At 48.3% G+C, this 140,597-nt stretch overlaps 5 protein-coding genes and 2 non-coding genes across 12 annotated transcripts; 1 reads left to right on the top strand and 6 right to left on the bottom strand.

Moving 5' to 3' along the window:
* Positions 1-2,748: 2,748 nt before the first annotated feature.
* Positions 2,749-66,956, bottom strand: CHD8 (chromodomain helicase DNA binding protein 8). 3 transcript variants are annotated; one of them, XM_035134710.3, is made up of 38 exons: positions 66,813-66,956; positions 48,018-48,916; positions 46,816-47,193; positions 44,252-44,628; positions 44,036-44,150; positions 42,445-42,639; positions 42,028-42,096; positions 41,183-41,238; positions 40,030-40,147; positions 39,816-39,899; positions 38,267-38,404; positions 36,649-36,770; positions 35,485-35,728; positions 34,034-34,210; positions 32,975-33,118; positions 31,440-31,695; positions 30,304-30,517; positions 29,259-29,454; positions 26,836-27,003; positions 25,483-25,662; positions 24,732-24,842; positions 23,800-24,014; positions 22,484-22,683; positions 21,866-22,022; positions 20,595-20,684; positions 19,446-19,549; positions 18,091-18,205; positions 17,811-17,886; positions 17,020-17,074; positions 16,678-16,873; positions 15,222-15,430; positions 13,598-14,176; positions 12,552-12,700; positions 10,259-10,510; positions 8,470-8,577; positions 8,181-8,360; positions 6,668-6,790; positions 2,749-4,113 (listed from the first exon to the last, which is right to left on the bottom strand). In XM_035134710.3, exons 2-38 carry the CDS (start codon positions 48,777-48,779, stop codon positions 3,625-3,627), a joined length of 7,401 nt encoding a protein of 2,466 aa, XP_034990601.3. In that variant the 5' UTR covers positions 48,780-48,916; positions 66,813-66,956; the 3' UTR covers positions 2,749-3,624. The 3 variants fall into 3 exon arrangements, with proteins under 3 accessions (XP_034990601.3, XP_034990599.3, XP_034990600.3); XM_035134708.3 differs by having other exon boundaries at positions 21,866-22,067; XM_035134709.3 differs by having other exon boundaries at positions 21,866-22,067; positions 66,758-66,834.
* On the bottom strand, positions 10,070-10,173 carry LOC118095938 (small nucleolar RNA U6-53/MBII-28). Its single transcript, XR_004693851.3, has one exon. It is a non-coding gene; the product is annotated as a small nucleolar RNA U6-53/MBII-28 (small nucleolar RNA).
* On the bottom strand, positions 17,967-18,050 carry LOC118095937 (small nucleolar RNA U6-53/MBII-28). The gene has a single exon (XR_004693850.1). It is a non-coding gene; the product is annotated as a small nucleolar RNA U6-53/MBII-28 (small nucleolar RNA).
* A 2,505-nt stretch (positions 66,957-69,461) lies between the features above and the next one.
* Positions 69,462-84,242, bottom strand: RAB2B (RAB2B, member RAS oncogene family). Of its 3 annotated transcripts, none has more exons than XM_088655189.1 (8): positions 84,106-84,242; positions 80,115-80,186; positions 78,935-79,002; positions 74,782-74,864; positions 74,302-74,394; positions 73,875-73,986; positions 71,593-71,661; positions 69,462-70,047 (listed from the first exon to the last, which is right to left on the bottom strand). In XM_088655189.1, exons 3-8 carry the CDS (start codon positions 78,980-78,982, stop codon positions 69,940-69,942), a joined length of 513 nt encoding a protein of 170 aa, XP_088511315.1. In that variant the 5' UTR covers positions 78,983-79,002; positions 80,115-80,186; positions 84,106-84,242; the 3' UTR covers positions 69,462-69,939. The 3 variants fall into 3 exon arrangements, with proteins under 3 accessions (XP_088511315.1, XP_034991363.1, XP_088511314.1); XM_035135472.3 differs by lacking the exon at positions 84,106-84,242 and adding an exon at positions 83,901-84,047; XM_088655188.1 differs by lacking the exons at positions 71,593-71,661; positions 84,106-84,242 and adding an exon at positions 83,901-84,047.
* A 297-nt stretch (positions 84,243-84,539) lies between these two features.
* Positions 84,540-99,374, top strand: TOX4 (TOX high mobility group box family member 4). The gene is made up of 9 exons (XM_035135471.3): positions 84,540-84,710; positions 89,448-89,516; positions 90,242-90,484; positions 92,406-92,669; positions 93,855-94,133; positions 94,974-95,054; positions 96,185-96,880; positions 97,334-97,497; positions 98,999-99,374. Exons 1-9 carry the CDS (start codon positions 84,705-84,707, stop codon positions 99,060-99,062), a joined length of 1,866 nt encoding a protein of 621 aa, XP_034991362.2. The 5' UTR covers positions 84,540-84,704; the 3' UTR covers positions 99,063-99,374.
* Positions 99,375-100,134: 760 nt separating this feature from the next.
* METTL3 (methyltransferase 3, N6-adenosine-methyltransferase complex catalytic subunit) lies at positions 100,135-113,017 on the bottom strand. Its single transcript, XM_060281831.2, has 11 exons — positions 112,861-113,017; positions 111,232-111,434; positions 109,111-109,506; positions 105,742-105,917; positions 103,781-103,997; positions 103,203-103,390; positions 102,350-102,388; positions 102,126-102,234; positions 101,349-101,414; positions 101,139-101,251; positions 100,135-100,375 (listed from the first exon to the last, which is right to left on the bottom strand). The coding sequence occupies exons 1-11, from the start codon at positions 112,952-112,954 to the stop codon at positions 100,264-100,266; spliced, it is 1,713 nt and encodes a 570-aa protein (XP_060137814.1). The 5' UTR covers positions 112,955-113,017; the 3' UTR covers positions 100,135-100,263.
* Positions 113,018-117,270: 4,253 nt separating this feature from the next.
* On the bottom strand, positions 117,271-127,919 carry SALL2 (spalt like transcription factor 2). 2 transcript variants are annotated; one of them, XM_060281833.2, is made up of 5 exons: positions 127,717-127,887; positions 127,275-127,310; positions 122,506-124,853; positions 119,550-120,015; positions 117,271-117,600 (listed from the first exon to the last, which is right to left on the bottom strand). In XM_060281833.2, exons 1-4 carry the CDS (start codon positions 127,826-127,828, stop codon positions 119,578-119,580), a joined length of 2,934 nt encoding a protein of 977 aa, XP_060137816.2. In that variant the 5' UTR covers positions 127,829-127,887; the 3' UTR covers positions 117,271-117,600; positions 119,550-119,577. The 2 variants fall into 2 exon arrangements, with proteins under 2 accessions (XP_060137816.2, XP_060137817.2); XM_060281834.2 differs by lacking the exon at positions 127,275-127,310 and having other exon boundaries at positions 127,717-127,919.
* Positions 127,920-140,597: the final 12,678 nt, after the last annotated feature.

Raw genomic sequence — 140,597 nt, forward strand, 5'->3', positions numbered from 1 at the left:
AGGAAGCTGGTCTACAGCAGAAATCCTTTCTGCCAGGATACCCGATAATGGTTGCTGATTGCATTACCTGGCCATTCTCTTGTGGTTAATACTTTTAGTTCCTGAATCCAGGTCACAGGCTCACCCTATTCACACAAAAATATGCTGTTAAAACAGGATTTGTAAGCCCCATTTGCCTCCCTTATATCAGAGGAATATTTGAGGTCATTGAGAGTCAAAATGGCTTCAGGGTTGCTCTCCTGTACTATTTCAGACATATGGTTTATAGATATTTGTGCATTTATAAATATTTATTCTATATTGGAGACCTTAAAATTCTTAAAACACTCTGTCAGAGATGCAGATGCGGCTACTCTAGAGTAACGACTCCTCACAGCATTGTCCTTTTAGGCTTTTATTAAGTGCTGATTATTTACAGTGCTCGGAGCGATCTATATACATGTTGTCAGTCAGGTGTCAGTACCTCCGAATGGAGGTTGGCGTGTTTTCTTCCAGCAAAGAAGTTTGGGAAGACCTAATCTCCTCCCACGACGTTTCTTGCGTAATTCCGGGGTCGGCGGGGTCGGCCTTCCCCCCTTGCTCCCCCCTTCCTGTCCCACCTTGTGCATGGGCTCCGCTACCTTGCCGGAGCCTCGGTCACCACTTCCTGAGTCTCCGCTTGAGGCGGAACTCTCCCTGCTTTCCCCAGCGCTTGTCGATGAGCTGGTACTTAAGATGGGAGGGACCTCCCGGTATCCCCTGTCCCTCACACACTCCTTTGTCCATTAAAAGCCAGTGCTTAGTGTGTGAGAGATGGTACTCAATCGTACGAAGTGCCACAATTTTTTTGTCCATGGCACCTGTTCTGGCACCCACAGCATTTTTATCAAGCTATGAATGAAGGCACCTCATTTTTCAGCAAACGAAATCACCAAACAATGTATTTGCTGCTTGAACTTTGAAGCACCTCTAGCTCATTCTGTTAGAAGTGTTATGCTAGCTCTTAAAGGCAGAGTAGGGCTTTTTTGGGGGGGCAGGGTGAGAAAAGAAAGTGTTAACGTCAAAGCTAGCTGCCCTACTAAGGCAGCTCTCCACCACTGCCTATATAGCGACTGTCAGTTTCTCTCCATGATTTCAGATGGGGGTCTTTTCCCCAGCCCTACTTGGAGATGCCAGGGATTGAACCAGTAATGAGCAACAACTATCAACCATAATATTTGGACTCTACATGCGAGATCCTGGGCTCAAATGGCTGAGCACACCACCTGCTGAACTGTAGACATGTAGCTGGCTGTTGGAAACAGTGAAGCACTGGAACAGAAGGAAATCTACGGTAGTTTGGTAGAATAAGGCAAACCTTATTCTCTTCAAAGCCCATAGTTGTCAAGCGATACATTTCCAAACAGGTTTTTGTACCTCTGCAGAGCGCCCCATCCTATCTCCAGAAACACGTTCACTGTGACCTTGCTGTTGCATAAGGAACCACAATTGTATGTCAAAGCACCTTTATTTCTCTTTAGGAAGTCCGTTTTGGCTCTGGGTACCTTCTTTCAAGGTGCTTCATGCCTGAACTGATGCAGGTAGCCAGCGAAGAGAGGGATGGATAAATATTCTGTCTTGAACCCAAGCCGTTGTTCCAAACAAACCAGCATCACATTTGACAGCTAAAGTTTCAAAGAGGATCAGATATATGGAAGACTCACACTTTTAGCCATGATAGCTTTGTTTTACCACAGCTGTCAAGAGGTAGCGTGCCTCTAAGTGCCTCAACTTCTCACCTTACAGCAACTTGCAAAAAAGGAACAGGCAGCATGGGAAAATTGCTTGGCTGAGAAATCATCCTTCCAGCATTTCCATTTTTTAAAGGGAGAAGCAGCCTGGATAGCTCAGTGTGCTGCTGTCAATGCCACGGCTGCAGGTTCAATCCCCGTATGGGACAGCTGCATATTCCTGCATTGCAGGGTGTTGAACTAGATGATCCTCAGGGTCCCTCTCCAAAAAACTTAGCAATTCCGATTCTCAGTGGGAGAGCTACAATCCATCTGTTGGAACACAGGAAGTCGTACTGAGTCAGACCACGGGACCATCAAGCTCGATACTGTCGACGCTGACTGGCAGTGGGTCTTCAGGGGTTCCAGCAGAGATCTCTCTCAACCCCCCTTGGAGATGTAGGCAATTGAACCTGGGACTTTCTACACGCAAAGCAGATGCTCCTCCGCTGAGCTGTGGCCCTTCTGATGGAGGGTAGGCATTTCAGGATCAGAGCAAAAACAGGGCACTATGAAGAATGCTCCTAAGGACATGTGCTGAAGGACACAGTGGACATTATTGCCCGGAAAGCATGCCCAAAAATTGCAGCCTGAATTTGATGGTAGGGAGAGTTTGAGGGTATGAAGAGGAAAAAAAGTTGTTACAACACAGGTGGCTAACTTACACCGAATCAGACTACTGGGCAGTCTAGCTCAGTATTGTACACTGCCTGGCAGCGCTTTCCCCGGGTTTGAAAGAGGATCTTCCTTCTCCCAGCCTTTGACTGAACTTGGGACCTTTGGTGTACAAAGCATGAGTTCTGCTACTAAAACAGGTATGAGTTGTCCCAAACAGATATGCTACCTCTTAGGAAGTGTGTGTGGGGGGGCACTGTCTAGATCCTAAGTCTTTACTTGGACTTCACATGACTCTTTACTTGCAAGGACGAAGTCACTGCCACCACCATGCCCCCAACCCTGGTGAGAAAGAGAGAGAAAGACACACCAGACAACACAGATGCACGTTCCAATTCTCAGGAAGATTTTTATGCAATTGATACAACAGCATGGAGGAGTAGGATGGGGGGTGGAATTGGTTTTTTTCTCTCCCGTGTGTGTGTGTATGTGTGCATTTTGTTCCTTTTATTAAAAAATGAAAGAAAAAAAGGAGAAATCCAGCTACAGGAAGCTCTACCTTCTCTTCCCCCCACAGCCCCTTGCCACCCCACCCCCCCATAAACCCACCCTCCGTGACTCGACTCCCCCACAAGTTCAACCCCACAGCCTCGGCCATATTACACAAGACATATTACATATTTATAAATATAAACCCCACCCACATGGAGACAGGGGGACGGAGAGAAAGGGGGAGGCCCCACCCTCTTTTCGCATTTATGTTACAGCACAGGAACCTGGGGTGGGAGGGAGGGAGGGAAGGGCAGGAGAGAAATGGAACAGGCTGTGGGGGGAGAGCCAAAAGGGAGTGGGGCAGGGGGAGAAGAGGAGCTGCTAACTATACCCAGATCGTCTCGACTAGACACAGGGCCCCCGCTGTGGTCTTGCTGCCCAGGCAGATCAAGACTGCAGCTCACAAGAACAGTTTCACAATGGATACCAAATGCCGGCAGGGCTCGCCAACCAAACCAACAGCCATATTTTTTTTAAAAAAAGAAAAACAGTAAGCCACGCAAGGAGAGCGGTTGCCTAACCGGACCTTCCCGGGCTGGAAGGAACCTCTTGTTTTTTGCCCTTCCCGCAAGCCACGTGTGTGTCGGAACGAGGGAGAACCCAACTGGCCTGTCCCTGGGCCTGCCAAATTCAACATTGAGGAGACGGCTAAGTCCCAGCCAACTGGACCCTGTTTTGCGTCCTGCCCATTTGTGGGCGCAAAAAATGCTCAGTCGTCGCCCTCCTCATCGCCGTCCTCGCTGGAGTCGGAGTTGGCCGGCATCATGGGGTCGTCGTCGAGCAAGGAGAAGTCCCGCTCCGAGCTGGCGTAGCCCTGAGACAAGTCGTCCATCTCGTCTTCCTCGTCGTCGTCGTCCACGGGCTGCGGGTGGCCCAGGTGCAAGGCACCTGTGGCGTAGCCGGGGTGGCCCAAGCCGGGGTGAAGCAGGGCTGCGGCAGCGGAGGAAGAGGCGGCAGAGGCTGAGGCGGCAGTCGAAAAGGGCATGTACTGTAAGGGAGAGCCGTGGGCCGTGCTGGCCTGGAAGTGGGCATGGTGCAAGGAGAGGGGCCCCGCGGCGCCCAGCTGGACCCGTCCGGCACCCATCAGAGCCATCATGTTGGAAAACTCCATGGGGGTCTGGCGGCCCCGCTTCTGGGCACTCTCGGCCCCAACTGGTCCGGGAAGGAGGCGGTTCATGGTGGGATCGGGCAGGAAGCTCTAGGGAGAAGGAAAAGAGAACACTGCGTTGCAGGGAGTTGGACTAGGGGGGCTTTTGCCTCCCTTCCAACTCCACAGTTCTATGATTCTATGTTCTAGAACACGGGTGTCAAACACAAGGCCCGGGGGCCAAATCCGGCCCGCCAGACCTCGTCATGTGGCCCGCCGAGCGCCCCAGCCAGCGGGACCCAGCAGTGGGACCTTGCTGCTGAAGCGCCGCGCCAAGAAAGCGCCGACAAACAGCTGGGGCCGGGGAAATGCTTTTTGCCCCTGGGTCCCTTCGCGCTCTTTTCTGGCGCTGAATCAAGGCGGCAACCCCCCCCTTCCCTTTCTTTCTTCCTCTCTCTCGTTCTTATTCTTTCTTTCCCTCTCCTTCCTTCTTTATCTCTGTTTTCTCTCCCTCTTTCTTTTTCTTTCCTTCTTTATTCCTTCTTTCCTACTCTTCTTTCTCTCACCTCTTTCCTTCCTCTCTCCCTCCTGCTCCCTCTTTTCTTTCTTTCTTTCTTTCTTCCTTACTTCCTTTCTTCCGTCCTTCCCAACTTTCTTCCTCTCCCTCATTCTTATTCTTTCTTTCCCTCTACTTACTTCCTTCTTTCTCCCTTTCCGTCTTCTCTCCCTCTTTCTTTTTCTTTCCTTCTTTCTTTTTCTTTCCTTCTTTATTCTCTTCCTTATTTCCTACTCTTCTTTCTCTCCCCTCTTTCCTTCCTTCCTTCCTCTCTCCCTCCCACTCCCTCCCTCCTTCCTTCCTTCCTTCCTTCCTTCCTTCCTTCCTTCCTTCCTTCCTTCCTTCCTTCCTTCCTTCCTCCCCTCCCTCTCCCTCTCCCTCTCCCTCTCCCTCTCCCTCTCCCTCTCCTCAGAAACATAGGATGCTGCTTTATACTTCTGGCCCTTAAACCCTGGAACCAGGAGAGCAGCTCCAGTGAGTCAACCTCAGCCAGTCCCTTTGGTGAAGGGTGGTGGCTCACTGGCAGAACATCTGTCCTGCATGCAGAAGGACCCCAGCATCTCCAGGTACTAGTAGCTCTGCAAAGGTCCTGCATGAAACCCTAGCGAGCCTCCACCACCCAGTGCAGTTACCAAAAATCATTTTTCAATAAATTGTACAATAATTGTACATTTGAATATCTACTTGCCATTATTCTGACTATGTTTCTGCTTTCAGAGCTAGTTATTACTTACATTATTACAAAAAACAGTAATAATTGAATGCAGTGACAATAATTTATGATAATAAAGAGTGGACACATAGTCCTACAGATACAACCGGCCCTTTGAAGGTAAACCAAACTGCTGATGCGGCCCCCGATGAATTTGAGTTTGACACCCCTGTTCTAGAATCTTCACAGTTCTATGATTGGAGGAAAAAATCTAGTAGGCTATTCCCTTCCCTCCCATCTTTATTGTCTGCCTCAAATTGTCTTCATGTGTGCCATTTGTAGGGCATACAGATCACCAGGGAGAATGCAAAATTTCTCATAAAACCATAAAGGAAAACTGTGAAGGGCGTGAGTTTCTTCAGCTGCCATTTTTAACAGCAAATAAAAATCAAGCCTCAAAACTGAGAGTACAGGGAAGCTCAATTTTAAGTGACCGTGTTTCAAGAGATCAATCGTTACCTCTCTGGACTATATGTTGGCCTCATATTAATACCAAAGGGCTATAGAAAGAAACCAGAAGCCTTTTTTGCTAGCTATAATAAGACAGGAAATTCCAGATAATGCAAAAAAAAAAATCTCTTCCTTTACGCAAGAGAAGCAGCAAGGCTATTATATGCTAAAATGTGGAAAGAAAGGGCAATCCTGACAAAAGACCAGTGGTTGCTTGAATGAATAGAGTATGCTGAACTTGCCATTATGGCGGCCAAAGAAATTCAGAAAGACAGTGATAAGTGAATGGGAACAACTAGAAAAGTATTTAAAACGGAGTGGTATAAATATAAATCTACAAGCAGGGATTAATTTATGAGCACCATCAAACAAAACATAGAGTTAAGAATAGAGGGGGAAAGAGGGGAAATTCCAAGGAGTTGTAGCAAACCAAGAGGGTAAGATAGAATGTCAAGGAAAGATAGGTTGGGAAGTCCATGAATAATCAGAGAGGAGAGGATGAATGTATGAAAACAAGTCTAATCAAATGTGACCAAAAACTGCATGCATGCATGCACAAATAAATAATATAGAAAGGAGTTTAATTCACCCATACACATTTGTTTTTGGCTCTTGCAAGTGCAGTATGACAGTGTCTTGCATGAGGGCCAGGTTCTGGGGGTAGTGCATATACACAAAACTGTGTATACTCACACCTATATAAGCAACCTTACCTTCCTGGAGTTCTGCGCCGAGCGGACACTGCCCCCAAGCATTCCAGAGTATCTCTGGTAAGCAAGGTGGAAAGCTTAAAAGCATTTGTGTGATTTCAACTGCATAAACATGCCCAAGTTGCGATTGCACTGCATATGCCGAAAGCTTCACGAATCAGCAAATTGTTTTGCTTGGCTCAAGAAGCTGGCTGGGCAACTGCAAAGAGCGAAAGGGAACACCTGCGGTTTAATCACCTTCTTGCCGTTAGCAGAGATGCTGGCTGCCTGCATCCGCTCCAGACCCATCAGGCAGGCCGGCTCTATCGGAACAGGCTTGGGAAAGCGAGGCCACCTGTGCTTCCGCCGTTCCTCCATGTACTGGCGAGAGGCAAAGAGAGATAAGAGTTAGTCGCTGTCCCGTGGTGCAAGGGTGGGCCGTGTGTCTCTGAACCCTAGAGATCCAGAAAAGGTTTGTTGCAGTTGTTTTGTACAAAATCAGGCTCTCTTCTACAAATTGCTATCAGAAATAGGGCATCGTAATCTGTACTAGGATCCCCTATGCTGACAGGAAGCAATAATCCAGAGGCAGAGAGAGCACAAATTACTTGGATCAACAGGGAAATCTCGAGGAGTTCAAATCCATGATCATCGGGACAGTCTTAACGTCTCAACCTAGCTAAAAAAGGTCGCCGTGAGGATAAAATGGGAGCGAGGGAGAGAGCAGCCACTTGTGCTACCCTGAGATTATTAGAAGATATAAATGATAATACAGTCGTACCTTGGAAGCCAAACGCCTTGCAAGTCAAACATTTTGGCTCCCAAACACCACAAACCTGGAAGCGAATGTTCCGGTTTGCGAACTTTCTTTAGAAGCTGAACGTCTGACGTGGCTAACCGGAAGTTGCGCCTTGGTTATCCAACGTTTTGGAAGTCGAACTGACTTCCGGAACGGATTCCGTTTGGCTTCCAAGGTACAACTGTAATAAGTGAGTAAATATCCCAGCCAAGGAAACAGGAAATGGACATCCCAGATGTTGACTTGGGGACCTGGCACCCGAAGGTGGAATGAAAAGGTTTTCGAGAAGGTTAACATCCAAGGAGGCCTACCTAGGGCCATAGTTCAGCTGCAAAGCAAAAGGTGCCAGCTTCAATCCTCGGTATCCCCAGGTAGGGCTGGGAGAAACTCCTGTCTGAAACCCTGGAGAGCTGCTGCCAGTCAGTGTAGACAATGCTGAATGAGATGGAGCAAGGGTCTGGACCTGGTAAAAGGCAGAAGCTTGCTATGTTCCTGGAGTTCTTAGTGCTATCATTTGGGCACCGGCTTTTAAGAACTGTTAATGAAAGCATTCTTTCATTGATAAAAATCCTCTTTGATTTTACCATGTATTTAAAATACCTACTGCTATTGAACTTGTTGCTTTTATCAATGGTACTTTTTGTTTCTTACCATTGCCATGCCGCTCTTGGGGACAGAAATCTATGTTGAGTGTGGAACAAATGGGAACATAGGAAGCTGCCTTTTACCAGGGACCACTGGGTTCCTCCAGTTCAGTACTATCCATACTAATTGGCAGCAGCTGCCCAGGATTTCAAGACAGGGGAGCTCTCTACCTGGAAATGCTGGGGCCTGAACCTGAGACTTCTGTATGCAAGGCAGATGCCCTCCCACTCAGCTAGGGGGCCCCTCCCTTGTTCACTGGGGCAGGGAACATGCAGGTCTGAAAAGCCCGGAAGCAGGAGAGGAGAAGGTGGGTCTGCAAACACTCACCGCCAAAAAGCGAGGGTCGACAGCGTACTCTGGGTGGGCCTGCAGCCACACCTCAAGGTCAGCTCGCCGGGGGGCTGCGTCACCCACTAACAGCTTCCCGTCCGTCTTGTTCACCACCGGGATACGGGCCTCGAGGTCGATATCGGGGCCTCTCAGTGCCTCCAGACACTGCAGCTCCAGCTGAGACCCGAGAGAGATGGTAAGACAGGAATGAAAAAGGGAGGTTGCCCCACCAAAGCATTTCCCTCCACTCCCCGTGCTCTGGACTGCAGAGGCTCCCATCTCTTACCTCCACCATCTTCTTGCTGCTCTTCTTCTGAGTGAGAGCGGGACGGTCGCGCATAGTGCCGTTGGGGACCAGCTTGTGCTTCTGGAAGGTCAGCTTGATTCCCTCTTCCTAGGGACAGCACGAGAGGTTAGGCCAAGGATGGTGAAATGCTTTTGACCAAAGGGCGGCACTTGCGATGGGGGCAGGGATGGGACTACACGTGAAACTCGGAAAATTAGAATATCGGCAGAAAGTGCATTTATTTCAGTAATGCAACTTTTTATTTTAATTTTAATTTTTATAAATGCTTTCTTTTGGAAATCCCACAGTAATAAAACAAATAGTTACAATATAAAAATAATCAAAAATAAACATTGCTATTACATTTCATTAATTACATTCCATTTATAATTGACCCGCCTAATGACAAATAATTACAATTACAACAAATAAAGGCTTGACATATCTTGCTTTGCATGTCATGCATCTATCTCATATATTGGTTTCAACTTTTAAGCTGCATTACTGAAATAAATGCACTTTTCGACGATATTCTAATTTTCCGAGTTTCACCTGTAAATCTGCTTTAAGGAAAAGGGAGGCAGGCAACGACAACCTCATAGCTTACTCTTACTGCAGACTGCCTCCTCCATCCCTGTCTCCTGGCCAATTGTGGGAAGGATCCTGATGCTTCTTATACTTTGCGACTGTAATCTTACTAATGCGTTTCAACGTAGCCTGTAAGCAACCTTGTAAGAACTGGGATCCCTGTATGAGACAGCTGTATATTCCAGCATTGCAGGGGGTTGGACTAGATGAGCCCCAGGGTCCCTTCCAACTCTTTAATTCTTTGATTACAGGAAGTACTTCCACCCACCAGTCAAAATCCCCATCTACACTGAGCCTCAACAGAAAGCAAGGCTATTTCTCCCTTGCTTTCTCCACTGATGCTTCCCTAAAATGGAGTACCTTTGAGCATTAGATCAGAGGGAATTGACACACCTCCCCAAAAATATTAAGTATGAAGAAAACCGGCCACTGCAGTCTCGTATATTGTGAAATCAACCAAGAAAACCCCTCCTGCGTTTGTCATATCCGGACTGCAAAGGAGGGCTTGGCTGCATCTTCAGTCTTGGCAAAACCCCTGAGAAGAGACTGATAATAGCTCCTTTTTCAAGCGGGAAACAAGAGGCCAAAATAGTATGAAGCCCAAGGCAGAGACCAGGGCAAAAGTAAGGCCTGCTTCCCTAAAGGAGCTTCCCCAACCGGGCGCCCTCCCAGATGCTGCTGAAAAGCAACTCCCACCAGGTCACGGAGAATGGGAGTTGTTGTAGACCAGTGTTTCCCAAACTTGCGTCTCCAGCTGTTGTTGGACTACAACTCCCATCATCCCTAGCTAGCAAGACCAGTGGTCAAGGATGGTGGGAATTGTAGTCCCAAAACAGCTGGAGACCAGTTTGGGAAACACTGCTGTAGACCAACGTCTGGAGAGCACTAGGTTGGCAAAGCATCTCTGTTTACAGTATTTTTTTTTAAAAAAAAAATCTGATTTCAATATTTCACTTCTTTTTCATTCCACTGACCCTTAACCAAGTTTTTTTTTTAAGGCCGTACAACGGAGGTGCCTCAGTGCAAAAAAGGAAAATTGCTTCATCCATCTCCGGACCAAAGCGTCGGCTCTGCTCAGGGGAGATTCGGTATTAGCATGGCAAGTCGTCACAGGCAAACCTCCCTGGCATATGTCGCCAGCCTGAATATCAGGGGGACGGACAATGACTGCTCTGCCACCATCAGCCTGGCTGTCACTCACATCTTTGATCTGCACAGTAAACTCCTTCTCTTGCCCGCTGTGCCGGAGGCGGGTGAAGGAGGCGGCCCCTTCTTCCTGCGACGCCAGGGGGCAGATGTGGGGGATGGGAGAGCTGGTGTACTCCCCGTGTAGGCGTGGGAGGCCTTCTCCCTGCATGAGGCAGGATCCCACCTGGCCCTGCTGTGCTGTCGGCCATTTCCCAGAGAGCACGGCTTGACATACCAAGTCGATGCGGTTGATGAGCACTCGGTCCTGGCAGAAGGAAGAGAACAAGAGGCCGTCAGTACTGACCACAGAGACCCAACTAGGCAGAGCACATCCTCCAGGTTCAATTTGGCACTCCTCCATCTGGAAACTGGGTCATCCCAAACCCCGTCCCTTCCCCTTTTGGGGACAGAAGCCCATTTCTTATTACTGAGCTGTATTTTCTTATTGTGCCTCGTTGCTGATCTTCGCAATCCGCTCTGGGATCAGTCTGTGGATAATTATTTCTTACAGGAACTATGCAAGTATCGGTTTCTTTCACAACCTTAGAGCAGCTTCTGGAGAATGGTAGATTATTAGGCACTGGCAGACTTGGGAGGGCTGTGTACGAGCCGTGCTGAAAGGAACCAAATCTGCTTAGCCGGGGATAGAATTTGAGAAACTGGGGTGCCACCACTAAGAAGGCCCCTCTCTCTTGTAACCAGTTGCTGCATCTCAGACTCAGGTTCACGAAACAAAGGTTTTAAAAAGAGGTCTGCTGACTGGGGGCCCCCAATGCAATGCCAAACAAACACGGGCTTTAAGTGAAAACTAGGCCTTTGTTGCTACAAGTGGAAACAGAGACAGTTTCCTAAAAAATGAGAAGACAACTGCAATATGGTACAAATAAGCAACACTCTTGTACAATTCTGCGCTACATATGTGATTACTACTGGCCAATCATATGGTCACAAGATTGCATTCTATAGCAGTTACAACGCACTTCAACAAATCTAAGCCAATTAGCAATCTTTTCATTCCTCTGAATTGCGCTCCCCAACTTTATCATTTTAATAATATATTACCGAACTTAAGGACAATGAAGAATAATTCTTTAGTAAGCATAGTTACAGGTAGGTAGCCGTGTTAGTCTGATGTAGTCGAAACAAACAAACAAAAAATTCCCCCCTCCAGTAGCACCTTAGAGACCAACTAAGTTTGTCATTGGTATGACCTTTTGTGTGCATGCACACTTCTTCAGATTTTCTTTAGTAAGCATGCATTCATCAACATCTTCATTCATTAGCTGTCTACATTGTTCAGTCCACCCTTATTCAATAGTTTAAGATTAAATGTAACTGCAATGCCTAGCTGATTTCTTGCATTCCTCCAGGGCACCAGAGTCCTGGTTGCTATGGTTATTATCTTTAAACTGAGTGTTTCCCGCCCCCCACTGGGAAGGGTTAGTGCAAGTTCACACAGTTATACTAAGATAAAAACTACCGAGAAAATAGAGTCTTCGAGAAAATGCCACTTTTGAGTTTTCTCCTTCACATGGACAAGCTGGGACAGAGGCAGGTGTTCCTTTTGGTACCCTGACCCTAAGTCGTGTAGGGCAGGTGTGGGGAAACTTTGGCCTGCCAGATGTTGCTGAACTACACTCTCTGGGCCACTAGCCATGCTTGTTGGGGCAGAGTTGTAGTTTAGCAACATCTGGGAGGATGAAAGGTTCCCCACTCCTGGCATAAGGTTTTAAAAAGACAAATACCAGTGCTTTGAACTGGTAACCACTGAAAAAGATGTGCGAGCATTCAGTTAAGACACTTTCCCACTGACTGGTCCACTTCCAATAGCCTAAAAAACGACACGGCAACGGCCGTGACCGGATAATTCAGTTGGTTAGAGTGTGGTGCTGGTAACACCAAGGTTGCAGGTTCAATCCCCACGAGGGACAGTGACATATTCTTGCATTTCAGGGGGTTGGACTAGCCTTCTTACCCTATGCTAGTTCCTACACCCCCTCAACTCCCCCCCCCACTCTGATTTCTTCAGCCGGGCAAGCAGGAAAACGTTGCTAGAGTCCAAAAAAGACACATTCCAGCCAGGGAAAATACACTTAAAAGAGGATGTGAGCTGGGGAAGAGTCCCCACGGGCCAGAGAAGAGGGGCCTGGAGTCCTGTACAGCTTGGCTTTTCGGCCTGAGATTCCCCCATCCGTAGGCCCTGGACCCCTGGCGATCCAATTCGGGATGCACTTAGTTGGAGTTTGCCCCCCACTCCAGCACAACTTACAGAGCCACAAACCACCTCCCTCTGCTCAATCTGTTACCTTTGGCCACTCGTGGGCCCGCTGGCGCTCCTGTAACAGCAGGTCAGAGGCGCTGGGCTGCGGAGAGTTGCCCTCGTGGGAGGTGGGCAGAGAGAGAAGCGACGACTCTTCCTCCTCAAACAGTTTCCCGCCGCAAGAGGCCTCTTCGCCTGGCAGGGAAGAAGACCGGGAGGGAGGGGGAGAAAGAGCCTGAGAGGGGCCGCCGTGGAGAAACACATAGTGAAAACGGGCAGAGATGTCAACATACACAAAACCTGATTGTTGTTGTTTTGTGCTGCCTGAAGATGGGGACACTTTTTACCTAGAGGAGATGGTGCAATAGCTGGAATGAAAATGCATGGGGCCACCGCCTAGCAAGGCATGCCATTTTAGGGGGATAAACGCAACCTTTGCAAATTTCCTTAGCGAGGGGTCTTTCAAATATGTTTTGGGGTGTGGGGAATTCAAATGCTATTATTTTTGTGACCGGACAACATTTAGCTTGGTATGCCTGCATTTGATGAAGAAGCACATAAAACTGCTTTTGGAAAACCAAAGAATGTTAATTTGACCTTCTGAAGATCTCAGGTGGTAATAAAAATAATTTTAATAATGTAACTGTGAGTTACATTATTGGCAATCATTTATAATGATTCACACACACTTTACTTTCCAAGCAAAACTAAATTACCTTCATTTAACCAAAATATCTTTTGAATTCCCGAGTTGTGTTTCCCAATTTTTAGCACCCCTCGTTTTGGAAATTTGAGGGTAGAAAATTCCGACACGCCGTAACGCCCTAGGAAGGACGCGTGCAGGGCGACTGTGGTGTGCAATCGTTTCTGAAAGGGCATGGGTCTGAGCGCAAACAAGAAGTCACCTTTGCTGGTCTGAGTCTGTGCCTAAACAGGAGACCACTTGGGACCCTTCTGTACACCCATCTTGATTTCCACAATGGAAGAACAGGTGGGGATTTACATCTTCCAGCGGAAAGGTCAGAGGAGAAAAGGGGAGGTGGGAAGAGTGTAAGGGGTGGTGGAAGAAAACCCCTTGGGAAAATTCCTCACCGTCGCTATCATCCGAGCACCCTGAAGTAGAAGAGCAAGACGAAGAAGCAGAGATCTTGCTGAGGTCCAGCTCCGAGTCAGAGTCGTCCACCGATTCAACTTTAATGGGGAGGGCTGTGGGCTGTTGTCGCGGAGTGGGGAGCTCATGCAAGGGCGGCGGCAAGAGCAGGGGGGCAGGAGGAGCGGCCGCTGTCACCACGGCAGCCCCGGGAAGAGGCAGCCCCAAAGCCTGCGGCGGGGGAGGCGGCGGCGGCAGCGTCCCTGTGCTCCCCGCCCGACTGTGCATGTGGTTGAGTCGAGCGGCCAAGAAGGAGAAGTCCGGGTCCTGCATGATGGTGGCGTCGGTCTGGCTGAGGCCGTGGCGGGCCACGCCACGCAGCAACTCTCCGTCGTGGCGCCCGCATTGCCACCAGGGAGGCATCTCGGGGCCAGGGGGCTGGCAGAGGGAGAGGCGCTCTTCCAAGAGCGGGTGGCACAGGACCTGTTCCCGCAAGCGCCGCAGGAGGTCAATGCGGTACAGAGTACGCGAAGCCCTCTCCTCCGTGATGGGCTCAATGAACAGCGTCGGGTCTGGAGACTCTGGGGAGGGAGAAGGCGGAAGGACGTATTGCTTACCAAGAGGGAAACACATGGATGGATGCTCCCTCCGGCTCATGCTAAAGTAGGGATTACATTGCTTGCTTTTATGGTACTGTATTAATTTATTCTTTCAATATCTCTATAGGTATGGCATACATGTGCTAAGAAACCAAGGTAATTCAACGCTTTTGTTCGACCCACCTTGTAATTCAAGACACTGCCATTTACTGCTGTCTTTTCTTTTCCAAATACAGTCAGACCTTGAAAGTCGAACAGAATCCGTTCTGGAAGTCTATTCAACTTCCAAAGCATTCGGAAACCAAAGTGCAGCTTCCGGTTGGCTGCAGGAGCGTCCTGCAGCCAATCGGAAGCCGAGCCGGATGTTTGGCTTCCGAAAAATCGCTCGAAAACTGCAATACTCACTGCGTGTTTCGATCGTTTGGGAGCCAAGGCGTTTGAGATCCAAGGTATGACTGTATGTGAAATCTCCAAAAGGGAAAGGAGGGGTGGTCAGCTGAGCCCAGGGAGCAGCAAGCCAGAAGGGCCTGCAGCTCAGCGGGAGAGCATCTGCCTCACATGCAGAAAGCCCCAGGTTCAATCACTAGCTTCTCCAGGTAGGGCTGCAGGTGTCCCCCCCGTCTTAAATTCTAGGGAGCCAGGCCACTGAGTACCAGCAATACTGATCTGGTGGTGTAAGGCAATTTTCAATGTTGCTATGGAAGCCCTGGTTGGGGGCAGAGGTGGGTAGACAACACAAACAGGCAAGGACTAAGACTTGGATATATTATTTGAAGGAACTGAAAGGAAGAAGAGGAGACCTCGCCATCCACAGAAACAACTGCACATTCCTGTAGGCCAAGAGATGGCAAGGCAGGCACATCCAGCTCTAATGGGACCAGCCACTCTACATCTCAACCTTGTGCCCTCCAGGCACTCCAACTCCCATCAGCCTCAGCCAGCTTGGTCAATACACAGGGGTGCTGGGAGTTGTAGCTCAGCACCGTGTAATGGGGGGGGGTAGGACTGGATTCCTCCCGTTACTAACCATCGCTTGCTGCGGGAGGCAGCCGGCACACTTGCCGGCACATGGCCACGAAGCCGTGGAAATACTTGGCGAGGCTCTCGTCCGTCTTCTTCTCCAGCCGGGCCATGGCCCGGAAGCGGCCCCAGTGGAAGCGCATGGTGTCTGGGTCGTACTCCACCCCGAACGTGGAGACAACGCGGTAAAAGTCGGATTGCTCTCGGCGTGTCCACCTTTGGAGGAGAGGCAGGGTTGGGGAAGAGCAAACCCGTTAGATGTTTCAGTAGGAGAACCTCCAACCTAACCGATCCTGAGTCTCTACCCCCCTCCTAAACCAATGGCTGGCTGCTGCAGGGGCAGGGCTAAGCAACCACTTCCTGGTTCACCAGTCAGGAAGATCAGACCACACTAACAGGTACCAGGGACAGGTGTCCCCTCCCCCCCCAAAAAAAACTTCCCAGTGGTGATCCCACATTTTTCGAACTCCCACTGGGAGTTCCATTCTGTCCTCATCCTCTCCCCATTTTGACAAAGGGCACTGAAAAAGTCTCTCTTTTCTAGTATTTTACTGAATATTCTTTTTATTAATAATACCTGCTGGTTTTCAACAGTTCATCCTAGTGCATGATTAAGTTATTTAAAACTTTTTTTAAAAAAAGTGGATTTGGTGTTTTTAAAACTTTTTTATTGTTTTATGTCTTGTTCTTGTTGCTTTGGAAGGATTTTCGCCCTTAAAAATAGGATAGAAAGTAATGGGTTATAGCCAAGGTTAATCCTACTCAGAGTTGACCAATTAAAATTAATGGATGTGACTGACTTACATTCAGTAGGTCTACTCATGAGTAGGGTTTCCCTGGTTACAACCCCAAGGTATACTACCTAATTCAGATTTTTATTCTTTTCTCATATGCAAATCCATCCAACCAAGCAACCAACAAAGCGACTCTCTTGATTAGTGGACTAACGGGGTAACCCTAAACATGCTTATTCAGAAGCAAGTCCCAACCAACTCAATGGAACCTACTCCTTCATATATGTGATGATGATGATGACGACGACTAGAATTTATATACTGCCCTATACCTGGGGGTTTCAGGGCAGTTCACAGAATAAAATCAAGATATAAAACCACAAAATACATAATAAAAATAAAAACAACAACCAAATAGCCCCCCCCCCAAAAAAAAACATTTTTAAAGGGCATAGGACGTTAATCTTATCAACCAAAGGCCTGGTTAAAAAGGAATGTTTTTGCCTGGCACCTAAAGGTGTATAATAAACCTTGACAATGAACCTTAAGATTTTCTTAATTGGGTGGCAGTCCTACTAAACAGAATGTGCCCATCATCTCCATAAAATAACAGTACACCTGTTACGGGGCCCTGAGCATTTGTGGCCACAGAACTGGGGGTCACCTCAGCCCAGGCTACTGTGAAGACATGCCCCTTGGCGGCCTCGCAGCCAAGCCCAGAGCGTTTACCTCTGTTGCTTCTCTCGCCGCACCATCTCCTTCAGCTTGAATGCGGCCTCACAGCGCCGGCGCCGCCGGTCCCCTCGTTCTGCCGCCTCCATCTTGAGCTGCTCGCGTTTGTAGCTCCGCTGGAAGGCGGTGATCAGTCTCCGCAAGCGAGCCGTGATGGCCGAGGCTGGGGGCCAGAACAGGTTCCCCGGCTGACCTGAAGGGAAGGCGCAAGCTGCGTCACGGCAATTCCTGTCCCCCTTGGCACCACAGCCAACACACAGCGAGTACCCCACCTACCACCCCAAAAGCATTGTTTCCATCGCCTCCTTTGACAAGCACTTTCAGCCAACAAGTATTTACCTTCTTCACCGTCCACCACAGATACTTCCTCATCCATCATCATCAGTGGGTCACCCTGCAGCCAAGAGATTGGTGTCAGATATAAGGGCAATTATTCTGACTAGAGACTCCAACCATAGAGGGGCCACATCCAGAATATACCACCAAAATGAAAGAGAGCCCCCCTCTCCTTTCAGAAAAAAATCCCCTTTAAAAAAATCAAGCTCCTAATACACATTCTTGGTGGCCTTCCATCAACAGGCAATATCTGTTTCATTTTAATGTCTGACCTACTGAGCTGATTTGTTTGGTATGTGCTATTCTGCATTCTAACAATGATTTCTAATTTAATTTTGCTGCCATTTTTACCTGCTCATATCTGATTTTGTTGTCACATGCTTATTTGTTTGTAATATTTTAAAATCTATAGAATATATATGGGGGGGAATAGATTTCTTTTTACTTTTTTTTTAAGTCTGTGGGCACATCGAGATTTTTGAACACCAACACCACTGGTCATTCCTCTCCTCCCCGAAGGAGAAGAAAGTAAACCCAGTAATGCACTTCCTTTTTCAAAAGGACCCAGTAGAGTTAATTTGAGCCTTGAAAAGCACATAGAGCTGAAAGAGGAAGTGGGGCAGAGTATCACTCTTCCCACTTCCCCTCTGGGAGAAAAAGGCAGCCACCATCACCAGCTTATGACTAACGGGGCTGCAGAGGTCAGAGCCTTTGCGAGAAGCTGGGAACCAGGTGAAGGGGGCGACATGGAGCAATGTTTGTGGCTCCCGTACTGGGCTGGCTCAGGATCTCACCTCATCATCCGGCTCCTTGGCGGGGCCTCCCACTGGTTTGTACTCCGGGTCCTCGCAGTCCTTATCGAAATCGACCCTGCCAGCAAAAGAGGGGAGAGAACTGGTTCGTCATTTCCGCTTCAATCTCGGCTCTCTCCCAATCCCCTTCATACAGACACACCTCAGGTCTTCCTGCGAGAAGCAAGCTGAACTCACTGGCACCCGGTGCCTCGGTATTAGCATGGCAAGTCATCATAGGTGTGTGCCTCTTCAGCCCCCCGCCCCTGCACCAGCTACTCACCCCTCTCCCACATCCAGGCGATGCTCGGCGGCGATGGCCTTGTCGTCAGGGCGACCAGCCTTCTCCAGGAAGCAGAGCGCAGGATCCGCTCGCATGGTGTTGTACTTCTCGTAGCCTGAAGGGGGTGCCAGAGGGATGAGAGATTTCAGGGTTTGCCTGCACGCAATCTCAGAGAAGATCCACGGACCTCAAGATTCAATACTGTCATCTCTATTTAATCATATTAAATACTTTAAACGTGCAATGATTTTGATGGGTCTCCTCCAAGTACCACTAATGTTGTGAGTTACCCGTATATTTCATATGATCACAGAATCGAAGAGTTAGATGGGAACCAAACGTTCAACTCCCTACCCAACCTATCGGTTCTCAGGTCATGCAGCATTTGCTCGTCACTCCATAAACAATGAATTACTTTCCCTTGGTATAATAGGGTTTATGTTTTCTAACCTTGTCTTGTTTAACCATCATGCCTACGCTATGAACAGTTCCAGCCGCTACCTTCCATTCATTCAGATACCTGTGGTTTATTTATTTTGGTGTTATTTTATGTCTGTTTGGTTGTGAATGGACTATGTTTATTGTCAGCAGAATCTTGTATAACCTTCTTTTTTGAAAATTAATAAAAATGAAAAACAAATGCCACACACCAACATTGCAAGGAAGGACGTGGCCTATAGAATTTTAATGGAGGGGGCGAGAATGCTGGGGATTAACCTGCTATCAGGCAAGACACGGAACAGGAAGGGCTGTAGCCGAACTGTAGAGCATAATCCTAACCCGAACATCTAAATAAATGAGGGCTATAGTTTAGTGGCAGAGCATCTGTTCAATTCCTGGCATCTCCAGGTAGGGCTGTTTCAACCATACATATCCAGATGAACCTATCGTCTTGACAAGGCAGCCTTCATATGCTACTGTGAGCACAGCTCAAAACAGGTTGTGACCTCAGATTCCTTCCCGAGAATGGTACTGCATCAGCACCTAGTAAAGGTAAAGGGACCCTTGACCATTAGGTCCAGTCGTGACCGACTCTGGGGTTGTGGCACTCATCTCGCGTTATTGGCCGAGGGAGCCGGCGTATAGCTTCCAGGTCATGTGGCCAGCATGACTAAGCTGCTTCTGGCGAACCAGAGCAGCACACGGAAACGCCATTTACCTTCCTGACGGAGTGGTACCTATTTATCTACTTGCACTTTGACATGCTTTTGAACTGCTAGGTTGGCAGGAGCTGGGACCGAACAATGGGAGCTCACCCCGTCACGGGGATTCGAACCGCTGACCTTCTGGATCGGCAAGCCCTAGGCTCTGTGGTTTAACGCACAGTGCCAGCCACGTCCCGCATCAGCACCTACCATGTTTGAAAACCCCAAGGAGCAAAGACTTGTCAGCTTCTGTATCCCACCAGGCTGTGGGGACCTCTGCTTGGTCCACCAGTGGGAACCACATGTCGATTTCACTGCAGGTTCAAACGACATTTGGGAAGGGGGAGCAGCAAAGGCAGGAGGGAAGAGGAAGAGAAAAAACACGAGAGAGAAAAAACAAAGCGTCAGAGGCAGCCGAGTTCACAAAAGTTTAATGTTCTATAGGAACAGATGCAACTACAAGTTCATAGAAGAAGAAGAAGAGTTTGGATTTGATATCCCGCTTTATCACTACCCGAAGGAGTCTCAAAGCGGCTAACATCCTCCTTTCCCTTCCTCCCCCACAACAAACACTCTGTGAGGTGGGTGGGGCTGAGAGACTTCAGAGAAGTGTGACTAGCCCAAGGTCACCCAGCAGCTGCATGTGGAGGAGCGGAGACGCAAACCCGGTTCCCCAGATTACAAGTCTACCGCTCTTAACCACACTACACCACACTATGTTTGGCACATAGAATACTATTTTAGGTACACCACACTAGAGAACAGGAAGAGGTGTGGATGTGATCAGTCCTGGAATAGTGAACATAAAAGCACTGGCTTTAAGAGGGATGTTACATTTTGTTTTTACAGGTAAATTCATGGAGGGTAAGGCTATCAGTAGCTATCACAATGGGAATCACAAGAGGAGAGAGTGCTGTTGCACTCAGTTTCTTGCTTGTGGGCTTCCCATGAGGGGCATCTGGTTGGTGACTGGGAGAATGAGATGCTGTAACCATATGACCATGGGTTCAAGCCTCAAGTTGGGCAAAAGATTCCTGCATTGCAGGGGGCTGGACTAGATGACCCTTGGGGTCCCTCTTCGAGCTCTACAATTATACTCTTCTTCTTATCAGCTTACACCCCTATCAGTAAACAAGGGTGCTAGGAAGACACAGCTCTCATTTCTGGGATGAGTTTCAGCCATGAAACTCACTAGGGGATCATCTTCCAGCCTGACCTACCTTGCAGAGCTGTTGTGTGGGGATAAGCACAGTTGGGGAAGACACATGCAGGCTACTCTAAAAGCTGCTTAAGAGGAAAGGCAGGGTTAACCCCCCCCTCCCCAAAATGCAACTTATAAATAAGTAAATGAAATATTACCTGGAAATAGTGCCTGCCAAAACTTTCTCGGCTTGGTCCCCGATCACCTCCTGGCGCAGGTAATACAGCATACGGACACGTAGGAGAACCCTGGGGAGAAAACAAGGACTTTAAGCTGGGGAAAGATGGAGGAAAGAACTGTGCACCCTGTGGTAGCTATACCTGACAATATCCAAGCCTCTGCCCTTGCTATCCCTCTCCTAGGGAACTGGAAGAGGACAGTGATAATCTTTTTTTGTTGTTCCAGTCTGAACACATATGGATTGCAGTCTGGTGGCGGGGAGGAGGAATACCCATGCTAAAGATTGGAGAAAAATTGTAAGCTATCTCATTTGACATTTTTCTTTCTGCAGGCAGGAAAAGAAAAGGAAAAAAAACCAGAAGAGAAAGGCAATGGGGACAGCTCTACCACTAATACTCATTTGATTTATTCATCGTCTTCCTCAAAAAGAGTCTGAAAGTGCCTTACAGAGCCATAAAAGTATACCAAACTCACATACAAAAATGAAAGCAAGGAAGAAATACAATATAGCGGAACTATTTACTATAAGCACTCATAAAACCAATATAGAAAGGGCGAATCCTGCACTCACACGATTAAAAGATGGACACTGCAAACAGGGTGGAAATTAACAATCACAAGTCTGGGGAAACAGGAATGTCTTAGGCTGCCACCTAAAAGCTGATCGCGATGGCACCAGGTGCATTTTCCGTAGCGGGGAGCAACCCCTGAGAAATCACGTCATGTTACCACTCTCCACACCAACTTAGATCTACAGTTGTACCTTGGGTCCCAAATGCCCTGGAACTCAGATGTTTTGGCTGCTGAACACCGCAAACCCAGAAGTGAGTGTTCTGGATTGCAAACGTTCTTTTGGAAGCCGAACGTTAGATGGCGCTTTTGATTGGCTGCAGGAGCTTCCTGCAGCCAATCAGAAGCCGCAATTTGCTTTTCGAACGTTTTGGAAGCCGAACGGACTTCCAGAACAGATTCTGTTTGAATTCCAAGGTACGACTGTACACAACTGTGTTTTTTGGGATGGACTGCAGCCGGCCACGTCCTGAGAAACCAAGCTGTTCGCAAAGCTATAACTTTGGGGATGGCAGTAAAGTACCCGCAACTATTTCTTTACCACAGTGGTGCTGTGATGGGGCTTCTCTCTATTCCGAACAAACAGTTGGAATGAGCTTGAGAGTTAAAGTGGGGGGAGGGACCTGCTCTTGCTAGCTGTGTCAAAACAAGATCCCTTCACATCCCACCCCATCCTTACTTGTTGCATTGGTGCTTGAGGTGCTTCTTGTAGCCCTCATCCTGGAAGAGGGTGTCGGGGTTGTACTTGCGGATCCACTCGGCTTTCTGGACGTCGAAAGTGGTCTGGGACTTGACCTTCTTCCCTTTGCGGCCTCGTGGGACTGGGATGGACAGGCCTGCCCGAGGAACAGGAAGTGAGCTCAGAGCAGGGGCATGGCTCTCTAGGTATAACATGGAACCAGTGCAATAGGGATTAGGGTCACCCCAGATTTTGCATTGTATCTCGTGCTCAAACATATATTTTTAAAAAAGAACCCATACACAGCTACCCAAGCAGGAGCTTACGAGGCCGCAAAAACAAAGAGTATACCTCTCCCAGCCTCCTGCAAACCCACCCACCCACCCCTTTCCCCCAAAGTCCCGCCATCTTGAACTTGCCAACATGCTTGAATTTGCTTTTTCCCCCTCTCCTCCCGCACACAAACAACTCACATCCTGTGATACCCCAGCAGCAACATAAAATGGCAGGCCCAGCTTGGCCAAGCCCTTCGCGACAACGCGAGGAAGGGCTCGGGGATACGGCGCGACCCCAAACGGACGGCAAGAGAGAGAATTTAAGGGAGCTCCCCCCGCTTACCGGAGTGGTTCTGAAGTTCCTTGGCTTTGCCGTTCTCAACCGGGCTGATGAGATCCCAGATGAACCCCTTGATATTCTCGTCGCCCCGGTAGTGCATCAAGCAGTAGACGAGGATGGCCCTGCAGATGGTCTCCACGTCCCGTTCAGACATGCGCCGCTTGAACCGTCCGTGCGACAGGATCTCCCGCCAGCGTCCCCAGCTGCCGGGGGAAATTGGCAAAGTCAGAGCTGTTCCCTTGTTTTGTCTTTTGTCAAGACAAAGGATGAGCAAGTAAAATCCTCCATGTTACATTGGGTGATAGATATTGGTCATAATATACCCCTTGGAAGCATGGGAACGATTGTGGAATATGGATATAAAATTTACAGCAATTTACAGTCTAAGAGGAAATTATATGAAAATGATATAATCGATAGTATCTAACACCGAGTAAACTGGCAAAAATGTATAAATCTAAATAAAATAAGTGTTGGAAATGTAAAGAGAAAGAAGGTTCTTTTTATCATATGTGGTGGTCTTGTAGGAAGGTTAAAGCTTACTGGGAAATGATATATAATGAAATGAAAAGGATGTTTAAAATAGCCTTTATTCTCTCCCCCCCACCCCGAAACTTTTCTTTTGGGAATTATAGCGATAGAACTACCTAAAATGTATAGAAACTTATTCATGTATGCTACTACAGCAGCAAGAATGCTACTTGTCCAAAAGTGGAAAGAAGCAGAAGTTCCAGCAAAGGAAGATTGGATACAGAAATTTGTGGAATACGCTGCAATAGAGAAACTTACCAGAAGAAAAAGAAATCAAGATAATAAACTTTTTATAAAAGAATGGAAATGGTTTATTGAATATTTACAGATAAATTGTAAACAGCCAAGATCATTGGCAGGATTATTGTAATAACCTGCAGTTTTATAAATAAATGATCAAATTAAGTTCCTTTGGATATGCAGAGGATATTAAAAATAAATTGAAGGAACCGCAGAAAGAGGGGGAAAGAAGTCAAGTTTTGAAAGTGAAATGTATAAACTTGAAAAGTATAAATAAAATTAGAAAAACTGGGAAAAGGGGGGGTTCCCTTGCTTGCTAGGAACTGCAAACCTACGCATGCTGACCTGAGATCAAATCCTGTAGAACCCAGCAGCACTTACTCCTGAGTAAGCATACAGAGAATTGCCCTGTATTGTCTCTAAACTGGTCATTGCTTCTAAAGTGGATTTATAAAAGAGTCCACCTGCCCCGCAAGCCCCAGAAACACCTTGCCCATATGCTGGCGAGTTTTCACAAAACAAAACAAAATCTTCCCCGTGCCACATACCCATAGACTAGCAGTTGTTTCTCCACCTGGAAGCAATCCGTGCGCCCGTAGGAATGGTGGAGCGGGTGGTGGTGGTGGCGGTCGTGGCGCCGCGAGCGCGGCCGGTCATCGTCGTCACTCTCCAGATCGGAGAACTCCACCAGGTCGTCGTCCTTCAGGGTGCTGAAGTGTCGCGTCTGCTTGCGAACACGGGGGGTGTCAATCACCAGGTTGTTCTGCGGAGGGGAGAGAGGAGGAGGCCTTAGTTTGGTCTGCCAAAGCACCAACCCTAACCACGAGGCAATTCCCAGATGTAAAACCCTGTGAAGGCTGGACCGCCTTCTTTTATTGTGGATGAGGCAGGGAACATTCATTTCGTTACACCTGCTCAACAGCCAACGCTAATGTCTCCCACTCTTATCTCGAAGCTATTTATGCCTTTTCATCAGAAAGGCACCTGGCCAATTTGGTTGCCGATAAATATTGCTGCAGACCTTTGTGAGAGCATGGTCTTTCCAACGAGTGGCTCCGGTCCAGGTTTGTAAATTGTCTTCCTTTAAATGTTGTGAGGATCCTACACCCTTTTAAAATGTGGTTTTTTGGGGGTGGGGGTGGGGGGGTTATTGGGTTGTTGTTTTTATTTTGCTTATGCATTTTATGGTTTTATATTTTGATTTTATTCCGTGAACCGCCCTGAGACTTCCAGGTTTGGGTGTTATATTAATAATAATAATAATAATAATAATAATAATAATAATAATAATAATAATAATTTTAGACAGACTGAGGGTTGGGGAAGGAACTACAACTCACTTTTTTTAAAAAAAGAGAACATCATGCTTCAGAATGTGAAGTGCCTTGTGAAGTCCTCATGTTACTAATGCAGCCAATCAAAGCCTGAATTAACGATGGGGGCAGGCTCTTTCCCCTCCTAAGCCCATTCCTCAACACACCTTGCTGTTGAGCATATCCAGGTCCAAGTCTGCCTTCTTGGCCCACTTCTGCCAGAAGTTGGGGTCGTCCAAGGCGATGTCCGTCCTGTTCTCTGAGGCCACAAAGCTCGCCTGGGAGAGGAGAATATATATATTTTAAAAAACATTTTTTTATTTCTTCCATATAGAAAGTTACATTTGTTAAGTCACCAATTATATTTCAGTTGAGAGGAGAATAATTTTTTTAAAAGCATTGATGGGGGTAGGGGTTGGCTACCCTACCGTAACATTACATGCACCCTTAGTGAGCATAACATCTCTACTACAGAACCCGGCAGGGTTTGGTTTAGTTTTAAAACAAAGCAAATGGGTTTCTATGCTTCATGGTTGTTGGTTTTTTTGGGGGGGGGTTAGGGGAGTCAGACAGGAACACACAATGTAAAAAAATAAGAGCCTCCTGGATCAGATTATTAAGTTCAGCACCCTGTTCTCAAAAGGGGCCAGCCAGATGCCCGAAGGAAACCCACAAGCAGGAAGGATCTGAGTACAAACAAGCAAATAATAATAATAATAATAATAATAATAATAATAATAATAATAATAATAATAATAATGTGCCCTTTCCCCTCTGGTGGTTTCCAGCAACTGGTGCAGTTTGTTCTGGCCCTCTGGCACACACTTTCCTTTTCACTTCTTCAGCAAAGCCTCCCCTCCATCAATCTCCAATTCCCCTAAACAAAAATGGAGGAGGATTTCGCTAAAGAGCAATTACCTTGGCGAAAGTGGAGCCCTTCCCTTCGCTCTCAATGGTGATAGTGGTTGTCCGCCGCAGCAGAATCTGGTCAATGTCCTCTTCACAGAACTTGGAGCCCTCGTCGTCCTCTTCCATGATGGCAGCGTAGGCTCCCTTCCGCAGCAGGTCTTCAATCTCCTTCTTTGAAAACTGCTGGATCTGAGAGAACAGGAGGCAACGGCAATTGGGGGGGGGGTTAGAAGACCATCTTCTCTGACCTGCCTTGGAATGGAAGCAGGAATCATTCTATCAGGCTCTGCTGAAAAGCTCGACTCAAATCAGGAGGAGCCACCTTCCCCTGAAAAAATTCCGTTCCGGCTGGTCATGATTAAGAACCACTATGTAACTTCAAGAATTGTAGTCTGAGGTTGAGCCCCACCTTGCCTTCCTCTCCCCTTTTCCCTGTGTGTCGTGCTTTTTAGACTATAAGCCTACGGGTAGCGAAGGTTTTGTTTTATTGTACGCAAAGTGCTCTGAAAGCCTTTCTGGCTGAAGCATGGGATGCAAATGCTCTAAACTTTGTACTGCTTTTGACATTTTCTTATATTGCTGTACTTGCAAATGTGCAATGGGTTTTTCTTTTTTTAAATCAGAGGATGGTGTACATAAATGTTTATCACTGAATGAAGAAATACACAAAATTATATTATGCAAAGCCATCACAGCAGAATATGGACAATTTTGATACTCTGCTTTTCACCATCACCACCCACCATTCAGTCTAAAAAGCAGTGTGGGATGATGCACAGAAATGGAAATAAGTTTCCAACGAAGGAGGAATGGCTTTTAAAAGTTATGGACTATGCAGAAATGGAAAAGCTGACACCAATATTAAGAGATCAAAATGATGAACTTTTTATACATGAATGGAGGCCTTTTTTGGACTGTTTGGAAACGCACTTGGAACAAATGAAATCGCAAGCAGAATTTGAGATAGCAGCAGCAGAATAAAAATGATAAAGGAGATGAGTGGGGAGATTTTGGTAATAGACAAGAATTTGATATATAACGCAGAAGAAAAGAGTTTGAATAAAAACACTATGGAGGTGGGAAGTGAGTACATTAAATAATGCAACTAAACAGTTGAAGTCAGTTTGTAAAAAATGGGAAATTAAATAAAAACTATATTGGAAAAAAGCAGTGTGATGCAACTAGCTAGAATAGATGCTTCTTTGGGGTGGGAGGGGAGGAAGGGGGGGAGGCCCCCAATTGGGCACATATTCCTAGGGAAACTTCAGCCTAGATCTGAAAATCCCCACATTTGCAAGTTCACCCAGGACTGCCTCTTCCTCCTTTGCCTCTTCTCCACCCACTGCCACTGACGTTATTTACCCCGGCAATGCTGCCCTCTCGCCCGCTCATGGACTGCAGGACGGCCTTGTCCAGCCCCAGCTTGAGGCTGGCTTTGTCAAACATCTCTCGCTCGTAGGAGTTGCGGGTGATGAGACGGTAGACCTTCACCGCTTTGCTCTGCCCGATACGGTGGCAGCGTGCCTGGGCCTGGAAGGAAAAGGAGACAGGAGCAGGAGAAGGCAACTGAGCATGTGAAAGATACACCCACTGCGCAGTCCCCTCTTGGGACAGAGAAAACTGTGGTTTTCTTCAAAAGAAAGCTCCTCTTAGTGGCCAGAAATAGGAGCAAGGAGAGTTAAAGTTTAGGTCCTTGGGAGGCAATAAGTAATATTAATTGCAATTACAAAGATTTTTTACTTATAGAAAAAGTACGCATACATACATATATAGCATTATTTTCATGATTCCATTTCTGGCCTCATTAATAAAAAGTAAAATTGCAAGTCATAACGTAACCAGATAATACATCAGAAAACAAATTACTACAATGCTACTGCCTTCGCACCCACCCTAGAATAACATTCCGTTTTACACTAGTACTACCAAGGTTTTTGAAAAAAGGAGATTGATAAATGCAAAATGTTTGGGCGGAGGGCAATGATTTTCATGATCGCTAGCTTAACTGATCCTCAATTGCTTTGCACAGTGGTACTTCGGGTTAAGAACTTAATTCGTTCTGGAGGTCCGTTCTTAACCTGAAGCTGTTCTTAACGTGAGGTACCACTTTAGCTAATGGGGCCTCCTGCTGCCAAGCCACAGTCGTGCAACTTCTGTTCTCATCCTGAAGCAAAGTTCTTAACCTGAGGTACTATTTCTGGGTTAGCAGAGTCTGTAACCTGAAGGGTCTGTAACCCGAGGTACCACTGTATTTTATATATCAGTTAACTGAGTTTCAGTTTGGGTACTTTTTAAAGTATCTTGCTAAACACTCATGGAAAATCCAACTATTTTAAGATATGCTAAACAGAGAGGTGGGGGAAAAGCAGGGATGTGGGTGACTGTGAGACACAGTCTCCTGCTGGACTCAGGCCAGAGTCCTGAGACAACCAGCTTTTGTTTTGTTCTTAAGCAAGCTTCTAGCCCTCAGGACCGGGAAGAGAGGCTTGAAAGCAACACCTGGCTGCATCTTAGGAGCTGGAAGGCTGCCTCTGTGTGTGTGCTATTATTCAGGACGGGTTACAACAATTCAAAATTAGAAACAGTTAAATTACAGGCATTGTTGTTTAGTCGTTCAGTCATGTCCGACTCCTCGTGACCCCATGGACCATAGCACGCCAGGCACTCCTTACAGGCGTAAGGAATAGCATTTCTTCAAAACACACACCTGAGGCATCACATACCAAGGGGAAGAGTAGGGGAGGGACCCCAAGGGACTGACTCCCCAACCATCCAGTAACAGGAAGGTCCTAGGATGCCCAATGTCCTCCCATTTCAAAAACTAACCATGTCTGGATGGGAGGCAGATGGAAAGGGTTCTTAGGAAACGGGGATGGGTGCCAAATTATGACACAAAGAGGGAGCTTGGATACAGGTGAAGCTAAAGGACCCCTGGACAGTTAAGCCCAGTTAAAGGTGACTATGGGGTTGCAGCGCTCATCTTGCTTTCAGGCCGAGGGAGCCAGCATTTGTCCACAGACAGTTTTCCAGGTCACGTGGCCAGCATGACAAAACCATTACTGGTGCAACGAAACACCTTGACAGAAACCAGAGCACACGGAAACGCTGTTTACCTTCCTGCGGCAGAGGTACCTATTTATCTGCTTGCACTTTGACGTGCTTTTGAACTGCTAGGTTGGCAGGAGCTGGGACAGAGCAATGGGAGCTCACCCTGCCGCGGGGATTCGAACCACCGACCTTTCGATTGGCAAGCCCAAGAGGCTCAGTGGTTTAGACCACAGTGCCACCCGCATCCCACTGCTTGGATATAGGAGGAACGGGTGTGGGTGTGTATTGCTCAGTATCTGTGTATTGCTCAATAGGTTGCTCAATAGGTAGAGTATGAAACTCTTAATCTCAAGGTCATGGGTTCGAGCCCCACATTGGTGCAACGGATTCATGTATTGCAGGGGATTGGAATAGAGGGACCTCTTGATCCATTCCAACTCTACAATTCTATGATCTAGCCATCACAGTTGTAACCTGTCCTGTCTTGCCCAGGATGTCATGCATAAGGTGATCCCATCTGATTCTCTCAACAAACTTGCAAGATAGGTTAGGCCATGAGAGAAAAAAGGTGGGCCCAAAGTTACTTGGTAGGCAAAGGGTGTATGTGTGGTTAATACATACATGTTTACACTCAGCAGACTTCAGAGCTTTGTCTGTGGACAACACCCAGCCCCCAAGCCCCCCCCCCGGCAGAAGACTGGCTCTTCCCACCCTGAAGGTGTGCCCGCTTGCTGTACCTGCAGGTCGTTCTGGGGGTTCCAATCCGAATCAAAGATGATGCAGGTATCGGCGGCAGTCAGGTTGATGCCTAGCCCACCCGCCCGCGTGCAGAGCAGGAAGACGAAGCGGTCCGAGTCCGGCTTGCTGAAGCGATCGATGGCCGCCTGCCGCAAGTTCCCCCGCACTCGCCCATCAATGCGCTCGTAGAGATACCTGCGTGGAGGGGCAAGGCAATTAGGGAACACGGAGCCTGAATGAGAGGTGGCACCCCATAGAGGTGCCACAGGGAGTCATGAGAGTTAAGAACCCCCTGGCAGGAAGGCAAGAGGCTAATGGACCTAGGCAAGGCATGCCGCAAAGCCAGGCTGGTGCGCCTGTCTTGAATTTGCCACCCCAAGTGGGCCGGAGACAAGAATGTACAAATACAGTGGAACCTTGGTTTCCGAACTTCATCCGTTTCAGAAGACTGTTCGGCTTCCGAAAAGTTCGAAAACCGAGGATCAATGGGCTGGCTGCAAAGTCAATGGGAAAAAATGAAAAACGCAGCTCGGAAGCCATTCAGCTTCTGAAAATCATTCAAAAATGGAAGCATTCACTTCCGGGTTGTCGGCGTTTGGGTTCCGAATTGTTCGGATTCCGAAGGGTTCGACAACCAAGATTCCACTGTACAAGATTTCCCCCGCTCCCCTTTCGGTTAAGACTGAGAGTCAGTGACTGGCCCAAGGTGACCCAATGAGCTTCACGGCCAAGTGGGGGATTTGTTTGTTTTCGTTTTTTATAGAAAGTATTTCAACTGAACAAAATAATGTAAAAAGAAAGAGTGCCTAAAAAGAAAAAGGGGGGGAAAGGATAATATATCACTACACATGCAAACAACTACAATTTCATACATGCTTATCCAATATATGTGTGTTAATGTTATCCAAATACATATAGGGCTATTTATAAACAACATTTTTTTTTTTTAAAAAAAAGTGTTCCAAATATCATTGTACAGTACTTGGATTTGAACCCTGGTTTCCCAGGTCCAACACCGGGTCTCTTCTCGGCACAACCCCTCACCTCTTCTGGATGAGGTAGTCCTCCAGGATGTCGAGGCAACGAACCATCTGGGAGAAGATCAGCACCTTGTGCCCGCCAGCCTTCAACTTGGGAAGAAGCTTATCAATCAGCACCAACTTCCCAGAGGAGCGCACCATGGCCTGCAAGGGGAAATCATGGGGCAGGTGGTGGTGGCAGGAATCTCGAAACTCGGTCAGGATCTTCTCCTCGGCACCTGATTCGGCAGAGGGGGCAGAGCAAGAGAGAGTGGGCATGTGAGAATAGACTCATAAGGTCCCTGAAGCCAAAAGGCAAAGTGCCCGAAAGCACTGAAACTATACTGCAAACACACACACACACACATACCCCACCAATGTAATGAGAACTAGAGACCTGCTTTTAGAAACCAGCCCTGCCCCATTTCTACTGATCCAACATATCAGAAATTCTGTCTCTGAAATGATCTCCCCCACCTCCCGCCCACCCAGCTAAGTGGCTGTTGATAAATAAATAATTTATGTATGCGACCACAGCTTCTCGGATGTTATAGGCCCAGGGATGGAAAGAAGATAAAGTCCCGACCAGAGAAAAATGGTAGATAAAGTTGATGGATAATGCCGAAATGGCAAAAATGACCGGAAGAATCAGAAATCAGGAAGACCAAAATCTTAACATACAATGGGGAAATTTTTTATAATTTATCTTAAAAACCATTGTAAACAGTTAAAATTGTTAGGAGGATTGGAATAACACCTGTAGTTTAATGGTGAATTTTGGATATAACGGAGATGTAAAAGATTTGGATTATTATAAAAGACGCAGGAAGGAATGACTAACAATATGCCCCACAATGGGGAGGAGGGAAGTCCAGGAGATTCTTTGAAATCTTGTTTTTATGTTGTATGTTGGATATGTCATTGTAAAACTGTACAGTCGTACCTCAGAAATCGAACAGAATCCGTTCTGGAAGTCCGCTCGACTTCCGAAACATCTGACTTCCAAAGCGCGGCTTCTGATTGGCTGCAGGAAGCTCCTGCAGCCAACCGGAAGCCGTGGAAGCCCCATTGGATGTTTGGCTTCCGAAAGAATGTTTGACTCCCAAGGCGTTCCAGAGCCGAGGTACGACTGAAAAACCATATATATTTAAAACCACTTGCCGTTGATGAGGTAGGGATGGTTGCAACACTTGCGTAGCTCCATCATGGTGTTGAGGAGGTTGGGCATGTTGCTGTGCCCTGCCCCTTTGGACAGGAAGTTGAAATTCTTCTCCAGGATGGCCCGGTAGTACTTCTTCTGGATGTTGGTGAGCTCCACCTCGATGATGGTTTCCTGCTTGGGGGCCAAGTTCTTCTCCACGTCCTCCTTCAGCCGCCGAAGCATCATGGGCTTCAGGATGGCCTGCAGTTTCTGCACCTGGGAGGTTGACGTAGAAGAGGTTTTTTTAACGGCTGGGCCTCTCTGGGGGGAAGGGCCAAGATGGAGGAGGAACTGAAGGTCAGTGCCCGAGAAAAGCTTCCCATGTGGTTCTTCTCATCTCCTTAGGTTGTGCGTGTATATCTTACTATATAATAAGATTGCCATGCCGTTGTCGTGCTGCAGTTCATGGCAGCCACGGCAACCCCAACGTGACAACAGACCAGCAGGCAGGCTAGCAAGCAAGCAGTTCGGGTGGTAAGCAGCCCAGGTGAGCTGTTTAAAGGAGAGTGGAAAGCGCCTCCCCCTCTGTATTAGCAAAGCTGGAGTGGTGTTTAAAGCACGGGGTGCAGCAGAAAATGGTCTGCCAAGCTGCCATCCTCCTTGAAAGGGGTGGGGCAAGCTCTGAGGTGGTGGGTGAGGTGTAAAGAGAGGAGGAGTTGGCCAAGTGTGGGGGAAGGGAGGTTGGCAAAGGAGTTGGTGGGTTGGTAATAAGTGGAGAGAGCAGGGGCAGCAGTCTGTGTGTGTGTGTGTGTGTGTGTGTGTGTGTGAGAGAGAGAGAGAGAGAGAGAGAGAGAGACAGACAGACAGACAGACAGACAGACAGACAGACAGACAGAGAATAAACCAAGTAGTGTTTATTGGAATGGTTTGAGAGCAAAAAGTGGTGTAGTAGGTGAGATGGTCAGGACGCTGGAACCAGGACTCGTGGGTTCTATGTCTGCTGGGTGAGGGACAGCGGGATACAAGGCATTAAAGATAAAGGAGACCCGCCCTCTGCAGAAAGAAAGAATTAAATGAAAGAGAGAGAGAGAGAGAGAGAGAGAGAGAGAGAGAGAGAGAGAGAGAGAGAGAGAGAGAGAGAGAGAGAAAACCGGATGTATAGAGTATGTTAAAGTTGGAGAGTAATGAGGAATCTGACTACCCCGGAAGAAAAATTGGTGGAAGTCGCCGCATTGGGATCAGTTTCAATTGCTGCAGGCTGGTGATGTAGACACTCATGTGGTGAGGGCAACTATCGATTCCTGTCCATCATGGCTTTTAAAATCTAGTAGGAAGGGACTGGCTGGTTGGGTCCCGCTAGCGGATAATACCCAATTACAAGAGGGAGTTATGCCCACTGCCTTGAAAGAGGCACAGTGGTGAAGCCCCCCCCCCCTCTGAAAAGGCCCTCTGTGGATCCAGAGCTACTGTGCAGTCACTCAAATTCCCTTCATGGGATGTGAAGTTGAGGGAGAAGCCAGTGGAGGAAGGACAAGGGCCGAGTACCGTGGCTTACCTGCTCCTCAGTTTTGAGGTCACCAAAGTCCTTGAGGAACTCTGATTCTGAGGGGAACTGGGAGGGCTCGAGGAAATGCAGGAGGCTGAAGAGTTCCTCCACTGTATTCTGGAGGGGGGTGCCGGTCAGTAACACTTTGTGCTCCTAGAAGAAGGGGGAAGGCAAAGGGAGGTGTCAATAAACAAGCTCAGGCCTGCCCCATGGATGAAATGTGTGTGTGTGTGTGTGTGTGTGTGTGTGTGTGTGTGTATGTGAGCAACTGCAAAATAAGTCAGGCCCTCCAGTAAGCACCAAGATTTTAGGTAACAGGAGAACAGAGAGACTGGCACCTATGGCAACAGACTCACTTGCAGGTCTATCCGAGGTTTGCTTGCCAACCCCCATCTACAAGTGGCAAATCAAACAACTGCACATACATGTTCCAAAAACTCTGATTATCATTTATTCTGCTAGACATGGGGAGGAGAGAAAAGGCAAAGCTCTATGGCAGGCATCCCCAAACTGCGGCCCTCCAGATGTTGTGGCCTACAACTCCCATGATTCCTAGCTAACAGGACCAGTGGTTGGGGAAGATGGGAATTGTAGTCCAAAACATCTGGAGGGCCGAAGTCTGGGGATGCCTGCTCTATGGGGCTATGCTGAACCCATCAACACTGGAGACACCATGTGGTTTGGCCTATGCACTTCTAACAGGGCATCTAATTTGACTCATGAATCCATTCCCCCCCAAACCTCTGTTTTAGCAGGGGATTCTGTTGCACCCCCTCCTTGCTTCAGAAAGGGGCCTGCATCCCATCCCTTGCTAAAATGAAGGGGTGGGAGAACCCCCATTGCTTTTCAAAGCATCTTGCACTTGACATCACTGAGATGTCAAGTGATTGACAGGTGGGTAGTTTGCAGAGCCCAAAAAGGCTTCCCACTCCTGCTTGACAATCTTAAGGGCTAGAAACTCACTTTCCTGAAATTGTGTACTTCGTCTAACCCTTGGAAGATAGAAACAAGGTTTGACTCCTGACACCGGGGGGGGGGGCAGGAAAGCAAAAAAGAGGGTTCCCTTACCAGGTCCATGTGCTTAAGACTGTCCAGCAGTTTGCAGTTGCGGTTCTTAAGGCGATGGGCTTCGTCAATGATGACACAACGCCACTCTATCTCCCTCAGCTCGGGGCAGTCCGACAGGATCATCTCAAAGGTGGTGATCAGGGCATCAAACTTGTATGCGCCTGGGATCAGGCGGCCCTGTTGGGCGACAGAAGAGAAGGCATCCAGTTAGTATATGAGCATTCCGGTACTCATGGTTTCTGCTTTCTCTCCCAACATATGCATTTCTATTTGTTAAGTTGCTAGTCCTTGTTGTTGTTATTAATCCAAAAGCAAATGTACAGAAACCGTAAAGGGGCAGGTGAGATTGTGAAGATGCAATCAAATCCCCCCGCCCCACAAAAAAGAAAAAGTAGGAACCCTGGGAACTGTAGCTGTTGCAATCAGTTCAGAATGATGGGCTAAATCCCCAAACATGCACCTTACAGAACTGTAACTTCCATAGACCTTTGGGCGGGGATGAATGTGTAAGCAGACATGGCACTGGAACAAAATTCTTCATCTCAACCATCACCCAATGCTAACTTTTGTTGTAACTTCCCCACTCCCCCAACCTGGCCAAGTCATGATAAACCTGACTGCTGAAGTGTCATAACCCATTGGTAAAAGGTAAAGGGGCCCCTGGCCATCAGGTCCAGTCGTGTCCGACTCTGGGGTTGCGGCGCTCATCTCGCTCTATAGGCCGAGGGAGCCGGCGTTTGTCCGCAGACAGCTTCCGGGTCATGTGGCCAGCATGACAAAGCTGCTTCTGGCAAACCAGAGCAGCGCACGGAAACGCCGTTTGCCTTCCCGCCGGAGCGGTCCCTATTTATCTACTTGCACTTTGATGTGCTTTCGAACTGCTAGGTGGGCAGGAGCTGGGACCGAGCAACGGGAGCTCACCCCGTTGCAGGGATTCGAACCGCCGACCTTCTGATCAGCAAGCCCTAGACTCTGTGGTTTAACCCACAGCGCCACCTGGGTCCCTATAACCCATTGGTAGTAATGTTCAAATCCCCAGAGAATGTGCTCAGGAAGGGAAGGGCAAGTGCCATACCCAAGAATCCTTTTTTCCCTCCATCTTTGCACTACTACAGAGCCCCCTTCCCAAGCAAAGATCGTGCATTAAAGACAGAGCTCTTCCCACCGAAAAGCTATTTTGTAGACCTCTTTATATGGACAAATAGGGGACTACCTGCTCATTGACAAACTGGGAAATCAAACGAGAGGACCCAGGAGGATCACAGTCAAGCCAGTTTCTCATCTTGATGCCTGTGTTCCATTCCTTTGGCTCATAAGCTCGGAGCCATCCTACCCAAGCATGAAATGAACACAAGAGCAGCTCTGCTCTGGATTAGACCAATTTGGTCCATCAAATGGGATTTGCTTGGATTTTTGTAAACTGCCTGGTTTTTTTGGGGGGAATACCATACCCGGGAATCTTTGCAGTACATCTCATATTGCTGGATCATCTGGCGGGAGGCGAGGCTGCCGTGGTAGACGATGGTGTTCATCTCGGTCCAGGTGTTAAACTCCCGCTCCCAGTTGGTGATGGTGGAGAGAGGGGCGATAACCAGGAAGGGCCCCCGGATGCCCACGTTGTAAACCTCCTGCAGGAAGGCAATCGACTGGATGGTTTTGCCCAGGCCCATTTCGTCAGCCAGGATGCAGTTTTGCCTGAAGAGGAAGACAGGGCAGACTCAGCGGTCGTTCTTTTTTGGGGGCTTTCAGGAGCCGGTTGGTCTATTAATAGCTGGGATATTAAGGATCTAAGACTACAAATCCAATAGGGACTAAATATCATCACTTCCGAGACTACATGCGTACGATTGCACTGAAAGCAATACTGTGCCCGTTGGACCAAGGAAGTGCAGCATTTTGAACCAGACAGACAATGCACCACCCAAATAATTTCAGATTTATTTTGCCTTGAAGTAAACAAGATTTTAGCCCTCAAGGGCGTGAAGGGAAGCTTGAAAGTTTGTGGGGGGTAGGGAGGGACAGACACCACACCTGCTGAAACCTTAAGAAGCTGGAGGGGATCTGCTAACAATTACTGGGAGATAGAGGACTCTCCTTTGTTGGAGGCTTTGAAGCAGAGGTTAGATGGCCACCTGTCATGGATGCTTTAGTTGAGATTCCTGCATTGCAGGTAGGGTTGCCAGACTCAATAGAGGACAGGGCTTCTGTGCCTTTAATTGCCCTTCTCTCTTTCAAGTCTGGAAACCTTAAAGAGAAACCAGCAGACCCTTTGTTTAATTTCCAAGCAAAGGGTCTGCTGGTTTCTCTTTAAGGTTTCCAGACTCAAAAGAGAGCACGACAATTAAAGGCACAGAACTCCTGTCCTCTATTGAGTCTGGCAACCCTAATTGCGGGGGGTTGGACTAGAGGACCCTTGGAGTCCCCTTTCAACTCTTAAAATTCTAGGGTTCTAATTCCCAGATAGATGGGAGTGGGTGTTTCACTGTTTTGTACAGCTCTTTGACCCTGTAAATATACACAGATGAGAGAACCCATCATACCTTTAATTTCCTTATTTAGCACCCATGATACAAACAATGATTACAGCAGTGTTCCTCTCCTTCCCTTGGGCTCACCTGTTGTACCAGTTGAACAGCAACCAATTCACACCCTCCAGCTGATACTCTCGCAGTTGGTTGCCGTTCTTGTATTCATGAGACAGCTCTAATTTCTTCCAGGAACCAGCCTGGGGACGGGCCTGAAAAGTAAGGAAAAGGAGAAAAGTATAGAGATTTGCACCTCAGGTATCAAGAGCTGCAGAACCTGTGGGACTCCAGATGCTGTGGGACTCCAGCTCTCATGAGCCCTAAGTCAGCACGACCTAAGTTCAGGGGTGAAAGGAAGGCCACCAATTCCCCATCCTTGCAGATGCAGCAACATCTAAATATTCCTCATTAACGTATCTGGACTGGAATTTATTTATTAAGAAGATTTTAGTATCGCCTTCCTTCCCCCACCCCCAGATAAAAAATCCAAGTCGGTTTACAAGTAATAAAAGGGGCAGGTGCCTTGCTAAATGCAAGGTGGTTCTTTTAATGAGATTCAGAAGCAATACAAACACAAGTGAGAGGGAGGATTAAAGATCTTATTCTAAACAGCAAGCATTATATACATTACCAAGCAAGCACTTCGATCTGCCACTGGGAAGCCCTCAAGAAGTGGAGAAGTGATTCCCAGGTTGCACGGCCCTGTGGCCATCAGTCCGTGCCCAACTATGCCCCAAAACCATCCGATTTACAGATAGCTGACTTGTTAGCCTACATGCCTTGCCCGACTAGCTAGTGCAGATCATTAATTAGCTAGCCCCCTCTTCCAATACTACATGTTCCTCCAAACAATGTCTAACATCAAAGGAGGTCAGAAGGTACCCTGCATTATCACTTCCTTCCAACAAATTAAAGGCTGTTCTCGGCCATCAAGAGCAGAACAAGAGATAGAGAGGGAAAGTAAACAGAGGCAGGAAGACATGACCATGACAGACCACTAAACTCCTCGAAATACAAATATATTCCAGAAAAGATTGCCCATACAACAGGAATATATAGTGATCATTAAAACCTTAAAAAAAAAAAATCAGAACCACAACGAACAGGGAAAAAACCAGAACACCCAAACCCAAGACCCACTGAAATAACCAAATTACTCATTTATGAATTGCCTTCCTTCCTCCTCCTCCTCCTTTTTTTTTAAAGACACATTTAGGGATGCTCAAATACTAAAAGATTTTTAAAAATATTGTCTTGATCACAGTTTATAACCAAAAAATCATATAAATATATGGAGAAACCAGTGGGGTGCAAAGCCTCACACAGATGCAAACATCCTCACTTGCAAAAAATAAAAATAAAATCCTGATTTTAAAGCAAAAATTAAAAGGGGGTAGGAAGAACAAAATTTTATTCCATTTATATCTCATTTTCCTCCTAAAAGTAGTTCAAAGAAGCATACACGGTTCTGTCCCACTCTCTTTTAGCGTTACAACAACCCAGTAAAATAGGCTAAAAGTAATGTTGGAGGGGGGCAGGTGGAGAGATACATTTCTTGGAGCAAAGAAGCAGGTGTCCCAACATGATCTAAAGCCAAAATTGCAACAGCAACACACACACACAGACACACACAAGATAAATCCGCGTATCAGAGAAGTCCATGTATGAAGAATTAGGGGGGAAGGGGAAATGCTGAGGTGTCACTCACCACGCGCTTCAGCTCCGGGTGCCTAGACTGGATGCGTTTGAACTCCCGGACCTTCCCCTCATCCACATCCTCTTTGAGTTCCCACGTACTGTCCTCGTAGGGGAGCGAACACCACTTCACCAGGTAATAGATCACCGGCTGCAGAGTGTTCAAGAGACACGTGCATGCTTAGGGTCCATTTGAAAGCTATAATAGCCTCTTAATTTAGTGAATATATATATATATAGCACCGGCTGCTGTGTACAAAAGGTAAAGGACCCCTGACAGTTAAGTCCAGTCGCGAACGGCTCTGGGGTTGCGGCGCTCATCTCGCTTTACTGGCTGAGGAAGCCAGCGTTTGTCCATAGTTTTTCCGGGTCATGTGGCCAGCATGACTAAGCCGCTTCTGGCAAAACCAGAGCAGCACACGGAAACGCTGTTTACCTTCCCACCGGAGCGGTACCTATTTATCTACTTGCACTTTGACATGCTTTCGAACTGCTAGGTTGGCAGAAGCTGGGACCAAGCAACGGGAGCTCACCCCATCGCGGGGATTCGAACCTCCGACCTTCCGATCAGCAAGCCCAAGAGGCTCAGTGGTTTAGATCACAGCACCCAATATATAACAAGATGACAAATAATAATAGTAATTATTATTATTAAAAGATGATCAAAAAAACTCCCTTAAGAGAATCTTGTATTTTTGTCTTAAGACAGTCTTTAAAAGAATCTTTCCCCCCAATTTTTTCAAAAGTAATTCCAATACATAGCACCTTAAAGACCAACTACATCTAGGCTTTCTAGGTATGAGCTTTCGTGTGTATACACCAGGCATCCCCAAACTTCGGCCCTCCAGATGTTTTGGACTACAATTCCCATCTTCCCCAACCACTGGTCCTGTTAGCTAGGGATCATGGGAGTTGTAGGCCAAAACATCTGGAGGGCCGCAGTTTGGGGATGCCTGGTATACACACTTCTTCAGATACTACTCTGAAGCAGAGGTCGCTACAACCTTTTATTGTATTAGACTACATTTTTTTCTTTAAAAAGTAGGTTAAAAATTTCGGCTCGTCTTACACACGGATAGTGCACAGGGGGGACATTGCAGCACAGGTCAGGCTGGTGAGTGATATTTGGCAATCGCCCCTAAAAAGAGCTCAACAACTCTGGGCAATCTTCGCCCATTTTCTTAATTTGGAGTCGGTGGGGGCGTGTTATACATGGAAAAATACGGTAAGTAGTCATCACTGTAAAGCCCCCTCTAAACAGATACATCTTTAACATTGATGGGAAGGGGTTAGGACCTGACTGGTCTTTCCCAGGGCAGGAGTTCTACAGTTCTGGTGCTACCACCAAGAAGTCCCCACCTCTTATGCCCACCAGTCAAAGCTCCAGAGGAGGTGGGACATAGGAAAGAGCCTCTGAAGCCGATTAACAGACTCGGGGAGCAGGCTGAAAAAGGAGCTGGCTGTTTTTGAAAGCACCCAACACTTCGCCACAAGGAATCCGGTTGTGATCTGCAACAAATCCTCCTTCAGTGCCCCCAACCTCCTTCAAGACACCAACACACCTCCCCATTGTCCTTGTCAATGCTGTGCGACTCATCCAGGATGCGGTCAACCTCCACATAGTCTGGATTGAAGGGCTCCTCGTCCTAGGGAGACAAAACACAGCAGGTGTGGGCAAGACCTGGGTGTGCACCCCATGGAAGGAATCTGGGAGCTGGGCTTGCTGAGGACCTCAGCTTTCCTTCCTCTGGAAAAAGCTTCTAGCCCCTTAGGTACCTCGTGAAAGAAGTGCCTCATCTGAGCCATTTTGGTCTTAAAGCGCTTGAGCTTCTGGTGGATTCGCTTGTCCTTCTCCAGCTGAGCTATGGTGGCCCATTCGCAGTGCAAGTAGGAGCTTGGGGAAGATGCAGAGGCAGGATGTGGTTTAGGGTAGGAAGCAAGGGAGAAAGAAAGAGAATAATAATACATTGAAAATCTCTAGGGTAACCATAAAAAGGGGTACCTAACAGGAAGGGGAAGTAGTCCCTGTGCAGCATGTGCAATCTATCCATAAGCAGGTTGGATTGCCATCTGCCATGGATGCTTTAGTTGAGATTCCTGCATTGCAGGGGGTTGGACTAGATGACCCTTGGGGTCCCTTCCAACTCCAATTTGATGGTTCTATGAAAGCCCCTAAGCCCACCTCCGGTTCCCTTTGGAAAGAAGTGCTTGGGTTTTATCGCCAGCCAGGAGTAAGCTACCACTCTTCACTCTAACACACCCCTAGTTATAGATTCCCGTGTGCAGATTTTAAAATTTGTGTCAGTGGCAGCTGAACTGTCTGTTTTCATCCCATCCCAGTTGCCTACCTTACTTACAAGAGGGTGGTATTGGCTGTTGGTCAGTTTCTCCTTAATCTCAGTGTCGCCTCTTTAGAACTCAGCAGAAGTCCACCAGCCATTTGCTCTGGCTCCTCCTAGTGTTGTCCTTCCTGCCTCTCCCCCCCCTACTACAATAGTACCTTGGCTCTCGAACAGCTTAGTTGTTGAACAAATTGGCTCCTGAACGCCGCAAACCCAGGAGTAAGTGTTCTGGTTTGTGAAGGTTTTTCGGAAGCCAAACATCCGACGCAGCTTCCGCTTGAGCGCAGGAAGCTCCTGCAGCCAATTGGAAGCCACGCCTTGGTTTTTGAATGGTTTCGAGAGTCGAACAGACTCCCAGAATGGATTAAGTTTGAAAACCAAGGCAACTGTAGTTCCAGTGGGCACCATCCTATACAATAGGCCTCACCTTTATCCTCACAGTCCCAGTGGGAGGGAAGTTAGGCTGAGAGATCGTGATTGGCCCAAGGTCACACAGAACGGGGATTTGACCCCTGATCTCCCAGGCACTAGTACAGCACTCTAGCTGCTACAGCAGTGGCCCTCACAAGAAGCCACGTCCTACTCACTAGTTCTTGTATTTCACGAAGAATTCTTCCGCTTCTGTAAACTGTCCGGTGGGAAGCTGTAAACGGGAGAGGGTGGGAAGTGAAATCAGAGAGCCGAAGAAAGGGAAACAGGGAGGTAATAATAGTTGTGTGGAGGGTGGAAGGAAGGAAATTCATACTGAATAGAAATTATGCACAAAATGTTGCCTCTGGCTTTCAGCCTCTGATGCATCTGGGCTCACAAACGATCGCATACACACAAAATTATTCCCCTCTCTCAACATTTGTCACTTGATTTCTCATGGAGTGCTCTTCTTCCACCCCAATACTGTTCTTTCACTTTACCACTTGAAGCGGTTCTACTATAAGCCAAGGATGAGGAACCTCCAACCCAGAGGCCTAATTTGGCACATGAAGCCATTTTCTCCTGCTTGAACTACTACACCTGAGCCATGGGTCATCAGGTGCGGGGCAGGTAAGGTTGTGTCCACAAAGGAATGACCAGGAGCCTCAAAACTGCACTTTCGATTGCTTCACAGAATGTGAGCCCTGCATTCAGCATATCTTTTTTTGCACTTCCCAAGTAGAACTGATCCCTGCAGAAAGCAGGGCTTGTGATCAGCTAAGGGCAAACCCTGCTTTGCAGCTGCAGCTGCAAAGGAAGCCTTGGGAGTGCCCTTTGCATGCATTTCCAGATTGTCTGAAGCTCCAGGGAGGGCTGGATTCGCTTCTCTACAACTGCTATAAACAGATAAAAAAGCACTGGGGTATGCACTGGAGTTAAAATGGGTAGGAGCTAGCATGCTGCAGGAACCTCATCTCTTCTTACCCCCCCCTCCCCACCGTAGCAGATAAAATGTTCTCACCTCCTTCTTCACTACCCGCATGGATAGAACTTTGTCCACTATAGCAGCGTCTTCCTCACTGGGGTTTTCCTTTGGAACAGAAAGGATAAAGAGAGGCAATTAAATAAGGAAGAGAAAGGCAGCCTTGATCTGACCCTGCATCCTTTTTCCATTAGCGGTTAACCAGAAACCTCTGGGGAGCCTACCAAGTCAGAACAACCCTCCATCATTGATTTGCCCCCTTGGCACCTGATAAGAGGCACACTGCCTTTGAACATGGAGGCTCTACTTAACAAGCGCAGCTAATTGTCACTGATGTGGCTCCACTACATGAACTGGTATATAAGTTTATTCCATAGCAAGGAGGGGGGGGGGGCAACTAAGCCACACCGAAAAGAAGCTGGTCTGGGAAGTAGAGGACCAGACAAGAGGCCTCACCACAAAAAACTGCATGGAAGGCAGCGTCTCCCCCTCGGGAATCGGCTCCGGAGCAGGTGGTTCGGGGGCTGGCGGCTGCTCGGTCTTGACAGGCCCCGTCACATCCAGCTCCTCATCATCCTCATCATCTGTGATCTTGATGTCCAGGTCCTCAGTGTATTTCTTCCGCTTCACCTGACGGTTAGAGCGCCGCTTCTGCAGGGAAATAAAGAGTATATCAACACAGTGGTACCTTGGTTCTCAAATGCCTTGGTACTCAAGCAACTTTGAACCCAAACACTGCAAACCTGGAAGTAAGCATTCCAGTTAGCAAACTTTTTTTGGAAGCCAAACATGCTCCGTTTTGAATGTTACACTTCTGATTTGAGTGCCACACTTCCGTTTTGAGTGTTACGCTAAGGTCTGTCTGTTTTTGTTACTTATTTTGTGTTTTTGCGGCTCTTTTTCTTTTTGTGACCGTGTAGAACCCAGTTCAGCTACTGATTGATTGATTGATTCTGTAACTTCAGTACATTGTTTATAGCTTTCATTTTATGGATCAATGGTCTCGTTAGATAGTAAAATTCATGTCAAATTGCTGTTTTAGGGGATGCTTTTAAAAGTCTGGAATGGATTAATCTGTTTTGCATTATTTTCTCTGGGAAAGCGCGCTTTGGTTTTGGAACGGATTTCCAGAGCGGATTAAGTTTGAGAACCAAGGTACCACTGTATGGAGGATGGAGCTCTGTGGATGGCCTTGTTTGTGAGAGCTGAAGACAAAACAGTCCCCGCTTTCACAACACAAAAGATTCCAGAGCTGAGAGAACGCAGCTGGGGTTAAGACAAACGTTCACTTTGTGATAACTATTTTTTTACAGAAACTTAGGAAGAACGCTACAAATTTATTTATCTCATTAAATGTTTACACTGGTTGATTGTTAAAAACAAAGCAAAATGCTCAAAGCAGTTTACAAATATGAAAAAACAAAAACATTCTCAATAAGATAAATTAACAACAATACGTTTTAGACTTTTGAAGTTAAAATAATAGATTTAAAACAGATAAAAACTCACAACAGGTTTCTACATTTAAAAACTAAACAAAACACCTCAATTTTCTGTGTAATACATATAGGCAAGGTCTGGGTTGAGCGTTTGAACTTATTTGGAACCAAAAACATGGAATGATTAAAAACAACAACAACTATGCAAACCCTTTTAAATGCTGCAAGTACTGTATAATCCAGGGGTAACCAACATGGTGGCCTCCAACTCCCATGAGCCTCAGCCAGCATAATCAATAGTCTGGGGTGATGGGAGATGAAGTCCCCAACATCTGGAGGGCACCACATGGGCTACCATTGGTCTATGCCTTCTCACAACTCAACACAGGAAGTATGGGGGATCCAGAACTCAAGCCAGGAAGACTTGATCTTTGCAATAATTTTGCAAACAATTAATGCCAGCCTCCTGTGCAGGGGTGTTGGAAAGATTACGGAGCATGATGGGAATGTTAAGTAACTTGGCTGCTAATCCTCAATAAAACCAGAGCTGCTTCCTCATGCAGACTAATGTATCACTTTCCCCAGACATGTTCCCTGCCCGGCCTCACCTGCACGCTGCTCTCCTCCTCCTCGCGGGGGGACTGCGCCGGCATGACCTCAGCGTCCGAGTTGTCTGAGGAAGCGTTCCGTTTCCGCTTCTTCCCTACGACTGGCGTGATGGTGCTGCGAGGAAGGAGAGAGAGAGGGAATGAATGAGAAACGGGCTCACCCTCTTTAGAGGAAGGGAGGCGGGATGGAGGATCCTGCCCCATCGACTTTCTCACCTGGGCTTCCCTCTTCCTTTGCTCTTCCCCGATCCCCCCTGGCCCCTGCCCTTGCGCGGCCGCTCTTCCTTGGGAACGCGGTCGCCTCCGCCTTTCCGGCGACGCTTGCGCTCTCCTGTCTCCTCGGGGCGCACGCTGGGGAGCTCGTCCTCGTTCAGCACGCGGGGGATGTTCTGCTCGCCCCGGGCCCGGGCCCGGGCGATGGCTTCTGCCACAATGCGGTTGGCCTTCTCCTGCTTCTTCTGGTGCTCCAGCTTGCGGGATTCGTCCGAGCTGCTCCGCGCCGTACCGCTGGAGGAGGGGAGGGCGGCCACCTCGCTACTGCTCAGCACCTTCACGACTGAGAGCCCAGAGGAGCTGCCTTGTGATGAGCTGGCCTGCGGGTGGGGTGGGGTGGGGAAGTGTTGCAGAAACAGATGCACGTTACATCCAGGCAACAGCATCCTGGTCTGGACAGAAGGCCAGGCTGACAAAAGCTGCACTAACAAAGGACCAGCATATCCTACAATAAGGATGGGGAACCTGCAAGCCTCCAGGTATTACTGGACTGCAATGGCTTTGGCCCTGTAACACTGAAGGAGCATCTCCCATCTTTCAGCCCTGACACTGAGGTCCAGCTCCGAGGGCCTTCTGGTGGTTCCCTCACTGCGAGAAGTGAAATTAAAGGGAACCAGGTGGAGGGCCTTCTTGGTAGTGGCACCAGCCATCCAGTCAGACGTCAAAGATATAAATCATTACAGTGGTACCTCTGTTTAAGATCAGTCCCGTTTAAGAACGACTCGGTTTACGAACTCTGCAAAACTGGAAGTAGTGTCCCGGTTTGCAAACTTTACCTCAGTCTAAGAACGGAACCCGAACGGTGAAAGGACAGTGGCAGCGGGAGGCCTCATTAGGGAAAGCGCGCCTCAGTTTAAGAATGGTTTTGGTTTAAGAACGGACTTCCGGAACGGGTTAAGTTCGTAAACCGAGGTACCACTGTATACAATACAACCTTCCATAGACTTCTGAAGGCAGCCCTGTCTCAGGAAACTTTTAAAGTCAGATGTTCTGCTGTGATTTTGTATATTCTGCTGGAAACTGCCCAGAGTGGCTGGAGCAACCCCTGTCAGATGGGTGGTGTACAAAAAATAATTACTACTACTACTACATGTCCCATCATCCCTCAGCAAATCCTTTGCTGACTGGGACTGATGAGAGTTGAAGTCCAAAAATATCTGGAGTTCCTTAGGTTTTCCACCCATCAGTAGCTAAGTGGATTTCAGCAGCATATGAACAACAGGATTCAATACGACCTTAACAGATTGGAGAAATGGGCCCAAGCTCACAAAATGAATTTCAACAGGGACAAATGTAAGGTTCCACATTTAGGCATGAATAACCAGATGCGCAAATATAGGATGGAGGACACCTGGCTTGCCAGTAGTACAGGTGAAAAGGATTCAGGGGTCGTAATAGACCACAAGCTTAACAGGAGTCAACAGGGTGAGGCAGCAGTAAAAAAGGCTAATGCTATTCTAGGTGGCATCAGAGGAAGTCATAGTGCTGCTTTAGACTGCATTGGTCAGACCAAAACTGGAATATTGTGTATCCATATCCCCAACAGCAGAGCTCAAGCTGGCTTAAGAACAACAACAAAAATACACAATAAAAAGTTGAGTAAAGGTAGCCAACAAAAAACAATTTCATTAAGACACACTCCAGCACTTTAAAAATTATTAATTTAAAAACTGAACACACTTATGCCCCAAAGGCTTTTGGAGGCAAACAGCAGGTTTGGTGTGCACCGGTTTTCTAAAAATTTTTTTAAAGAAACCCTAGGTGCCTTAATTTTTTGTTTAATATCAGGGATAAATGCTACCTACAATCGCCTTCCCTTATCTTCCTGCTTCTGTTGCTTCCATGATTTATCACTCATGATCTCTGTGCTAAAGCAACTACAACCTGGCAGGCAGGGAATCCCATTTCCACACAAAACAAGCCCATGTTCAGTTGCACATCACATATGAATTGCAAAAATGCAACAGCGTTTCCCCCGCAATTTTGTCGCTGCATGCAGTTTATTCTGGTTTTGCCGTTCACCAGAATGGCCCCTCATTCAGTTGGTGGCATCCGTCTGTCTCTGGAGACAATGGAGGGGTGCAACCTTTGGGGGTGAGGTCAAACTGTTAGAAGGTTTCAGCGCCTGTTGTGGCTGTAGATACCGATGTGGGAGAGACATGCTTTGTTGCAGCCAGGGCAGATGAAAGGCCTAGCTGCAACAAGGCATGTCTCACTCAGTTAACGCTCAGGATTTGGAGATCTCTGCAAACATTGCCCACACATTTCCAAAACTATCATGAGAGCTAGAAATTTGCTTTTTCTTCGTTTCCAAGCTAAGGCAGAGATTCCCAGGGAGTTGGATTGTGCATCTGCTAACATGACCAGAGCTTTCCCCACCACCCAGCATTCCCAAGGGAATTGAGGCCCCTGCAGCCCCCATCATGATTTTCACTGGGAGCTCTATAGCGGTCGTATACCAAGACACCCCCAAAGTAGACTGAGTGTGGCAGAAGCGCTGCCCTTACCTGCGGTTGCAAGACGACTTTGAGGGGGACTGTTACTCTCTGCCCCGAACCGCTCACCACCTGGGCTTGCTGTACGGAGGACACACCCAACGTCCCTTGCTGGCCAGAGGTGGGTGGGGGCTGCTGCAGAAGCTGGATCTTCTGGGTCCCAGGCTGGCCGCCGAGTTGCTGCTGTCCGGGCTGCTGAACTTGGAGCTGGATGGTGACCACCTTGGCTGGCTGCCCTGGTGCGCCCTTGGCCTGGCTCAGGGCCGCCAACTGGTTGCCCTGGAGTACAATCTTGCCCGGCAGGCTGCCCAGAACCACGTGGCGCTGCCCTGGGGCTCCTCCACCCGCCGGGGGCTGCTGGAGGACCAAGGTGATGCGTTTCGACTCTCCCTGTAGGGAAGAAAAGGGGATTCAAGAGCCATAAAAACATCTCAGCACCTAATACATTAAGAAGCTGCCACTCCCATTATGGAGCATTACTCCAATATACCATTACAGTGGCAAGATTGTTATATACACAAAGACGGAAAGATACAGCTCTACCCACTAGATGGACCCACAGTCCGATTCTCAGTATAAGGCAGATTCCTATGTTCCCCACACTTGACCTAGAGGCTCCCAAATTCCTGGTGATCCACTAGCCTAAGAGCCAGTGATCCAGAATAAGGATATAAAGGAACTGCCCCATATTGTTCCATCATCGGTCAATCTTATGCGGTGCTGTTTGAACAGCTCCTCTCTTGGGGAAACCTCTCTCAAGGGTAGCAGTTCCCTCTAGGCGAAGGGTCATAACTGCCTGTAGATCTCTTCCATTTATTTATTGTATTCATCCTTCTTCTTGAAGGAGTTCAAGGCAGCATACATGGTTCTCCCTTCCTCATTTAATCCCGCAACCACCCTGTGAGGTAGGTTAGACCTGTGTTTCTCAAACTTGGGTCCTCCAGCTGTTGTTGGACTACAACCCCCATCATGGTCCTGCTAGCTAGGGATGTTGGGAGTTGTAGTCTAACAACAGCTGGAGGCCAGAGTTTGAGAAACACCGGGTTAAGCTGAGAGGTGGGAACTGGCCCAAGGTCACCCAGGGGGCTTCGTGGCCGAGTGCGGATTCAAACCCTGGTCTCCCAGGTCCTAGTCTAACCGCGCCGTGCTGCCTAGATCAGTGTCCCACTCGAGCCGGTCGCCCCAACGCACACAGCCGCTTTCTGCTTGCTCACCTGTGCTGGAGTAGAGGTCAGAGTGACGGCAGGCTTGAGGGGCGTGGCTCCAGTGCTGCCCCCCGGCTGGCTCTTGATGGGCTGGAGCACCAGCTGCTTGACAGGCCGGCCAGGCTGCACCAGGCGGTGGAGTGTGGCTGGGGCCCCCGCTCCAGGGGACATTTTGGTGGCCAGCACCGCGTTGCCCGAGACGATGGAGACCCCTGGCCGCAGTGGGGTGCCTGTCAGCACCTTGGCGAAGGTCACTTTGCCCCCGTTGGCAGCCCCGATGGGCTGGGCTTGGATCTGGGCCACGTGGGCCCCTGTCACTGAGCTGCCTGCTGGCGCCTTCAAAATGACAATCTTCGGGGCCGGAGGTGGGGCCGCCGTGACAGCGGCGCCTTGCTGCCCTCCGGCAGATGAAGACGGCACTGCAACTGTCGTGGTGGTGGCAGAGGAGACGCCCATGAAGGGGTTGCCCTGGCTGAGGACTTCCTGGTCCTGGGGGGCCTGCAGGAGCCCCGGCTGATCCTGCTGCGGCAGTTCAGGCACAGCCTCGGGCTGTGTGTCCGAGAGGGGAAGGGCCTGCGGCTGGGGAGGCTCCGGCTGTGCAGGGGCCGGCTGCTCTTTGGCGCCCCCTGCTAGGGAGTCCAAGGCACCGCCCGGCAGCCCCAGGGCCTCCTCAATGGGGTCTGGGGCCCCCTGGTTGAAGCTCTCATCAGTCAATGAGTCCAGGCCGAACAGGTTGGGGTCATCGAAGAGGTCCATTATGGGGTCAGCCATGGCAGAAGAGAGAGGTTCGGCTGCTGGCTAAGGGAGGGGGCTGTCCAGAGGGGCCCCTCCCCAACTGCAGCGGTCCAAGGGTCACAATCAGGTGGGGTTGAGCCTCATGAAGCAAGAACAAGGTGGTCTAGAGCTGGCTGGAAAGGAGGAAAGTGTAGGGCTTTAAGTAAGAAGCAACACAGCAGATTTCAATATTCTAGAATGCCCAAAGGCCACTAACAAAATACAGCTTTTTACACCTGTTCCAGTCCCAGAACCTTCTCTGCTTTGTTCTCCCCCCCCCCCATTAAACACACAGCAGCTCTATGAGATTACATTTCAGTAGCACCCATCAGTAGAAGCACACACCTCTCTATGTCCCCCAACCCCGCCTATCGCTCTTCCCATCTCCTCTTCCAAGTTCGAAAATTCATAGGAACTGGAAGTATCTGGTTAGTTCATTTAGAAAGGAGCAAAAAACAGGAAAATCTAACTCTTAAAACCACCAGGCATGCATAGAGAGGAGATAAGCCAAGCGTTTGCACGGGCCACGTCTGAGCATTGCCCTCCTTAGGAATATGCAACAAACCATGACCTTCCAGAACCCCAGGGCTCAAATGCTCAATGGTATGGCCCGCTGCTTTACATGCAGAAGGTCCCATGTTCAATTTCTGCTATCTCCCATTAAGAAAAGGCCCCTGTTTGAAACCCTAGAAAGCCACTGTCAGTCCATGGGCACAATATTGGGCTAGAGGTGGGAACAGAAGAGCCTGTTGGATCAGGCCAGCAGCCCGTCTAGCCCAGCATCCTGTTCTCACAGTGACCAAGCAGATACGCCAAAGGGAAGCCTGCAAACAGGACCTGAGCTCAAGAGCACAACATTACTCTCCCCTCTCGTGGTTTCCAGCAACTGGTCTTCAGAACATTGCTGCCTCTAACAAGGGAGGCAGAACATAGCTAGCAGTTGGGATAAGGTAGCTTCCTATGTTTCTTTTACTTGGAACTCCTTTTTAATAAGATGTGCAGATGATTTAACACCATCTGTACACACAGGAGAGTGGCCATTTCCAATTCAACAACAGACCCCCAGAAGGCGGCTACAGACTTTCAATCATCTGATGCACAACTCAATGGCTTCTCCCGTCTATCAACAGGCACCATCTTAAAGGCCAACCATTCGTTTTTGCTACAGCATATCTGGGCACTTTATCTGGTAAAGATTGAGACATCGAGCGGCAGCATCGAGAGCACGTGTAAATGAGCCAACAGCTCAAATTAAGCATATTGGGTCCAATGCTAGCCCTACTGAAGTTAATAGATATGACTAACTTAAATTCATTCATTTCATTGGGTCTCCTCTGAGTTGGACTTAGTTGGGAGACAAGCTTGGAACATTTAAAGTGGTGGAGAACTTGCATAAGGATCTAAGCCAGGCATGTCAAACCTGCGGCCCTCCAGATGTTTTGGCCTACAACTCCCATGATCCCTAGCTAGCAGGACCAGTGGTTGGAGAAGATGGGAATTGTAGTCCAAAACATCTGGAGGGCCGCAGGTTTGACATGCCTGATTTCTAAGCCATGGACAGGGGCCTGTGCCCCCCCCCCGGCGTTGCTGGACTCAAACTCACATCAGTCCCAGCCAACATGGACAACGGTGAGGAGCGATGAGATCTGCCTCTAAAGGACCACAGGTTTCCCAATGCTGATCTAACTAGAGAAACTAACAACCTATTGTTGAGAACAGTGCAGGGAATTCTTCAGAAAGAATTAGAGAGTACCATAGGAAGTGCTTACACAAAAAGGACTCAAGAGCTTTGGTCCAACTGGCCCACTTCTGGCAGTGACTCCCTAGGGCAGGGTTGACGAAGCTGTGGCCCACCGGGAAATGCTGGGCTATAACCCCTTGGACACTGGTCAACAGAAGTTGGGAGTCCCAAGAACATCTGGAGGACCACAGGCTACCCACCCCTGGTTTAGACCACAGAAGTAGCAGCTGAGTCCATATCATTGGTCTGGAGATACCAGATTGACCCATGGATCTTCTGCATTCAAATGATGTGCTCCACCATAGAGCTATGACCTCCAGTTTCCTAGAGTGGATTTGAGGGGGGGGGTCAGTTACTCAGTTTATGCAATGGCTTCTCATTGGGATCACTGAAACCAGAAAGGCTTGGAAATCTACAGCAAGCGTCATCATTTAGCAGTCAGCTGAAGGCTTTCAGGGCTACACGTCAACACGATGCCCTCCAAACAGAGCCATGTTCATCATTGGAATTCCTGCCTAATTTGCACTGAGAATATGCTACACACGATTTTTCAAAAATAATAACAAATCACCCAACGCAGAACAGAAATAAAGCATTTGTTTCAAGCGCCCAAGCACAAAGAAGGGCAGAGAAGAGTTTTGGAATAATCACGTTTGTCTTCCAGGATAGAAAGCGCTGCCTAGAGTGCCCTTAGGGGAAGGAGTGTAGCTCAGTGGCGGAGCAGGTCCAATCAGCAGCCTCCTCAGGCAGGGCTGGGAAAATACTCCTCTTTGACACACTGCAGAGCTGCCAGTCAGTGGAAACAGCGCTGAGCTAGAAGAACCATTTTTTTGACTCAATATAAAGCAATTTCCTGTTGTTGTTGTTGTTATATGAAATAATTAATTTTTTCAGCTGTCCTTGTCCTTTGTAAAAACCAAAGCACACTCTTCTGTAAGTGTTCTCCCAGAATAACAAAGTGAAGCATGGAAAAATTGCTAACAGGTCTAGGAATCAAAGGACTCACAGTCTCCCAGCAGTCCAGTATATATTTTCATATGCAGAGAATTCTTTTACATGGGAAGGCACTAAAAATTCAAGCCCTGCCCCCCCAATGTGCCCTCTCCACCACATCCATCTGCAAAATTAGCACTGCTACAGGTCAGGTGCCACTCATTCTGCAGTTGTAAAAAATTGATCTTTTGGTGTGGCAGCACCTGAACTTTGGAACTCCCCGCCTGTGGACATCAGGCAAGGCGCCTTTGCTGAAAACATTTTCATTTCTGCAAACCTATCCGGACGTGTGAATGTTGATGGGTTCTGATCTCTTTCTAGTTTACTGACAATGTTAATTGGTTTTAAACTTTCAGTGGTGGTTTTATTATTTCTTGCAAAAAGCTTTAGAGGTTTTACTGCAATCAAGTGGTATATAAATGTTGCTAAATAAATGTACAGTAGTACCTCTTGTTGCAAACGCCTCTGGTTGCGCACGCTCTGGGGTGCGAGCTCCGCTAACCCGGAAGCAGCTGATCCTGGTTGAGAACTTTGCCCCAGGATGTGAGCGGAAATCGTGCGCGCAGCGGGAAACACCATTAGAGAAAGCGCACCTCATGTTACGAGCGATTTCCAGTTATGAATGGACCTCCAGAACGGATTCCGTTCGTAACCAGAGGTACCACTGTATGTTCTAAAGTGCAAAGCCCAGCAATTCCCCCACCCCCAAAACCATGCATATATTATTTCTGACATATGAATGGGTCCTAGGAGAAAAGATTGTGTGAAGAAGGACAATTAACAGGTTCTTCTCTTAAAATCATTATTAATAGTTAGCAACAATGCACTCTCTACCCCGAGCAGTTAGTGGAGGAGAAATTTGCCTCTCCAGGGATGTCTATACCTCTTGCCAAAGTGACTACACCCCCTCCAGGGAAATGAGAGCAGGACTTTGAGGCAGCTTTGCACCATCCTCCTTGTGGAGAGAATGTGTTCCTGTTCTTAGAACAAGTGTGGACGAGCCTGATGACAGCTGCAGAAACATCACTACTTCCAGGGAAATATTATCTACAGATTTTCCCTTACAAGGATTGCCAAAAAGCACCATATATTCTAAAAATCCCAAAGCGAGATGCAAAAAAATGCAACATTAAGGTATATTCCAAACTGCCCTATGATCCTTGGATGAAGGGCGGTATAGAAATTAAATAAACACAATAAAACTTTTTTTAAAAAAAACCCAAATAAGAGTTTCAGAAAAAACAGGATTATAGAAATAAAAATTTAGCAACAACAGGGCCACGTCTTATGGGCCTGGCAAAATGAGATGCATCTTTAAAAATTGCTTCTGAAGCAACTGGTGGATGATGGTCTGCGAGTGGCACAATTTCTGGTGAGGAGGAGCAGGATGCAAAAATAAAGCGAAGAAGTTGTGGTTGCTTCTGTGCACAGCAGGTTATTCCAGGGTTAAACTCAAAGCCAAAACGTGTTTCTCTGTATCCGATCTTTAACAAGTAGGGTTGGGTTTTGTTTTGTTTTTAATTAGCCAGAATGCATTGTAATGATTCTCTGCAAATTTGGAATCTTTTCACCTTTCTCCTTACTAGTTCCAATGACAAAAGAGTTGCTTGCACATCACCTATGGGTGCCCTTCAAGACAGGTGGGTGCCATGGAGCCCCCTCCAGAGGTGGGGAAACCTCCATGAACCCTGAGCATCAGCTATGCCTGCTGAGGCTGATGGGAGCCTGGAGCCTGACCACCTTTGGAGAGACACAGTTGGAGATCCTGCTCAAAAAGATAGGAATGTCAATTGACCAGTCAGTAAAGGTGTATCATCTGCCTTTCATATGACCAATGAGCTGATTTAATTTGCATATTATCAAAAAAGAAAGAAAGAAAGAAGAGGTTTTGTAAGGGTGTGGGGAGAAATGCAAGAAGGAAATCTGAGGATGCACAACACCTAAAAGTTAGCAAGTCATTGTCAGGAGGAAGTACTCTTTTCTGTGTTCCATTGCTCGTACCCTAGGCCAGGTGTAGCTAAACTCTGGCCCTCTAGATGCTAACAGACTCCAACTCCCATCAGAGTCAAGGGGAAGGGAGTTCTAGTTCAGTAGCAACCACCCCTGACCCTTCCAGAAAACACAACTGGACAAAAACAGCCTCAAGAGAAAAAACAAAACAGAACAAGTGGGCCTTTTAACTTGCAACAATGAATTTCCACTCCCCCTGCTTTCCTTGACTGTTTTACTGATTTAAACAGCCTCCACTAAAACAACATCCATCCCCTTCCCCCCCCCTTGCACACCCTTTTTCTTGGGGGTGAGCATCCTTGTATCCCCCTTCCTATCCTCCTCACACCCCTCTAGTTATTTCCAGGGCTTTCTCCCATCGCTTCGCATCTGCCAACAAACAAACCCAATTTTGGACCCCTGCACACCTCTGAACTGAATCTCCTGGCCTCCCAACGCTTCCAGCCCTTCTCTCCCCCTGCTTAGCTAGCCTCACACCAGGGCCCCTTCCTCTCCCTCCAGCCCACCTGGCGGTTGTTTCTCCTCCATCCATTTGCACCCACCTGCCCCAACATCCTCCCTCCACCCAGCCTGGGCTTATCCTTCCTCCCCCAAAGCCTTGCCCTCCGCCTGTCTGCACACCTCTGCCTTCCCAACCCCCTAATGCACCCCATTCTCTGCACACTGCAACCTGGCATGCCTCCCCCCCCTTTCCATCCCCACGGAGCTCCCTGCCTCGTTAACCTCCAAACCCACCAGCCATGAACCCCAACACCTCTTGAACCCACCATTTTTCTGCAGCGCCGGCGTTCCTTCCGCCCGGCAGCCCCTGCCAAGCCACCCCTCCCTTTACAAGCCCCACACCAGTGCCCCCCTTTACCTCCCCATCCGAATGCCAGCTCCCTCCTTTGCATCCTTCCACCTTAACCCCCAAACCTGCAAGCCCCAGTCCTCCCCAACCCCCAACCCCGCCTCCCTGCTGGCTCCAGTTTCGCTGTCGTCCCCAAGCCACCCCACCCCGCTTACCTCCTGCTACCCACAATCCCCCTCCTTTCCCTCCCCTCCTCGCTGGAAGCTGCCTTTCCACCCCCAAGGTCTCCCCATCCGATGCCGGATCCTACCCAGCCCCAGAGCAGCGGCACCAGCTCCTCCCCCAAACCTCCGGCATCTCCTTCCGTGTGCAGGGAGGGAGGGAGGGAGGGAGGGAGGGGGAGCCAGCCGCTCTCTCTTCCCACTCCCCCCTTCAGTTCCCCCCACCTTTCAGCTAGCCAGACATAGAGTGCCAGCCAGCCTCTTTCCTCTGCTTCACTGCAGAGAGAAAGAGGGGCTGCCCCCCTCCCCTGTCACTGCTCATTTGCATCCCTGCATCTCATGTGTGTCTTTGGAGGGGCAGAAATACATCCCATCGGCTCAGCCGAGCTTTCTGATATAATGCACAAACGAATGGCACAAAAATGACACATTGCCCCCCCCCAATTTCTATGTGCATGCATATACACTCAAAAACACCTATCATAGGCCTGTGCATACAAACATAGGTGCATTTATCCTGGCTGCTTTCTCTCCCACCCAAAACCACTGGGGTATCCATTTTCAAAGGTGGGGAGCCTCACCACACCAGTACTTACGTGCACTGTGATTATTCAGCGGCACCCTTTAATAATAATAATAATAATAATAATTCCCCACCCACTTGGCTGCATTGCATGCATTATGTACACCGTTTCGTGGGCTCAAAAAGTAATTAAAATAATTTTAACTGGTCACTTGTATGAGTGGCTGATTGATCTCACTAATTTTGCTTATCAGTAAAGGCAACCATTCTGAAGCAAGAAACTTACTTTTTTAAAAAAACAACAACAACCAAGTCTACAACCAATGATGCATGCAGGCTAGAGACATCACCTAAGAAGAAGCATTCCTTCCTCCCTGACGGAAAAGAGACAATAACTCTAACCGCAGTTTCATTAAGCGCTTTTATTAAAAACTCTCCCCTCCGTAACTTTTCTCCATTTAATAGGGGACTCTCTTGGCCGATTCAACTGAAATATGAAAAACTGCCACCCGTATCAGTCGTAGGAATGAAAAACTACTCCTTCAACACACCCAATGATTCAAGTCTCACCTCAGCAACAAAGTCATCCGACAGCTTTTAGCTGTCCTCAAATAATACGGTAATAATAATAATAATAATAATAATAATAATAATAATAATAATAATAATAATTTATTATTTATACCCCGCCCATCTGGCTGGGTTTCCCCAGCCACTCTGGGCGGCTTCCAGAAGGATATTAAAATACAATAATCTATTAAACATTAAAAGCTTCCCTAAACAGGGCTGCCTTCAGATGTCTTCTAAAAGTCTTAGCCTAGCAACTTTTGCAAGGTGCAAACACAACTGGCCTACCTTGCAGGGATACAGTACTGTCAGGATTACAGATGCAGTAGCGACAAAATGCTCTGAACGATCTAACAGTGTTCTATATTGGGGTGGCTAATCTATGGTGCTGGACGAGACTCTTGAGAGTCCCATGGACTGCAAGAAGATCAAACCTATCCATTCTGAAGGAAATCAGCCCTGAGTGCTCACTGGAAGGACAGATCCTGAAGCTGAGGCTCCAATACTTTGGCCACCTCATGAGAAGAGAAGACTCCCTGGAAACGTTGGGAAAGATGGAGGGCACTAGGAGAAGGGGATGACAGAGGACGAGATGGTTGGACAGTGTTCTCGAAGCTACGAACATGAGTTTGACCAAACTGCGGGAGGCAGTGGAAGACAGAAGTGCCTGGCGTGCTATGGTCCATGGGGTCACGAAGAGTCAGACACGACTAAACAACAAACAAATCTGTGGCCCACCAGGTATTGTTAGGCCCCAACCTACCCAACTTTGGGAAGGTGGGGCAAGGGCTCAGGCAACATCCCAGATCCTTCCCACCTTGAAGGAAGCGCAAGGTCTCCGGGAGGGTCCTAGAGCCCTTCTTCCCAAAGTCCTGTGAGAGCTTGCCTGGCTGTGGGAAGGAGGACGCTAGGACCCTGCCACAGCCCTCACGCCACTTTCCCAGCTGTCTTACTCTGCTTTTGAAGACCCTGAGATGCTACCACAGCCCTAGTACCACCAGATCCAATACATGCATGCATGGGTGTGAATAAATAAATAGACATTTATTTATTTCCTCCCCCTGCTCAAAGCTGCAATTTAGTAAGTTAAATAAGCATAAGACGCGAGCTATCTGTAGTATTTTTGGTGCCTGTTCAAACTGGGTTTTTTTTGTTTTGTTAGGTAAGCTCACCCAGACGTGTAAATTTTATCATGCACATTTGTTTTTAAAATCTGTTGATTTTATCTATATTCATAATTTTATTCTGCCTATTTCAAGCAAGCTTTTGTAACACAAGCAGGATTTGAAATATGAGCATTGGCATCAATTATTAAGATAAACAGGTTAAAATGGATGTATTGGATGTTATACATGAAATCTGCAGCATTTAAGGGTAAATATGGAAAGCATGGCGGGGATGGGAAGTCAACGGATAAAGAAATTTATGGTCTACATCAAAATCTGTAAAGGTTTTTTTGGGGGGTGAAAAATAAATTTATAATATAAATAAACAAGCAAGCATTTTATACCGTTTTGTGTAAACTGCTTATGAGGTTTTTAAAAATTAAGTGGTACACAAATCTTACTAAATAAATATGTTTGGAGCCATCCCCCTGCCTGTTGGGTTGCATACCACCCCCTCGAAATAAAAAAAGAAAGATGGGTAGATCATTGCCAGTTGTTTTATGCTGGGAGTACATTGCAGCCTCTAAGGAGTTGGTCATGTCTGCACTAGACAGGGTGGCCAACTCCTAAGAGTGCGATCAACTCACAGAGTTAAAAACTGGCAGTGATCTACCTTTGGGGGTTCAGGTCAAAGTTGTTAGTTGTTGAGGAGGTAAAATGTAGAGCTTTTTTTAAGGGAAGCCACAGTTATTCAGCTTATTGGGGGGGGAGCCAATGATCTACCAGTGATCTACCACAGACGTCCAGTGATCTAACGGCCTGCACTAGAGGAACACAGCTAGAAAGATACCTGTGGGATAAATTCACTTTTAGTCACAGACACATAAGTCAAAGGATCTGGGAAAGGCATGCGTCCATGTTTTCTCCCTCACTACCTGGACACGGTTTGGTTAAATCTGTGATGAAAATGTAACTTGTGAACAGTGATAATATGCATTACCTGCGCCAAAGTTAAAGCACTTTAAAATGCACCTCTGATTGGGGAGAAAGTGGCTTATTCCAGCATGAGCTTGCATATAGAGTTGTTAATTAGTTTCCCCCACTTAAATCAATGAACTCAAAAGGTGCCTAGTGTCAAATGGATTAGGCCCGTTCCCCTCAAGGAGAGACAGAGAGCTCTCTGCCTTGTGACAGACTAAAACACAACTTGTCCTCTGGAATCTGGCCTACTAGCCACAATAGCCATTAAAATGTCAATGTTTCAAAAGCTCTGATCACCAGATGCTGAGGATTAGCAGGAAGGGATAGATATTCCCATCACGCCCTGCTCCTGAACCTCCCGGTGGCATCTAGCTGGCCACTGCCAGCAGACATCGAGTAACAGCCGCCCTTGATGGTCCAGCAGTTTGAACTCACTTGGTGATTAGCCAAATCCAGTTCAAAGCTCAGCTTCCTTTGACACTTGGCTATCACCAGGTCACAGGACACGGATCCTTCAGAATGTGGCCTGAAAACACTGCAACTTCATTGAAGTAGGATAGAAGATGCAGATTAATTCTAGGTTCCGATGGGTCCAGTGCTTGCATGCAGACCAGGCACATGCAGGACGTGAACCATTTCCTAATCCATTTTCGTCAACTTTTCCAAGTCAACTCTGTGCGGTGGGATAAAGAAAGCGGGCACCAGAAGCGAGGGGGGTGGGTGTGTTTCATTCCATCTTAATCTCAAAGAGAGAGGGTGGGAGGGGAGGAGTTGGATGACCTTGAAAACAATCCTTGGGTTACAAGGCATGCCTGCTGAGCGGAGGATGCAAACTAGGACTCTAATCCAGTGTGAAATTCTGCAAAACCAGGCGTGGTAGTTATGCCAGGCTACAATCCCACACAGGAAGCGTATCACTTCTCTAAGGGGAAGAGAAACGGCTCTGAAGTCCGATCGCAGCTTAGAATGCAACACACAGGTGCCCCTCACTCACTTTCTTCTGTGTTTTAAAAACTTCACCTTATTCCTTTCATTCCTACTACCAAGCAAACATGGCGCAAGTCGCCTCCCCCCACCTCAATTTGCTCTATATTGCTACATCAGCATCTTTGCCCCTGAATCTAAAGAGGAAGACTGTGACTGGCCTCATTTCTTTCCCCTGCTTTGGAGAAGAAAAGGGGACAAACAATGAAAGACATCAACAGCTCTACTCACACACGTTTGCAAGAACAAAACCCCACTTTAAAAATTACCCTAGCATTTTGAAGGCAATTGTGTTCCCCATTCTCTCTCCACCAACATTTTAAATCGCTGCTTCCCATTTTAGGCTATTTAGCAAAGATTGATGCTGCTAATATTAGTATTAAGGGGCTGCAGTGAGCCAGCATAATTCCTTCAAGCAGCCATTATATGAGACCCACCCCCGCAAGCTACCTATTTGCAGAGGGCTCCCGGGTGTAAATGTGCAGGAAACTTAAAGTCCCACTAGGATGGGCCAGAGATTTTGCCACGCACCCACAATTTCTTGTCAGAAATTACTGCTGGCATTAACTTTGTTTTGGCAAAATCCTTGGTATGTGCAGAAGAAGTTCATGGACTTTTAAGCGATATTCCTGCGGTGCAAGGATGAACAGATGGACAATGAAAGTGGATCCCGTGAGCCCTTATAGTTGCCAAGAGACTTACACTTACACAAGGCTAGGAAAATAAAGCACCCATCATCCAATACTTAATTGCCCTTTCGATGCTTAACCATGTGTCTTACAAATGCAAAGCTTGTTTGGCTATCTATTTGGACATATAATGCTTGTGTTAATATATATTTAAGTCAAGAAAAAGTACTGTATATATGTGTCGGTGTGTGGGTAACTTTATATCTGAAGGAAGGCCAATTTACTGCCAGCAGTGTGACACAAAATGACACCTTTTTTACCCATGTAAAATACTTTATTCAAAGTATGTCGATCGCAATGTGATGGAGTTTACTGCACTGTGCTCCCAAGAACTACCTTGCTGACGGATCACTGTGAAGAGAAGCAGAAAGCTAGCTCAGCGACCCTCCTGCAAAACTATATGCTACCTATCAGGGAACAACACAAAATAGCTCATCGCTGACCCTGTCTACAATTAGTACAGGAGCAAACCCCCTCACAAGTTTTTCACAGAAATGACAGATCGGTGCTCCTTTTATCCTCTGATCCCACTTTGCACTTATGCAAACTGACACTAGGTAGGCCAGGCAAGTGGCTTATTTGCAAGCCCACATTAATACGGCCCGCTTTCCTTCCAGCAAACCAAGAAAGCAAGAAGATGCCCTTTAGCTCCTGCTCAGTTCGGGAAGGGCAAGGCGGGCCACCTATTCCAGCCCCCTGCCCCTAAGGCAGGAGCAACTTTGTCACATGCCAGTCACCTTGTTCAACACTTATTCATTGCATTTATATCCTGCCCTTTCTCCCAAAGAAGTGGCAATGCAGTGAACACATCACAGTGGGAATACGACAAATGAACCCCTTCCTCTTTTCAGACTTCAAGAGCAGTAGCCTTTCAGGAGAGCATGGAAACTGACAGTGTGCACACAGCTACCGTGTTTCTCATATTATAAGTCATGTCTTATAATCTTTTTTTCTCAAGAAAATAAGCCTATGGCTTATTTTCGGGGGGTGTCTTATTATTTTTTTAAAAAATTACAGTATGGTACCTCCCCTGTCCGGCGCCCGGAACTGGCTGCTGCTGCGCTGCTGGGCGCGTTGTCGGCGCTTCAGCAGGGCACGCTGCTGGGTCCCGCCGGGTCGGGGCTTCACGCGGCGCGCGCTGAGGCTCTTGCCGGATCCCGGCTCGGAGCAGCGTGCGCTGTGGCTCTTGCTGCGTCCCGCCGCCGGGTTGGGCCTTGGAGCAGCGCCAGCGCCAAGCGCCAACCCAGTGGCGGGACCGGCGGGACCTGCAGCGCACGCGACAGGAAGAGGAGGGACCAGCGAGTGGCAGCCGCGGCGGCCAATGAAGGCTTGGCCGGGTGTTTTTTGTCATTGTAGCTGCGTCCCGCTGCATCCCTCCTCTTCCTGTCGCGGCTCGGCGCCCGGAACTGGCTGCTGCTGCGCGCGTTGTCGGCGCTTCAGCAGGGCACGCTGCTGGGTCCCGCCGGGTCGGGTCTCCACGCGGCGCGCGCTGAGGCTCTTGCCGGGTCTCGCCGCCGGGTCGGGGCTCGGAGCAGCGCGCGCTGCGGCTCTTGCTGCGTCCCACCGCCGGGTCGGGGCTTGGAGCAGCACGCACTGCGGCTCTTGCCAGTCCCGCCGCCGGGTCAGCGCTTGGCGCGGTGCATGCTGCTGGACATTTTGGAGGGGCAGCAGCAGCCGGTTCCGGGCGCTGACAGGCATCTTCCTCTTCCATGGCGCCATCCAGACCTGCTCCCACCACTACAGCTTATTTTTGGGGTATGTCTTATATTTCTTCAACTCAGGAAAATCCTGCCATGGCTTATTTTGTAGGAATGACTTAAAATATGAGAAACACGGTAACACTCCACAACCAGCTGTGTCCATGGCTCCACCTACACTGTCTCTGCAGAGATATGCACAGCGGGAACTTGGGGAGCTTCACAGCCATGGGAAGCTGTGTTACGGAGAGTCAGACCACTAGATCCATCTAGCTTCGTACTGTACTGTCCACAATGACCAGCAGCAATCTTCCAGGATTTCGGAAAGAGTCCTCTCCCTGGAGATGCTGGGTACTGAACCTGGGACTTTCAGCATCCAAAACAGGCTGTCAACCAACTTCCAGAACTCCTGTCCCTCATTGCTCTCAATGCCCAGTCACTGTACCTCTCCAAGCAGACAAACAGTAACCATATTGCAGAGATTAAGCATCCTCCTCCCCCTTGCCTTGCGCTCTCCTTCTGGACGGTTGTCTGGACTGGGCCCAGGAGAAGAGGACAAGCAAAAAGAGCAGCGGCCACAACAGCAAGGAGGTGGTGTGCCCAGCTGGAACATTTCATCCAAATATTAACAACAATAATGTAATTATTATTTATACTCCACCCATCTGGCTGGGTTGCCCTAGCCACTCTGGGCAGCTTCCAACACATATAAAAACATAATAAAACACCAAATATTAAGAACTTCCTGATACAGGGCTGTCTTCAGGTGTCTTCTACAAGTTGTATAGTTATTTATTTCCTTGACATCTGACGCGAGGCCATTTCAAAGGGTGGGTGCCATTGCCCAGAAGGCCCTCTGCCTGGTTCCCTGTAACTTCACTTCTCGCAGTGAGGGAACCATTAGAAGGCCCTCGGAGCTGGACCTCAGGGTCTGGGCTGAACAATGGGCTTGGAGATGCTCCTTCAGTTATACCGGCCCAAGGCCATTTAGGGCTTTATAGGTCAGCACCAACACTCTACACTGTGCTTGGAAACATACTGGGAAGTCCACCAAACAGGAAGCCAGCATTGGCTGGAACTTGCAATCCCCAAACCAGGACTGGGGAACCATTGGACTGCCAGATGCTGGACTAAATCTCTCATCATCCCTGACCATTGGCTGTGCTGGCTGGGACTGATCTGAGTTGTAGTCTAGCAACATCCAGAGAGGACCAGGTTCCCCACCCTGGTTTAAGGTCATGGGAGCTCAAAACAGCACATCTTTGTGGGAGACATATTAGGATAGTCCTCACTCAAAGCCTGATGAATCCTGGTTGGTGTTTCTGGAGGCGTTGGGGATTTCCTGCTGGCATGACTGGGGGCCTTTTTGAAGTTGCAGTGGGTAAATGTCCCAGGTACTTGATGCCCTTTGCTTGCCTACAAAAGCCCAGTTGGTTCCCCAGTTGGAAATAAAATATCAGGGACTATTAGAGCACGTGGAAAAGACCAAATGACAACTCTGATGAATGATGGGCTAAAGCTCGCCACCTCTCCCCTTACGAACCAAACCAGACCCTGTCTTCCCCATCTGAGGTCCTCTCAGTGGGCCCTCTCAGAAGAAAATCTGGATGGTGGAAACACAAGACCAGGCCATTTCAGCGGTGGCTCTCAACTTAAGGAATGCTCTGGCCAGGGTGGCATGCTAGGCACCATCACTAGCTACTTCTAGGCACCAGGGGAAAACTTTTTTTTTCAGCCAAGCTTTTGGTCTTTAACGTTTTGACACTGTAGCCTCTTTCAGTGGGTGGGGTTTGTTAAGACTGCTTTTTATGTATCTCAAGATTTTTAACTTTTAGTTTATTTTTAGCTTTGCATTATTTTAATTGTTACATTCCATTATACTGTACTGATATTAGCTTTGAACTTAAATTAAGTTTTAAAAAAATGACAAATAAGTCCAATAAATAATAATTTTAAGGGGGTTGGGGGCAACATGTGGCCCTCAAGATGTTGTCAGACTAAAATTCCCATTAGCATGGCCAGTGGAATCAGGGAAGATGGGAGCTGCAGCCTTGCAACATTGGGAAGGGGCACAGGTTCCCCATCCCTGCCCTATACCACCCATGGCAGATACCTGCCCAATTGTTGCAACATTCTCTGGTTTCTCCATTATGTAGAAGCCAATGCCATCCACAGACCAACCCATCTCAAAGAGCAGAAGCACCATTACCAGTCATTGGCTGCAGAGAGAAAGCGAGGTTTTCAAAACATTACAAGCTGGCTGAGGGAGAAAATGTGTATAGTAGGATGCCCAGGATTGACTGACCTCTGGTGTCAATCTGGACCTCTGGGTGTCATATGGAAGAGGGTAAAAGGCTGTTTTCTGCTGCTCCAGAGAAGCGGACACAGAGCAATGGATTCGAGCTACAAAGAAGAAGATTCCACCTAAACATTAGGAAGAACTTCTTGACAGTAAGAGCTGTTCAACAGTGGAACTTGCTGCCAAGGATTGTGGTGGAGTCTCCTTCTTTGGAGGTCTTTAAGCGGAGGCTTGACAGCCATCTGTCACGAATGCTTTGATGGTGTTTCCTGCTTGGCAGGGGGGTTGGACTGGATGGCCCTTGTGGTCTCTTCCAACTCTATGATTCTATGCTTCTATGGTGAGTCTCTAGGACTGCCAATAAAAAAAAATTATCCCCTTCCCCCAAATTAAAAAGCACCGTACATGAATGCCAAGTGTACATTTTCCTCATCCCAGCTTATGCACACCTTTAGACAGTACAATATATTCCACCCACCCAGACATCTCATGTTAATTGTTCCATAACAACAACCACTCCCCGGCTCCCTAACAACTAGAGCAGATTATAATCCTTATTTCACCATATGCAGTAAGACTGGGGGCAGGGCAAAGGGATGCATCCTTTCACCATTTTTCAAACCATACTAACTCTCAGAACATGAGAGTGGAAGTCAAAAGAAGAAGAAGAAGAGTTTGGATTTGATATCCCGCTTTATTACTACCTGAAGGAGTCTCAAAGTGGCTAACATTCTCCTTTCCCTTCCTCCCCCACAACAAAGCCTCTGTGATGTGAAGCGGGGCTGAGATACTTCAAAGAAGTGTGACTAGCCCAAGGTCACCCAGCAGCTGCATGTGGAGGAGTGGAGACAGAACCCGGTTCCCCAGATTACAGTCTACCGCTCTTAACCACTACACCACACTGGCCAGATAAAGCGCTGGCATTAAGCGACCAAATATGCATTCATACATATTATGGGAATAAGTTAAATAAGTTAAATAGGGATGTAATCTTATACCCGCTTACTTGGGACTAAGCCCCACTCAAATTGGGACTTGCTTTTGAAGAGTCATGTACTAGATTACACTGAAATCACTTATCAGAATTCTTGAAACTGAAAAGGCCATTCTCAGCTGAAATCATTGTTCAGTTCCACTACTTCCTGTTTCCCTCCACAAACCATCTTTGACAATGTGGGCTGATCAATATTAGCTCAACCCTCAAACACATCCAAAGGCTTGAAGCCTTCCTAGTTGCCCTTTCCCCAACACACATTTTCTTCCTTCCCTATTGTAAGCTACACTTACCCGAGAGTAAATCCCATTGATTCCAACAGAATTTACTTCCAAGTAATACCGGTAAGGTAGGTTTGCGGCCACCTTCTAAAGAGGAGGGGGGAAGAGAAAGAAACATAGATCAACAAGACTAGAAATATATCAGGCATTCAGCTACTTGTGTGCCTAACAAATCAAATGTTGATTCTCAGGAACCTTGAAAATGTTTCCAAGTCTGCATGGGGCAAGAGACTAAAACATCTGATGAACGCTACAGAAAATCTCCCCTCCACACCCACAGTCTCAGGACTGTGGTTTAACTCTCAATACATCAGAATATTTCCCTAAACAATCTGTGAACTACAGATCACACCTCTTCCTTCCCAATCACTGGTCCAAACAACACAATAAAACACACTTTCACATGTCCCACCCTAGGATTATCTATCTGTCTGAGAGAAATGGTGAAAAAAAATTAACTGCATGCAAAAAAATTAGCTGCATGCAAATCATTCCAGCCCACCTCTTTGCCATTTCTTTCACTATCCTCACTTCCACTCTCCAAAGAAACAAACTGTTAGGAAAAAAGCCTTTGCATCAACAATTGTAAATAAACATTGAAGCAACAGGAGAAAGGAGTGAATGGGCAAATTCTTCCTAGCATAGGTGGAAACTGACTAGACCAGGCATCCCCAAACTTTGGCCTTCCAGATGTTTTGGACTACAATTCCCATCATCCCTGACCACTGGTCCTCTTACCTAGGGATCATGGGAGTTGTAGGCCAAAACATTTGGAGGGCTGCAGTTTGGGGATGCCTGGACTAGACTCTCCTCTGACCTTGTCAGTATCACCAGAAAACAGAGGAGACACTGGTCTCCTCCTATACTTTCGTGATAAAACATACGAAAGCCATTCCCAGATGTAGATGTGTATAAATGAAAAAAGATGCCGTGTGGAAGGCTGAAATTTCTGTCTGTGAGAACAAATCCATTGGCAAATCCTCTCGCACACAAATGCCTAGTAAGCTGACAAGCACTTGAAGATCTACTTTCTCACCTGGCCACTCATCCATTTCAAAACCCGACATTTAAAGCCTTTCCCACGTGCAAGCTCTAAAACGTCTGAACTACCAAGTTACATCCTGCTCCAAGATGGGCAGCCATACAAATATACAATAAAACCATGTAAGAAACTGGTCCCCAAATGCACACTCGGGTTCCAGGTGCATCTGGAGCGGACAATGTTGAAGACTGCTGCTGTTCTGTAGTACGTACATCAGGGAAACCAAACTCCATGGGGCAACACGGGACTCACTTCCTCCTACGACCATGCCCGCATGCCCTCTTCCCACCCCATCACAACTTCTGCACGGAGGAACCCACACGCGCAAAAGGCCCATGAAGTGCAGAAGAGCCATCCCCTCTGCGCACAGGTTGCTCCCGATGCTCAGAGCAAACGTCCACCGAAATTCCCTTTCCTTGATGCAACATCCACCCACCACCCAGATCTCGGCCTCCTCCTTTTTCTCCCCAAATCCAGCTCCCTTCTTTTCATCCAAGAGCCCCCAAGACGCGGATCAATCCACCTCCTTTTCCTCTCCTCCTCTAAGGCAGCCTGTGTGCAAGGGCTTTAGCAGGGGAACAGGGGTGCAATCCTTCCTTCGAACCTTTACTAGAAACCGGATGGCGGTGAAAACACACACGAAATAAAAGAGCCAACAGGGACGGGGGAGAGAGAAATGCACGAGAGAATGTGACATGGATTTTGGGGGGGGGTGGAGGGAGGAAATGCACCCAAGCAGCCTTTTCTTCCTTCCCCCTCTGCAAAAGCTGGGTTTGGCTTCTCCCTCCCACCTTTCCCATTAAGCGAACCCCAGAGGGCGGAAAGCGAAGGGCCCTCCCCCTCCCTTCAGAAATGGTCCCTCTCACTCGCCGTAGGAGAGCGGCGGCGGCGGTGAGGGAGGGGGAGGGGAGCGTCCCCGCATCGGGCCTGCATCGTGAGGAGGGCCATCCCATAATAATCCTTCCCCTCCCTCCTCCTCCCCCCGCGCTCGTGCGGGTTTGTGAAGAGAAAGAGGAAAAGGCCTTTTTATATATGAAAAAATAATAGCACCTCTTACCTGAGGGCCTCTTCTCCCCCTGGTCCCCTCCCTCCCTCCCCCCACGCGGACTCACCCTCTAAGGAGCCACTTCTCCCGCCCCCCTCCCCTCTCCTAAGGAGAGAGAAGAGAGAACAAGGCAGCCGAGCATGGACGGTGCAACTTAACTTCTCTCGGGGGCCCTCCAAGCCACGCCCACCGCTCCTCCGCCAGGCTACGGCCGCTGCCGAAGGACTCGGGAGGCCTGGGGGCGGGGTCAGGCAGCAGGTTAGGTTGAGAGAACCTTCCAGGAAGTCAGTCTCTCTCCCTCTCTCCGGAATGGGGCGGGGGAGGGGGAGAAGGGAAGCGGGAGCGGGGGAAGTGGGCCTCCGGGCTCGTGGAGAGGCTGTCTAAGGAAGTCGCCTGATTTATTCCGTGCCACCAATACAAATAAAAGTAATATATTGTTGAAAGGGTGTTGTTTTTAGACCATGGGAGCCTGTGGAGAGGTGGCAATATCATCTTGCCGCGCCCCGAGCCTCGGCAGACAGGCAATGCGTAGGGCGCCTATATGGGGAAGCCATCTTGGGAGGGATGGAGAGGCGTGAGGGGCCAGATATGTGGCCCCATTGCAAAAGCAGCCTTGCTTGTTATATATGCATACGCTTTTGCCCTTTATTTGTTTGCCTTTTACAACAGTCCTGCAAGGCATGCCACTGTGGTTAGTTTCCCATTTCACAGAGGAGGAAAGCAGAGCCTGAGCAGTTTGGGACGCGGAACAGATTTCACACCTGTCTGGTCCATTTTCCATCTCTTGGTCCATATGATGATGCTGATCCGTATAATAAAACTAGTAAAACAGACTTTGCCCTCAAGTAGTGAAATCATATAGTATTCGGTACTTAAGTCTCAAGGAAGTGGGATTTGACTTGCTGGCTCCATGATTCATTCCTGGCCTTGAGATATTAGAAGATGGCTATCATATATCCTCTCAGCATCCCCTTATCCAGGCTAAACATTCCCAGATTGTCTTTTTCCAAGATGATGAGGGACCATTAGTTGGGTTGCCATATTTAAAAAGGTGACAGTCCAGAGGACACAAGTTGTTGAGTTTTTAGTTTTCCCCCAAAATTAAGTATTGAGCTTTTTTTAAAAAACTGAGCACTCTTTGGGGAGTTTATCAGAAATAAATCCTAATGTGCTGAATGTGGCTTACTTCTAGGGAAGGATACATAAGAATTGTAGAGCTGGGATGGACCCTTAGACTCCCAAATCTTAATCTTGACTCTAAACAAATGCCCATGCAGCAGCACCTCTGGATGTGTTTTTGGCATTCTGCAGACTGTGTCACTCCCGCTCCTTTGAAATACCTCATTCTTCCATCAAAGAAAGGACAACCCCTGTATTTAATCACCCACAGATCTCCCCTTTCAGTTTAATAAATTGCAGAACAGGCAATGGTTGCATATACACCTTCCATTTCTAGCACACACACACACTCCACCAAGAATTGTGGGGACTGTAGTTTACCCCTCAAAGATCTATAATTCCCAGCACCCTTAAGCTACAGCTCGCATTATTACCCCCCCCCCCCGAGTATGTGTGCTTTAAATGTATGGCAATGTATGCATCCTCACCCCACTATAACTCAGTGGAAGAGCACATGCCTTGCATTTAGTAGGTTGCCACATTCAGTTCCTCGCATCTCCAGTTTAAAAGGATCAGCAGCCAGATGAACATAAGTCCTACTGGATCAGGCCAAAGCCCCCTCCAGCACCCTGTTCTCACAAAGGCCAAACAGGTGCCCATGGGGTGCTCACAAGCAGGATCTGAGTGTAACAGCATTCTCCCCACCTGTGGCTCCCATCAACTGGGATACTCCCTCTGAAACCTACACAGACATGTGGAACATTAATGTGTTTTATAATGTGTTTTAAGTGCATTGCTGACTTTAGGAGTTTTACACAATTGAACTGTTTTCATAGGGAACATAGGGAACTGTTTTTACTGCAGTGCTTTTGTCTTATTCTCTTTGTAAACTGCTTTGAGGATTTTACAATCAAGAAATGTATACATTATATGTATATTCTAAAGATCTCTGCCTAAGCACAAAGCAGATTCCTTTGTTTACTCCAATAGCCAGAAATACCATCTCTTGCCTGCACAGAGGATGTCACTGTGCTCAAAGCAAGTGGTTTTGATGCTTGTTGGTAGCTTCTGTTATGGAGCTGTCATGGCAGGATGCAAAACAGTCAAGTCCATTCAATATACCGGTATCTATTTTTCTTTCCTTCTCCCAGTATATAAATACATGCCAGAGATATCATCAGTTTCATTGGACTGGTCATGTGGTCTGGATGCCTGATTATCGTCTTCCATAACAACTACTCTATTCCCGGCTTAAGAACAGAAAGCGAAATACCAGTGGACAACAATAGAGGTTTAAAGTCGCTCTCAAGGCAAACCTAAAAAAATGCAGTATAAGCACAGAAAACTGGGAAAGAACAGCCTTTATCATGGACTTTGAAGAAGCACAAACTCAGGACGAAAGGGGAAAATGCACTAAGAGGAAGGCACACTTGGCAAACCCTCACCATGATCAACTCCCGCCCGGAAACCTATGTCCCCACTGTGGAAGGATGTGTGGATCCAGATTCACTGTTAAGACCGTGTTCATGGAAGACAATTTTACTTGGCCACGAGTGATCACCAAAGAAGAAGAAGAAGAAGAAGACATGTCAGAGAATAATGTCAAACGTGGAAATATTTAATACAAAGCTGAAACAACAGTGCAGTAGAGCTTAAAATCTAAGATTGGTTAGATTGGCCTGGATTACGCTCTCCCCAGCTCCTCTGCCAAGGCTTCTGTGAACCCAAAGTGTGGGGAATGGAAATCTCCAACATTGGAAGAGGAAACTGCTGGAGGAAAGGCACAGATTAGTGGAGGAGGGAATCTGAAAGCACCATTTGCCTATGAGGGGGTGAAGAGAGGTCCTCAAATGGGAGGCTTTTGGAAGAGTTACTACTAGCACCCCAACAGCCAACAGCCAAAATCAACTCTAGGTCTAGGATGGCACCATTTGGAGGGCAGAGATAGGCTGTAACAAGATCGAGGGAAGGTGAGCTTGAAGGATTCCTGCCCCCCGTGTGGTGCCTGAAACCGAAAGAGAGAAAGAGAGCATGACACGGAGGAGGCATCTTCCCGGATGGACTTCAGGGGAAACTCAGCAGCAACCTGACCGGTCTCCAGAGGCTTGACGACCGTGGCCAGAGGAGGATCTTCCAGTGTGGACACCCGTGGGTTCTTGGGGGCCGAGCCTGATGCCGTGTCCCTGCAGGTGGAGAAATAAAAGGTCTTAGTTAACAAAAATCCGAAGGAAAGCCAGGACTGCTTCTGACGGCTTTAATGATGCCGTCTGTGACCGCCCAAGCCCATTTTGGCAAGTCGCAGAAAGAGGTGGTCCCTCTAGGCTAGGAGTAGCCAATCTTGTTCCCTCCAGATGTTGATAGGAGTTGTGGACCAGCAATATCTGGAGGGTGCAGCATCGACTACCCTTGCTCTAGGCAGTGGCTGTTTCCTCCAAGAGACTCCTTCAACCGAGTCTTTTAAAAGTCTGAAACTGGGTTTCAGCAGCATTGCTGCCTCCATCTGTGGAGATAGAACATAGTCACTGTGGCTAGGAGCCATCAATAGCCTCCATTAATTTGTATAATCCTCTAATCTAAACCTTGGTTTAGTGCTGCGTGAATGAGCTTTGCCTCCTTCCAGCCGGTACATTCCCTGCTCTGCTCCTCTGCATGAGCAGGAGGAATCTGGAAGCATTTACCTTCTTTTAAACACAGTTTTTTGTTTGTCTCAGCTGAGGAACATGATTTAACCCAGGCATCCCCAAACTGCGGCCCTCCAGATGTTTTGGCCTACAACTCCCATGATCCCTAGCTAACAGGACCAGTGGTCAGGGATGATGGGAATTGTAGTCCAAAACATCTGGAGGGCCGAAGTTTGGGGATGCCTGATTTAACCCTATGTTTTGTTTCAACCAGCACATGGTTTGATGTAAGTTTAAAAAAACAAAACAAAAAACCATCATTCATGTTCAAACCATGATCTTGGTTTGCGTTTAAGCAACAAGTTACATTTAAGCTTGGAAGCTTTTGCTTTCTCTATCTTCTCCTAGCCATGTGAAAGGCGACGACAGGAGAGCATGACCTGAGGAGGAGGCTAGGCTTGTTCATGTAGCATTAAGCGATGGTTTATCACTACAGTCTAATGTGACTATCGTCTGAGCTGGTATAAGGCAGCTCTCGATGTTCGCTAGGGATGTGGGTGGCACTGTGATCTAAACCACCGAGCCTCTTGGGCTTGCTGATCGGAAGGTTGGCAGTTCGAATCTGCACGACAGGGTGAGCTCCTGTTGCTCTGTCCCAGCTTCTGTCAGCCTAGGAGTTCAAAAGCATACCAGTGCAAGTAGATAAATAGGTTCCACTGTGGTGGGAAGGTAAATGGTGTTTCTGTGCACTCTGACTTCCGTCATTGTGCCAGAAGCGGTTTAGTCATGACCCGGAAAGCTGTCTGTGGACAAACACAGCTCCCTCGGCCTGAAAAGCGAGATGAGCGGCGCACCACATAGTCGCCTTTGACTGGACTTAACCGTCCAGAAGTCCTTTACCTTTACTTTTTACCTATGTTCGCTAGTATCTTAATATACAAAATCAGGTTTTATTGTGTTAAAATTTAATACAAATCACTTTACAAATCTGAGAACTGCTTGTACTGACACACATACCCCTCAGCCAATCCCCACCCCAGCCCCATCACAAAATATTGAGCTACAGGTTTGATGGGCTATCAAGGGAGGCCGCTAGGTCTGACTTGCCTCGTTGTTAACATCAAAATAGCCTTGCTGGATCTTTTTATAGATGGCTTTAGCTGTGTGGAGAAAGGCCTGGAAGGAGTAGATAGAAGGGGGAAAGTTTTTAAAGAAACAAGCAAGATGGGTAAAAAAATACAGCAATAAAGACAAGTTCCTATCCTGCACATCAACATGGGACACAGAAATGGGTCTGGCACTAGTACAGAGGGGGAGATATTTCCCCTCTTCCAGGGCACGGCATTCCATACTGTCCCGTTTTTCTGTTTTCCTCCTCCAAATCCACAGTCAGCATTCTGTCTCTGCTAAGCTTGCTCAGTCCCCACCAGAGGGAATGATGCAGGCCAAAATATATGCAGGCAAACCATTCTAATGAAGGCTGTACAGGATGAACTCCCCAGCAGCTGTTGGGCATCACAGATAGCTGCTAGCTAGCTATGGCAGGAAGATGGACCTGAGCATTAGCAATTCCCCTCTTCTCTGAGTCCTTATTGTCCGTATAATACACAATTGGGCTTGTAAACAGTTACTTCATGTGTCACTTGTAGCAAAAAAGAATTACCTTCAAGCAACCAGGCAAAGAAGCTTTTGGAAACTTTAAGAGAGCTGGGTTCTTTCCCCACCCATCCCCACCCACTTCCAACCATATTCCACAAAGAACCATCTAGATATGGTGTGGTAATGAAGGCTAGCAGGCCCCTCACCCCACCCACATTTCCCCCCAACTGAATTGGAAAACTGCACACTTAAATGGACCTGGGAGAATTGGGTCAAATCCAGGAACCTCTGTACGCCTCCAATGCCAGTCATACCAGTCTAAATGCGGACTTGGCATGGGTGCATTATTTCAGAATTCTGTTTCCATTTAAAGTTTCTGGTCCTCATGACTGCCAAGATGGGCATGAAATTGTATGGATGGGGATTGTCAGAACCTCAGAAGCCAGGGCAATGCAGGACTTCCAAGGAGCAGGCTTTCAGACCTTCCCATCAACGGATGTAGCTCAGCGACAGAACAAGACGCATGTTCTGTCGCTGGGAGAGAACTCTTGAAGTTCTGGAAAGCCACCTTCAGTCAGTGCAAGCCAGAAGTTTTCAACCTTTTAGAGTCCATGGCTCCCCTGAACAATTACCGTGTTTCTCCGAAAATAAGACACCATCTTATATTTATTTTTCCTCAACAAAACAAAACACGGTGGCTTATTTTCAGGGGATGTCTTATTTTTATTACATGTCCAGCCTAGCCTCTTCCTTGGTGCCGTCCAGAACTGCGCCTATCACTATGTCTGATTTTCGGGGTATGGCTTATATTGTGCAAATGCTTAGAAATCCTGCTATGGCTTATTTTATGGGTTTGTCTTATTTTCGGAGAAACAGGGTACATTCTTTCTGCGGCACCCCTGTGGGACTCAGGAGCCAGTTATGTCACCCATTGCCTGCAGAGCTGGCAGCCTCTCGCCCTTTTGCAAACACCCTTGTGGAGTGTTTCCTCAGATTCCTCTCCTCTCCCCTCCCCTTGTGAGTCCTCTGGGCAGCCACTGCCACTGCCCCTGGTCTCTGATCTGCCCCCATCCAAGGAGAGGTGCCTCTTTACACTACCCCACAGGGGCCGGGGAAGAGGATATGCCCAGCCTTAGTGTCCCAACAGAGGCTGGCCAAAGGTGAATGTGAGGCCAGCACCTTACCTTGGGAGGCAGTAGGGGCAGCAGCGGGCACCCAACTTCCAGGCAGGCCTTGCACACAGCAAGCTCAAGAAAGGCCAGTGCAGTACTTGCCTGCCTGACCTCTCACTAGTCTCCATTCCCAACAGCAAGAGCTGGTGGATTGGCTGGCTGGGCTCCCTCGCCCACTTGCTTGCTTACTCTGAGGCCGCCTTAGCTCCTGGCAACCAGCACCCCCTGGCCAGCCCTAGAAGCACCATTTGCCTGAGGAGCTTGTAGCCAGGGCTGCTGCAACAAACAGCTGTGCAAGCCTTTGGGAGGCAGAGACGTGAGAGGGCATCAGAGGGAGGGAGGGGAGGAAACAGGGACAGAGGCCAGTGTTGCCCGCGGCACTCCTGACCATTATTCAAGGCACCCCAGGGTGCCACAGCACACTGGTTGAAAACTACCGGTGTAGGTAATACTGAGCTTGATGGACAAGTGGTCTGATTCAGTATAAGAAATATAAGCAGTATATGTTCTCCTGCATGCAGTAAGCAGAATAAGTTATGTGAATGCTTTTTCTGGCCCAAAAGGAAACACGGACTAGCAGGGAGCAGGGGATAGGCAAGCACCCAGGACTTTCTTCACCTCTTCTACGTTGGATGCTGTCTTTGCAGAGGTCTCCATGAAAACCATGCCGTGTTCCCGGGCAAAAGCCTCACCTTCTTCCTTCCGTACAGCTCGCTTATTCTCCAAGTCGCTGCAGGATGAGAGGGGCAAGAAATAATAATAATTAACAATAATAATAATAATAATAATAATTTCATTTATGAATCACTCCCAACGAAGCACCTTGAAGCGATTTCACAATACAGTGCAAACATATATGAAAACAAATGCTCATATAGTCTTGTTCTTATTTATTCCACTTAATAATCAGCTAAACCACCACCTCAAGGTGATTAACACATAAAATAATATACAAACATCAAAATTCACTATTATCTACCCTGAGTCCTTGGCCGGTGGGGGTGGGGGGAACAGGTGAGTTGGGAAGCAGAAGATGACCGGATACCTTTTATTGCCGATGAGCATGACCACCATGTGGGAGCTGGAATGCTGGCGCGCATCTTCTAGCCAGGTGTACAAATGGTTGAAGCTTTCCCGTCTGCACAGAGCAAGAAAGGTAGGTCAGGGTGTGCGGTGGGCAGAATGGGAGCCTAGCAAGTTCCACCACTCATCTGGGCCAGCAGTAAGCAGAACATAGAGTCCCTGTCCCCTCCCCCAAGTTAAATTCTGTGCAGCACATTCTCAGCCATGCGGATCCAAAGACCCATGGTCTGACGTCATAAGAAGAGCCTGCTGGATCAGGCCAATGGCCCATCTAGTCCAGCATCCTGTTCACGCAGTGGCCAACCAAATGCCTGTGGGAAACCTGCAAGCGGAATTTGAGCACAAGAGCACCCTCCTCTCCTGGGTAATTTCCAGAATTACTCCAACAGTGGAGGCAGAGCATAGCCAGCATGGCTAGTAGCCTTGAGAGCCTTGTCCTCACCTGGTGATGTCATACACCAACAGAGCTCCGGCAGCCCCTCTGTAGTACGAGCGAGTGATGGAGCGGAAGGATTCCTGGCCAGCCTTTGGAGTGGGAGAGAACCAATCAGGAAACACAAAAAAGGGAGTTGTCTAAACTACTAGCTAAGCATGCCCACACCTATAGCACCCAACCCCTTTCCATCCCTCTTCCCAGGAAACCCTGGGCATTTTAACTCCATGAAGAGAACAGAGGCCTAACTGTTTTAGGGCATATCTGTACCATACGTTTAAAGTACTATACCACTTTAACAATCATGGCTTCCTCCGGAGATCCCTGAGAATTATAGTTTGTTAAGAGTGCTGAGAGTTGCAAGGAGATCCTTATTCCCCCTCAGAAAGCAACAATTCCCAAAGCACTTTATCAATCCATCTTTCCAGGGAACTCTGGGAATTGTAGAATTGTAGTTGTTGTTGTAGCAGCACCCTTAACAACCTACAGTTCCCAGGATTCTTGGAGCAGTGGGGAGCCACGACTGTTAAACTGGTGTAAGAGTTGTTTTAAATGTATGGTGTAAACGTGCTTCGGTCTCCTTAGCCCTCAATCCCCCTCCCCACTCTACTTTCCAAAATTCGGACCCACAACCCCCTCCTCCTGAAATTCCAGCCTCTCTATTCTCCTAATTTGTTCCCTTTGTTGTTGTTGTTGTTTAGTCATTTAGTCGTGTCCGACTCTTCGTGACCCCATGGACCATAGCACGCCAGGCACTCCTGTCTTGCACTGCCTCCCGTAGTTTGGTCAAACTCATGTTCGTAGCTTCGAGAACACTGTCCAACCATCTTGTCCTCTGTCGTCCCCTTCTCCTAGTGCCCTCAATCTTTCCCAACATCAGGGTCTTTTCCAAGGATTCTTCTCTTCTCATGAGGTGGCCAAAGTATTGGAGCCTCAGCTTCACGATCTGTCCTTCCAGGGAGCACTCAGGGCTGATTTCCTTAAGAATTGATAGGTTTGATCTTCTAGCAGTCCATGGGACTCTCAAGAGTCTCCTCCAGCACCATAATTCAAAAGCATCAATTCTTCGGCGATCAGCCTTCTTTATGGTCCAGCTCTCACTTCCATACATCACTACTGGGAAAACCATAGCTTTAACTATACGGACCTTTGTCGGCAAGGTGATGTCTCTGCTTTTTAAGATGCTGTCTAGGTTTGTCATTGCTTTTCTCCCAAGAAGCAGGCGTCTTTTAATTTCGTGACTGCTGTCACCATCTGCAGTGATCAAGGAGCCCAAGAAAGTAAAATCTCTCACTGCCTCCATTTCTTCCCCTTCTATTTGCCAGGAGGTGATGGGACCAGTGGCCATGATCTTGGTTTTTTTGATGTTGAGCTTCAGACCATATTTTGCGCTCTCCTCTTAAAAGGTTCTTTAATTCCTCCTCACTTTCTGCCATCAAGGTTGTGTCATCTGCATATCTGAGGTTGTTGATATTTCTTCCGGCAATCTTAATTCCTGCTTGGGATTCATCTAGTCCAGCCTTTCGCATGATGAATTCTGCATATAGGTTAAATAAGCAGGGAGACAATATACAACCTTGTCGTACTCCTTTCCCAATTTTGAACCAATCAGTTGTTCCATATCCAGTTCTAACTGTAGCTTCTTGTCCCACATAGAGATTTCTCAGGAGACAGATGAGGTGATCAGGCACTCCCATTTCTTTAAGAACTTGCCATAGTTTGCTGTGGTCGACACAGTCAAAGGCTTTTGCATAGTCAATGAAGCAGAAGTAGACGTTTTTCTGGAACTCTCTAGCTTTCTCCATAATCCAGCGCATGTTTGCTATTTGGTCTCTGGTTCCTCTGCCCTTTCGAAATCCAGCTTGCACTTCTGGGAGTTCTCGGTCCACATACTGCCTAAGCCTGCCTTGTAGAATTTTAAGCATAACCTTGCTAGCGTGTGAAATGAGCGCAATTGTGCGGTAGTTGGAGCATTCTTTGGCACTGCCCTTCTTTGGAATTGGGATGTAGACTGATCTTCTCCAATCCTCTGGCCATTGCTGAGTTTTCCAAACTTGCTGGCATATTGGGTGTAGCACCTTAACAGCATCATCTTTTAAAATTTTAAATAGTTCAGCTGGAATATCATCACTTCCACTGGCTTTGTTATTAGCAGTGCTTTCTAAGGCCCATTTGACTTCACTCTCCAAGATGTCTGGCTCAAGGTCAGCAACCACACTACCTGGGGTGTACGAGACCTCCATATCTTTCTGGTATAATTCCTCTGTGTATTCTTGCCACCTCTTCTTGATGTCTTCTGCTTCTGTAAGGTCCTTACCACTTTTGTCCTTGATTATGGTAATCTTTGTACGAAATGTTCCTTTCATATCTCCAATTTTCTTGAACAGATCTCTGGTTTTCCCCATTCTATTGTTTTCCTCTATTTCTTTGCATTGCTCATTTAAGAAGACCCTCTTATCTCTCCTTGCTGTTTTTTGGAAATCTGCATTCAGTTTCCTGTATCTTTCCCTATCTCCCTTGCATTTTGCTTGCCTCCTCTCCTCCGCTATTCGTAAGGCCTCGTTGGACAGCCATTTTGCCTTCTTGCATTTCCTTTTCCTTGGGATGGTTTTCGTTGCTGCCTCCTGTATAATGTTACGAGCCTCCATCCATAGTTCTTCAGGCACTCTGTCCACCAAATCTAAATCCTTAAACCTGTTCCTCACTTCCACTGTGTATTCATAAGGGATTTGATTCAGATTGTATCTTACTGGCCCAGTGGTTTTTCCTACTTTCTTCAGTTTAAGCTGGAATTTTGCTATAAGAAGCTGATGATCTGAGTTACAGTCAGCTCCAGGTCTTGTTTTTGCTGACTGTATAGAGCTTCTCCATCTTTGGCTGCAGAGAATATAATCAATCTGATTTCGATGCTGCCCATTTGGTGATATCCATGTGTAGAGTCGTCTCTTGTGTTGTTGGAAAAGAGTGTTTGTGATGACCAGCTTGTTCTCTTGACAGAACTCTATTAGCCTTTGCCCTGCTTCGTTTTGAACTCCAAGGCCAAACTTGCCAGTTGTTCCTTTTATCTCTTGATTCCCTACTTTAGCATTCCAATCCCCTGTAATGAGAAGAACATCCTTCTTTGGTGTCATTTCTAGAAGGTGTTGTAGGTCTTCATAGAATTGGTCAATTTCACTTTCTTCAGCACCGGTAGTTGGTGCATAAACTTGGATTACTGTGATGTTAAAAGGTCTGCCTTGGATTCGTATCGAGATCATTCTGTCATTTTTGAGATTGCATCCCATTACAGCTTTTGCCACTCTTTTGTTGACTATGAGGGCCACTCCATTTCTTCTACAGGATTCTTGCCCACAGTAGTAGATATGATAGTCACCCGAACTGAATTCACCCATTCCCTTCCATTTTAGTTCACTGATGCCCAGGATGTCTATATTTATTCTTGTCATCTCATTTTTGACCACATCCAGCTTACCTCCACTCATGGTTCTTACATTCCAGGTTCCTATGCAATATTTTTCTTTACAGCATCGGACTTTCCTTTCGCTTCCAGGCATATCCGCAACTGAGCGTCCTTTCGGCTTTGGCCCAGCCGCTTCATCAGCTCTGAATCTACTTGTACTTGTCCTCCGCTCTTCCTCAGTAGCATGTTGGACGCCTTCCGACCTGAGGGGCTCATCTTCCAGCGTCATAACTTTTATATGCCTGTTGTCTTTGTCCATGGAGTTTTCTTGGCAGGGATACTGGAGTGGCTTGCCAGTTCCTTCTCCAGGTGGATCACGTTTAGTCAAAACTCTCCACTATGACCTGTCCATCTTGGGTGGCCCTGCATGGCATAGCTCATAGCTTCTCTGAGTTATTCAAGCCCCTTCGCCACGACAAGGCATTGATCCATTGTTCCCTTCTTCCTTCCAATTCTGCAGCCATGGAGCAGTTGGTTAAACAGGGCTGGAGGAATAATTTCCTGCCTGTCAACACTTAATTAAAACAAAACAAAACAGGTTGGAACACTGGCTGGGAGCAGATACCCAAGATGGGGACAGACAACCAACTAAAACAAAAGAATCATTGAGAAGCTAAAATGCCCTTGATCTCTTTTGGCACTCCAGTCCCCAAGATGGTTCCTTCGCATTTGCAAAGGGTCAAGGCTTCAAGGGGAGCTCACCGTGTCCCAAATTTGCAGCTTGATCTTTTTGTTGTCAATGGTGACCATCCGTGCACCAAACTCTACACCTGGTGGAGAAATGGTAGAACAGGAGAAAGCTCAGAGGGCAGGGACTCTCCATAACCCCAACCCGCCATATCATTCAACCCATGTTTCTCATTATAACCCGGCCTGTGAAACCCCCCCCCCACACTCCTTCCAGTTCTGCCACCCTCTGTGAGGCTCTGTGTATGTACATATATATATATATATATATATATATATATATATATATAAACACACACACAGAGAGAGAGACCTTACTGTATACTTGTGAAACATGGACCACTTATAAATGTCATCTCCAACTCCTCGAAAGATTCTATCAACAGTGTCTCTGAAAAGTTTTACACATCACTTAGGAAGACAGGCAAGCTAATATCAGTGTACTGGAAGAAGCAAGGGTCACCAGTGTCGAAGCGATGATTCTTGAACATCAACTTCATTGGACTGGTCAAGTTGTGCAGATGTCTGATTACCATCTCCCAAAGCAACTACTCTATTCCGAACTTAAAAATGGAAAGCGCAATGCCAGTGGTCAACAAAAGAGGTATAAAGGCTCTCTCAAGGCAAATCTTTTTAAAAATGTAGTATAAACACTGATAACTGGGAAACAGTGGCCTGCGAGCGCTCCAGTTGGAGAAGAGCCTTTACCAAAGTTGTCATGGGCTTTGAAGACACTCGAACTCAGGATGAAAGGGAGAAACGTGCTAAGGGGAAGGCATGCTTGGCAAACCCTCACCATGATCAACTCCCGCCTGGAAACCTACATCCCCACTGTGGAAGGATGTGTGGATGCAGAACTGGCCTCCACAGTCACTTATGGACTCAGTTAAGACTGTGATCATGGAAGACAATCTTACTCAACCACGAGTGATTGCCAAAGAAGAAGAATACACACACACACACACACACACACACACACACACACGAGAGAGAGAGACAAGATGGTGCTGTTGTTATGGACAACGTTTCTGTTCATGCTGAAAAAGAGCCTCTGTGCTCCCCTGTTCTCTCCCTACCGCCCAGCTGTAGGGCATTGTGTCCCCCAGCTTTGTTCCTCCAGTCCAAATACATGCAACGACACCCCCTCCTCTGGAACCTTGCCTAAGTAATACCCCAAGGCCCATTGGGGACTCACCTATGGTCAAGTCATGGACAGCTGTGAACCGCTTATCTGTGAACTGTAACAAGAGGCAGGATTTTCCAACACCTTTGGGGGGAGGGGGAAAAATAAAATAAATTCAGAACCTGTTGTACAGAAAAAGAGAGAAAGACACCCTGTGATCGGTGGTGGCTGGTGCCCACTGAGACCCATAGGATGGAAGGAGAAAGGCCCACAAATGCCAATGCCGAGCAGAGACACCTAACTCTAGCTTGGCTCCCAGCTGAATTCTACAAAGGCAACACCTGCAACAAGCAGGAAGCCAACAGGCAGTGCTGCTCCTAGTGGAGGCTAGCGGAGGGCCAACTGAACTTTATTTTTGTTTCGTTTTTATTTATTTAATTAATTTATATACCACCCTTTATCCAAAGATCCCAGGGCGGTATACAACATTAGGAACTTAATTTACACGGCGTAAAAAAAAAAAGACACAGCATAATCACCAAACAATTGTAATAACAGCCCCCGTCACATTTAACAGGCCATAGATTGTTTAGTGGCCAAAGACGTGGGTAAAGAGGACTGTTTTCACCTGGCATCTAAAGTCATGTAATGATGACGCTGGGCGAGCCTCTCTGGGGAGAGCATTCCACCACAGAAAAGGCTCGTTCTTGTGTTGACATCCGAACCTCTCGGGGAGTGGGGATATAGAGAAGGGTTTTGGATGACAAGCAGAGGGTCTGAGTTGGTTCATATGGGGAGAGGCGGTTCTTAAGGTACTGAGATCCTGAGGTTTTGTAGGTAAAAACCAGCATTTTGAATTGGTTTTTGGGGCAGGGCCTTCTTTGCCCTATGGACCAGACTCGCTGTCTGCGAGTTGTACAAGTTACATGGAAGCCTCTGCAAACCTCTTGGGAGAATTTCCACACTATCTCTTGAGACTTTATTTATTCGCCATTTATAGTTCCTCCTTTATACAGCTGTCAGGCTCCCTTTAATGTGGATCTTACACTGGCTTTATCAATGTTGTTTTTAAATGTATGTTTTGCTATGTTTTCCATTTGCTTTATATTTGTAATTTTGTAACACTGCCCAGAAAGAACATGATCCATAATTCGGGGAGAAAGGGCAATTATGCATGGCTAAACAAGAATGCCTTTGCTCTTCACTAAGGGGCAAACACACTTCCTGAAGTAAGGGCCTCTATAAGCTTGGTGCTGCAACTTAAAAGGCCTCATCTTACATCCCACCTAACCTCTGATGATGAATGCAGTGGCCAGGCAGGAAAATGTGGGAGAGGAGGGTTTGATGACAGGCTATGTGAAGAACCATTTAAGGCAGAGTTGGAGAACCCATGAGCCTCCAGATATTGCTGAACTCCATCTCCCATCAGCCCCAGCAACCAGCATGGACAATATTCAGGGATGATGGGAGTTGTGGTCCAGCAACATCTGCAGTGTCCCAAGCTCCCCATCCCTTTGCAGGCATGGTCAAACTTGGCCCTCCAGCAGTTTTGGAACTACAATTCCCATCATCCCTTACCACTGGTCCTGTTAGCTAGGGATGGTGGGAGTTGTAGTCCAAAAACATCTGGAGGGCCAAGTTTGGTCATGCCTGCTTTAAGGCTTTGTAGGCAATAACTCATACTGTCTTGGAGAGAAAGAGAGACCCTTTATTTCACTTCCACAATTTGGTTAGCAGATGTGAAACCACTCCCATCTTCCATTGCTTTGATCAACAACACAATTGAATTTCCCCATCTCTCTGTTCTATACTGGCAGGTAAAAAGGTAAAAGTAAAGGAGCCCTAGACAAATTGTTGTTATTGTTTAGTCGTTTAGTCGTGTCCAACTCTTTGTGACCCCATGGACCAGAGCACACCAGGCACTCCTGTCTTCCACTGCCTCCTGCAGTTTGGTCAAACTCATGTTGGTAGCTTCGAGCTACCAACATGAGCTACCTGGACAATTAAGTCGAGTCAAACTCGACTATAGGGTGTGGCGCTCATCTTGTTTCAGGCTGAGGGAGCTGGCGTTTGTCTTCAGACAGCTTTCTGGGTCTTGTGGCCAGCATGAGTAAACCGCTTATGGAGACTCAGTTTCTGAGAGACTTGTAAGATTATATGTAAGGAATAGTATGGTTGGTCTGCGACTTTGGAGGATCTTGGCTTCTGAGCTTAGACCATCTTCCCCCAACCTTATGTATGGTTGGTGAGGGAGGTACTGGGCATCAACATTATATAATTGATAATATTACTGCGTTCAGCCTACTCAAATATCTACATCAGGGGCCCCCAAACTACGGCCCCCGGGCCGGATGCGGCCCAATCGGCCTTCCAATCCGGCCCGCGACGACTCCCGCCGCCCGCTCTCACGGCGCGCGGCGCAGCGACGATCTAAAAAATCGGCAAAAAATCGCCGAAAATCCTTTGTGCGCATGCGTATGGGCCTCTCCCGACCCGGAAGAGGTCATTTCTGGTGCACTTCCGGGTCGGGGGAGGCCCATACGCATGCGCACAAGCGATTTTTGGCGATTTTTTCCCCGCCCGTGTGCGTGTGCGCATGCGCACGGGCGCGCACTCCCCCGCCCTCCGGCCCGCTGCGCGCACACTCCCCTGCCCTCCGGCCCACCGCGCGGTCGGCGCAGCGGGCACCGGCCCGCCGCGCAGAAAGTCTGGGGACCCCTGATCTACATTATTATACTGAATAGAGCCAGTGGAGACAAGGCATCAGTTGAGGGAGGCCCTTTTGGTCATGATACCTTGCCTCTGTAACTCCCTATTTGTGTCCACTTCCAAGGTTTTCTCCCCGATTATCTCTTTGTAAAAGAAACAAACTGAAAATGCTTCCTTTTGCCCTGCCCTGCCCACCTCCAGCTTTGAACAGGGTTTGGAACCTGCTATTGTTACTATTACTTATACTATTATTGCAACATAATGCAACAATCCTCCTGAACTGTAGTAACCTGTCATCATGGGTTGTATGTGTTTAGACAGTGATTTTTTTACAGAAGCAATTTTATACATGTGCATCTTGAGCTGGGTCCAAGATCCCTGTGATTAAGACGTACAGGTACGAGGAATTAAAAAACAAAAATGTAAGGCAGACCTAAGCCTTTCCGTGGTTCCCTCACTGACAGCCCAATTCTATGCATGTTTACTCAGAAGTAGAGTTCAATGGTGCTTACTGCCAAGCAGATGTTGTGTTTTGCTAGTTACACTGTGCTTTGTTCTGTCCTTTTAATTTTAGTGTGATTTTAGGAAACGTCACGCAGCCTTGGGTGGGCTGTGCAAAAAAAAAAAGGGGGGGGTTGAACTATAAATAATGTCACAAACAAAACAAAACAAATGTGCACAGGATTTGTAGCCTTGTGTTGGGTACCCAGAGCAAGGAAGTGGTCCTTTCACACAGTGTCAGATGTTCAATACAGTATATGCAAAATGGGATCAACGGTGTCCTTCCTCACAGGGTTGTTGTAAGGTCGCACACTCTATATCAGGCATCCCCAAACTGCGGCCCTCCAGATGTTTTGGCCTACAACTCCCATGATCCCTAGCTAACAGGACCAGTGGTCAGGGATGATGGGAATTGTAGTCCAAAACATCTGGAGGGCCAAAGTTTGGGGGTGCCTGCTCTATATAGTGACCTAAATAGTGATCTCTCTCTCTCTCTCTCATATATATATATATATATATATATATATATATATATATATATATATATATATATACACAGTACGTATATTATTTGCCTTAAATAATAATATCCCCGCCCCCACCCCATCCCACCCGAGGCTGAAACTCCCTCATTTTCCCCGCCCATACCGGTGTCCCCGATGATGACGTATTTGAAGAGATAGGCGTAGGACATGGCTCTGAAACCCCCCTAAACCCCAGCCCCGGCCTGGAGGTTCTCCAGGGGCCACTCTAGCTTACTCAACAGCCGCCATGTCTATTGCTCTCGCGCTCCCTGTCCTTCCTCTCCCTCCCTCCCTCGTTCAGTGACGCTCTGGTTTTCCTTTTCCGGCACCTTTTCCAGCAAGCCAGTGGCTACAGAGCTTATCACTCCTTTCCGCGGCCGCTCTGGCCTGTCCCTCGCTGGCCGGAGCCACGTTTCCTGCGTCGCTCTAGGCACCCTGGAGGTTTAACGTCACAGCCCCGCCTTCTCCTGCAAAAACAAACGAACAACCCGAACCGTTAGGCGGTTTGCCGAACCGGCCGTTTTACGTCACATCCGCTAGTCTACTACCCTCTCCCGACGTAGGCGTAGGGACGCTCTAGCACCTGCCCTTCCTCCTGCACCGCACTACGCTCTAGCCTCCCCCTCGACTCGGCTCTATCCTCTCCTCCTCAACGGCCCAGACGGGCGTGTTCAGAGAAAGAGCCGAGGCAGCCCGGTAGTGGGGGGCTGGGTGGGAAGGAAATTTGCCCCAATAGTTCCCCTCAGAAAAGTGATAAATAGCAGCGGAGGGAAGGCCGGGCGGAAGTGACGCGCTTTCCCGACCTTAGCTCGGGTGGGCGGAAGGGCTTTCCGGATCCGGTTGAGGAGCTGGGGAAGAAAGACGGGGGGGAGGGGGAGAGTGCGGCGGGGTCTCCCCCTCTCTTCGGCGAGGCTCTGAGGCTGCGGCCATGGAGGTAAGGGAGCCTAACTGGCGGACAACCACGCTGGGGGATGGGGTGGGTGTCGGTGGGTCTCCCTTGCCTTTTAAAAAGGGTCCCCATGGGATTGGCTCTGTGGAGGGAAAGGGCATAATATGGGGCTGGGGAGGAAGGGGAAGGGGATGGAGCTGAGGTTATCAGGGGGTGCAGTGTATATCCCCCCTCCCCGGATTGTGTGTTTGGTACCTTCCAACGTTTCCTTAAGGAGCCCTACTGAAGGCAAAAGAGGGGAGGGGTGCGGGGTTCAGCAGTTGCCTTGGGCCCAACTTTGCCTCTCCTAGCCTGTCCATCTTCCTAACTTCTTATTCCCCCACCCCAATCTCTCTTTTTGCCTCCTCTTGGCATTTGAGAGGATGTGGAGGACCCCTCTAGCTCTTTCGGCTAAAGGCCACTGGCTGGCTCATCCTCTGTGGGTTGAACCCCACATCAGAGATATGACACAGTTGGGGACGTTTGAGGAAGGGTGTGGTGAGAAGGGTGTCCTTGCGGGAAAGGGGATGCCTTGAACGTGGGGGTGAGAGTTCCACCAGGAAGCAAGATATTTTGTGGAGTTCATTCCGGGGTACAAAGGTGAAAGTTCAGTCCTTGGATTGTGCTTGGTTAGAGTGGAATAAGTCCAGCTTGCATCTTGTATTAATGTCAGCTGTGGACCCCCCCCCCCAAAATTGTGGGTGCTTCACTCCTAGTAATGTGGTTAAACGTGGCATGGATTGCTCATGGGGAGCTCTTTGTAGATTGACCTACTTTACATGTGCACAAAAATGGCATTTGTTCTTTAAAAGCCTGTGATCTTCTTTCTGTGTCTCTTTTCCACATCACATGCACACATCTTAAATACCCCCGAAATGGCAATAAAATGTTGATCAGAATATGTTGTTGTTGTTTAGTCGTGTCCGCCTCTTCGTGACCCCATGGACCATAGCACGCCAGGCACTCCTGTCTTGCACTGCCTCCCGCAGTTTGGTCAAACTCATGTTGGTAGCTTCGAGAACACTGTCCAACCATCTCGTCCTCTGTCGTCCCCTTCTCCTAGTGCCCTCAATCTTTCCCAACATCAGGGTCTTTTCCAAGGATTCTTCTCTTCTCATGATGTGGCCAAAGTATTGGAGCCTCAACTTCACGATCTGTCCTTCCAGGGAGCACTCAGGGCTGATTTCCTTAAGAATAGATAGGTTTGATCTTCTTGCAGTCCATGGGACTCTCAAGAGTCTCCTCCAGCACCATAATTCAAAAGCATCAATTCTTCGGCGATCAGCCTTCTTTATGGTCCATACTGATTCCATATAAGTTTGTTTTTGGAAGGATCAGTTGAATGTCATTTGTTCAGTCTTGATCTCTCCAGGAAAGAATATCTACCCATCCCAGGATAAATTGGGTAGGAACTAATTTTGCATATAGCTTTTCTCCTATAGTTCGGTTTATATGGTACATCTGAACTTACTCCTCCATGAGCACCTTGGCATTGCACACTTTCAACCACTTGCATGTCATCCTTTTGACATTTGTTGGTTCCATTGGTGTGGCTTGAGTGTAAAATGTGCCCTGCTTGGCTGGGATAGACAGTTGGATCCAATGACCTCTGGGCTCTTCCGAACCTGAAGTTATGTGCCAACTACACATGCCTTTGCCAACCTATTTACCTTCAGCTGGTTTGCACTACGACTCCCATCAGCCCCAGCTAACCTGGCCATGCCGGCTGGGAGTGATGGGAGTATAGTCCAAAACATCTTGAGGGAATCAGAAGGCTGCCCTTCCCCTTGTTGTATCCTGTCTGCTCATGTTAGTTTGGAATATGGTTGAGCTGCATGATGACTGCAGATGTTTCCTCTCATAGTATGCTAAGTTGCCCTTTATAGTCTTTCAAAACTGTCTGAGGCAGTGATGTTATTGTTCATCTTGGGCAGGGCATCTTGGGACTACCAGTACCTGCATCCAAGGAGTGCCTTGGAGCATGTGTTTGGATGAAGGTCAAAGTACCACTCATTTAGCTCACTGACGCTGCTTATTACAAGGTGCCTCTCCATGAAATGATTACCTGACCTTAAAATTGACTACAGGTAGTTCTACTTTGTCCTTGCAACAGACCTGCTTACAACATATGAACCTGTGTTCAGGGGGCTGTAAATCGGAGTCAGAAGTGGCAGGAAGCCTCAAGAAGTTCTGAATTCACATTTGTGCTTGGCTGTATGTGTGTGTTTAGAAACACTGAATAGGAATTTCAACGTGTTTTATTATTTTTCAACTCTCTGCTCTGTTAGAGAACAGGAAACTGTCTTATACTGAGTCAGACCACTGGTCCATCTTGCTCAACATTGCCCACTCTTGACTGGCAGTCGCTCTCCATGGTTTCAGGCAGGGAACAATCCCAACCCTACCTGGAGATGGTGGGGATGGAACCTGGGACCTTCTACCAGGAAACAAGTTTGTCTCTGAGCTGCAATCAGTTCAAATGTTACTTGTCAGGAGTAGAATTTGAACCCATAACTTGGGGGAGATGGTGACTTTGTAGGCTCCTCAGCCGTCCTGGCTGCTTAAATCATAGTGACTCCACTGGGGCTCAAACACACAACCCTCTGTGTTTAAGCAGATATTACAATCACTACAGAACGGAATCCAGCATGGAATCCACATGTTGTGCCCTTGCCATGAGAAGAAGCTGAGGATTTCCTTGTGCGGTTGCTAGGCAACTGCAGCATACTTCCTCCCACACCCATTAAGATTATGGTTATCCAGGACCTGGAGCATTGGGGCAGGAATGTTCATCAGTGAGTTTTTATGCTTTTCCACACAAACCCGAGTCTGGCCCTCTGCATAGAAACCAGGCCTGTCCAACAGAGGAGGGGGGGAACTCTGAAAATGCTAGAGTCCCTTTCAGCCGTGTCTCTTCCATTCATTCATTCATTTGGTATGGGGAACATGAATATACAAATCTGCCTTTTACTGAGTCGAATGATAAGCCCATCTAGTTTTCTTCTCTGACTGGCAGCAACTCTCAAGGGATGCTGCTGCTGCAGCAGCAGCACCCCTTTCAAATCATTATACAATAACTGCACAGCACCAGGGGTTCAGAGTGTAGCAATTGGGTAGGGTGATGGATTGGGCTGTTAAGCATCTTGGCTTCTGCTTCAGTAAGATTACTGGCCTCTGCTGCTGTGCTTTCTTAAACATCTGCTCGATTTGCAGACATTAGCAGGAGAAAATGCTGGTCTCAGTGCTGCAAAAAGCTTTTTGTGTGCTGATGCCTGCTTAAGGCTCAGCAGTAGTTTGAATGTTTTAAAACAATTTTTTGTGGGCTGGTGACACTCTCTGCTTTGGACCATGGGTGAGGCCAGTGGGTGAAACTATGGGGACAGCCTTGGCACCATAGGTGACGTTTACATTCCCCCACTACTTGGTGATGTACCTATGTAACATTCAGAACTGGTTTGATGTCCATATCGTGATAATCAGTTTCATAATTTTTGACCTGGCAATATATCGCAAATCATGATGTGTGTCTGTGTGTGCTATGCAAAAATCACAATGTGGGGAAATCCGTGAAGCTAGCTAGTGCCTCTACATAGCTCCATCCTTATTTCAGACATCTTGGCATATCAGTATACTGTGAAGTTTAGCTGGTGATATATCGCAATGTTGAAAAGCAGATACCACCCAGCCCTAAACCTTGGCTGAATGACACCGCACTGGTGACTTTTAAAGCAGCATTACTCTCAGTGTGGTAGCATGGTAAGGCTAGGACCAGGGAGGCCCAGGTGGAAATTCATTTGCCACTCAACCACAAAGCTGCATTAGGTGACCCTGGGCAAATTTATTGTCTCTCAGCCTAACTTAACCCAAAGGGTGGATTTCGTGGGCATTCAATAAAACTGATACAGCACTTCTTCACACAGCATGTAATTAAACTATGGAACCTGCTGCCACAGGAGGCAGTGATGGCCACCGACTTTTGAAAGAGAGTTGAACAAATTCTTGGGAGAGAAGGTTACTAGCCACAATGTCTATGTGCTCTGCCTCCACAATTGGAGGCAGCCATGCTTCTGAATACCAGTTGCCCGAAAACCACAGGAGGGAGAGGGCTCTTGTGCTTGGGTCCTGCTTGCGGGTTTCCTGCAGGCATCTCATTGGGCACTGTGAGAAGAGGCTGCTGGAAGAGATGGGCTGTTTGCCTGATCCAGCAGGGCTCTTCTTATGTGTTCTTTTCCCAAGGTAGGGCTGGGAGAAACTCCTGCCTGAAGCCACGGAAAACAGCTGCTAGTCAGTGTAGACCAGGGGTTGTCAAGCTTTTTATACCCACAGCCCACTAATGCATCTTTCCTGATGGTAAAATTTCCTTACCGCCCACCAGTGCTCAAAAGGATTCAGCTTGTGCTGTAGAACCCCCTACCGCCCACCTAGAATCCTGAAACGCCCACTGGTGAGTGGTAGGGATCAGGTTGACAACCCCTGGTGCAGACAGTACTGAGCTAGATAGACCAGTGGTGTGACTCCTTTTAAGGTGGCTTCCTTTGTTCCTATTCAGTATCAACTTCTGACTAATGAGATTTTTAAGACTGCGGAAGTGGAGGTCACAAGTGATGGTTTTATGAGTTCCTGAAGTGTGAGTGGTGCTACACCATGGATTGGTGTCTGGATATTGGATTTGGGGTGGGGCTGCATTTGTGGTGGGGGGAAAATAAACAAAGGATTGCTAATGTTTTCCCTTCTCCCCCTAAGTTCCCTGGAGGAAATGAGAATTACCTGGCTATCACCGGGACAGCGCACCCCTTTTTGTCAGGGGCTGAGGTGAGTTTGGCTGCTTGCAGGGGCTGTGGGTGCAGGGCATTTGGCGGCGGAGAGCGTGGAATGCAAGTGCTGGATGGCAGGAACCGGGGGGATGTTGCCACCTGCAGCTCGCAGCAGACCAAATGCTTTGTTGTGCACAAGGCTCCTGGTTCAGTTCCTGGTGCCGCCAGTTTCAAGGGACAGTCCTCTTGTCTGAGACCCCGGAGAATGAAAACAAGAGGGGAGAGCAGGCTTTGGTGCTTACCTGAGGCAAGACTTTTTGCTCTGTGTGTTCATCTTCGAAGCTTAAAAAGCTTGCAAATTGAGAACCGCCTTGTTCTGAAAATCAGAACTTAAGAAGCATCCTCAAATAAGTGTTGCTTTTTATTATTTATTTTTGCTTTCACATCCCACCTTTCCTCCAAGGAGCTCAAGGTGGCACATATGGTTCTTCCCCCCTCTCCACAACAACCCTGTCAGGTACATTAAGCCGAGAGGCGGTGACTGGCTCAATATCACCCAGCGAGCTTCACAGCCGAGTGGGGGATTTGAACTCGGGTCTCCCAGGTCCTTGTCAGACACCCTAACTGCTACACCAGCAGGGACCCTGAAGGGTCTCTTTGCTCAGAATAGACCATACTGGGGTGGGTGGACAACATCTGATCTAGTGTAGTGTGCCTTTCCTAAGTTTGTACATCTGCATCAAAGTCTCTCTTTCTCTCTTTTCCTCCCTCCCTTTTGCTCAGACCTTCCACACGCCAAGCCTGGGGGATGAAGAGTTTGAGATCCCGCCCATCGCGCTGGACGCCGACCCCTCCCTGGCTGTTTCTGACGTGGTTGGCCACTTTGAGGACCTGGGCGACCCCGTAACAGCCCCAGACACCACCTTCTCTGCCCAGTATGGGGTGCAGGCGCTTGACATACCTGTGGGCATCAGCCATGGTATCATGGAGCAAGGTGGGGGGCTGCTGAGCGGGGGGCTGGCCATGGTGAGTACCTTGCATTACATAGTTTTGAGAGTGCATGCAGTCATCATATGACTCCCCTGGTGGGCAGCATACTATCTTCTGGGGGGAAATCTGGTTTCTGGGTTATCATGTGCTAGCCTTCGATTTGCCCGTACCCTTTGAGGGATTATTCCAGGCTAGGGCAAGTTGCTTCAATTCCTAGCTGTCATGGAGGAGAACTGCCCCACCTACTCACAGAGCTGGCTTCAGGAGGTGGGGAGGAAAATGCCAGAAGCGGTCAAGCGATTCCAGAAATCATCTGTGTGCCACTCTGGCCGCAGCAAACATTGGTGCATGAGAGGGGGGCGGCTTCTGTCAGTGCTGTGATTCATTTCAGCTGGTTGCCAATCTCCACATTGCATGATTTCCTTTAGAAGTCCTCAGTTTGTTAGTTTGTTGCCTTCGTGTCCCCCCTTTCCCTCCAAGGAGCCCAAGGTGGTGTGCATGGTTCTCTCCGCAACAGCCCTGCGAGGTAGGATACAGTGCAAGGCAGTGACTGACCCAAGGTCACCCAATGAGCTGCAAGTCGGGGATTTGAACCCTGGTCTCTCCTAGATCTTAAACACGATTCTAACAATTAAAAAAAACCTTCCATATGTAAAAGCAAGTTCACATCCAGTACAGATACAGTCTTGGATACAGCTCACCTGTTAAAAGACTTGCTTAAAAAAGGAGGGTCTTCAGTGGGGCTCTAGCTCAGTAGAAAATCATCTGCCTTGCATGCAGAAAGGTCCCAGGTTCAATCCCGGTAGGGCTGGGAAAGATGACTTGCCTGCAACCCTGGAGAGCTGCTGCCAATCAGTGTTGATGATACTGAGCTAGGTGGGCCAATGGCCTGGCTCAATAGAAAGTTGCTAAGTACCAAAAAGACACCACAGAGACAGACAGACAGACAGACAGGAGGAGTATTTATAAGTGGGACCTGCAACAAAATGTTGCAGCGTATTCTTCCTCTTAGTGGGAGTGCTCCTATTCCAGTTTCCAGCCAGCCATTCCTTCCAAGCATGGCATTTCACTCTTTCCCCACCTCCCAGTTTTCCAGTTTTCTGTTCCTATTGACATGGCAGCATTCTGTGGCCACTGAGGAACATTCTCAGCCTTCCTTTGTTTTTGGCTGAGCTGTGTGCATGCTTGAGAGTTGTATGTACTTTTGCCAACCTTGGGCTTCTTCCAAATGAGAGCATCCTAGAAGATATCACAGCTGGCTGAAATCCTGAACAGGAGCACATTTTGCCGCCTGTGTCCCGTCGCCAAACCCCATTTGCTTGGAGCTTTTCAGTCAGCTCCATTCTGCAATTAAACATTCTATTAATTCGCACACCCATTTAAAAACATGTAAGTAATTAGGCTCCAATAATAAACAGATTCAGGCTGGTCAGGGTCGTCAGCTCAGGGGTTGAATTTCCTTATTTCACCAGGGTCTTCCTTGCACAGCAGGAAATGGCAGGAGTCTGGTGTGCTGCTGTTATCAGCAAACCAGATAAGCTCCTGGTTCTCCCCCAAACCCTCTGACAAGCGCAGAGGGCTTTGGCCGAGATGTGCGCTGTTCTCTACACTTCAGCCCAAGTGAAACAAGAGAAGATACACAATGCAAGGGACTCCTTGCAGGAGAAGGCTATCAATGGCTGCTATGCTCTGCTTCCATGGCCAGAGGCAGTAATGCTGCAGGAAGAGAGAGGGATCTTGTTTCTGGTTAGCCGTGGTGAGAACAGGATTCTGGACTGGTTGGGCCATTGGCCAGTTCCAGGAAACACTTCTTAGCTTGCTACTGTTTGGTTTTTTTCAAATCGGAGGGGACAGGAGCTGTGGGGCATCTTTCTCACCGGAGGGCCAGACCGTCACACAGAATTCTGCCTTTCTATAACCTTTGACATGACCCTGAATTCTCCCTCTCCCTCTGCAGGATTTGGACCACCCCATGGGGACGCAATACAGCGCCAACCCGCCGGTCACCATCGATGTGCCCATGGCGGACATCAGCTCCGGTTTGATGGGGCATGGCCAGCTGACCACCATCGACCAGTCGGAGCTCAGTTCGCAGCTGGGCCTCAGCCTGGGGGGCAGTGCCATCCTGCCCCCCGCAGCCCAGTCGCCCGAGGAGCGGCTCTCGCCCACCCCCTCGCCCACCAGTTCCATGCACGAGGAAGAGACGGAAGAGATCCGGCGGGTGAGTCTTGGCTTGGCGGCATTCAGGGGTGCCCCAGCCTGATTGGCTGGTGTCCAGAGTTGGTTTGCACATGTGCAGGATCCTCTTGTTTTTGCATGGGTGGAACATGGCCGCCATTGCTCTGCTTGCTTTGCCTCTGGCCCTGCCCACCCATCACTGATATGCGGCCCCTGGAAGGTTCCTCCACCAGGGCATGTTGCCTCAGGGCTACAAAAAAAAAAAAAAGGAGAAAAAGGTTCCCACTTTGGGGCTAGAGTGTCAGACTGGGATGGCACCAAGGTCCAGATCCCCAGCCATGAGACTCACCAGGCGATCTTTGATCTGTCACTGCCCTGTCCTACTTCACAGGGGGGTTGCCAGGGTAAAAGGGGAAGGGAGGGGAGCATGTACACTGCTCTGAACTACTCGGGAGGGCAGGATTAAAAAAACAAAGACGATAAGTCAGCCGTCCCCATTCCATTTCCAATTTTAAGCAGAAATTGGATGGCCATCTGTCATGGATGCGTTTAGTTGAGATTCCTGCATTGCAGGGGGCCAGACCAGGTGCCCCTCAAGGTCATTTTCAACTCTAAAATTCTATGATTCCGTGACCGTCTGGGCCAGGTGAGCAGGTGGTGAATTCAATCCGCCTGTTGCCCCATGCAGGCTCTCGGCTATTTTGGTTTGGGGGCTATTGCCCAGGACATCTTGCTGTGCTTAACACGGGACCCTCCCAGTGTGGCTAGACTCCAAATTCCCCGCAGCCTCAGTGGTGAGAGAAAGAGAGTGGGCTGGGCTGGCAGTTGTCATCCGGCAACCTCTGGACGACTGCAGGTTTCCCCATCCGTTTTAAAAGCGAGGGCCTCTCCACTCCATTTTTTTCTTTCAAATGCCCGTTGTTTCATGCGAAAGTGGCCCACTTCCTCTCCTGCGCTGTGGTTAGGCCATTTCCTTTCAATTGCTTTGAATCTTGCCAGCCCAGCTTAGCTGCCGTTTGGCTGCCTGCCTTTTCCGTCTATTCCTTATCATCCTTGATGAGATCTGGGTAGGGGGAAGGGTGTGGGAATATGCAGTGAGCAAAGCGGAATTGGTTCCCTACCCGCCCTCCCCCCCCCATGGGCGAATCCCCCCCCCCAGCTGCTGCCACCGCCGCGCCCTCTGCCCCGTGGAGCCCGTTTCCGACCCTCTCCCTCTCTGTCCTTGCAGCAAGTTTCCATTCCCAAACCGGCGGTGATGGCCCTGGCGGCCCCTGCACCGGTCGTGGCACCTGTGGTGGCAGTGGACGCAGGGAAGAAGCAGAAGCCGGCCAAGAAGCAGAAGAAGAAAAAGGACCCCAACGAGCCCCAGAAGCCCGTTTCGGCCTATGCTCTCTTCTTCCGTGACACGCAGGCAGCCATCAAGGGGCAGAACCCCAAAGCCACCTTCGGCGAGGTGTCGAAGATCGTCGCCTCGATGTGGGACAGCTTGGGGGAGGAGCAGAAGCAAGTGCGTGCCAAGGGGGTTGGGCAGTGGGGAGGGAGGGAGAAGTGGGAGGAGCTGGGGAGGGTGGGTTTTTTTTTTTTGCGGGGCGGGGGGCAGCACCACTGAGGGGTTGAGGAGGAGGGTGTAGCTCCAAAGGAGCAACGCAGAAACATTGGGGAGATAGTGAACGTGCAGCGTTTCCCTTAAAGAGGGATGGGGAGCTGCTTTGGATTGCGGCCCCAGCCAGTAGCATCCGACAGCCACATAGGTTTGCTCACCCCTGCTGTCGTTGTAGATTTTGCATTGCATAGAGACCTCCAAGGTCCTGTCCGTGCTTCTAAAGAGTGCACTTTTTTAAAGAGAATGCAAACTGCAGCATTCATCTTTGAAAAGTCTTCCCCGTAGGAAGGAATTCCCCTTCTTCCATTTTTTTTTAAAAAATACTGCAACAATACGCATTTTCTTTTAGAAACCTGCAGACTGAGTAATTGCAAGACGTTTTATTCAGTTGATCACATGCTTCTTTTGATGGAATGGAATGATCAGCCCGGATAGCTCAGTTGGTTAGAGCATGGTGCTGATAATGCCAAGGTTGCAGGTTTGATCCCCATATGGGACAGCTGTATATTTCTACATTGCAGGGGGTTGGACTAGATGATCCTCAGAGTCCCTTCCATCTCTATAATTCTTGATCTTTGTAGGCTTTCCCTTAAGCAATGCCTTTGGTTAACCTGTCCTCACTGAAGTCTGTAGTTCTGCTTTCCCTAACTATTTGGGGTGCATCAGAGGGGTGCAGCAAAGCAGCGTGGTTTAAACAGAGCCAGGGAGCCTCTTCCACAACCTGTCTTCCTCTCTCCTTGCCAGGTGTACAAGCGGAAAACGGAGGCAGCAAAGAAGGAGTACCTGAAAGCGCTGGCGGCCTACCGTGACAACCAGGAGTGCCAGGTAAGAGAGATGACCCTCTTGCTTCTGATGTTCCCAGGACTGATGGGGTGTGAAGCTGTCCTGCCATCTCCTCTCCTGCCTTGATAGCACAGCAAGAAAACAAACCTAGAAAACTACCCTTCTTCCAGACAGAACAGCCTTTGCCAACCTGGTACCTTTTGATTCCTTTGGACTACAACTCCCATCAGCCCCAGCAATGCTGTCTGACAGGAGTTGTTCTCCAGATTTAAGGTACCAGGATTGCAAAGGCTAGAAAAGCCTGTCCTTCCAGGCCAGAACTGTCCTCCAATGGCTTTCCAGGCTGAATAAAGGAGGGGGTGTCTTCTATCCCAACGCTTAAAAGGGCCGTCACTCAGTGGGGAGAGCATCTGCTCTGAATAAAGAAAGTTTCAGGTTCAATTCTCAGCATCTCCAGGTAGGGCTGGAAAAAGATTCCTGCCCGGAATCCCTGGAAAGCCACTGCTACCCAATGTAGAAAGTAGTGAGCCAGCTCAGTGTTTCCCAGACTTGGGTCCCCAGCTGTTTTTGGACTACAGCTCCTATCATCCCTAGCTAGCAAGACCAGTGATCAGAGATGGTGGGAATGGTAGTCCCCAAACAACTGGAGACCAAAGTTTGGGGGAAACTAAGCTAGATGGACCAGTGGGTGTGGCCAGTTCCTATGTTCCTGTCACCTGTTCCCTGGAGACGCCAAGGATCGAAGGCGGGGCTTCCTGCATGGGCTCTGCTGCTGATGTGCATCTCCTCTGGCAGCCCAATCTGTGGTGTAACTAGAGACCACTTCCTAGGTGCCTGCGGAGAAGTAGAGGATAAAACACAACACTCCTGGCTTCTCCTAGTTTTATAAGCGCTTGCCCACCCTTCTATTAACTGGATCAGGTCAGGAGCAGCTATTTCCTCCCTCCCTGGGGAAGGGACCTTTTCACGGCACTTCTTTGGGGGCAGAATGGGAAGCGGAAGATCAGTTGCCCCCAATAATGGGGAGCTTTCTGTGTCTTCCCCTTTTCCCTTCCTTGACTTCTATTTCCTTTTGGAAGCTTAACCAGTTGCCGCCTGCATCGCGACCCCAAAAGCCCCCCTAGATTGTTTCCCCCAGCTTCCTGACTCTTCTCTTCCCCTCCCCTCCGCAGACGGTTGTAGAAACGGTGGAACTGGACCCCATCTCCTCGCCTTCTGAGCAGCCAGCCCCCACTGTGGAGTCCGCCTCGCCCCCGGCCCCAATGCCGCCCACCCCGCCGGCCCTGGAGAGCCCCCCTCCTGCCCCGACCGTCGTCTCGACACAGCCCACTGTGGTGGTGACCTCGGGGGCCGGGCCCCAGGCGGGGGGCCAGACCAGCATCACCAAGATCATCATCCCCAAGCAGATGCTGCCGTCCTCCCTGGCTGTCACCTCGCAGGGCGGCGTGGTGACGGTCATCCCCGCCACCATGGTCACGTCGCGTGGCATCCAGCTGGGGCAGCTGCAGGCCGGCACGGGCACCACTCAGATCGTCACCCGTTCGGTGCTGGCGGCGGCGGCGGCGGCCACTTCCATGCACTTGCCACGGCTCCAGCCCCCACCCCTGCAGCAGATGCCCCAGCAGCCGCCGGCCCAGCCGGTTGCCATCCTGCAGCAGCCGCCCCCCTTGCAAGCCATGCAGCAGCCGCCCCTGCAACAGAAGGTGCGCCTCAACCTGCAGCAACCGCCGCCGCCCTTGCAGATCAAGATCCTGCCCCCACCCGCCCTGCAGATCCAGCCCATTGCCCTGCGGACGGAAGAAGGCAGCCCCGAGAGGCCCAGCGCCGAACTCCAAGCTTCCCCAGAGCCCGTAGACGTGGTGCCAGAGGTGAGGAGCGCTGAGCCGGGTGGGCAGGTGCTTGCTTGCTTGCATGTAGGAAACTCTTCTTGTTATTATTTATTTGGTTTTTCAGATTAAAATTTTACAGTCACATATCCAACATACAACATAGAAACGAGATTCCAGAGAATCTCCTGGACTTCCCTCCTCCTCTTTGTGGGTCCTATTGTTCATCATTTTCTGCTGCATCTTTTATAATAATCCAAATCTTTTACCTCTCCGTTATGTCCAAAGTTCACCATTAAACTACAAGTGTTATTCCGACCCTACTAATGATTTTGACTGGTTACAATAGCACAGAAGGGGGAGGAAAATGAGACTCTTTGCTATGTACGTTTCTCTCCTGATCACTTGGAATCGAGGTTTACTCGCCCCAGGCGCATGGCTGACTAAATCCAACAAGGCACATAGTTACTTTAGTTTTTTCTCCCCCCGCCCCAGGTGGAGTCTCCGACACCGATGCACGTGGAGCTAGTGTCTGAATCGCCCGTGGCCTTGTCCCCGCACCCTCGCTGCGTCCGTGCAGGCTGTGATAACCCTCCGGTGGCCAACAGCGAATGGGACAATGAGTATTGCAGCAACGAGTGTGTGGTTAAACATTGCAGGTGGGTGGGCAGTCAGGGCTGCCTGATATAATAATAATAAATTTGTTATTTATTCCCCCACCCATCTGACTGGGTTTCCCAAGCCACTCTGTGCAGCTCCCAACAGAATATTAAAAACACAATAAAACATCAAACATTAAAAACTTCTCTAAACAGGGCTGCCTTCAGATGTCTTCTAAAAGTCAGATAGTTGTTTATTTCCTTGACATCTGATGGGAGGGCGTTCCACTGGGCAGCCACCACTACCAAGAAGGCCCTCTGCCTGGTTCCCTGTAATCTTACTTCTCACAGTGAGGGAACTGCCAGAAGGCCCTTGGAGCTGGACCTCAGTGTCTGGGCTGAATGATGGGGGTGGAATGTAGCCATGCTCTGTCCACATTTCTACCCAATCATAGAGCCCTGAAGGTGGGCAGGCAAGGGTTGGGGTGGCAGCGCTGCCAGAGTGTGAGAAGAACAAAGGTGCCTGGATCTTGGGGTTGTCTTTGTTGCCCCTTAGGAGCCAGCCCACATTCTTAATTTTGCAGCCCTTTGTACTGTTAGAAGGCAGCCCATGCAAGTACAAAAAGATGTTCGCTTTCCTAAATTTCCAGCAAAACAGCATGCTATAATAAAATAATAGGGACATAAAGCCGGTTGGACAGTGTTCTTGATGGTTGGACAGTGTTCTTGAAGCTACGAACATGAGTTTGCCCAAACTGCGGGAGGCAGTGGAAGACAGGAGTGCCTGGCGTGCTCTGGTCCATGGGGTCACGAAGAGTCAGACACGACTAAACGACTAAACAACAACAAAGCCGATGGGTTGGGAGGGCCTGTAGGGGTTGTGGAAAGATCCCCAGCAACCATTATTGGACTCTGTAATTGCTTAGGGTGCAATCCCAGTTTTTCAGGGATGCCTTTTGGGTTTTCAGGTCTGATAGCAGAGAGTGTGCAGTCTATCCTCTGTGAGGACTAGAGGCACTCAGCAGACAAATGAGGGAGCAATACAAACACATATGCACCCCAGTCCTACTTGAATACACGAGTAAATAGCTTCACCTGCCTCAGCAAAGCCAAGCCACGTGGCTTGGGAGCAGGGAAGGAAGATGTGCAAGCCGGTCAGGTCAGGGAGAAGCATCCGCCAGGTCTTCATTACTGAACATCCAGTTCAGCAATGCACTGTAAATTGCGCACAGCAAGACACACTACTGCCATCACTTCTTCGTAATGGCAGGCTCAGGTTATGAGGGTGGACCGAAACTGAACCCAAGCACAGGCTGCTGTGAAAAAAGGAGGGCTGCTGCCAGCTCGCTAGTGGGGAAACATGAAATCAATTGCATTTTAAAATACATTTATCTCCCAGCCAGTGCTGGGCAAGATGCTGGAGGTTCACCGGCTCCCCACTCCTGTTGTGTAAGTTTTTAGTGTAAGGATCTTTGCACCTGCAGGAACTGCTGCTGCATATACTGTACTACCTGCCTCTTGACTTAACCTCTGCTTCTGTCTGTCTTTCTCTCATTCACAGGGATGTGTTTCTAGCTTGGTTGGCCTCCCGCAATTCCAACAACAACGTTGTCTTTGTGAAATAACCCCCGGCCCTTTTGCAGCGGAAGCAGCAGGGGCGGGGTTGGGGAAACGACAGTTTCGCGTTCCTACGTACACTTTTTTCCAAGGACGACCAAAAACATAAAAAACACAAATCGCCATGCTACTGTGGGATGGGGCTGGGCGGGCAGGATTCGCGCCATCGGCCGAAGACTATCGACAAGCGAAGATGCCATCCCGGTTGGGTGCTGCGGACTCCCCTCCCCCCTCCCCCTTTATTATTATTTTTTTTCTATACACTATCCCTTGGTATGTTTCTGTTGATGGAGCGAATTAAAGCTGGAAGAGGGATATTGGCCAGGGCCTGCTATGTGCTGTTTTGCAGGAGGAGGAGGGCAGAGATAGGAGCAGTCCTTCCGCCGTGGGTGAGGAAATAGAAAACCTCTACTATTTAGGGACGTCCTCCCACCAAATGGATTGGAAGGGGGTGGGCAGTGGCCTCTTGCCCCAAAGCTGGGCATCTTGTTTTGGTTGGCACGAGCGCCCTCTGCCTTCAGTCTCCAGCTCCTTGCAGAAGCACATAGGGGCCTCCTCCTGTGCCTGAAATCTGGAACCTTCTGCATGCAAAACACATTCTGAGCTGCGCTCCGTTCATTGCCTCCTGCCGTTCATTTCTCGGTGACTGGAATCCAGCACCGTAGAGCCACAGCCAACCAGCCAGCTTCATGTGAGAGGGAAGGGAGCAGCAGGAGCTCATCTTCACCTTGCGTGGAATTTCCCCCTGCCCTGAAGGGAGGAGAGGGTAGGAGCAAGAAGCCGGTCCCTCATCTCATGCAGCCTTTCAGTGGGATAATCCAAAGTCCAGGAGCAAGGTCTTGCCCATCCATCCCCTCTCCTGTGCCCAGAAGCTTCTCCATGCTGGTGAGCTGCTTCCAAGACCCACCAGCAAGGAATACAGGCAGAATAATAAGGGGTGGGTTAGGACCGAGGGAGTTGCAGCCTTCTACCTATCAATCACCCAAGTGCCTCTAGGGGGCTAAACAGCATCTTCCACAGGAACTGGGCTCTCGCCTCCACGTCCCACATCCTTCCCAAGTCTCAGCTATGGAGAATGAATCCATTTTGTTTTATTAATTTATTTTAGAAAAAAACCCTATGTTAGAATACAATCCATTCCTTTTGCCAACACCCCCTGCAAAACACCCCCTTTGGTCCATCGCGCTAAAATCTCCCCTTGTCTCCCTTCTACATGTTCTTGGGCTTAGAGATGATTCCGTCTGGGTAACGTTGTTTGAACTGAGCCACCACATCTGGATCCAGCAGGTGGATTCCGTCCAGCTGGTTACCAAGCGTGATCCTAAGACGTGAGAGAGAGAGAGGGGATTAAGGGGAGGGTGGAGGTAATGAGGAAAGGGGGGGTCTATATAAAACCTGTGTTGTGGTTCCAGTGTGAGGCTGAGTGAAGGATTGGTTAAATGGTGCTGGTGGAAAACTTTGATTATCAACTGCTGAGATTCGTAAGTGGGAAGAGAATGCCAAGGAATCTCTGGCTGAACCAGGCCCCTCACTCAGCCACAGATCGGCTGCATCCTAACTCAACTCATTCCAGTGGATAGGACTGCCCCCTAAATAACAGTAGCAATAACAGTATCTGCCACCTATGCAGATCAGATCCACCAGATCTCTGACTATTTAGAGTTGCCGCCAAGCGTAATGTTGCATCTTTAAGCAAAACAACCTCATTTGACAGCCACCAACTAGGATGGCTTTCGAAGAGGATTGGACAAATTCAGGGAAGAGAGGGCCATCGAGGTGCTAATAGTTACATTGGGCTATGCTCTGCCTCCACAACTGGAGGGAGCCATGCTTCTGAATCCCAGTTGCTGGAAACCACAGGAGGGTTGTCTGCACTGACTGGCAGCAGCCTTGCTGGGCTGCAGATGGGACATTCCCAGTCCTACTTGGAAGATCCCAGGGATCGAACCATGGACCACATTTCTAAATTCTGTCAAAGCGGCGTTCAGATGAGAACCATGGGCTTTGCAGCAGAGTTCAAATTTTAAGAGAGTTTCGAGAGGTCATTCAACTGTTCGGGGACAAAAGGGATGGGTGACGCTCACCAGTTGGGCTGGACGTTATGGGGTCGCCCAAAGAGCTCTATTTTGCGGGTCCCGGGTGAGAGCCGCTCGATCATGCCATAGATCTCGTCCGGCTTGTGACTGGTGGAGCGTACCTGCGGGACAGTAAATTTCAGAGGCGGTAAATATTGTGGGGGGACCTTTCCGCTGCCCCTGGGTCCAATGTTGGGCTGACCCAACTCTCTGCCTTACCTCTGCCACAATGACGTCGCAGTCAAGACCTCGGTTGAAGCCCTGGGGGTTTCCTTTCACCCCGACCTGCTCGCAAAAAAAGATGGTTCAGGCACAATCGATCTCTGTAACTTGTGCCCATTTACATGGAATGCTTTGCGTTCTCTATTGTAGCGTTCCTCAAAAGAAGGGGAGTGGCAGAGTGAAGCTGCTCAAAACAGCTTTTGCAAAGATAGTGTTGGGACTACAACTCCTATCATCTCTTGAGCGTTGGGGCTGATGGGAGTTGGAGTCCAATAACATTTGGAGGGCACGACATCAGCTATCCCTGAGCTATCCGTTGCAATGTTGCATGGACCAATTGTTCAAAAGAAATAGGACAGGCTCCCCACCCTAGGCGAGGCAGAGAAATACAGGCCACAGGCTAAGCATTCCAGTGGGCTTAGTGGAGCCCACAAAACAATGAGCAGTGGGCCAGGATTTATCCCCCCCCCCCGTAATCTAGTGTTCACAATAATTTTGGTGTTCAGCTGTTTTCAACCATGGAAAGCCAGGGGGATGGAATTGGCATGGGGTATCTCTCGGTTCTTTTCAACAGTCATGAGGACTAGTAGCTTGCTTTTTTAAAGTCTCCAGCATGCCCAAGTTCTGCACTTGAGGGATTATACACGGACGAGCCAACATGCTGAATATACATTGCCTGTGCGTCTCCCTCCACCCCAAAAAACCCCAGACTCCTGTATGTTTTCCGTTTCCATGGGATTCCTAACCTAACTTCTCTCTCCCCACCCCAATTACCAAGCAGTGCTCTTTGCCATGGTTGAGCCAGTGGCCTGTCCGCCCCGTCCGGATAATGCGCTGGAGCTGGTTTGTTTTCACCCAGATTATCTCATCTACTCGCTCGTACCTAGAAAGCGGGGGGTGGGGGGTGGGGAGGACAGCAGGCAGTGAGGCTGAGCAGGAAGAAGAGGGATCACAGAAAGGAGAGGACCCTCCACCTCCGGCTGTAAGAATGCACTTACCCCCAGAGATTCAGGCACTCCCGGCCGAGTTCCATGGCCCTTGCAGTTGCAATGGAGAGAGAAAAGAGCAGTATTAATGGTGAATGAATCATGGCTGTTCACGAGTGGGGAAGAGAGAGACCCTTCCCCCCCCCTTGTCTCTTGTTGCCCCATAGTTGACTGGGTTGAGGCTGTTAACACTTTCCCACTCCAGAACAAGCTTGATCCTACCTCACAGGTGGGAGAATCCCAATGTGGCCCTCCTGCCTCTTTTAACAGGCCCCCCAGGCCACACGGGCCCTACTTCACAGCCTCCGTATTTTGGCTGCACTTGACCTCTGAGAATGCCTCTTGCTTGCCTGGATGGAGGCTAGAGTTCTGTGTGCACAGAACAGACCACAGCCTACAGTACAAAGGTAGCATTTAGATTCATTGTTCCATCTGCTTTTTCCTCTGGTTACACCCCTTCCTGGCCCCCAAAAGATTACCTAGACCTAATGTGGATCTATCTACTGCTCTAAGAAGCCAGGTTCTTCCTGGTTCTCTGTCGCCCTCTGGAGGTGACTCTGGGTCTTGCTGAGATGGCGGTGCGTTGGAGAATCGGGCCCTGCCAGGTGTTTCTCAGCCACAGATCCCCTCCTGAGCCATGCTGCCTGGGAGTTCAGAGCACAGGGAGGGCTGTAAGGTGGGGAATCCCAGGTGTAATGGCCGGTGCCAGACCGGGAGACCAGGGTTCAAATCCCATCTCATCTCGGCCACCAAACTCACTGGGAGATGCTATCCCTCTTCCTGCCCTACCTGCCAGGGTCGTGAGGATGAAGGGGGAAAGGGGTGATCCTCGGAGGAAGGACAAGTTGGGTTAAATGTCCCGTACCGGCCAGTGACCCACAGAAAGAGGAACCCCTCGTCCTGCAGGACGGGGATGTTGAGGCGCCTCATCTCGTCGTCCGTAAGGGTCCCGTACGGAAGCTCCATGTGGATGTCCCAGGGCGGGTCGGCCATCACGACAGCGAACTTGCCCAGGATGCTGACGTCAAGGTAGCGGATGTCGCAACAAATCCACTGGCAGCAAAGAGAGGAAACGGAAGGGAATGCTTTAGAGAACATGGAGAGGTGCTTAAAAAAATAAATAAATAAATCAAAATACAGTGGACCCAGTGGATATGGATTTAATTCGTTCCGGGGGTCCGTGCACACCCCCAAAAAAATCAGTAACCAGGGGCGCTGTTTCTGTGCATGTGTGCGGTGCGATAGAGCACTTCTGCGCGAGCAGCAAAACCCAGAAAAATACTTCCGGTTTGCCAATTTTGCAACCCGAAGATTACATATCCAGACAGGTTTGTAACCCCAGGGTCCACTGTAATTAAGGTGGCATCCACAGGAAGCTGCCTCGTACCAAGTCATCGATGCCTCCCCCCGCTGCAGATATCCGCTGCGGCCAGCCCTGGGTACCTGTGGAGGGAAAAGGCGGTCCACGCTGGAGTCCCTCCCCACCGCCTGGGGCAGCGCCAGCTCCTGGCCCGAGCTCAACTCCCGCCCGCAAGGGGCGTCCAGGTCAGCACAGGCGTCGATTTCGTAGTGGACGTACTTGCAGGTGTCCATGTGGAAGCAGGTGTTGAGGAAGGAGCAGTCCCCCAGAGACTCGTCCGTGTGCTTGTTGATGATGCGGCTGCAAGGAGAAAGGGCGGGTGCTTCTCTAGATGCTACCTTGTTTCACGTCCACCTTGGACTGTTTCATGTGAAGCCTCTGACAACCCCCTACTAGCGCCCATGTCCCCTGATGCTAGTCACTGTCGGATTGAAAGTACAGTCATACCTCAGGTTGCGAACGCTGCAGGTTGCGCGTTTTCGGGTTGCGCTCCACGCCAAACCCGAAAGTACTGGAACGGGTTACTTCCGGATTTTGGCACTCGCGCATGCGCAAAAGCAGAAAATGACATCATGCATGCACAGAAGTGCCGAATTGCATCGCGTGCGTGCGTAGACGCAGCACCACAGGTTGCGAACGCTGCGGGTTGCAAACGTGCCTCCCGAACAGATCACGTTCGCAACCCGAGGTATAACTGTACTCCCCCCCACCCCCGACCGCTTGATTGGGTGTGATTTTAACAGGATTCATATATTTCTGTGTTTGGGCTTTATGATACGCCACTTTGAAATGCCCGTGTGAAAGGCAGCCTATCTTAATAATTCGAAATAAATTGGCAAACTAAATATCCCACCCCCTTGAAGGCATGGTTCAGATCTGAATAACTATTAAATGTTCATCTAAACTGGTGGTTCTCAAAAGCACTGGAAACAGTGGTGGAAGCTAAGAGGCAAGGGGGTGGCAGCGGGGGGGGGCACTGGAGTTGTGAACGACTATTGGACTTTGAAAAGCTGGCATCACTGGATCAAATTCATCAGTTGTTTTGGATTAATTAAACTAAACCATTTTAGCTGTATTTTGAATAAATGTGCAATTGTTTTGTTTTCTCTACCTTCATCAGACGATCACTGGGCAGTTTACAGTATGAAAACACAAAAATGTGTAACACAATACCAAACAAAACAATAACACCACACCACCCACACAGTTTAAAAGGATATAGATCCATGGTTCTCACAGGGGGGCAATTTGATTTTTAAGGCAGGCAATTTAAGAATGATTTATTAACAGTTAATGGCCTTTTAGGTTTCCTCCACGTGAATAGGAGTTCACTTTTTGAATAATAAGAATTACATGTCACCCGGGGGGGGGGCATCAGGATTTTCGAGATGATTAGGTGGGACATGGCCAAAAAAGGGTTGGGAACCATAGATTGCTTAATTAGCAAAAATCCTGATTACAGAGGAATGGTTTCTCCTGGCACCTAAAGATATGTAGTGAAGCTCCCCAGGGGAGAGCATTCCAAAAGCCTGGAGCCACTGCAGAAAAGGCCCGTTCTCATGTTGCCGCCCTTTGGACCTCACATGGAAGGGGCCTCAGCTGATCAGTGTGGGGTCTGGGTCGGTGCATACGGAGAGAGCCTGTCCTTGAGGTATTGCGTTCCTGGGCCCTTTTAGCCTTTATAGCTCAAAACCAACCTTTTGAATTGGGCACAGAAATTAATTGGCAGTCAGGCCAGGATTGCCATTATATGCTACAATTATCTTGCCCCGCGGGTGAGCAACCTGGCCGCTGAGTTCTGCACCAGGTGGAGTTTCTGAGTTCCGCCTTCAGAAACTGGGTCACTTGCATCTTTAGTCTGATTCGCTGGGGCTGGTTTTATAAAGCAAGGCCAAGACAAGGCATGGCAAAAGACCCTGGCACTCAGTCACTAAGCCTGAGTTCCAGACCCCACTCTAAAGTTTCTGGAAGTCCTGCGCATGCACGCACGTCCAATGGTATTTCCAAAACCGAATATTTCCAAAACTGAACCCCAGAGGCTCACCGGAAGTGGAGCTTTCGGCACGGCCTGTCGGCGTCGCTGGCCTTCATGCACTCCTCCTTGGTTCCGTAGTCGCAAAACTCTTGCACCTGCGCCCGGCCTCGCGAGCGGAACTTCTCCACGATGGACTGCTCCTTGGCTGTTGTCGTGTTCAGCAGCTCCAAGATCTCCTGGCTCACCTGGGGAGGCAAGGAGGCCGAGACCAGGTCAGTGGAAAGGAAGACATAAAAAATCAGTCTTCATGATTCCAACTGGAATTCATTTTCATTTTTTGTCTCCATCCACATTGCTTGGTAAGAGGGCAAGTCCTTTGGGCGGGGGGGGGGGGGCAGCTTTTTTCTTTTTAAGGGAAGGTATATGTCATCATATAGGGAGCTCCCACGTGCGGCCAATGCTTCCTGAAAGCAGGGCTTGCCGTTTGGGGCTAAATGACTGCAAGCCCCACTCATCTCCCGGGTTGAGTTTGAGCCAGGATGCAAAGGCAAAAACGCTCCTTTGCAGTCACAGTTTGAAGCCATGCCTGAAACGGAAAGAATAAAGGATTATCTTCTTTGAAGTTGCAACGCTTGATGTCATTGTGATATCAGCTGACTGACAGGTGTGCGGACACACCCCACCTGCAAAAGTGGCCCGCAGCGGTGGCGGCGGGGAGCTCAGCATCCTCCCTGCTGGCCAGATCCTGCCCCCCACCCCTAGGGTACAGCATCCATCTGACCACCCACGGAGACAACACACTGAGAAAATTATGGACTCTAGACCCCAAGCAGGGAGACCTGCCCAGGCGTTGGGATCTGCAGGGATGCCCTGCTGGCCTTTCAGCCACCCAATGAAGTTTGTGGGGCAGCACTGCACAAGAGGGCCTTCTCCGTGGTGGCCCCCCAAGCTGTGGAATGTTTCCCCTTCCAAGGTGCGTCTGGCCTTCTCACTAAAGTTGTACCTTGGATCACGAACACCTTGGTACTTGGACGTTTTGGCTCCCGAACACCGCAAACCCGAAAGTGAGTGTTCTGGTTTGCAAACATTCTTTGGAATCCGTACATCTGACGGATCTTCTGCAGCTTCTGATTGGCTGCAGGAGCTTCCTTTAGCCACTCAGAATCCGCGCTTTGGTTTCCAGACGTTTTGGAAGTCGATCAGACTTCCAGAACGGATTCCATTTGGTTTCCAAGGTACAACTATGTATACATTTCAACGTCAGATCAAGAACGCCCTTTTTCTGTCTTTGAGGGGTGAAGCATGAGATCAGAATACACCTCTGGTATAAATGTCTAAGTATTGCGCTGAGATGTACGTAACCCACTTGGGGACTGCGTGATGAAGGGAAGGCTGTAAATGCCTAATCCTAAAATAAAACAAATCTTGCCAGGGCTGGCTGGTGCTCATTGGGTGGAAAGCAGAGGGGCCAACAGGAAGACAATATACTATTTTTGTATGCGACAACTGCGGCTAGGACATTGTTAGCCCAAAAATGGAAAACTCAGGACTTACCGACGATTGAAGAGTGGCAGACAAAAATGATAGACTATGCAGAATTAGCAAGACTGACTAGCAGGATTCGGAACCACGGGGAAGCAAGGTTCCAAAGAGATTGGAGTAAATTTGTGGACTATATGGAAAAGAACTGTAGAAGTTTAAAGACACTTGCAGGACTGAAATAAATCCTACGAATTGACATTAAATGGGAGGTATAAAGGAACTGCGAGATAAGAATTGAATAGAAAACCAAATGAGGGGAGGGAGGGAAGTCAAGCTCGGCGGAGCATTGGAAACGAGAGATTTGGAGAAAATTGTTTAAAAAGATTGATGTATGTGTGGTATTGTTTTTTAATGTTTGTTTTGTTTAATGTTTTTTAATGTGTTTTAATTGGAAAATATAATAAATTGCTTTTTAAAAAAAAAAAAAGAAAGCAGAGAGGCCAACAGCAGGTGGCGCCAGAGCCAATGACAGCTGGAGCCAACTAATTCTCTTTTTGCTGTCATTTCCCTCCATGCTGACTTCTTCAAGGGCAACACTTAGTCTAAAGAGGAGGTTATTGTAAAATATCTTTACAATAAGCTAGTTGATTGGATAACAGGAAGCTATTCTTGCCAAAGAGCAAGCAGGATTTAGACAAGGCAGATCCACTACAGACCATTGCCTTGTACTAGCCCATTTTATGGATAAGTATGTTAAGAAACCAGGTGGTGTGCTCTTTGCAGCTTTCATTGATCTGAAAGCTGCATTCGATTCAATCTCTCAAATAAGATAAGTTGAAATCTTCAAGTATAGATAAAAGATTATTGTTCTTGATTGAATGCCTATAGGAAAACACCGCGCTGAAAGTGCGTTGCTCTACAAATAGGCAGCTCACAGGAGCCGTGCCAGCCACAAAGGGAGTTAAGCAAGGTCGTATCCTAGCTCCCACATTGTTTAATTTACATAGAAATGATACTGTACTACCATGCATTTATTTATATTGTATAGATCTAATATCAGCAGAGGAAGCCCTTCGGGGTGAAACAAGGGAGATATCCGGAAACCTTGTTCTGCCCAAGTTAGCAGTTTGTACCAGCTTGTGCCAGCAGTCTACATCAACAATGTTGTTCTTCTTACCTTGAGGACTTTTCTATTTTTACCTAAGGATTGTGTTATACAGGGACTTACAAGAAGAAACAATAAGAAAGCCTAAGGATTGTGTTATACAGGAACTCACAAGAAGAAACAGATAAGAAAAGAAGAAACGTATTATCATAGGTTACATACCGTATATATGAACTGTATATGTTGCACATACTGGGCTAGACTTTTACGTTAGGAAATAACCAATAAAATGTTCACTGTTGTTATTATTCAGCCTGTTGCACTTTGTGTATTGTGATTGCTGTATTTCTATCTCAAACAAAAGTGGGCCTGAAAAGATTGATGAGGGCATTCTCAGGATACTACCTTCAAACTACAAGAAAGAAGATTCCACCTAAACATTAGGAAGAACTTCCTGACAGTAAGAGCTGTTCAACAGTGGAACTTGCTGCCAAGGAGTGTGGTGGAGTCTCCTTCTTTGGAGGTCTTTAAGCGGAGGCTTGACAGCCATCTGTCAGGAATGCTTTGATGGTGTTTCCTGCTTGGCAGGGGGTTGGACCTTATGGCCCTTGTGGTTTCTTCCAACTCTATGATTCTACCAAAGAGAACAGCTGGCTGTGAATTAACAAGAAAACTTGAAGAGGAAGTTGCCAGGCAGTGGCATCCTCAGCATAAGATGGGCAAGTGAGGGCTGGCCGAGGATGGGATGGGGTTGGTGAGGCAGTGCCCCATTTGCCCTCAGGGACCAGCCTCTGCTGGTTTTTCACAACAACCCTGGGATTTCGCAGCTGTCCATTGCTCCCTCCCCCTACCTTCTTGCTCTGCTGCTCCTTTGTAGACTGCTGGCTCAGCAGGCTCTCGATCTCCAGGTCCAGGTCCGAGGCCTGCTTGCGAGACTTCTTGGGGGGCTCCTTGAGCACCTCGGAAAACGCCAAGGCAGAGGGAGCGGCTCCGGACACGGAGGCAGGGACCCCGGCGTCCTGCTCCCCGGCTCTCCTCTTTGACCCCCCGGGCCCGACCCCTTCCCCGGAGTCCTTCTTCTCGGCCACAGCGCCCATCATGGCAGAGAGCTTGGAGTGGTCGGCGTAGGTGACCAGCATGGGTTGGTCGTCATCCTGGAGGAGGCCCCGTTTGACCTCGATGAGCTCCTGCGCCGCAAACTTCTGCAAGAGGCTTTCCACGCTCCGCTGAGTGGCGGGGGCTTCGGGCTGTGGGACAAGGAGTAAGCCAATCAGAGGAGGTTGAGGAGGTGTGGACTGGCAGCATCAGACAACAAGCGAGAAGAAGAGCTGTGGCTCAGTGGCAGAGCATTTGCCTTGCCTGCAGAAGGTCCCAGGTTCAATCCCCAGCACCTCCAGGTGGGGCTGGGAGACACCAGTCTGAAGCCATGGAGAGAGACTGCCAGTCAGTGTAGAGAATACTGAGATAGATGGATCAACAGTCAGCCACCTTCCTATGTTTCTATGAGATCAGCCTGTCACGACCAAAAAGCAACAGACTAAGCAAAGCAGCAACAAATAAATTGCTGAAGCTCACTGAGTTCATATGGAACATGTAAGCTTTTGCTCTGCTCTGGAGAAGGAGGGGAAATTGCTGCAGCAAATGGAAAGAAGGGAGGCAGGAATGGTCTCTTGGCTCTGCTGAGATATCAGCCTGCTTTTGTCTCTTCCTTTGTCTTAAGTGGTAATGGCTGTTCCATCAAACTACCAGAACAGTTTCCATCTCACCTGGCCATTATAAGAAAGCTAATTTTACAAACTGGTGCCCAAGCAACTTTTTCCCTCCCCACTCCCCATCCTTGTCTTCCTTTCATTGTCTTTTAAATTACAGCCATACCTTGGAAATCGAATGGAATCCGCCCCAGAAGTCCGTTCGACTTCCAAAACATTCAAAAACCAAAGCATGGCTTCAGATTGGCCGCAGGAAGCTTCTGCAGCCAATCGGAAGCCACGGAAACCCCGCCGGACGTTCGGCTTCCAAAAGAACATTTGAAAACCGGAACACTCACTTCCAGGTTTCGGTCGTTGGGGAGCCAATTTGTGTGGGAGCCAAGGTGTTCGAGATCCAAGGTACGACTGTATAAGCCTGGACACAGACTGTCTTCGTGTTTTGATTTTAATGATCTGCAAGGCCCCTCTGGGAGCCTCTGCCATCCAAGAGTGGAATTTGGGGGTGTATCTGGGGAAAGAAAATCACACTGAAAGAGCCATGACTTTTGGGTGCTCTGACAGGGAGGAAGCATAGCTGATGTCATTCTGTTTTTATTGTAATTATTTGTAAGTTTTAAACTGTTTTTTACATATGCATAAAGTTTTAATTCTGTCAATGTCTTATTGTTTTTTTTTCATTATTGTTTTTTCCTATGTTTTTATCTGTAAGCCACCTTGAGTCCCGTCAGGGAAAAAGGTGTGGGTATAAATAAATGAATAATAACGCTTTAATAATTGTTTTTCTTTGCAACAAAGTGAACCAATTCCCACTTGCTTTTTAAAGAATAATCAAGAATCTCAGGATCCTGAAGAGGATATAACTGTAATAACCTGCAGTTTCATGAGAGTATATATTTAAAGATGAATAAATGAACAAATGAGGGTAATTTGGATATGCAGAAGATGTTAAAAATAAATTTAAGGAACCGCAGAAAGAGGGGGAAGGAAGTCAATTTTGAAATGTCAAAATGTCATTAATTGTAAAATTAATGAAATGTACAAAATTAGTGAAATGTATAAACTTGAAAAGTATAAATAATTTTTAAATAATAATAATAAAGGATCCTGCAGAGGATGTGCTGACTCCCAAATAAACCTGGGGGTTCCTAAAAGTGAACAGACCAAGACCAATGGGAAGAATGTAGACCTTGCCTGGGGGGGGGGGGGAAGTCAGGGGAGAAGCAGACAATGCCATCCAATCTGGGTTGTTGCTTTGATGCTCACCGTGGAAATCGCATGGCAGATAGACAAGGCGTCTGTGGGTAGGGCCAGTCCTAAGTCGGAGAGGTGATGCAGGAGCTTCTTCTCAAGCTCAGGATCAGCCACTAGATCCCCCGGCTCAGTGGCGGTACTGGGCGTGACGGACGAAGGAACCGGACTGTCGCTTCGAAAGGGAGGGCTGAGGGCCAGGTCCGGATTCCTCAGGTCTGATGTAAGGAGAGATGAGGTCATTAAAGAAGAGCGCCGCAGCTGGATCAGTCCAAAGGCCCACCCAGTCTAGTTTTCTGCTCCCACAGCAACTTGCTAAAGGAAGCGTGAAAGCAGAACCTGAGTATCACAGCACTCTCCCCATTTGCAATTCCCAGCAAGTGTAACTCAAAGGCATCCTGCCTCTTACGTTCTGCCAGGAAGCTTGCTAGCTGGCCACTTTTGAAAACACGGCATTGGTTTCTTTTAAAACCGATTTTTTAATGGAGGAAGACAAGCAACTAAAAGAAAGAAGCGTAAAGAACAGAACAGCTCCCACCGGATCAGCTCACATTAAAAATACAGTATCCATGGATACATCCATCTTAGGCAAAGCATATATATTGACAAATGCCCCCCAAAGGCAGGCTTTGCAGATACTGCATGATGCAGGCCACTGTCAATTAATAAATGAAAACAACAAGTACAAAAACTTTATGGAATACGCAGAAATGGTGAAACTTACCGGGGAAAAAAGAAATCGAGATAGTAAGAAATCAAGAATATAAATGGTTTATTGAATATTTACAAACAAACTGTAAACAGTTAAGAACATTGGCAGGATTATTGTAACAACCTACAGTTCTATAAGAGCAGGCTTCCTCAATCTCGGCCCTCCAGATGTTTTGGGACTACAACTCCCATGATCCCTAGCTAGCAGGACCAGTGGTCAGGGATGATGGGAACTGTAGTCTCAAAACACCTGGAGGACTGAGGTTGAGGAAGCCTGTATAAGAGTATAAAGTAAATGAATAAATGATAAAAGTTAATTTGGAATATGCAGAAAATATTTTTTAAATAAATAAATAAATAAATAAGGAACCGCAGAAAGAGGGGGAAGGAAGTCATGTTTCGAAGTGTTAAAATGATTTGTAACATTACTGAAATGTATAAAATCGAAAAATAAATAAATGAAAACAACTAGATGATACACAGATGGGCACCCACGCAAAGACGATGTTGGCCAGAAGACGCATTCAGGCACAGCTAGGATACTGGATCCGATTCAACCAACCCTCCTCCCCAGGAAACTCTGGGAACTGTAGCTCCGTGAGGAGAATAGGAGTGTCTCCCGACAAGCTACAATTCCCACGATTTGGGAAGCCAAAACTCTTTAAAGTGGCATGGTAACACTTAGAAATATATGGTGCAAACGGGAGCCTCAGCCATACTCCGGAGGAGATAAGTGAATGGACTTGCCTAGCCTAGCCCAGGCCCATTTATGTCAATGGGTCTACTCTGAGCAGGACTTACTTGGATGCAGCCCTGTCCTGATGCTTCTAGCAGCCTATCCTATCCTATCCTATCCTATCCTTATCCTATCCTATCCTATCCTATCCTATCCTATCCACACGCCCCTGCGCGTCCTTCGCCTGCTTCCCTTACCCAGGGGGTCCTGCTTGCGCCTCCGCTGCAGCCGCTCCCGCAGCGAGTCCAGCTGCTTCTTGTGAGCCTGGATCGAGCTCCATGTGTCCGACATTGCCCCCGGTTAGCCGGGTAGCGGCTGTCCCGGCAAAGGGGAGGGCCGGGTTGAGAAGGACCGGAAGTACTTCTTGGGGGACGGAGATAAGGGAAGCACACTTCCCGCCGCGTGCCCGTAGTTCGAAGCTGAAACCGGGCAGCGGGTGGAGAGCCGCCATCTTCGCTTAAGGCGGCGAAGCTCAGGGGGCCATTTTTGAAGTGGGTTCGAGTCTCTACACTACAGACGTAAGAAAGAATTAGGAATAGGAGGGCAGTGTTTTTGTCCGGGGAGCTGAACTGCTGGAGAGCTGCAGCCATTGGATCATTTATTTTTATATATTTATACACTGCTTTTTTTCTTTAAAATATGTTTAGGGGAGCCCTCATTTTGACTCAAGAAAATCACAATTTTATAGTTCAAATCGGGAAAAATAAATACAGCAAAAGGACAAAATTACAAAGATTCACAAAATGTTTAGCGGTATGCATACTCCTGCGTACCCCCAGAAAAAAAGCTCACCTTTGCCAGACCCTGAGTTACACATGGTTTAGGGAGACCACAGTGTGAAACTGCTAAATTGCAATGCTGGGAGAGATTCAGTGCTATCACTGGCAGTCGGAGACGAAGAATTTAAAGCATATTACTGTATGTGTATATAATGGTCTGAAGCTCAACATCAAAAAAACTAAGATCATGGCCACTGGTCCCATCACCTCCTGGCAAATAGAAGGGGAAGAAATGGAGGCAGTGAGAGATTTTACTTTCCTTGGCTCTTTGATCACTGCAGATGGTGACAGCAGTCATGAAATTAAAAGATGCCTGCTTCTTGGGAGAAAAGCGATGACAAACCTAGACAACACCTTAAAAAGCAGAGACATCACCTTGCCGACAAAGTATAGTAAAGCTATGGTTTTCCCAGTAGTGATGTGGAAGTGAGAGCTGGACTATAAAGAAGGCTGATCGCCGAAGAACTGATGCTTTTGAATTTTGGTGCTGGAGGAGACTCTTGAGAGTCCCATGGACTACAAGAAGATCAAACCTATCCATTCTGAAGGAAATCAGTCCTGAGTGCTCACTGGAAGGACAGATCCTGAAGCTGAGGCTCCAATACTTTGGCCACCTCATGAGAAGAGAAGAATCCTTGGAAAAGACCCTGATGTTGGGAAAGATTGAGGGCACAAGGAGAAGGGGACGACAGAGGACGAGATGGCTGGACAGTGTTCTCGAAGCTACGAACATGAGTTTGACCAAACTGTGGGAGGCAGTGGAAGACAGGAGTGCCTGGCATGCTATGGTCCATGGGATCACGAAGAGTCGGACACGACTAAACGACTAAACAACAACAAATGTGTATTAATCGGCATACCAGTCCCAGGATGACTGTGTTATTAATGGCTGTTTTGCAAATTCATTGCCACTGTAAGGCATTTATTTATCACTGTCCTAAATTTTCTGCAGTCCATTTTTCTCTGAATTCAGAGTTTACGATTTCCACCTTAACTCCCAACTCTCTCTCTGTCTCTCTCTCTCTCAACAGTGCCCTTCAGCTCTCTATATTGGACAAACAGGCCAAACCCTACGCCAAAGGATAAATGGACATAAATCTGACATCAGGAACCACAAGACAGAGAAACCAGTAGGAGAACACTTCAATCTCCCAGGACATTCTATACAAGATCTCAAAGCAGCTGTTTTATTACAGAAAAATTTCAGGAACAGACTGGAAAGAGAAGTTGCTGAATTGGAACTCATTATCAAGCTTAAAACCATGAAGCCACCTGGGATGAACAAAGACATAGGATTCTTATCTCATTATGCATGATCAAGCTTTCTTTAGCGCCTCAGCCCTTGCTTTTTCCCCGCAGGACCAATTGCGGTCATCAGCAGTCGTTAACAGCCATCTACAGGTTTACCACTCCCACCAGCCCATCACCCATTCCCACCCACCCCCACCACCCTCTGTATATACATAAGGGTCTGACTCTTCTGTTTCAAGTGTATCTAAAGAAGTGTGCATGTACACGAAAGCTCATACCAAAAACTTAGTTGGTCTTTAAGGTGCTAATGAAGGAATTTTTTTTATTTTGCTTCGACTCAGACCAACACAGCTACCTACCTGTAACTCTCTCTCTCTCTCTCTCTCTCTTTCTGTGTGTGTGTGTGTGTGTGTGTGTGTGTGTGTGTGTGTGGTGTAATTCAAGATAACACTTTCTGCATCTGATAGACTGGAGTGAAAGCTTATGCCACCATAAATTTGCTAGTCTCTTGCAGCAGAAAGGAGTCTCCCAGCACCTTAAAAGACTAGTAGCAGCTTCCCCACTGGAATTTGCAGGATGAAAAAGAGCAAAAGAAGTTGAGGATGGTAAATGGGGAGGTTGGGGGGGGAGGGATTAGTTCCTAGAAGGAAGTGCCCCCTCTCCTTTGGAGGGCTGCCAGGTTGAAGCTGCAACAAAGGAAGGCCTTGAGCTCATAAGCCGCTAAATAGCATTATCCGTAACTGATGGGGAGGGCAGGGGAAGAGAATCGGATGCTGGGAGCCACTTCCTTGACACATGGAAAGAGGTTTCTAAGCTTGATGCAAAGGTGCTTAGCCAGCACTGCAGGTAATTATTTATTTATTTTCCAGTTGCCGACCAAAGGTGGATGTCAACGTCCCATTTCTAAAATATTTTTTAAATTAATATTTATTATTTATTTATAATAATAATAATAATAATAATAATAATAATAATAATAATAATGGTATCCAAAGAAGTCCACCAGGGCTGCAAACAACAAACAGAAATCATCTTAGGAGCAATTCCAACATAGATGCATACTGGGGAAGATCTCGGTTTAAAAGGCTTGTAGGAAGAGGAAGGTCTTCCTTCAGGTGGCGACAAACAAACAGCAAGGATGGCACCAGCCTAACTTTCAGGGGGGAAGAAGTTCCATACAGTGGGTGCCACAGCAACGAAGGCTTGAGCTGTATATTGCATTGAATGGGCTCTCCCACAAAGCGCAGAGATCGATTGGGTATGGGAAGGGTGAGAGGATCTTCCAGGCGATTATTTGTGAATCAGGTAATTGAGAGTTGTATCAGGGACCACACGAACCCTTATATCCCAGCTTGGTCACAGATCGTCTACACAGGAGCATTGCTGGTCGTTCCCCAAGTTGGCAAAAGCTCATTAGGCAACAAGAAACCGAGCCTTTTAGTGTTATCGGCCCAGTATTGTGGAATAGCGCAACAGTGACTCAGCAAGCACCTTTCATTTAAAACTTGAAACATCCGCTGGGAACTTTTCTATTCCATCAGGTTCATGCTTCATCATTTAATCAGGTATTATTATTTTAAAGTTAACTCTTTTTTAACACACTTATGAAAACAGCCCCCGAGGCAGCCATCCCGGCTAAGAGGAAATGTCTTTTTCTAAAGCAGAGAGTGCATCAGTCTTTAACTCAAGAGTAGACCCCTTGAATTGAATATAGACCTTTTAACCATGTCCATTAAGTTCAGTGGGCCCACCCCAAGTAAGAACTTTTTCCTTCAGAATTACTGTCTTTATTCATATGCCAATGTTAACTATTAAAATGCATACAGTTCAGTTAAGATGTGTTTCGTCAGGAGGCAGCCCGTATTCAGAGAAAGGCATACAATATTCCACATACATGGGGAGGGGGAAAATGCATTTGGGGTGGGGGGCAGGCTCTTTCCCTCTGACTCCCCTGTACTCATCACTGCCTCCTGCTGGACAGAGTGCTGTGTACAGGTAACTTGCATCTTACAGGGAGGTTACATACTGAGGGTCCATGTGTAATACTGTACAGTGGTACCTTGGTTTGCATATGTTTTGGATTACAAACACATCAAACCCGGAAGTGTGTGTCCCGGTTTGCATTACAACCCACTTTTTTGGATTACGAACAATTTTTTTGGGAGGCCCCATTGGCGAAAGCCTGCCTTGGGTTACAACCTGTTTTGGTTTACAAATGGACCTCCAGAACAGATTACGGTTGTAAACCAAGGTACCACTGTACTAAAAAAAAAAAGTAAAGCCAGGAACCCCTGGAACTGCCCCCACCCCCTGCAAGGTGGAGGGCTGTTTACCAAAGTTCCTCTACTCTCCATTTATTTATTTATTCCACCCCACCCGTGTAATTGCGCAAGTTAAATATGTGTAAGTTGTGAGTTACACACAACTGTGAGCTACCTGTATTTGAAGTGTATGTGAAGAGAGACCCTTTTGGCTTGCATCAGTTGCAGTGTGTGTGTGTTGGGGGTCAACATCAGGGGGCTCAACCAGGCCCCCCCCTCCAGCCCTTTGTAGAAACAAGAGCCAAAGACTTGGTAGTTCTGTCAAACTGCTTTTATTGGGGAGCTCAAGATGTCCTTCCCTTTGCTTGAATGGACCGTCCGGCATCCTTGCCCTAATCTAAATGAGGCCCACTTTTCCTTCCTTTTTCTTTTCCCCAAGGGTGCAGGGTGTTTGCTGTGCTTCCCTGACCTGCGACAGGATCCTGCCTTTCGGCTGACGGACACCCAAGCTACATTTTAAAAGTAAAAGACTAAAATGTTGCTAAAATTAAGACCGGAGCTTCTTCTCTTCTTGCGGGGCTGCGCTTGGGGAAAAGGGGGGTGGGGCACGTCCCCGGCAGCCTGGGTATCGCTAAAACAGTTCCGCCTGGAAAAGATAGGAAAAGAAAAGAAAAAAGTTAGGGAAAAAGAAACCACTCTCTCACCCTGTGGTCTAGCTCCTTTGTGACTGCTTTGTTCATTCAAAGCATCCTGCAAAGTTGATCCAGAGAGTGGATGACCAAACTTTCAAAAATCTGCTCATCGTTACAAACTTTATAACGTTGAAGAAGGGGTGCATGTGTTTGCTTGTTTTCCTCTTCCCTCCTCACCCCTTTTTCCTTAAGTGCTCCGTCTCTTGGACCGCAAGCAGAGACTGACTCATTGTTGCTATTTGTAAGCTATTCAAGGAGCCTTTTGGGGCTGAGAAGTCTAAAAATGCCTTAAATGTGGGGAAAACTAAAAATAGGGTCTTCCATCTTTTAACGGGTTTCTTGGAGGCATCCAATTGGATACCGCTGGGAACAGGATGCTGGGCTAGCATTCAAAAGACGGCTATTCCCAGGCTGGCAGCAATATGCTGTGCTCCCTTCCTTCCTTCAACCTAGAAGCACCCATCAATTTACTCTTGCCTCTCCTTGCTAACTCTGAAAGTTTTGATAGGGTTGCCATATTTCAAAAAGTGAAAAACTGTGGACACAAAGTTGTTGAGCTTCCTTTTGCAAAATCTCAAAAAAAGAGAGAAGTTTTTGAGCTATTTTAAAGGAAATTCACCAAACTCTTCACTTTCGACATGCGTTGCCATACGCCCGGATTTTCCTGGACATTGAAGCGTTTTCTGCTGAATCCTGGCTACGTCTGGGAAGTTCCAGACGTATAGCAACCCTAGTTTTACATTGGGAGGATAAAGAATATGCAAACCATGCCTGTATTTCCTGCCACTTCAGAATGTCTCTATCTTGCCCTGAGCGTAGGGATAGAGGAAGCTGTCTTTTACTGGAGGCTGTTGGGTCCATCTTAGCTCAGTATTGTCTACACAGCAGTTCTCCAGGTCCTTTTAAGGAGGGAAATGTCCGGCTGTACATGGCGATGCCAAGGGACCTGGGACCTTCTGCATGCAAATTAGATGCTGTGGTAATGAAAGTAGGGTCCTCCCCAATCACATCCGAACCATCATCTCCCACAAACAAGGACATCTAGTGAGAAGGGAAGAGGAATGTTCTCTGCACTTTGCACCTTTTAAAGCTGTTTCCATTGGCAAAATCAGGCGTGTGGAACCTATGGCGTCCCTAGTATTGCTGGACTCCCCACTCCCATTAACCCCAGCCAGCATAGCCAGAGGTCAGGGATAATGGGGGCAGTTGTTCAGCAACATCTAGAGGGCAGCAGGTCCGCCCCACCTGCTTCCAGCAGCAGATACGCAGGGCAGAACAGTAATGGAGTTGGATTGCTGAAGGCAGTGACGGCGTACATAGCAAATCAAGGGCGCTGCTCGTAACAGCCTCCATCCAAGCCCATATACCTGTGTCCCATGAATCCAAACCTCCCTTAGCTGTGAATCACAAATCCTATCATCAGTCAGATTTCAGAATTTATTAGAATTACAAATCCCACCTCCGGCCGAGCTCTGACCAACAAATTCCGCGTCGCAAAGTTTATGCAAATGCACTTTGTGGAATTTATTCAGGAGGGGTAAATCCTACCCGATTCCGCCCCCTGCAAAACGTACGCAGGATTTATTCCAATCGCACCACCTGGGCGCCACAGTGGCTGGAGACGGACAGACAGGTCGTGCACCCATGGCAGTGACCACAGGAGAAATGGCGAGGAAAGAAGAAATGCCGTGGTGTAACTGCAGCGGCAGCCCCAGCTGCAACAAAACATGTCTCTTCCGCATCGGCCCCTGCAGCCACAGCAGGCGCTGTGACTCTCCAACAGCTTGACTTCACTCCTCCTTTGTCCCTCAAGACAGATGCCAACCCAACCCACCGGGGCCCATCTTCCAATTCCACCAGGCAAGAGTTGCAGCCATAATGGGTCTCCTCCAGCTTGCCTTACCTGACGGAGGCGCTGCGTCAGTGTGCAGTTACTTCTCCCCCTTCCCTTGGTTCTCAGGGATGACCTCCGGGGCTGGGGCTGGCGGAGGTGGAGGAAGCAGCAGCAGAGACCCCACCGGCGGCTTCTCCTTGGCCTCGCTGGGAGCCACCTTCCCAGGGGTGACGCTGGACCCGAAGAGGCCATGGGTGCCCGTGTTGGATGCCGAAGAGGAGGAGGAGGAAGAAGAAGCGACACCACTACCCCCACCGTGAGCTGGCTTGGTCGGGAGGCCTCCAGAAAGGAAGGCCGTGTACTGGTTCCAGAAAGAGAGCGGTCCCACCCCTACGAGCTGGGCTGGGATGTCACGCCCCAGGAAGTCCTGGAGCTTGACCTGGCCCCCCGACAGCACCGGCACAGGGCCTTCTAGGGGCAGGCGCCTCCCTCGCCGCGCCTGGTTGCTGCTCCACACGTGGCCGCTGAGATTAACCTTTCGGAGAAAGAAGAAAGAGACGGGCACTTAACACAGGCGGCGCCCTGAGCCAACGATCCCATCAATAATAATAATAATAATAATAATAATAATTTATTATTTACCCCCCCCCCACCCATCTGGCTGGGTTTCCCAAGCCACTCTGTGCAGCTCCCAACAGAATATTAAAAAAACAATAAAACATCAAACATTTTAAACTTCCCTAAACAGGGCTGCCTTCAGATGTCTTCTACAAGTCAGATAGTTGTTTATTTCCTTGACATCTGATGGAAGGGCGTTCCACAGGGCGGGCGCCACTACCAAGAAGGCCCTCTGCCTGGTTCCCTATAACCTCACTTCTCGCAGTGAGGGAACCACCAGAAGGCCCTTGGAGCTGGACCTCAGTGTCCGGGCTGAACATTGGGGGTGGAGACGCTCCTTCAGGTATACTGGGCCAAGGCTGTTTAGGGCTTTAAAGGTCAGCACCAACACTTTGAATTGTGCTCAGAAACATACTGGGAGCCAATGTAGGTCTTTCAGGACCGGTGTTATATGGTGTTAAATGTTCTTGGCAGCCACAAGGGAAGGAACGCCGCTGGTTTGACCCAGAAGGCAGGAAGCTTCCTCATGTCGAGTTCACCCATCTCAGTATTGTCTCTACACTGACTGGCAGCAGCTCCATACCATTCAACATTTCTCCGGCGAAAATAGGGACGCCCCATTCCATAAGGGTAATTTTACTGTTTATACCCCACACATCTTACTGGGTTGCCCCAGCCACTCTGGGCGGCTTCCAACATATTAAAAAACGTAATACAACGAACGTTAAACATTTAAAAAAAGCTTCAGTATACAGGATGGGACATTCCAGGATGAAATCAGAAACCGGAATGGCTTCTCTAAATCAGGGATGTCCCCTGGAAAATAGGCACACTTGGAGGGTCTGCAGCTCTCCGGGAATTTCAGGCAGGGGGCATTCCCAGCCCTACCTGTAGATGCCTGGAAACTTCTGTATGCAAGGCAGATGCTCTGCCACTGAGCTATGGCCCTGCTCCATTTCCAGCATTCGCCATGGCTTCTAAGCTTCTAAGCATGCTTCCCAATGGAAGCAACACCACCTTAAATGGTGCTCGCATGTGCACAATGCCGAACATAATTATGCAACCCCCATTGCAAATCGGGTTTATTATAAGAATTCTCAGACTTTCAGCTGTTTGCGGCGAGCCAATCGAACAAAAGCAAACGAAATAGCTAGACGCAAAGGATGCTTCAAGTGGGTCCCCCCCCAAAAAAAATCAGCTGAAATTGCAACTTATGCTGGCTTCACTGGTCCTGCTAGCTACGGATGCTGGGAGCTGTAGTCCAACAACAGCTGAGGACCAGACAGGGCCGGCTCTAGCTATAGTCCCGGTGGCACAGGGCGAAGCCATGCTGTGTGCTGCGGGGGCGGGGGCGCCGGAGCGATCTCCGTGCCTCAGCGCCAGGGCGCCCGACCTGCTCAAGACTGCCCTGGGACCAGAGTTTGGGAAGCACTGCGAAAGAGACAAAGCAGAGTGGCGATAGCAGCGCAGGCCTCTGACCAAGAAAATTAGAGTTTAGTGACTGTGGTACAGGCCTTCAGCCAAAAATCCTTTCTCCCCTTTACATTAAGGTTGCTTTCCTTTCTTTCATGCTTTCACAAAATTCAGGTTTCCTTGTGTGTGTATGTGCGTGTGCGAGCGCGTGCGTGCATGCGTATTGGGGTCATTACAGGTTGCTGTTTTTGTTGCTTTCAGGATTAAATTATGATTATTTATTTAAATTTTCTGGTAATTTCCTTAATACATTTAGTTTACTGCATGCATGCTTTACTGCTGCATGCCGCTTTCATTTCCTTTTCGGGGAAAATCATTTTTTAAAAAAATAAGTAACAAACACTAACAAGTTACGCTACGTGGGGGACAGGAGGCTGCAAGCCTTTGTAAGGCTCAGGGTAATCAAACTGGGCTGCTGCTATACTGCCAAGATGCATTTTAAACCTTCGGGCTTTAATAAATGTGCGTTTACAGGGATTCCATCGCTACAGACTTGTGTTTTGTTGCTTCTGAATAAATATATCATGAACTGTCGTGCGATCTTAACCTGATGGGTGGTCCAAGCGGAAGAAATGAAAATTATAATACTAAAAATATGTTTTGCCACACTCCAGAACTGTGAGGCAACGTGGTACAGTATTTCATTCAATGGTGCCCTGCGTGCCCCAGTTCTGCCTCTAGAGGGGGACAGAGAGCGCACCAAGTGCAACCAGCTTCCTGTGTCAATACTGTGCAAGGGAGATGTACTTCCTGCAACGGAGCCCTGCACTCCCCAGTTCTGCCTCTAGAGGGGGACAGACAGCACACTAAGTGAAGCCAACTTCCTGAGTCAATAAAACGATGGAGAAGGAAATATCACAAGGGAACACGGAATAGGCAGAACACTCTCCATAACAGGAGGCACTGAGAAAGAGCAAAGGTCTCTCTCCCTTACCTGGTGGTGGGCAGCCAGTGCATGTTTGCGCAATGCGGCCCTGTCAGGGAAGGCCTGCTTGCAAATCCCACAAACCAGCGTCGGCCCCTCTTTGGCTTGACTGCCCTCTTGCTTCTCCGATGGGCCTTCCCCGCCCGTTTCCTGTTCCTCTTCCTGTGGCATTCCCCCTCCTGCCTTTTCCCCCTCCGCCTTCTCTTCCCCTTTCTGCATGGGCCGCTGAGGGCTTCCGGGCCCCGATGGCAAGGCAGCATTGGTGCCACCGTCTTCCTCTTCCGCCTGTCCCGCTTCTCCCCCTTCCTTGGTGAGGCCTGGAGCTTCCTGTTCCGGGCTGGAGGGCACCTCGGCCTTCTCCCCTCCACTTTCCAGGGAGTCTTCATCGGTGGGTTCTTCCTCCTCCTCCTCTGACAGTTCCTCGTCTTGGGGAGGGGCCTGTTGCTGCGGTTGCTGCTGCTTCTCGCCTTCCCCCAAGGTGGCCCCTTCCGAAGTCGGGGGCTCAGGGAGGAGCGCCCCATTGGGGATCTGCCCGCCCAGGTGCATGCGGACGTGCTGCTGGAGGCTAACAGCATTGGTGAACTTCTTCTGGCAGATGGGGCAAGAGTTCTGGGCCCTGGCAGCCGAGCTGGTTTTGTGGCCCACAAAGTGAGCACGCAGGTTCCCCCGGGTGGAGAAGGCTCGCCCGCACACCTTGCACTTGAAAGGCCTCTCCCCTCCGTGCTGCCCGTAGTGGAGCTGCAGGGCTCGAGGGCAGCTCAGGACCCGCAAGCAGATCACACACTGGTTGGGCCCCGAAGAAGCAGGCAGGGAAGAGGAGGAGGAGGAGGACCCGGCCACAGCTTGGGCAGCCATGATGGGAGCAGAGCAAGAAGATGACGAAGGAGACCCCTGGCGGTCAATCTTCTCCACCAGCTGCTGGAGCTTGGACGTCTCCGAGGGGGACGCTTCCAGCACGTAGGGGAAAGGCCCCACTGCTGTGCCCGCCTTGAAGTGATTGGCTAGCAAGGCCCAACTGGGCAGCGATCCCACCAGCTTCCCCAGCTGAAGCCGGGCACCCTCTGCCTCCCTTTCCGGTGGGGTGTTCTCATCCCCCTTCCCTTTCGCCTCCACTGCCTTCATCAGAACCAGCTTGTTGAAGCCGGGCAAGGCCTGAGCTGCTGCCGACGGCGAGGCCCCAGACAGCAGGGTTAGGCTCTCAGTGGCGCTCAGGGCCTTGCGTTCGGCGGTGGGCGGAGGGGTGGTTTCCTCTCCGGGCTCAGGCTTCTCAGGCGGCACCGACATGCCGTAAGGTAGCCCCGAGGTGGTGAGGACGTAGTCCAGGTGCTCGGGGACGGGGTGGGGGTTCATCTGGACGTGGGGGTATTTCTCCCGGTGGCGGTGGAAGTGCACCTTGAGGTTGCCGCGGGTGGTGAAGCGGTTGCCGCAGATGTTGCACTTGTAAGGGCGCTCGCCCGTATGGGAGCGTAGGTGGATCTGCAGGGCGCTGTCGCTGCCAAAGACCTTGCCGCAGAAGCGGCATTTGTGGCGCCCTCCGGGCTTCTCCTCCAGCCTGCTTTCTAACACTCCTCCTCCTCCCCCCACTCCTCCCCCATTCTTCTGCCGCAGGAGCCCCGGAGACGTCGCCTGCTCCAAACCCCGGGCGGTGCCCAAGCACTGGGCGGCCAGGATGCCCGTAGCTGTGGGGAAGGCCGGAGCCAGGAGCTGCTCGGCCTTGGGCACTCGGGCGCCTCCAGGGAAAGGGTGGTAGAGGTGAAAGAAAGCGGGCTTGGGGACCTCAGGGGAGCTGGATGCCTGGGTCCTCCCTGGCTCTGTTTTGATGGAGAAGACCGGCAAGGGGGGCTTGGGAGGAAGAGACGCTCCCGAGGCCGGCTCGGAGGGAGGGGTCGGGGAGCCCACCTGCCCCAGGGACCCCAGCAGCAGCACCTGGCGGCAGATCTGCTCGGTCATCTGCATTTGGTGCAGCTGGCGTTGCTGCAGGACCCGGAGCTCTTCCAAGATGAGGGGGATGTTGAGGTGCCCAGCGGGGACGGAGGCGGAGGAGGAAGGCAGTGTTGGGGGAGGCGGGGGAGGGGGCCGGGGAAGGGCCGCTTCTTGGGTTGGGTCGGACAGCAGCGTCCCCGATTCGACGTCCATGCTCTGCGGGCTCTCGGGACGGACTTCCACCGAGGAAGAGGACGACGAGGAGGAGAGGCTGGAGTGGTCCTGACCAGCGGCGGCTGTAGCTGCTGCTGCAGAGGAACAGGTGGGCTGCTCCGAGCAGCAGGAATCCACGTGAGCGGACAACTCGGAGGGATCCTTGAAGTTGGTACGGCAGGCGGGGCAGGATAATGGGGCTGTCTCGTCCCCGGTATCTCCTGCAGAGAAAGGGAGACAGAGAAAAAGTGTGTGTGGTTATTTTGGATCAGCAATCTATTTCATTCATCCCATTTATATATCCCATACTTTCCTCCAAGATGGGGTCTGTAGTTCTCCTCTTCCCCATTCAATCCCCAGGTAGAGTGAGCGACTTGCCCCAAGTCACCCAGTGAGCTTTATGGCCGAGTAGGGATTTGAACCCTGGTCTCCCAAGTCCTAGCCTGACACTCTAACTCAGTGTTTCTCAAACTCCCTAGTTGTTGTTGGACTCCAACTCCCATCATCCCAGCTAGCAGGGATGGTGGGAGTTGTAGACCAACAACAGCTGGAGACCCAAGCTTGAGATACTCTGCTCCAACCACTGCAGCACTCTGGCAACCAAGCCCACCTGATCTTTAACCAGAGAGATGCACAGGACAACTGCAGATCAGATAGATGCTAGTGGCAACACTCAGATTTTAGTGAACGGAAACAGGATGCAGGAGGTGCCAGGTTCAATCTCTGACATCTACATGAAGGGCGTGGCTATCAGTGGTATTGGCCATGATGGCTCTGCTGTGCTTCGTTGGTCGGAGGCGGTTATGCTTCTGAATACCAGTGGCTGGAAGTGTGCCTGTGCTCGGGTCCTGCTTGCTAGTTTCCCACAAACATCTGGTTGACCACTGTGAGAACAGGATACTAGGCAGCACACACCATTGGCCTGATCCAGAAGGTTCTTCTTATGGCTGGGAACAAGCGTTCAAATTTCGCCAGGCACGTTTTGCACCTGGCCTATTGGCCACTTGTGACCAAGTGAAGATTCCCGGGCATCAGGATGGTGCCTTGAGGTCTCCGCCGCCTGGAGGTGCGTGCCTGTGGATCCTTGGATCCAGGCTGTTTCCACACACTAGCAAGACATCCTGCAGAATTCTATCCATTATATTTTATCTGCACCATCGGAACGAATTTCTGGAACCAAAAAGTCGTATTGAAAAATACGACTTTCGAGCCATCTGGCAACCCAAAATGGCAACTAGGCGTTCTGTTTTGGCAACTGTTTTGGCCTTCTGGTTGAAGGAGCCAATTGATGCATAGCTTATATAACTGAGTATCAAACACTGGCTGGAAATGTCCTTTTCTTGAAACTTTGCCGGCCAGTGTTGACAATACTGAGTTAGGCAGACGAAAGGTATAAGGCAGCTGGCCCATTTAATGGTCACGACTAGGTACGTCCTCCAACTTGTGTTACAACCCTCTCTCTGCTCTCTGCCAATATTTTGATGTAAACATATATTATATTATATTATATTAATTATATTATATGTCTAGTTAATGCAGCATTTGTCAAGCTTGGATTCCCACATGGTGTTGCACTACAAGTCCAAGAATCCCCAGGCAGCTTGGCCAATGGTGAGGGTTGACTGACAGCGGCTCTTTCGGATCTCTGGTCCTTCCATGGGAGGTTCTTTAAGCTGGAGAGGTTTTACAGTGAGCCCAGGAACTTCTCCACACAAGGTGCCTTGCTGTAGCCCCCTCCCCTAACACACTATCCCCCACCAGCAAGAACCTGGTTTTAACTTTAAAAAGAAGACAAAATTAAAGATCATAAGAACAGCTCCAGTGGATCATGCCAGTGGCTCATCTAAATCCAGAATCTTGTTCTCACAGCGGCCAACCAAATGCCTATGGAAAATTGGCAAGCGGGATTCGAGCACAAGAGCTCTCTCCCCTCCTGCATTTTCCAGTATGCTTCTGGTATTCAGAAGCATCACCTCCTTCAACTGTGGAGGCAGGGCACAGCCATCAAGGCTAGTAAGCCACCGAAAGCCTTAACCTGCACGATTTTTTCCTAATTCACTTTTAAAGCCATCTAAGTTGGTTGCCATCACTGCCTCTTCTAGCAGTGAGTTCTAGAGTTCTAGTCTAACTATGCACTATGTGAAAACATATTTCCTTGCTACGTTCAGTTTCACAGGGTGTCCCCCAGTCCTAAGAGGGAGAAAAACTTCTCTGTCTGTTTTTTCCCCATATGTTGAAAGCAAGCAATGTTTCTACTTCTCATTGCCATCCTGTTAAACAAACAAACCTGCCAGCCCAGAAAACTTGGCAGGCATGCCAAAGACATAAAAATGGAAGGAAACAAAAATATAGCAGAACCTCCTTCCTTGGAGGTTTTTAAGCAGAGGTTGGGTGGCCATCTGCCATGGATGCTTTAGCTGAGATTCCTACTTTGCAGGGGGTTGGACTAGATGACCCACAGGGGTCCCTCCAAACTCCGAAATCCTATTATTCTACAAAATGGGAGGGCAGACAAACATCTCATGCAATTTTAAGAATGGAAAAGAAAGATTGAGATCACCAAGGTAAACATTTTTGTTTAATTACCTGAAAGCCCAACCCACCTCCAACTAATTTCCAAGCCCCCTTATCCAGCAAACCACCTTTGCAAGATTCCGCCCATTCATACATCGTTCTCTCTAGAATAAAAGAAAGGAGGAGGGAAGAAAGGAAGGAAGCACACCTGAAAATTATCCACCATATTCCTACAGAATAGCTAACAGGGAGTTCTGACTTTTGGATGGAGACAATGGGGAGGGAAAGGCACAAACAGCGCATGGGAAATCAAACAGGAGGTTGGCTGGCTGTTTGGGTGGGTGGGTGGGGGAAAAGGGCAAGGATAAACTACTGTACTAGGATGGATGGAAGGATGCGTAAAGGGGTTGATGGCATGCAGGAGCGCGTGGGGGAGAGATGGGCGCCTCGAGGGAGATCTCTGGGCCCGCCTGCTTCCCCTCCAGCCCTTGCTGGGAGGCCACGGCCGCCAGGTCGCCCCCTCTCCCCTTCCCCAACCGGCTAGACCAGCCACAGGGGCGAGGAGCCCACCTGCGGCCTCGCCCATCCCGCAGTCGCCGCCGGCGCCAGCGGCTCCGTCGCCCGGCGCCGCCACCTCCACCGGCTGCTGCTGCTCTCCGTGCGCTCGGGAGCTGCTCATCATCTCGGCCCGCCCGGCCGCCTCCGATCCCGGAGGATGGAGGAAGAGGAGGAGGCAAGACGAGCGGTGGGCTGTCGAGAGCGGCTCCCACCCGGCCGCAGCAGGGACCTCTGGTGTCGGGAGGGCGGCTGCCGCCGGCGGAAGAAGAGGGCGCTGCGCCCCCGTGCGCCCTGGCTCCGGAGCGCACCTGGAGACGGAGGGATGGAGAGACAGGAAGGAGGAGGGAGCCAAGCGGGCCAAGCCAGGACGAAGGAGGAGCCCTGCTTTTAGGAGCCCCCCCCCCCGCCAAAGAACCTGGACCTTTTGCAAACCGACACATTTCAATTTTTTTTTAAAATGTTGCATTTATATTCGCCCACCTTTCGTCCAAGGTTCAAGGCAGTGTACATTTAATTTATTTTTTTAAAAATATTGCATTTCTATCGGGGGGGGCAGGGAGGGGCAGCTGCCCTCCAATCAATAAAAATCAATTAAAAATACATAGCAAACTGAGGTTCTGCCCCTCCAACAAAAGGCCTGCCCCCCCCCCCAAATCCTGGCTATGCCCATGTTTATATCACAACTAATAATAGAATTGTAGAGTTGGAGGGGACACTGAGGATCATCTAGTCCAACCCCCTGCAATACAGGAATATGCAACTGCCCCATATGGGAATCCCATATATATATATATATATATATATATATATATATATATATATATATATATATATATATATATGTTAAAATTTATTGATTTATATTATCCCACCTTTCCTCCAAGGAGCTCAAGGCAGTGTACTTTTAATCTATGCTCTTAATTTTATTTCTTGCATATATATCCCAACCTTTTCTCCCAAGGAGCTCAAGGCGGCATACCTGGTTCTTTCCCTTCACACTTAATCCCCACAACTACCTTGTGAGGTAGGCTAGGCTGAGAGTCAGTGACTGGCCCCCAAGTTTACCCAGGGTGTTTCAGGGACAGGTAGAGTTTTGAACTCTGCTCTCCTGGCTAGGTCGAGCTCTCTACCCATAGCATCATACTAACTTTCCCTGAAAGGTGGGTTAGAAATCTGTAACAATCTTAATCACAATCTATTTTTAAGGAGAGGGGCTCCCCTTAGATGTATCCCCCTCATTCCAAACAGGGTTGCCCGCCTACAAGTTATCATCTACCGGTGCACATCTAGATATGTGACTGCCTTTCAAACTGTGGGAACAAACACAAAATGCTGCTTTATCTCAAGTCAAACTGATGGTCCATCTAACTCAACATGATTTTAGCCAGGATTTTATACATGGTTTCTCTCCCAGTTCTGTTGCTAGGGATTGGCCTGTTCTGCCACAGTGCTAGAGCCCTTAATATATAATCACAAAATACAAAAACAACCCAATAAACCCCATACTGTATATAATATTTAAAAAATATTATATTATTGCATTTCTATTCCCACTTTCCAGAAAGGAGTTCAAGGCAGAGTACCTGATTCTCCTGCTCCTCATTTTATCCCCACAGTAACCCTGTGAGGTAGGCTAGGCTGAGAGAAAGTTGACTGACCCAAAACTCGCCTAGTGAACTTCGTGGCTGAGAGGAGATTTGAACTCTGGCCTTCCGGGTCCTAATATGGCACTCTGACCACTTCAGAGCATGGTGTTACTATCGGTTCATACACCTCACCCTTCAGGGCTTTTCCCCCCAGCCGGAACTCACTGGAACTCAGTTCCGGCACCTCTCAGGTGGGTGCCATTGCCATTATATGAGAAAAACAGCACTGCCACCCTTGCTCTGGCGAGAGCCTAGAACACCTTACATCAAGAAAAAAAAAACCAATACTGAAAACGCAAGTAAAATCCCACTGCACAATTATTATTACAGTATTTTATTTTTATTATTTATTGAATTTATATACCGTCTTATACCTGGAGGTCTCAGGGCGGTTCAAAGAAAAGATCAACATAAAAACCACAATACCTATAATCAAAATAAAAACAACAACCCAATAACACCTTGCCCCCCAAAGAGCCACATTTTAAAAGGGCATAGGATGTCAATCACATCAACCAAAGGCCAGGTTAAAAAGGAACACCTAAAGGTGTATAATGAAGGCGCCAGGCGAACTTCCCTGGGGAGAGCATTCCACAGACGGAGAGCCACTGCAGAGAAGGCCCCGTTCTCGTGTTGCCACCCTCCAGACCACTTGAGAAGGAGGCACACGAAGAAGGGCCTCAGAACAAGCAAATTCACCAAAACAGCCAACAACAATGTGTAAAGACAACAAGTTACAATGCATCCTAAAGGCCTGCAAAACACATTTTCATTTGTCGCCTAAATGTAAACAAGTGGATAAACAGACCTCTACAGGGAGGGAGTTTCATAGTTGAGGTGCCACCATGGAGAAGGCCCTGCTTCATGCAGTAACCTCATTGAACTTAGAAGTTCTGCAGATCTTAGCAAATAGGAATCTGCCCTATATTGCACCAGACCATTGGTCCATTTAGCTTAGTGTTGTCTTCACTGATTGGCTGCAGCTCATCAGGGTTCCAGACAGGGAACTTTTTGGAGGTGACAAGGATTGAACCTAGGACCTTCTGCGTGCAAAACAGATGAGTTACTGGGTTAGCCAGTGTCAGGGGAGGCATCCTTCAGATATGTGGGGAGTGTTGGCTTTCCATCTAGCATATACAGTCAAACCTCTGCTCCCAAATGCCTCCGTTATCGTACATTTTGGCTCCCAAACGCCAAAAACCTGGAGGCAACTACTCCAGTTTTTGAACGATTTTCGGAAGCCAAATGGCTTCCAGAGAGTATTTTTTCTTTTTCCTCCATTGACTTTGCTGACCGCCCTTTGATCCTCAGTTGTCGAACGTTTCAGAAGTCGAATGGTCTTCCGGAACAGATTACATTCAACAACTGAGGTTTGAACGTATCACCAGAAGCAAAGGACTCTTCCTTTTGAGAGATGCCGCAGCAGGTTCTCAGGTTTCTTGCAATGTGTTTTATCACATTTAGGAATAAGAAGTCATGCAGCTACACGTTTGTGGGGTCTTTGCAACAGAACTGATCTCTCAAGTGGATCGACATCTATATAATTTGCAATCAGAGCATAGGAGCTCTGCAAGTTTGGTACCTGCATGAGCTTAACATAGTTACATTGGGTTCAATGTATGCTTCAAAAGAGGCTGATTGCCGGAATCCAGAAATATAGAATATGAAAGCAAGTCTTAAAAACTGACGTGTCATCGAACTCCAGCTTCCAGCAGCACCTTTTCTCTCCCATGTGCAGACAACATCAACGGCATCACAAGCAGCAAATACTTTACGAAATCTAACACCGTTCCTCTAACACAGACGTAGGTAAGCAACTGCTCACAAGGAGTTATTGGCTCTGCAGTGAGCACAGAACTGGAACTTTGAGATTTCTTCCATCACTAAATTTCATCACAACTATTAAGGTAGGGTTGGCATACATCTGGAATTTCCTTGACGTAGCCAGCAATTGTCCAGATTTTCATTTTTAAAAAAATATGGCAACCCTAATATAAGGTAGTGGAGCCCGTCACACCTTAGAACCAGGATCTCCAAAAGATCGCCCCATCCCCTATATTCCCAATATTCTATTGGAGCAGGATTCTGACAGATACCACCTGGGCACCTAGGTGCATTTACTTAAAAGCACCAGGTTGGAGTGCACACCGTATATTTGCCCAGGCAATGTATCATAGAATCATAGAGTTGGAAGAGACCACAAGGGCCATCCAGTCCAACCCCCTGCCAAGCAGGAAACACCATCAAAGCATTCTTGACATATGCCTGTCAAGCCTCCACTTAAAGACCTCCAAAGAAGGAGACTCCACCACACTCCTTGGTAGCAAATTCCACTGTCGAACAGCTCTTACTGTCAGGAAGTTCTTCCTAATGTTTAGGTGGAATCTTCTTTCTTGTAGCTTGAATCCATTGCTCCATGTCCGCTTCTCTGGAGCAGCAGAAAACAACCTTTCTCCCTCCTCTATATGACATCCTTTTATATATTTGAACATGGCTATCATATCACCCCTTAACCTTCTCTTCTCCAGGCTAAACATACCCAGCTCCCTAAGCTGTTCCTCATAAGGCATCGTTTCCAGGCCTTTGACCATTTTGGTTGCCCTCCTCTGGACACATTCCAGCTTGTCAGTATCCTTCTTGAACTGGACACAGTACTCCAGGTGAGGTCTGAATGTATGTTTGCTTCTGCAGGATGATAAACCTGGCTGAGACCCTACCTGCCTGCAGACTGTCTAGCCAGAATGGTGCATGCTCTGGTTATCTTCCGCTTGGACTACTGCAATGTGCTCTACATGGGGCTACCTTTGAAGGTGACCCGGAAACTACAACTAATCCAGAATGCATCAGCCAGACTGGTGACAGGGAGTGGCCACCGACACCATATAACACCAGTCCTGAAAGACCTACATTGGCTCCCAGTACGTTTCCGAGCACAATTCAAAGTGTTGGTGCTGACCATTAAAGCCCAGATGGCCTCGGCCCAGAATACCTGAAGGAGCGTCTCCACCCCCATCGTTCATCCCGGACACCGAGGTCCAGCTCCAAGGGCCTTCTGGCGGTTCCCTCACTGCGAGATGTGAGGTTACAGGGATCCAGGCAGAGGGCCTTCTCGTTGGTGGCGCCCGCCCTGTGGAACGCCCTCCCACCAGATGTCAAGCAAGTAAACCACTATCTAACTTTTAGAAGACATCTGAAGGCAGCCCTGTTTAGGGAAGTTTTAAATGTTTGATGTTTTATTGTGTTTTTAATATTCTGTTGGGAGCCACCCAGAGTGGCTGGGGAATAAATAATATATTTACTACTACTACTACTACTACTACTACTATTTAAGGCACCCATGCTTAACTGTGCTCAGATTTCCCTTAAATAAACTCTTCCCAAAGGGACCATAAACTTTCCTGCACCTCACCAGCTTGAATTTCTTCCTTTTGGAGATGAGCGATCGGCTCCTTTCCTCCACCAGCCTCCCTCCTGATTTCTCACTCCAGCACAGATTCTTAGAGGAAGCTGGAGTCAGTCCAGTCCAGTTGCCACAAGCAAAGGACTGGAAAGGGGCAGGGGGGGGGGTTAGGGAGGAGAGAGAGAGATGGGGTGGGTGATGGGGAACCAGGGGGATGGGGGAAGAGAGACCTCACTTAACACAAGAGAGACTATCTAGGACTCCATGAGTTACTTAGCAACAGCACAAAGAGCAAGGAGAGCGGGAGAGAAAAGAAGCAGTGTGTGGCAAATATATGTGTGTGAGGAAGTGTGACAGAATGCATATGTGTGTGACCGTCTCTTCCTGGCTCTTTGGGGTGAGGGGTCTCTCTCTCTCTCTCTCTCTCTCTCTCTCTCTCTCTCTCTCTCTCTCTCTCTCACACACACACACACACACACACACACACACACACGAGATGGCGAGGAAAGCACGCAGAAAGACTGTGCCATATTCACACCCCACTTTTAAAGCGCTATGATGCTATGTTAAACAGTCATGGCTTCCCCCACCCTACCCAAAGAATTATGGGAGCTGCAGTTTGCGGTTGTTGCCGAGAGTTGTTAGGAGACCCCCCCCCCGTTCCCTTATTGGGGCTACGATACCCCCAGTAGTTCAATCCTTCTTCCCAGGGAATTCTGGGAATTGTAGCTCTCTGAGGGGAATAGTGATGTATCAACAGGGGAATTCCCGGGAAACTTTAGGAATTATAGCTCTGCGGGGAGAATAGTAGTGTATCAGTCCCTCTTCCCAGGGAATTCTGGGAACTGTAGCTCTGGGAGGGGAATATTGGCCTTATAACAACTCTCGGCACCCTTAACAAAGTGCAGTTCCCACAATTCTTTTTTGGGGGGGAGGCCATGACTGTTTGAAGTGGGAAAGGACAAGGTGAAAGTGGCCTATGGCAGCGATGGCATGGAAGGGCATGGTGCCAGGATGTGGGCCTGAGAGGGAAGCTGCAGAAAAATGCATGTGAGTGCAGTATAGCATTTTTTTTGGGGGGGGGGAGCAGGATCAAGGCACATTTGTGGGAAACGTTGCTCAAGTGGGCGCAATGGATTGGCTGTGTATGAATGAGGGAGGGTACAGGTGGCCAAATCCTTGCGCGCTGTCTGTATGCCATGCTCAAAATCAATGCACAGGCCCATGCTAGTGTTGTTTTACTCGGAAGAAAGCCACACTGTGTTCAGGTGGAGGCTTACTCCCAAGTAAATGTGTGCCAGGTTGCAACCTTTGCGTGCAAGGGAAACAAGAATGTGGGAAGGCGAGTAACAAAATGATGTTGGTCATAGTGTGTAGGGCTGCAGTCCTGAAGACTGGGGAGTAAGACTCACTGGGCACAGTGGAACTCGTATCTGACTAAATGTGCCTAGGACTGGGCTGTAGATAACGAAAGAAATTGCTTGGGTTGTGGCATAGCTGCCAAGTTCTCCCTTTTTTAAAGGGAAATTCCCTTATGCTGAACAGGCTTCCTCGTGAGAAAAGGGAAAACTTGGCAGCTATGGGTTGTGGTCATGCTGATTATTCCACATCGGTCAGCTTGGGTGGTGGCTCCTCCTTCTCGTTCCATTTTCCTGATCAATGCAGCTTGACTCACTTCTTTGAGTCACCTGAAGTTGTCATGCTCTACCAAGACCTTTCTACAAGGTGCCTGAGGCCTAGTTTGGCATGGACTCAGGACTGAAATGCCTCAAGGACTGCGTCCCCCCATATGAACTGACCAGGACCCTGGAGTCATCATCCGAGGTGCTTCCTCTGTGAGATGTCTGGCAAAATGGGAATTGGCCTTTTCTGTGGCGCCTTCGTTGCATATCTTTAGTCGCCAGGCAAAAACATTCCTCATTTCCCAGGCCTTTGGCTAATTAAACAATATGGCCTTTTAATCTGGGTTTGTGTGGTGGGGTTTATTGTTTTTGTTTGTTACTAGGTTATGTATTTTTGTGTTTTTATATTGTAAACCGCCCTGTGATCCTTGGCTGAAGGGTGGTATAGTAACAACAAACAAACACACAAACAAACAAACAAACAATGTATATCTGTGGGGCAGTGGGAGCTAAAGGATGGAAATCTCAGGGTCGCAAATGGGGCTCAGAGGTGGGGTATAGTGGCAAGGTGAGATGTAACCCGGAAAGGCCTTCAGTCACCAACCCATTAGATGGCCTTATGTGAACCAAATTTCTCTCGCGCTCAGTTCTGCCCACCCAGTCTGTAAAATGAGCATGAGTGAGGATAACTGGCCTACCTGACAGGGTTGTTGGAAGGTTTATGATTATTTCATTTATATTGCGTCCCTCATTTACACAGCACTTCCTTACCCCCTAAAGAATGGGAGGACCAGCCCTAACCTCCAAGGGACCCACCGTGTAGATATTGACACACGAATGATTCCTGGGATAGTATTTGTGGAGTGGTCAGAAATGGTATGCATTTTGGGAGCCATTTGGCCTTGGGGGCCTTGAAAACTCAGTGAATGTGCTGGCAACTGCGCCAAAGCTTTTAAAATGAATTAAAATGAGACCATTATGTTAGTGGATGCTTGGTTGCTGATGGTAAGTCAGAGAGAGAGAGAGAGAGAGAGAGAGGAGGATGGAAAGAAAGTTCTTATGTGACTACAGTACGTGTGAGAACGACAGACAAAATGCACGTGTATCTAAGCATGGCACCTTTATGCGATCAGAATTTATGTTCCTAGATAGATGTGTTTTGAGCGAGACCCAAACCCCCCAAACATACAGGCAATCGGCTAGTTGCAAGCATACTTTCGGAGTTTCCTAACAACTTCCTTCCAGTTTGGAAACAAAACTTTCTTTCTCTTTCGCCTCCTTCTCACCCCTTCCTTGCCACCCAGCTCTTGGTGTGCCCCCACCCCACAACGCGCCCTTTCCCACACTGTTGCCATCCCCCATACCCATGGCACCTGCCAGCTCTCCTTGACACCCCCCCCCAAAAGAAAACACCCTCCCCTCCAGGAACCCACCGTTCTCAGAGGCTGTGGAACCTTCACAGTCGGAGATGAGCTGTTGGGGGTTCCGCTGTTTTCTCCGAGACATCCCTGCGGAGGGGCTGGGGGGCTGGGGAGGGGACCCCAAGTCTCTCTCTCTCTCTCTCTCTTTGGTGGGGAGCCAGTGGGCACCTGATCCCCCTCTCTCTCAGGAATGGGATCTCTCCAGCAACCCCCCCCCCCAACCCAAGCCCCCTCCTCTCCCACACTCACACATACTTAAGGGACACGCCTCCTGCTTTTGTGAACCTCATTGTAAAAGCAAAACTCTTAATCTTTCTGAACACTCTTTTTCTTTTGTACTAGCAGGGATTGAAAGGGGGGGTGGGAAGAGAGAGAGGGAGAGGGTAAAATTAACTCCTTCTTTTCCTGCGGCTATCCCAGTCCTCGGCAATGTTAAAAAAACAACAACATATAGGAGAGCATCTGCTTTTTAACGCTGAAATGTAGCCACCTCTGTGGTGCGAGGCCAGGCTCCCTGCTAGAGGTGAAATTTATTTGATGGTGCCCAAAGAATTTATGCCAGTTCAAATGTGGTTGCAAGCACGGAGATTTACAGTTCTCTAATAGTATGTGTCCTGTTACAGGCTGGATCTGATTCAGTGAAGCTGCTTCAGTAAATGCTTGGTTATTTTATCTTTCAGGAAAATTCCCACCAGTTTTCCTGGGGCAGATGTATTGTAAAGCCAACTGGCCTGCAGTTTCCGAGATCCCACTTTGATCCCTTTTTAAATATTGGTGCTAAATTGGACATTTTCTAGTCCTTGGGTATGGAGGCTAGACTGAGGGACGTATATTTTTGTTAGAAGACCAGCAATTTCACTTTTGAGTTCTCTCAGGTGGTTGCCATCCAGACGCGGCAATTGGTCAGTTTTTATTTTCCCTATTAGGCCTATAAGCTCATCACTCATCACTACCCTCTGCTTCGGTACCTCAGACTCCCATCCTGCAAAAAAGTTAGTTCAGGCCAGATGTGGCCCAATCGCCTTCTCAGTCCGGCCCGTGGAGGTCCAGGAATCAGCATGTTTTTACATGAGTAGAATGTGTCCTTTTATTTAAAATGCATCTCTGGGTTATTTGTGGGGTGTGCTTTTATTTAAAATGCATCTCTGGGTTATTTGTGGGGCATAGGAATTTGTTCATTCCCCCCCCCCCAAAAAAAAAGTCTGGCTCACCACATACCTGCCGTTTATCTGCCACTGTAAAGGAAGATGCAGGTCTTTCACTTTGTTGTGAGTCATTAGATGAGCCTGGAAGATTGGGTATCAGACTTTTAAGGGACATGTGATCATGTGCTTGAGTGGCTGGTGCTCAGATCTGGGGTGCAGAAGACTTCACTTCAACCCCATCCAAGCTCTAGTTACAGGTAGGTAGCCGTGTTGGTCTGAGTCGAAGCAAAATAAAAAAAAATTCCTTCAGTAGCACCTTAAAGACCAGACCAACACGGCTACCTACCTGTAACTAGAACTATGGAAGGCACCACATTGAGCCGCATGAAATGGAAGTCCATCAACCTCACCAAGAAACTTGCACAGGTACAAACTGACATACTTAGTTGGTCTTTAAGGTGCTACTGAAGGAATTTTTTTTATTTCCCATCCAAGCTATCGGGCTTCTTAAATTGTCTTGGATAAGGCGGCAATTGAGACTCCCTTTTCCCCATCTGTGAAATGGGCAAGACGGCAATAGTAAGTACAAATTAAATTTCCAGGGCAAGCTAAGTATGTAAATAAGGAGGAGATAATCCAAGATGAGGAAGAGATTATTAAAGGGGTGCTGAGATTTCATGGGGTTCCGGAACATTTATGTAGTGTAGGGTCTGAAACTTGTCAGCCCTTCCTGACTTGTATTTGTGTTGCATTGGCTGTCCATAAAATATGGGCGAGTTGAAGAGTTGAATGGTGGGGATCACAATCACCAGTGGTCTGTTTCTGATCTAGAATGAGCAGAAAAACCTGGGATTTTTATTTATTAAATATTCCATTTATATCCCAACCCTCCTTCGAGGCACTAACATTCAAGGCACAAGGTGCACGGTTTTCCTCTTTCCAGTTTATCTTCACAACAACCCTATGAGGTAGGCTAGGTCAAGAGAAGGTTTAAGGAGTTGAACCCTGGTCTTCCAAGTCCTAATCGGAGACGGTAACCATTTTTCCACGCTTTCTCTAGCGTTGGGATAAATAAGAAGCTTTATTACTGACTGTGCTCTTTGAAGCTCATAAAATGGAAAGCAGAAAGCAAATAGAGGGACCCTCTTGCACCCGGTACGCATACCTTTCTTTGGTAGACATTGGCCAATGGAGGAATCTCCTGAACCGTGTGATGTGCTCCACGAATGCTGCTGCTTTTGGGGGATCTTTCCAGATCCCGTCGCTGGGTGATCCATCAAACTAAATCAGTGCATGTACGGAATGACTTCTGCAAATCTCTGCAACAGGAATTTCCTCTTCTCCCCTGCCCACCCCCAAATCTGCTCTGGGGATTCCCCCAAGCCTACGGGATTGGTGCACTGAGGGAAATGCAGGCAGGGGACGGAGGAGGGAGGTTCTGCTGCACTTGTGGAAGTCGTGCTTGCAGAAGTTGCCATGCACAAGTCGTTACTGGGTTAGTTGGCAGCCCTAGGAACCTTTGTGAGGCTGAAGCTTCCAACCTTGTTTATTTAATTTTTTGCTGATTTTTGTGTTGTTATACTTATTTGTGGCTTTTCGCAAAAAAAAAAAAGAAGCCCGAAAGCTTTAAAAGAGGACAAGACAAATTCACTGTGGCTATCAGTGCTTATATCAGCCATTATGATTATTGTTCTACCTTCACTGTTAGAGACAGTAATACTTCTGAATACAGTACCAGATTCAGGGAATCACAAGTAGGGAAAGCGATGTTGTGCTCACACGTTCTATTCTTGTTCTTTCGGTATGTATGTCCCTTCCTTCCTTCCTTCCTTCCTTCCTTCCTTCCTTCCTTCCTTCCTTCCTTCCTTCCTTCCTTCCTTCCTTCCTTCCTTCCCTACACTTCCAGGCACCACCTAACCATTCTCTCTCCATCTGTCCAATACACCTCCTCCAGGCTCCATCCTTCTCTCCCATCCCCCCTTGAAAGCCAACATCTTTGACTCCCCCCCCATCCGCCTCCGGGGTCTCTCAATTTTTTTCTTTTTTGCCCCACACCATTCCTGCCTCCTTTTTACCTCTTCCCTGTGGCCTTTTGACCTCCCCCCAGAGCTACAAAAGTAAAATCCTCGGAGAAGCTCGCCACGGGAATGTTAATGAATCCCCAGCACAAAGGCGCAAAGACTTTTACTTCAGTGGTTCTGGGGGGAGGTAGAAAACGGGCCCCTTTGTGAGACGATATTTCTGTGTGTGGCGGAGTGGAGAGGATTTCGAGAGGGGGTGGAGAAGGGATCTCTGTCGTGTCTCCGAAAGCGCCAAGAAAATTAGCAAGAGCAGAGAAGGCTCCTTTCTTTCTTTCTTTCTTTCATCCCTCCCTTTTCCACTATCCCTCTTTCGTCTTATTGTATCAGTTGGTAAGTTCAGTCACCTGAACCCCTGAGGGTCAGAATTAAATGTAAGCAGAGACTCAGCCTTTGCCTTTCCGAAGACAAATAAAGTAAACTCTAATTTTCCAGTCCTTATTCATTATCATTATTTTAATCTCCTTTGCACCTCTGGATCCAGAGAGGTTAGCAATCTGGGGACAGCCCAATTAAAAAACAAAACAAAACAAAAACCCCGAAACCAAACTGCCATTGTTATTAACCCCGAAAGCGGATTAATTGATTGAATAATAATTCTTCCATTTCCATTCTTACCACGTAGCTCTGAGCACATCTTACTTGGAGATTAGTTCCGTCAGGTTCAACAGGTAAGTCACTCTTACATTAATGAATGAAGAAACTGATTAGCAAAAATTTATGGCTCATGCTTCAACAGTAGAAAGGAGTTCAGCTGACAATTAAAAGCAACGGTTTATCTGTCGGGTTGAAAATGATAAACTAACAAATAGCATTGACAACGGCCAACACCAAAAACCATTTTAAACTCCTCTTCCTAGCTGGACACACATATCAGCATATCAAAGAGAACGTTAATAAAAGTTGCCTGGCAGCAAAAATATGATTCTTGATTTGTTAATTGCCTTCTAATCCAGCAACAGTTACAAGGCGGTTACAAAAAAGATAACTAAAAACAGTTGAAAACACAAAAACAACAAATAGACCAAAATCCTAACAAGTGGGCCCTTGTGGCAAAGGCCCATTTATCCAGCTTAGAGGGTCTGTACATAAAAATATAATAATATACGAGTGCCAGCAGTGTCTCTGAAATCCAAGGGCCCCACCACCAAGAAGTCCCTGTCTCAGTCACCTCCCGCTTCATCTCAGATGGTCGTGCTGTGGCTTCAATAGCATGGTTTGTCAAAAGCTGGGGACTGGGGTCCCCCCACCTGCATTGCTACCAGCCTCACTGCTGCTTACCTGGACACGGGCTGACTCCTCTCTCTCTCTCTCTCTCTCTCTCTCTCTCTCTCTCTCTCTCTCTCTCTCTCTCTCTCTCTCTCTCTGTGTGTGTGTGTGTGTGTGAGTGAATGAGAGAGAGGGGGGTTTGGCTGTGCAGTTGCATCCATAGAAACTGAGGACAATCTCAAGAGGTTCGGTGGAGGGGAAATGCATGTACGCAGCATTTATGCTTCTCTGAACATCACCTTGAAAGAGTCATGCAACAAACTTGATTCTTCCTGACTCTGGCTGCCCTGATTTACCTGGCTTTACAGTTCT

The sequence above is a fragment of the Zootoca vivipara genome, chromosome 12, assembly GCF_965207765.1.
Source record: "Zootoca vivipara chromosome 12, rZooViv2.hap1.1, whole genome shotgun sequence".
Taxonomy (NCBI): domain Eukaryota; kingdom Metazoa; phylum Chordata; class Lepidosauria; order Squamata; family Lacertidae; genus Zootoca; species Zootoca vivipara.

Coding starts and splice junctions, on each gene's coding strand:
- TOX4 (XM_035135471.3), top strand. Junction 89,517..90,241: donor CCTTTTTGTCAGGGGCTGAG/GTGAGTTTGGCT, acceptor CCTTTTGCTCAG/ACCTTCCACACGCCAAGCCT. Junction 92,670..93,854: donor AGACGGAAGAGATCCGGCGG/GTGAGTCTTGGC, acceptor CTGTCCTTGCAG/CAAGTTTCCATTCCCAAACC.
- CHD8 (XM_035134708.3), bottom strand. CDS start 48,779: ATGGCTGACCCCATAATGGACCTCTTCGATGACCCCAACCTGTTCGGC. Junction 18,206..19,445: donor CCTTGGGGTTTTCAAACATG/GTAGGTGCTGAT, acceptor CACCCCCTTCAG/GCTACGAGAAGTACAACACC. Junction 8,578..10,258: donor TTACTGTGCAGATCAAAGAT/GTGAGTGACAGC, acceptor TGCTGTCCCTAG/GAAGAGGGAATCAAGCTGAC.
- SALL2 (XM_060281833.2), bottom strand. CDS start 127,828: ATGATGAGCAGCTCCCGAGCGCACGGAGAGCAGCAGCAGCCGGTGGAG. Junction 124,854..127,274: donor ATGGGCGGAATCTTGCAAAG/GTGGTTTGCTGG, acceptor CTTTCTCTGCAG/GAGATACCGGGGACGAGACA. Junction 120,016..122,505: donor CACTGGCTGCCCACCACCAG/GTAAGGGAGAGA, acceptor TTTCTCCGAAAG/GTTAATCTCAGCGGCCACGT.
- RAB2B (XM_035135472.3), bottom strand. CDS start 83,946: ATGTCCTACGCCTATCTCTTCAAATACGTCATCATCGGGGACACCG. Junction 74,395..74,781: donor TTGGTGTATGACATCACCAG/GTGAGGACAAGG, acceptor TGCTCTGTGCAG/ACGGGAAAGCTTCAACCATT. Junction 73,987..74,301: donor ATGCTCATCGGCAATAAAAG/GTATCCGGTCAT, acceptor CTCATCCTGCAG/CGACTTGGAGAATAAGCGAG.
- METTL3 (XM_060281831.2), bottom strand. CDS start 112,954: ATGTCGGACACATGGAGCTCGATCCAGGCTCACAAGAAGCAGCTGGAC. Junction 101,415..102,125: donor ATGGCAAAGAGCACTGCTTG/GTAATTGGGGTG, acceptor TTTTGCGAGCAG/GTCGGGGTGAAAGGAAACCC. Junction 100,376..101,138: donor CATAACGTCCAGCCCAACTG/GTGAGCGTCACC, acceptor CTCACGTCTTAG/GATCACGCTTGGTAACCAGC.